At 44.7% G+C, this 112,894-nt stretch overlaps 1 protein-coding gene and 1 long non-coding RNA gene across 2 annotated transcripts; one reads left to right on the top strand and one right to left on the bottom strand.

Annotated features, from left to right (window-relative positions):
- Positions 1-3,502: 3,502 nt before the first annotated feature.
- LOC116855589 lies at positions 3,503-28,551 on the bottom strand. Its single transcript, XR_004380387.1, has 3 exons — positions 28,473-28,551; positions 22,306-22,364; positions 3,503-3,706 (listed from the first exon to the last, which is right to left on the bottom strand). It is a non-coding gene; the product is annotated as an uncharacterized LOC116855589 (long non-coding RNA).
- Positions 28,552-29,224: 673 nt separating this feature from the next.
- SLC35F2 (solute carrier family 35 member F2) lies at positions 29,225-77,022 on the top strand. Its single transcript, XM_032838428.1, has 8 exons — positions 29,225-29,450; positions 60,834-61,009; positions 64,286-64,413; positions 68,751-68,910; positions 69,952-70,108; positions 70,619-70,671; positions 71,906-72,060; positions 76,467-77,022. Exons 1-8 carry the CDS (start codon positions 29,341-29,343, stop codon positions 76,650-76,652), a joined length of 1,125 nt encoding a protein of 374 aa, XP_032694319.1. The 5' UTR covers positions 29,225-29,340; the 3' UTR covers positions 76,653-77,022.
- Positions 77,023-112,894: the final 35,872 nt, after the last annotated feature.

Raw genomic sequence — 112,894 nt, 5'->3', positions numbered from 1 at the left:
CTTGGTGTAGGCCAATGACATGTCTGAGTTTAATTTAGCAAGAACAGAATCATCAGGGGCTGAGGTCCACTTCTCTTCTGGTTTGGTCTTTCCTAGGGATGGATCTTAGCATGAACTGGAGACTAGCCTATTTGGGCAATCCTCCAGAAATATTATGTCTTACTTTGGATAAGTACTGTGAGTTCAATGTCATTCTCAATGCCGGGCACCTGCAGTGTAGTTCAAGGTAGAGCCATAAATATTAATAGTGATCTGGGCTGGGGATAGGATTGACAGCCTCTTTTGATGGCAGAGAAGTCTTAGAAAGGTGTGGAAATAGGTCACAGGAATACCCTTGGGTAGAGCCTAGATTCTCCTCAGGCAGAAGTTTCTAATTCATTCTAGAACAGAGATTCAAGGGTCTTCAAGTCCCCAAATTTCAATGTAATGAAGCGTGACTTTAGGAGCTTAACCTGGAAAAAATTTACATCAGATGAAACTCCACGGCTATGTCAACCATCCAAAATGAAAATCCATGTTGGGGGGCGCCTGGGTGGCTCAGTGGTTTAAAGCCTCTGCCTCCGGCTCGGGTTGTGATCCCAGAGTCCTGGGATCAAGCCCCGCATCGGGCTCTCTGCTCAGCAGGGAGCCTGCTTCCCTTCCTCTCTCTCTGCCTGCCTCTCTGCCTACCTGTGATCTCTGTCTGTCAGATAAATAAATAAAACCTTAAAAAAAAAAAGTTCTAAAAAAAAAAAAAAAAAAGAAAATCCATGTTGGCAACTCAATGAGTTAACTTGTATAAGTTTATAATTGATAAGCAAGTTAAACATTGATATCTGTCTTTCAAGGGTAAGAATTTATTGTTAGAACAGTTGATTTTTTAGAGGCATTTCTTGTGTGAAAATAGAGAGCAGAACAGTTAGAGCAAAGACATTTAAAAGTGATTCACATTTAAGATGGTTAGTCTTTTAGTTTGTTTTGTATTGTTGTATGGCTAGGGACCTATAATCTACTCAACCAAGAGCGGTATCTTGAGGCATAAATTAAGAAAGAGAGGGGCTGGAATATAGTTTGTCTTTATTCCACTGGAAATTACCATTTGATTTATCAAAAGACCATTTCTACCAGGAAGCAGGTTATTCAGAAATGAAGAAATACAAATGGCAAGTAAACACTGAAAAAAAATGCCCCACTTCACTGGTAATCAAAGAGATGCAAATTAAATCAATGATACCCAGTTTTTACCTATCAAATTGACAGTTCTGCTGTGGGTGACTAACTCGGTGATCAATCACTTCGGTTTTTCCTTACCTCCCATTTCCCATCACTGGAAATTAAGTGACGCAAAGGTCAAGGTATAAATCATCACAATGAATTTCAAGATCATTAAAGAAAGCAATTTTGTTGGAATTTCTGAACTGTGAATGTCAAAGCAAAGTTTCCTCTAATCGCAGACCTAAGACATTTAGAAAATTTTTCTCTACACAAATGCTCAGAAACCAATATTATTGAGGGAGAGCAAAGACAAAGAATTGGCACTCTTCCAATTCTAAACCTTCTCCAATGCGTTATTTCTGAGTGGAAGTCCACCAAAGAATGGTCAGGACCTCTTCACCTCATCAGACCTAAATGCCTGGGCTCCCATTATTCTTTAAGAAATGACTTTGCTTTTACTACGTTTTCTGTCAAGCAACATTTCCCTAGGAATAGGCAGCCTGAAACGTAGCCTGCATTTTTCGGTAATGGATTCACTGAGTTGCTGCAAAAGAGTGCCTATTTATTTTTATTAAAAACATAGAGCTGTTCTAAAGATTCTGTTTCTGAGTGATCTCTGTGCCCAACATGGTGCTTGAACTCACAACCGGGAGATCAAGAGTTGCGTGCTCCCCCCACTGAGCCAGCCAGGCCGCCGGAGACCGAGTGTGTTGTAAGAGTCGATGTTACATTCCTCCCCTACTTAAATATATTGAAGAGTATTTCCCCAACATCCTAAAGATCTCAAAAAGAAGAAGAAAAAACCTTTTTCTTCTCCTAAACCACCATCTTCAAGTCTCTTCACATGATGGTGTTTGGACAGTAGTTCTTTGAAGTCTTGGGTGGTCACCCTTTCCAACCGTCTTCCACAGCTCTCAGGGGGAATCAACAGGGAGTAACTATTGTGTGGCCAGCTGCTACCTGCACCCCAACCCCATCCTGCCACACACACATGCACACCTTTCTTCCTCTTCTCGCTGCTATTACCACCACCATTTTGCTCTTCTCTTCAAATATACCTCCCACCACCTCCACAATACACTTTTTAGAGCTGGGAGAGACCTTAAAAATTATTCAGTCTTGGAGCACCTGGGTGGCTCAGTCGGTTAAGCGTCTGCCTTCGGCTCAGGTCATGATCTCAGGGTTCTAGGATCGAGCCTCGAGTCTGGCTCTCTGCTCAGCAGGGAGTCTTGCTTCTCCCTCTCCTTCTCCCTCTCCCCCTGCTTGCACCCCCCCCAATAAATAAGTAACATCTTTTAAAACAAAACAAAACAGAACAAAAACAATATATCGTGGCAGTTTCACCTTCATCCCCTGTGCAACAGAGAACATATCCCAAAACGTCTTCAGACCAAGATACAAAAATTTCATGAGACACCCCAAAACTGGTTATTCAACTCACATCCCCCTGTCTGTGTAGAGAGTATTAAGTCAGGGACTGCTGGTGAGGAGAGATGAGTTTTGGAGAGAGCTGGTAGGGTTCTGTGAGTTCCTCCTGCCTTCCCCAAGGATGCCTGCTCCTCCTCTCAAGTCCAGGGGAAGTCCCTCAACAGGACGACTCACAGAGCTCAACACGTGCCCCCAGCGGGTTGGGAACGTGTGTTGAGGACAACCTGATTAATCTGAAGAGGGCGGCCCTTGCTGGCTCTCTTCTCGAGGAGGAGAGAAGGAGAGGTTGCCGGTGTGATGGGACTAACCTCCATTCTCCTTCCTTGGGGCAAAGGACGAGTGGGTGTTTTCTATAGCCCAGAAGCAGAGCGTGCATGTGGAAGAGCCAGCATGGGAAGGTCTCAGAGTCCATCCACCGGGACTCCCCGGGAGGGGTGTGGCTACACCCAAGCGGTGCCTACAAAAGGCACATTTCAGTTCGCGCAGGCGCTAATTTTGGTCACAGGCCGCGGGGACACGTGGTCTATCAGAACCCCGTCTTCTCACTGTAACAGCTCCCCACTCCTTCCAAAAAAACCCAGGTCGCACAACCCCAGATCTCGATCCTTGAATGTCTGTTGCCTGCAGTCCTTCCGGGGCCAGAGAGACAACAGAAATCAGCCCAGCTGTTTCTAAGTAGAAAAGTATTTAATGCAGGAAAGAATTTAGGGGTGAAAATAATTGCTGCGAGGGTCCGGAGCGGGGCAGGCTCTGGATGGGGCCCCCAGGGATGACTCCGAGAACAAGACTGGCTCCTGGACTGCTGCTGTAGGTGTCTGAGCACGATGCTGGGGGGTCGCGGGTGGCGGGGGGAGGGTGGGGTCAGGAATCCACGCTACAGCTGTGTCTCCAGGAACAGGAGTCAGCGGGCTTCCAGGCCATTTACACAGGCTATGGTCCCAGCAGAAAAAAAGATGCCATGTACGGTGTACCCTCGTTCTCCACTCCACTCAGTCCTGAATTCAAGTCCAGATGCATGCATGTGATTCATAAAACAGAGGTCCTTAAGAGAATTGGATGAAAGTGGTTTTAAGCTTTCCAGCCTCTAAAAAAACAAAAGACAAAAAACAAAAAACAAGCCAACAAACAAAAAACCCTAGAGAAGCCAGGCAGGTTAGAATAGTACATGAGCCAATCCACTGCAACCACCACACTTTATCTCTGTCTCCATAGACTTTTGGATTTGGTGGGTCCCATTCTCCAGCAGCTTCCCAAAAAAATGATGCAGAGCAAGGAATTTTTTTGAGAAATTTCGTGCCTATGTGGGAGGCCACAATAAGGCTTGAGACGGGGACGAAACCAGGCCCTGACTTGGGCCTCCTTTAAAGGCTGAAGAGCCGCACAAAAGGCTTAGGTCGATAAAGTCGAGCAGCCCTGAGAAAGGGTCTGTGCTGTGTGTTGCGCGCTCGCCTACGTGACTTCCCACACGTTGGCTAGTCAGATAGAGACGATTTGGTCGGGGTCATGAATTCTTGGCTGGTCCTTGCTGTCCTTGCACGGGCTATAGACTACGCCACTGTAAGACTGTGCTGTGCTTCCATAAACTATGTCTTGAGTGGCCTTGAAGTCAGTACATCTGGCGCTAGAGGGTCTGCTATTGGTGCTTGGGAAATAGATAATGGGAAAGCTTGAAGGATTTTCTGTGCATGTTACAAACTCTTCAATAATCAGCTAAAAATAGATACTTTCTTATGATTGTTTCTGTTAGCTATATAATGCCTTGCTGCCTTGAATAAAATTGGCACTATTGGACATCCTCCTTGGTGCTCCTCCTGCCCCCATCTCTGTCTCTTAATTTCTTTCCACCATCCTCTTACCCTCTCGACCCTGGTCAATTTGTCGCGCCGGCCGCGACATGTCTAAAATGTTTTTATTTTACCCTCATATTTACTTAATAGCTTGCCTTAAAGTTTTATGGTCAGAAATCATTTTCCATCAGAATTCTGAAGACACTTTGGCTCTGTCGCCCAGATTCCAGTGTTGTGCTTGAGAAGTCCTAAACATTTTCATTCTTAACCATTTGTGTGGAAACAACTGTTTTTTTCCTCTCTGCAAGCTTTTCTTTCCTTATGTCTGGTTTTATAACATGTTGCAATGATGCAACTTTCTCTTTTGCTGTGGGTTCTTTCATTATGGATTCTCTTGTTTTTCAATATGAGGATTTTTTTTTGTATCTGTTTTTGATTTGAGAATTTCCTTTATCTTCACTTCTTCACTCTCTTCCTGAAATGTCTGAAACTTGGATGTAAGATCTTTTGGATCTTTCTCCTGATTTTTTTTTTTTTAAGATTTTATTTATTTATTTGACAGACAGAGATCACAAGTAGGCAGAGAGAGAGAGAGGAGGAGGAGGAGGCAGGCTTCCCGCTGAGCAGAGAGCCCATTGCGGGGCTCGATCCCAGGACCCTGGGATCATGACCTGAGCTGAAGGCAGAGGCTTTAACCCACTGAGACTCCCAGGTGCCCCTTTCTCCTGATTTTCTTATTATTATCTCCCACTTTCACTCTCTTTGTGTCTTGGTTTTCCCTTCTTACTAGATTTCCTGAACTTTATCTTTCACTCTTAACAGTGAATTTATTTTTCACTGGGCTTGAACTCACAACTCTGAGATCAAGACCTCAGCTGATATCAAAAGTCGGCTGTTTAACTGATTGAGCCACCCAGGAGCTCCTTTCCTGTTGAATTTAAAATTTTTGCTATTGTCCTTTAATTTCCAAGAAGTTTTTGTTGTTGTTGATGCCTTCTGGTTATTTTCTCTTTACACCATACTGTTTTTGTTTCATGGATACATTCTTGTATTTTCTCTCTGGTACTATTATTATTTTCAATTTTTTTTTCTTTTCTAGATGTGGCTTAATCAGACGCACCCAAAGTTTTATTTTGGTCCTGGCATTGTCTGCTTCTTCTGACCTCATTTTATTTTATCTAGTAGTTTGTTTTGGCCTCTGACTTTCCACACTAGGTTTCAGCTTCCTTACTTCTTCTAAGTGAATTACCAAGGGTTCAACTACTTTTATCTTCTAAAATGTGGTTGACACCCTTGTCTTGTCTTCTCTTCTTTTTGTCCTGGTGGGTTTAAGTCTTCCTTATTATGTTAATCCTTTTTTTTTTCTTTTAAAGATTTTATTTATTTATTTGAGAGACAGCGAAAATGAGAGAGATCACAGAGGGAGAGGGAGAGGAAGAGGCAGACTCCACACTGAGCAGAGAGCCGGATGTGGGGCTCGATCCCAAGACCCAGGGATGGTGACCTGAGCTGAAGGCAGACGCTTAATGACTGAACCACCCAGAAGCCCTCTTTTTTGGTTAGTCTATTACTCCCCCGAGGTTTTGGAAATGAACAAGGATAAACATATGTTCAACATGCTATATTTTATTTATTTATTTTTCAATACTCTGTATTTTAAAAAATGACTTTGATGTGTGAGGAACAAAGATCCGAAGAGTGAGGAGCTCTGCCCGAGGTCCAAACACTGGCTTGTGGGAAAGACAAGCTAGTCCTTAGTTTCTCTGACTTTAAGGTTAAGCTTATCATCAATTTCTGCTTTACCATTCCTTCCCTCCTACCACCAGCACTTATAACCACCAGCTATTTTTCCTGTATCATTCGTTCACTCATTCATTCATTTTCCAAACCCATCTTCCATGTTGTATATATGCCATAGCTAGAACATGCCTGGCATGGAGTAAGGAGTCAATATTTAATTATTGAATAAATTAATGAAAAGGTAGGTGACCTAGACCTTAGATTTCCCCTCACTTAGGATTGTGCTTTGAAGGAAGACAAAGTCTTCCCCAGGTGATGGTTGATGACAGGATTTCAGACATTTTGACTTGGGGTTTGGGAAGATAACATCTAACCTTCTCTGTTAAAAGGCAGAAAACAAGGTGACTGGAAGCATAAAATCTGAAGACAGAGATAGGTTTCAAGTCTTGGGTTCAAATCCCAGTTACCTCGTAATTTGCATAGTCTCTTCCCCCTTTCCAAAAAGTACGCAAATTTGAGTTTTAAAGCCCCAGATCACTGTATTTTTTCAATTTCTTCTCCCTCCTGCCCCATAATTGTTCTCCCCTTTCAGAGTTGCATGGTGTCTGCTTTTGAAAAAAGGAGGCATTTCTTTCTCCGTCTGCATGGCTAAGTGCTAACTATATTGTAGAACTTGTGTGAGTCCTCTCCTCCACAGGCTAGAAAAGTCATTCTTTATTGTCTTGGTATTTTCCCCTAAATCTTCAGAGTATGCTCACTGTAGTGCTTAACAATGCTTTGGCTTTTTATTAACCCTGGGCATAAATTCTGACCTTTAGTGCTTTTGGCTGAAGACCACAGGAAGATAGTATTGCAAGTAATTAGATTTTACTTCTAGCCCTTATTTCTAATTGGTCCATTACTTCTTGGTAACTTAATACAGCTAAGGATAAAATCCTTTCAGATTACTGAATAACCCCTTTTTTTAGGTCCTATAGAAATTATTATTGAGTTAAGGTTTTATTCTGGGAACTATCAGACTATGGCAGAACTCCTAAAACGTTTCCTAAAAGGTTACATAGACTAAAAATCTGTCCTGTTTGATCACTTTTGGCCTCCAATAAATGTTTCCTAAAACAGTGAGGTGGGTGAGGCACTTTCCTTCTGCTGTTGCTTCTAGGATACACACGGAGGCAGTGCAGTCTAATGGATAGATCCCAGGTTGCAGCCTGGCTTTCCCTGCAGAGATCTAGGCGTTGACCAGTAGTACGGTTATGCTCACTGGCGTACGTTATTACATCTATACATTTATATGTCCATACGTAAAAGCATGTTTCTCTAATTAACAGAAGGATATTGTGCATTTGGAAGGGCTACATCCGTTTGATAGTAATGGATATTAAGAGATCACTTCTGAGTGGCAGGCATATTTTTTTACCACCCCAGTATTCCTCTCCATCTGGATGTCTTAAGAAGAATTCCAAACACAAGAGATCCAATGTAAAATTTATTCTTTTCCACTTCAGACTTGTTCCTCTCTCAAGAGTCTTCAAGAGGAAAAAGCCATCTTTTGTGCAGTGGCCTTAGTCAGAAGCCAGGAGTTAGCCTAGGGTCCCCCCTGGCCCCTTCACCCATGACTGTAATAGCCTGGGCAAAAGTAACAGGAGCCTACACTAAGGGCCTTTCTGCCCTTAGTGTAGGCTCCTGTTACTTTTGCCCAGGCTATTACAGTTTCTGCCCCCTCCTGTCCGCACACCCATTAATGTCCCCATGAGCATGACATTCCCATGGTTCCTGGTGTCACACTCTTCAGGAGGCATCAGGCTCTTGAAGGCATGTTCCTGCTGACCTTTCTGACCTTGTCTTTGACCACATCTCCCCGAGCCAGCCACACGTTATCTGTCCGTAATTCTCCTTTTTGCCTGCAACATTCTATTTGTCTGTCAAACCCCTACTGTTTAAGAAGCTGCCTTTTTCATCTCAGTAAAATCATTCCTGAGTCCCTGTTACCCTCTCCGTGCTGTGTCTTGCCTCTTGTACCAAGAACCTCCTCCTTTCTACTTCCATGGAAACTCCTTTTCAACTCTGTCTGGAGACTTGATCCATGTCTGTTGAAAAGCCCACACTGTGAAGTCAGCAAATCTGGTTTAAATGTATTATTTATTAACTGTGTGACATTGAGCAATTTATATGACCTCTCTAGGTCTCAGTTTCTCATTCTCTAAGGTGGGGGTAACAATAATATGGTAAGTCCATAATAACAAAAAATAATAATAAGCATTATTGTTATTGCATCATTTTACTTTATTTTAATGGTGATTAATATGTCTGGTTTCCTGCATTGCCCATGAGCACGTGAAATCAGAATGTCCGTAACTAATTATTAAGCAATATTAACTAAGCACTTATCACTTCCTATGTGTATACATTCACTCATCCACTCATGTAATCCTCTTAATGTTCTGTCTGGATCTAAGTTTGCCTGACTCCCAAATCCATACTATGTTACCAACCACTTTCCTGGCTTTAATATCAACCTCTTTAAGTTCTTCCAATAATTTGGCAGTTCCATAAAAATTCATCAACAGTATTCTCATGCTTGTATACAAGGTAATTATTTCTAAATGTTACTTTGTTGCTTGACATATGTAGAAATGGAATCAACCCAGTTAGAATTCAAGGATTCATCGGTGAGGAGGTTTGAGAAATACTATAACGTGTTAGTGAATAATTAGGATTTAAGCATGTATTTGAATATATTTGCTTTTGTCCATGTGATCACATGATTCTAAAACAATCAAATACATTAATCCTATTAACTCCATCAACTTATTTAAAAAATCTAATTAGTTAATTGATTCAGGTAGCTAGCATAGATGATTTATTTCCCCATAGATAAATAGGTAATTATTATGGATAATTTCATCATATCCTTCTAGAAATTTTGTATTCATTAGTAGCTCAAATATTTGTATACAAATACTTTATTAGCCTTCATCTCACGTAAATGAGCAATACACACTTAGCCTGAAAACACCCCAGTCTTTATCTCTCTTGATACGTTATAACTTCCATTGGCAGAAATCGTGAAATAGAGTTTGGGTTGGTATCATTCTTGCTTTTTCATTATTCTTTAGTAAATTTTCAATATCTTATATCTGTCTGAATAATATTGAGAGATAGACTTCTAAAATAATAATCATAATCATCACTCATATTACATATTTCCATTCCTGCACAGACACCTGTGGTGTCTCTCAGTCAGATGGGGGCCCCAAAGGTGGGGTGATGAGAGGGGGGCAGCAGGTGGGGTTGGCGGTGAAAGGACTCATGGGAGGCCAAACAAGGAGAGAGAATTTTGTTGAATACAGCGCAGGGGAGTGGCAGGCACGGCAGCAGAGGTGAGGCTGTCTGCCAGGAGGCAGTGGGTGGGGGGTGCTTTTAAAGAGGGAAGGTGAGCAGGTAAGGCCGCATAGGGAATTCTCCCTTTTTTGGTCAATGTGCCTGGTTGGAAGTAGCCCGTGTTCTCAGGTGGGTCCGCTGATGGGCCTGTCCGTAGTCAGCCAGGGGGGTGGCTGTGGCCCTTTCTATATTCCATTGCTCAGGCCTGCTTGCTTAAAAGTGGCTTCTGCTACATCCATCAAATGTTCTGGCTTCCACCAAAGGCCTCCCTTCCTCTCTCCCCCTAAGCGAAGGCATTTGCTAGGTTCATTCTGTCTTTCTCTATCCACATCTTCCTCAGGGAATTTCATTCCGTTTCATCGTTCAGCTGCCGTGGCTCGACCAGAGTTCCAGATCTCTTATTCTAGCATCTTCTTTCCCATGTATCTCAAACAGGTCCAGACATGACCCCCAGCAAACAGTTGCCCCGGAAGCTTGAAAATCAAACCCATTCTCTTCGTCACGAACTGTTGATTTCTCTTCCTCTGTCAACGCGAGTCCTTTCTTGGGCTTTCTCTCATCTCTTCTTCCTTGCCAATCGCCAACTTCCATTGGTTCTGCAGATGCCTCCTTTGAAGGTTCCTTCCTTCTTTTGCATTTATAGCACTCTGCTACCATCCAGGTGGCAATAATTACCTTGTAATGGGTCTTCCCGGAGTTCAATCCGGTCTTTCTAATGTGTTCCACAGGAGCAAGCTTCTTAGTACTCAGACTGCTCAAAGGGCCTCTTACTGTCTATCCAATGAAACTGAAACCACTTGACCTCAATTCAAGGCCCTTCCTGGTGTGGTTCCAACCTGTGCTTCTTTCCTCCTCTTCATGTTTTGGACCCGGAAGACCCCTCTTTTGGCAGGCTCTTTGTTTATTCTTTCATGTTTATACATAATACTCCACTTTGTACTTTGATTCCAAATGCTGTTTTACTCACCACCTTATCCAAGGTCCTAACTGTAATAGAAAGCTCAGAGAAAGAGCCTTCCTTCCTTCTTTCTTTCTTTCTTTTTTTTTTTTTGGAAGTTTTTTCTGATTGAGCCTGGTGCTGTCTCACCTGATTTTGAATCCCATTAGAATTTATGACACTTGACATTTAGTGCCTCATTTTGTCCATTAACTTTTATTTTATACCCTTTATTTCCTTCATATATTGCCAATTTCTTGATGCCAAGGACACATATACACAATAATACATATATTAATGTCTTGAGCCCAAGGACCATATATACATGAAACCAAAACCTGGGACATATAGTCTGTGAAAACAGGACAGTACTTATGGGGAGATAGTACTGTGATTTGAATTTAGAGTGCATGGGATTTGTGGAAAATCCACCCAAATTCCAAATTTTATAAGTCCCTTTTGTTGACACATTGAAGTTTGTTTTCCAACCGACAGATTTTGCAGGACGGCCAAGGCAATGTTGTTTGGCATATAGGAATTGGAAGTTGAACGGCTTTTTCATTTTATTTTATCTGATTTAATGAGAAAACAAGTAAATCAAAGCATGGAAATCAAATATGTTAAACCTCAGAATATTCTCAGCTGATTCATTTTGACAAGTGTTTAAATTATTCAGCTATTCTGAATTTATTTGATTTTAATTATTTATAACAACACCGTAGTGCATTAGTAAATGTCCTGAAGAGTGTTTTGTAAAAGTAGGTAGCATCTCAGAAATAATTTCACAATAACTCTGCCATTTAATTTTTGCTGACAAGTGGGTCGAGCCTGCGGGGATAATTGGAAGGACCATTAGGGCACAGTGTTTTATGTAATTGATACAGATGGCACTACAGTTATCCTTTCAATTCTTTGTGCTACTATAGTTTTTCGATACTTTTCAAAACTGTCAGCTGTTCAATAGGACTTTTAGTTCATTCTCAGGCTTAAAATATCATCTTTTTATGTACTCAATACTATATGCCCAAATTTCCCAAGTGCTTACCTACTTACTTTTTAACAGCAGCACTTCTAAATGATGTTCCATTAACAACCTAAATGTCCTAACCTCTTCTGTTTCTGCTGCTGCTTGGAAATTTTTCAAAAGTGCATCAGTATCTGGACAATAATGCAATAACCTCCCACGGCGATGTTACATGGAACAGCTCTAGGTAAGGAACCCACCTTCCTCGTGCATCGTCCCCATCATTATCTTCCCTTGACATTTTCCATAAAGCCTCCTTATTTATTTCTCAGCGAGAATGTGATTAGCATAAACAGGGCTAGAGGAAGGTGTTCCCCGGGGTTTGTTGCCTTTGAAAGCAAAACCAGAAAGAATGAGTGTATTTAATTACCTAACTCCTGCCGTGTAATGCCACCCACAGGACCCTCCACTTTAAGACATGTATTTCTTTATTTTTTTTTTTAAGATTTTATTTATTTATTTGACAGAGATCACAAGTAGGCAGAGAGGCAGGCAGAGAGAGAGGAGGAAGCAGACTCCCTGCTGAGCAGAGAGCCCGATGCGGGGCTCGATCCCAGGACCCTGAGATCATGACCTGAGCCGAAGACAGAGGCTTTAACCCACTGAGCCACCCAGGTGCCCCTAAGACATGCATTTCTAATAAACACTGCACTTAGGATGGAATTCTGGTGCTGGTAAATAGCCCAGAAAATTAAAACCTTCAGCACTATCCAAGACAGAGAGATATTACATCTCACAGATAGAAATATTCCGGTTATTAGAGAGATGAAATCACATCTTGTAAGTACTTCAGGAAGCATCTCTAACCGTTAAGTGTATTTTTTTTTTAATTGACAATAGCTCGGTTGTTACAAGATGTGTGTGGTCAAGATTTGAAAGGTAGAGATGAGGGAGAGGCTATCTGTGTTACTTCCGCTGCTGGGCACAGCTGGTAAAGACCTTGGGGTTTTTCTGCAACAGCGACCCAGCGTCCAGTTGCTCGCTCTTGGCGGATAGAGGGTCACTATCCTTACTGGGATGAATGATCTTGATCATCAAGGAGAAATAGGGTTCCTGCTATACAAGCGGACAAAGATAGGGTATTTTTGGAATCGAGGGAACCTGTTGGTTTGCCTCTCCTGTGCCAAGCCAGTGATAAAAGTGGAAAACTACCTTCCTAATGCAGGCAGGGACTTCTTGGGAAATAAATGAGAACAAATTGGTTCTCAAGTGGCCTCGACTGCGCCTCAGGTACTGTCCTCCCTTTTACACACGCCAGCTCCGTTGGTTCTCCCGGCACCGCTACGTGTAGACGCTTTCCCGACTGCTTGCAGATGACCACACCGAGGCACAGAGAAATGAAGTAACTGGACCAAGGTCACAGAGTGAATGAGTGGCAGCTCTGGGCTTCGACTCCAGATGACAGTTCCGACCCACGCTCTCAGCGACCGCATTTTATTGCATTCTTTGCTGGGACCATCCTGCCGGGTCAGACCCAAATCAGCTGCGCCTGAGAGCAAAGGGAGCACCGAGTGAGTAAGGAGCAAGGAAATTCTTGATACTGGCTGCAGTTCTGTGACCCGTAACAGAAATGAGACCTGTTGTCGCAACCCAGATTTGTTTCCTTTTTGGGTTCTATGTGGTAGCAGACCCCCCTTTGCTGCTGCCGCCTCTGGTTTCAGGGGCCGTTAGGGGCAATAATCTCCCCGTGGACCACCCCTTGGCGTGCTGACAGCATGGGGCTTCAGGTGTTTCTGTTTTCTCTGACTTGCAAGAGTGTCCCAGACAGGGAAGCGTTAGTGGCCCGGGCAACTCTCTGTTGTGGGGGTTTGGGGTGGGGTTGTTGGATACATTCCGACCTCTGACCTTGAGAGGTCACCTCTGAGTTGTGTTTAATCTGTTCCCCAGAGAAGTCCCGGGGGGGCTCAGCGGCACTTGTCCACAGCGGTGACCGGCTCATAACGATGCCTCGTTGGCTTTCCCCTTTCCTGTCTCGCTCAGCCCGGTCTCCAGTTCCTCCTTAGGAGATCACCTCCCAAATAAGTAAGTGCAGCAAGCCTCTGGCTTGGGTTAACATGTGAACCATGAACACCTGAACCACTTCCCTTCATTTTTTTCTTCTTTGTTTCCCTTGGATTTATACAGGATGTGTGGTTGGCGTTTAGCCTCAGAATTTAGCTGCTGTTACAGAACGTGGACTGTGGCTGGACAAGAAGGGGAATGAACAGCATGCAGAGACAGAGGGTGTGATTCTTTAAAATCTGGACGTATCCTCCCTGTGAGAGGTTTTGCATGTCTTTATACCACAAAGGATAATTGCATCATGTGAGACCAGAACGGGTTGCTTCGTTGCCCTTGTTTGGAAGGTTCAGAATGGGTACAAGTGCACGTAGACATTGTGTAACCAAAGGGCTGAACTTTGAGGGGAACATAATTCATAACTCAGCCTCCATTCCCAAGGCTTCCTACTTTGCCTTCCTAGACTTCAGAGTGCAAAGTTACAGACTGGGCTTCCCTTGTATTTATGATTATTGTTGTGATAGTTTCCACACATTAGATACAGCAGTTATGGTTTAAGGTGGAAGTGAGGTGAAGGCATCTGTCTGCCATGATGTACAGTCATGGGGTGTTTTTTTTCCTTCAGTGTCCAACCTCCAGCTGTGCTGATACCAAGAGGCAAGGCGTGGGGTATCTGCCAGGCACGAGGGAGCTCTCAAGCACCACGTGCGGCAGTGGGGACTTCCTGATCCCTTAGCTTCCATGGTAGGTTCTGGAGACAGCCCCTGTTTCTCCATCCTCCTGGTTGTAGCAGAGGCTGGGGCTCCTCTGCTGGGCTCGTTCTGGGTTCTTCCTAGAAGTCATCGCCTGAGACCAGACTAGAGTCTGCTTCTCTACGCATTCCAGACATTTTTTGTAAGCACCTAATTCCAATTCCCGGATTTATATCCTTTTATGTTTAAAAAAGGAGTTCCTAGATGCTGTTTTCTGCATCTGCAACCCTGAGTGAAAAAATTAGAATAAAACATGTCTTTTGGGGCACCTGGGTGGCTCAGTTGGTTAAGTGTCTGACTCTTGACGTGGGCTGAGGTCATGATCTCAGGGTCGTGAGATCAAGCCCAGAGTCCGGCTCCAGGTTCAGCAGGGAGTCTGCTTGTCCCTCTGCCTCTGCTCCTCTCCCTGCTTGCATGCTCTCTCTCTTCCTCTCTCTCAAAAAAATAAATAAAATTAAAAAAAAAAAAAAGAAGAAAAGACATGTCTCTGTGCTGTATCATCTTTGGGTTATGACTGGGTCAAGCTCCTGGATCCGCAGACCCAAGGGGCCTAGCCCTCAAGTACTCTTGCCTCATCAGGGTGACGGCCTCTGTGAAATCCAGTCTGAGTTAGCTCCCTTCACCGTTTCTGTTCTCAACTAAAGCAAAAGCTCTTTTCAAGAACGTTAGATCAGGAGGCACAAAAAGATAACCTCAGCACCCTCATTTTACTTAAATTTTTTTTGTATGATTTTTTTTGTTTCTTTTTTTTTTTTTAAGATTTTATTATTTATTTGACAGAGAGAGTGTGCACACAAGCAGGGAAGCAGCAGAGGGAGAGGGAGAAGCAGACTTCCCACTGAGCAGGGATCCGGTCATGGGGCTTGATCCCAGGACCCTGGGATCATGACCTGAGCTGAAGGCAGTTGCTTAACCCACTAAGCCACCCTGGTGCCCCTGATTTCCTTTTTATTTCCTTTTTAAATTGGGTATCACTTAGAGTAAAATGCAGGTTAAAAGTGTAGCTCCATAAAGTTTTTCCAAATATATACCTTATGTAACCACTCCCCAGATTAAGATACAAAACAGTTTTTCATAGCCCGGAAGGTTCCTTCATGTTCTCTCCTGTTGATACCTCCCCATAGGGAGTTTCCCAGGGCTTTCATTACCGATTGCCACAAAACAGTGGCACAACAGAAATTTATTTTCTCTGAGTTCTGGAGGCTAGAAGTCCAAAATCGAGGTATCAGTTATACTGGTTCCTTCTGGAGGCTCTTGGGGAGAAGCTGTTGTAGACTGTCTCCCAGCTCCTGCTGGCTGCCAGTGTCCTCAGAGCTCCCTGTTCTGCTGCTGCCTCACTGAGCTCTGCCTCCTCATCACATGGCCTCTCCATCCACATCCCTCTGTCTCTGTGTCCAAATTTTCCATCTTAAATGACACCCATCATTGAGGTAGGGCCCACCCTAATTGACCATGACCCTGTCCTACTTATTAGATCTTCAAAGATCCTATTTCCAGTAAGGTCACATTCATGGGTACAGGAAATAGGACTTCAACATATCTCTTTGGGAAACTCAATTCGACCCCTAACACCAGAAGTAACCACTATTCTGATTTCTGTCACAATAGATTACATTCTTGGGCTTCTTGAAATTCACATAAATGGAAGCCCAGAGTAGTTCTGGATTTTTTCACTCTATATACTTCTTTAGATTCATCCCATGTTGTTTCACACATCAGGACATTGTGTTTTTTCCAATGCAGTATACGATTCCAATGCGAGACTTATTGGTCCTACGGGTGTGAAAAATCTATAAACTCAGTGTCAGAGGAGTTCTGTGGGCAAAACCAGATTTGAGTAGTCCCCAAACTAGAAAAAACCCAAATGTACACGAAACCCATTGCTGAGTTGGAAGGAAAGGCGCACTGCAGTGGCCTCCAAACTCAGAGAACCTGGGAACTAAGAATGTGTTAAAGCCCATTTTTGCCCTGAAGGTTGCTGAGAAACCCTGAAGGTTTAAGTGTAAATGTTAAAGTTCCGGGCACGCTTAAGGTGAGAGCCTGCTAAGAAACCTCTGAATAAAGGTAGAGGCTCCAAGAACTACCCCATCTGGTCTACCTCTTCATTCTTCAATGTGGCGTGACAGAGAACCTTGGGCACCAAAGGAGAAGAAATCCTTTGGGTCCCCCACATAGAAGTAACTCAACTTTGAGAGCAGTCAACTCCAATCTAGACACTAACATATTCACAGATAATATTTCTTCTTTTTTCTTTTTTAAAAAAATTTAAATATTTTTTATTAACATATAATATATTATTAGCCCCGGGTATAGGTCTGTGAATCGCCAGGTTTACACACTTTACAGCACTCACCATAGCACACACCTCCCCCAATGCCCGTAACTCAACCACCCTCTCCCTCCCACCTTCCCCCCGCAACCCCCAGTTTGTTTTGTGAGATTAAGAGTCTCTTATGGTTTGTCTCCCTCCTGATCCCATCTTGTTACATTTATGTCTTTCCTACCCCCCAAGCCCCCCACGTTGCCTCTCAACTTCCTCATATCAGGGAGATCATATGATAATTGTCTTTCTCCGATTGACTTATTTAGCTCAGCATAATACCCTCTAGTTCCATCCACATCATTGCAAATGGCAAGATTTCATTTCTTTTGATGGCTGCATAGTATTCCATTGTATATATATACCACATCTTCTTTTTTTTTTTTTTTTTTAAAGATTTTATTTATTTATTTGACAGACAGAGATCACAAGCAGGCAGAGAGACAGGCAGAGAGAGGAAGGGAAGCAAGCTCCCTGCTGAGCAGACAGCCCGACGCGGGGCTCGATCCCAGGACCCTGGGATCATGACCTGAGCCGAAGGCAGAGGCTCTAACCCACTGAGCCACCCAGGTGCCCCTATACCACATCTTCTTTATCCATTCATCTGTTGATGGACATCTAGGTTCTTTCCATAGTTTGGCTATTGTGGACATTGCTGCTATAAACATTCGGGTGCACGTGCCCCTTCGGATTACTACATTTGTATCTTTAGGGTAAATTCGCAGTAGTGCGATTGCTGGGTCGTAGGGTAGCTCTATTTTCAACTTCTTGAGGAATCTACATGCTGTTTTCCAGAGTGGCTGCAACAGCTTGCATTCCTACCAACAGTGTAGAAGGGTTCCCCTTTCTTCGCATCCTTGCCAGCATCTGTCATTTCCTGACTTGTTAATTTTAGCCATTCTGACTGGTGTGAGGTGGTATCTCATTGTGGTTTTGATTTATATTTCCCTGATGCTGAGTGATGTTCAGCACTTTTTCATGTGTCTGTTGGCCATTTGGATGTCATTTTTGCAGAAATGTCTGTTCATGTCCTCTGCCCATTTCTTGATTGGATTATTTGTTCTTTGGGTGTTGCGTTTGATAAGTTCTTTATAGATTTTGGATACTAGCCCTTTATCTGATATGTCATTTGCGAATATCTTCTCCCATTCTGTCAGTTTTTTGGTTTTGTTAACTGTTTCCTTTCCTGTGCAAAAGCTTTTGATCTTGATGAAGTCCCAATAGCTCATTTTTGCCCTTGCTTCCCCTGTCTTTGGTGATGTTTCTAGGAAGAAGTTGCTGCGGCTGAGGTCGAAGAGGTTGCTGCCTCACAGATAATATTTCAAAGAAAAGAACAGTTCAAGAGAAGTAAGGCATTGGGGTGCCTGGGTGGCTCAGTTGGCTAAGCGGTTGACTCCTGATTTCAGCTCAGGTCACGACCTCAGGGTCATGAGATGGAGCCCCATGTCAGGGTCTGCGCGGAGCATGGAGTCTGCTTAGAATTCTTTCTCTCTCTCCCTCTGCCCCTGCCCTGCTCATGCTTACTCTCTCTCTCTCTAAATAAAAGAGAAGAGAGAAATAAGGTATTAACAGTAAGAAAAGATAGAAGCAAGGAACAGCAGAAGTAGGCCTATAAAAATGTCAACTTTAGAAATTTTAAGACAGAATATAAATAAAATAACATTGTTTAAAGCAACAAGAGTGAAGCTTGAAAATATGAGGAAGAAACAAGTAAATTTGCAAAATAACCTCTAGAAATAATTGAAAAGAAAATCTCAAAATTGGTTTAATCACCATTAGACACAATTAAAAAGAGAATTAACATTATTGAAGGTAGAGTTGAAATAATTTTCCAGAATAAATTTAGAGAAAAAATATGGGAAATATAAAAGAAACTGAGAAATGTGGAGGAGAGAATAAGAATGTCTGATCTACGTCTGAAAGGAGTTCCTGGGGCACCTTGGTGGCTCAGTCAAGTTGAGTGTCCAACTCTTGATTTCGGCTGAGGTCACGACCTCAGGGTTCTGAAATTGAGCCCTGTGTTGGGAATCCACACTCTATGGGAAGTCTGTTTGAGATTCTTCCTCTCCCCTCCCCCATTCCCCTGCCCCAGTCTCACTCTCTATCTCTCTAAAATAAATACATAAATAAAATCTTTAAAAAAAATAATAGGGGCGCCTGGGTGGCTCAGTGGGTTAAGCCGCTGCCTTCGGCTCAGGTCGTGATCTCAGGTTCCTGGGATCGAGTCCCGCATCGGGCTCTCTGCTCGGCGGGGAGCCTGCTTCCCTCTCTCTCTCTCTCTGCCTGCCTCTCTGTCTGGTTGTAATCTGTCTGTCAAATAAATAAATAAATCTTTAAAAAAAAAAAAAAAAATAATAATAAAAGGAGTTCCAATAAATAAATAAATAAAGTAGTTTCTGAAGAAGATAATAGACCAAAGAAAGGGCAATATGGATCTAATGGTTGAATATTTTCCCATGTATTGAAAGATACCTTCAAATCTGGGAAGCCCAACAAAGCCAAACAAATTCCAAACAATATATCAACATCGAGACACATCACATTAAATGTACAACTTCAAAAACAAAAACAAACAAAAAACCCAAACAAAAAAACCTCCAAAACAGAAAAGATAGTAAAAAGCCACAGGAAGAGTCTTGTCACCTACAAGGAAAAGGTAATTTGATGGTTGGCTGACTCAGTTGCAACAGTGTAGACAGGTAAAATATATTCCAAATGGTGAGAGAAAATATTCATCACTCTGACGTTATATATCCACCAAAACGATCTTAAAAAATAAAGAAGGGCAGTGCCTGGGTGGTTCAGTCAGTTAAGTGTCTGACTCTTGATTTTAGCTCAGGTCATGATCTCAGGGTCTTGGGATCAAGCCCCATGTTGGGCTCTGTACTCAGCACAGTCTGCTTGTCCTTCTCCCTCTGCTCCTCCTTGCCCCCCCCATAAATAAATAAAATCTAAACAACAACAACAAAAACAGCAACAACAAAACAAAGAAGAGGGATGCTTGGGTGGCTCAGTCAGCTAAGGGTCTGCCTTCTGCTCAGGTCTTGATCCCAAGGTCCTGGGATGGAGTCCTGCCTTGGGCTTTCTGCTCAGTGAGGAGTCTGCTTCTCCCTTTTCCTCTGCCCCTCCCCCACCGCTTGTGCTTTCTCTCTGTGTCTTTAATTAAAAAAAATTAAAAGAAAAAGAAGATACCATCAGGATACTTTCAGACAATCCAAAATAGAGAGACTTTACTATCAAAAGACACTCTAAAGGAAGTTCTAAAGATGTAACTCAAGTGGAAAGAAAATAAATTTTTTTTTTAAGATTTTATTTATTTATTTGACAGACAGAGATCACAAGCAGGCAGAGAAGCAGGCAGAGAGAGAGGAGGAAGCAGGCTCCCCGCTGAGCAGAGAGCCCGATGTGGGGCTTGATCCCAGAACCCTGGGATCATGACCCAAGCCGAAGGCGGAGGCCACCCAGGTGCCCCAGAAAATAAATTCTTGATGGAAGATCTGGCTACATAATTTTGGGGTCTCGGTGCAGAGCCCTGAAAGTGCAGGGCTCCTTGTTAAAAAAATTATTAAAAATTTCAAGAGTAAGGAGTCAAGCATTGGGCCCTTCTGAGCAGGAGGCTCCATGGGACTTTATAGGTCACACATCCATGAATCTGGCCCTAGATATGTCTAAATAATCAGTGACTGTATGAAACAATAATAAATTTATCTATTTTGTGTGGGGAAAAAAAGGAAAAATTAAAGTACTAGACAATGAAATTTAGAGAAATTATTATTCTAGAGTTCTTGTATTGTTTAGAAAGAGGATTAACACTGATTAATTTCAAACTTTGTTAAGTTTGCATGTTAGAGAGGCGTGTGAGTGGCTCAGTTGGTTAAGTGGCTGCCTTTGGCTCAGGTCATGGTCTCAGGGTCCTGGCATCGAGCCCCATGTCGGGCTCCCTGCTCAGTGGGGAGCCTGCTTCCTGCACCCCCTCTGCCTGCCTCTGTGCCTACTTGTGTGCGCGCGCGCTCTCTCTGTGTCAAATAAATAAATAAAATCTTTTTTTTTTTTTTTTAGATTTTATTTATTTATTTGACAGAGAGAGACCACAAGCAGGTAGAGAGGCGGGCAGAGAGAGAGAGAGAGAGGGAAGCAGGCTCCCTGCCAAGCAGAGAGCCGGATGCGGGACTCGATCCCAGGACCCTGAGACCATGACCTGAGCCGAAGGCAGCGGCTTAACCCACTGAGCCACCCAGGCGCCCAATAAATAAAATCTTTAAAAAAATGTATGCATGTTAGAATAGCTAGGGCAACTCAAAAGAATAAACATAGTTATATAACTTATACATAAACGTTTATAAACATATGAAAAGTTATATAACTTACAAATAGAGAAAAAAATATAGCCAATCCAAAAGAAAGCAAGAAAGAGAAAAAAAAGTACCATTAAGTGAGACAAGTTGAAAACACATATTAGTTTGATATAAATAAATCTGAATATTCCATTAATCGTTCTATGTGTAACTATATTAAACTCTGATGAAAAGACAAAGATCATCAGATTGAAAAACAAAACAAAGTCCAGCTATACACTAGTTCAAGCTATTCTACAGACACGTTACTGAAAGACAAAGAATTTCATCAGGGCCATGTTTGCAATGTCTTGAAGATTTCCTAGTAGACGTGTCAAGTAAGCAGTCAGACATGTGAATTTCCAGCTCAGGGGATTCCCACACGGGAGATAAAAAAAATGTGGGCATCGTCAGCCTCTGGGTAGTATTTGAAACCATGCAACTGGGCAATAGGAAATAGCTATGGGTAACTACAAACTTTAGGTTTCTTCTGATGAGCCCCTCCCCCCTTTTTGATTTTTTTATTGTTTTTCAACTGCACATCTGTTTCCTCTTCATTGACCCTTAAGTCCTTATTTCAGATGCTGGACGATCTGAGGGGAAAGGATTCAGGCAGTAGCATCTGGAAGAGGTGAAGGGAAGGGGCGCCTGGGTGGCTCAGTGGGTTAAAGTCTCTGCCTTCGGCTCGGGTCATGGTCTCAGGGTCCTGGGATCGAGCCCCACATCGGGCTCTCTGCTCACCAGGGAGCCTGCTTCCTCCTCTCTCTCTGCTTGCCTCTGCCTGCTTGTGATCTCTCTCTCTGTCAAATAAATAAATAAAATGTTTAAAAAAAAAAAAAGAGGTGAAGGGAAGAGAAATCCTTCAGGACTGCGCAGAAAAGAGGACATGATGCTGGGACTGGCTGTGACTAAGAAGTAATCCTGGAAAAAGGTCATGTTTCAAGCTCTTCTCTCCTTGCAGAGATAATAGGGTCCTGTAGGGTTCCATGCAGATATTCTCTATTAAATTTTAGACCATTCGAGGGTAAGAGCCGAGCCTTCTTCATTATTAAATTTTCCCTGCCACCTACATTATTAAACTTTTCCTGCCACCATTTCTATGGCACCTACACCAACCTAGAATGCCTGGTTAGAGCAGGTGTTCTAAAAGTGTTTGTGGGGAGGGAAGAAAGGAAAGGTGGAAGAAAAGGTAAAAGCATTTTTCATGTCTCGAATATTGCTGATCATATCTAGAACTGCGGTCTGCACATACTTTGCATTCAACCAAAACCTGTTCAATTGATTTACAATACTCCCTATCATAAGATAATGGTTTTGATGTGAGTTCTCCAAAGTTGCCGTCTAAGCATGCAGTATTATTGATTCACTCTGTTTAATGACAAATAATTCTGACATTTTCATTTTTGGTACCTTGTGTACTTCCAGCAATTCAGATCGAAGACAGCTTGACACCAAGATTCTTAGAACACCTGGGGAAGAGAAGGTAAGGAGGCTTAGCTAGAACAAGACAGGGTCTTGTGGGCCTCATGTGTAGTGGCAGTAGGATGCTAGAAAGTGGATCTTTTAAAATAAGGGCTTTTTCCTCCAGCTTCATCCAGATGTAATTGACAAATAATATTGTGTCAGGTGGAAGTGTACAGTATGACCCTCTGACATCCATATATATATGGTAAAGTGATTATCACATTAAGGTTAAATTAACACACCCATCCCCTCACATGCTTTCTTCCTTTTTTTTTTTTTTCATGAAAACATTTAAGGTCTGTTCTCTTAGCAAATTTCAAGTTTACAGTTCAGTGTGGCTAACTGTCGTCATCAGGATGTACATTGGATACAAGATCTTATTCATCTTATAACTGAAGGTTAGTGCTCTGACTGACATCTCCCCATTTCTAGCTCCCAGCCCCTGGGAACCACCATTCTACTCTATTCTCTGGTTCACCTTTTTAAGGTTCTGCACATAAGTGAGGTCATGCAATATTTGTCTTTTTCTGACTTATTTCACTTAGCACAATGCCCTCAAGTTTCATCCATGTTGATGCAAATGGCCGGATTTCCTTTGTTTTGACTAAATAAACTCCCATTGTATTAAAATAAGGCTTTTTATATAAGGGCTTTAAGAGGAAGTTAAATATAGACTGCATTTGTGAAGTTCCCATTTACTTTTCATGAAAAGGACATTAGTTCTGGATTCAAAGAGTCTATTTTTTCTTTTTTTTTAAAGTAGCCTCCCCACCCAGCATGGAGGCCAATGTGAGCTTGAATTCATGACCCTGAGATCAAAACCTGAGCTGAGATCAAGACCTGAGCTGTGATCAAGAGTCAGATGCTTAACTGACTGAGCCACCAGGCACCCCTGGATTCAAAGAGTTTTAAACATTGATGTCTGTAGTTTGTTGGAAAATGTTTCTTCTTTTTGATCCTTTTGTAGTTCATTATGAATATGGTATTTTTCGTGTTCAAATATGCCTCACAAAATGACATGATATAAAATCTTAAACACTGAGAACCACAATCTTATGTTATTGGATTGATGAGAATCAATATGGATGTGACCTTAACAGCTTTTATTAGACAGTCTGTTATATTGGGTGAGATTTCAGAGTATGTTTATTTACAATTTTTTGTACAAACAGGGAGAAGAAGATCTAGAGAACGAGGCTCATGTGTGCTTGTCAGTTAAATTGGAGAAGCAGCCTGGGGAGACTGATGTCAGAATCAGTTACTATCCTGAAGAACAGGGGCAAGTCCCTTAATCTTTCTGAGCTTTTGCTTATTCACCTGAAAAAACAGGGCTAAAGAGCTAATAAGAGCTGAGAAGCCTAGCATTTCGGAAAGCATTTGTGGCCGACTCTACTTTGCAAGGATGTTTGCAATGGTATCTCCCATCCCACAAGCTCTCCCCGCTGTGACTTCTCTGTGACACGTCTCCCAGGGAGAGGTGGGTATTGTCTTCATTTATGCGAGCTGCTTTAACGAGTTACCATAGACCGTTTTCCTTAAACAAGAAGCATTTGTTTCTTTGTTCTGGAAGCTCTTAGTCTGAGTGCTAGCTAGCATGGTCAGGATCTGGGGAGAGCCCTTGTCTGGGTTGTAGGCTACTGACTACTCACTGTATCCTCACGAGGCAGAGAAGAAGTGAGCCAGCTCTATGGCCTCCATTGAGGACCTAAATTACCTCCCAAAGACCCCACCTCCAGACACCATCACACTGGGGATTAGATTTCAACACACAAATTTGGGAGGGGCACAAGCATTCAATCCAAAACAGGGATCCTTGCGTCTAGATGGCCTTGTGATTATAATGAAGATGATGCTATGTGACTTTCGATGCTAGGCCATAAATGGAGCTACTAAGACAAAAAAAAAAAAAAAAAAAAAAGGAGGCTTTAACATTTGGAACCTGGCCTGGCACTCACAGCTAGGCCATCTTTCATTTTTTCTCGTGTTGGACATAAACAATCTCACAGAGTATACCATCTTCAGACAAGATTACTCTGAGACCATGATAAAATGAGACAAGGCCAGTTCCTAATTGTATCGAAGCAGAAGCCAGGATCACTGCACCACCCACAAAATACTGACTCTCCTTCTCTCTTTGGTCAAAATGAGTGGCTGCTACTTCTTTACCAATTGGAGTTTTAGTCCCACCATATCTGGCCCTCCATATAGATAAGATATATTGATTGAGATACCAATCAGAATCTCATCCAGTCCGACAGCATTCAACCCAGAGCAAATCCTTGCTTCCTTACATTGTTCCTCAAATCATTCAACCAAAACCCCAATCCTATAATATGTTCTTTCTAACATCCTCTTACTGAGAAAGCCAATATTACTCCCTTGATGCAAGGAGTAATAAATTCTACTTGTTTAACTACATGTATATTGTTGGTGGTCTTTGGCTGGAGGACATTAGCAATGTTTTGGCTTTTTTTCTCCTGGGACACTAGCTTGGGGGTGGTTGACCAGTTGCCATATAAGCAGACTAATAACCCCAAAGTCACCAGGCTGGAAGGAAGTCCAAATTAGCCCACAACAAGAGACCCCATGGAACTAAGTGAAGAGAGAGGTGGGTCAGTCCTTCACTGCTCCAGCCTACCTAACACCCGACCACCCCCCAACACTGCCACCTTCCAGCTTCAACTATCTTTTTATTGCAAATGCAAGGAAGACCTTGATGACTGGCCCAAACCCTCCTAAATTTCTGACCCACAGAAACCATAAGAGATAATAAAGGGATTATTGTGTGAAGCCACTAAGGTTTTGGGTGATTTGATATATAAAATAGATAACTGGAACAGAATTGAAAATGTCTGTGAAGTATCTGGCAGATAGTAGGTGCTCAATTAGTGGTAGCTGTTTTTTGGTACTTGTAAGAAGTAAGGCTATTATGTACAAAATCTCCCAACAACCAAATAATTATTTTTAGTGAATTTCCTTTGACAAAACCTTGTGGATCGATGCCCACAGATCCACTCAATATATGTTAATCCTGATACCAAAATAATACAGACTGATCACTGATCAATAATCTTTAGTTAGGGGGATGAGTTCACTTTGGGGTCAAAGCTAGAGCCATCCTACTACTGCTTTTTGAGGCGGATCTTCTGTTTAGAAAATACATATAACTTTGTCCTTAACTTCAGAATCCACATCAGTGGTTGACTATATTTCCTGACCTCCTTTTTCTGTGTGGGTGAGATGTTGAGTCTAATGCGTTTTCAATTAGGATTAACATGACCTGTGGGAAAAAATGTCTTAGTTGAATATTTTTCAAGGTGCGGAAGTAGCATATGCCTACAGTAAGAACACAAAATGAAGATGTATAATATAAGGACATTTCTCTTCCCTTATCCCTCTCCGCCACCCCGCCTCCCATCACTCCCATGACTTAAACAGGACCAGTAGCCTGGTATATATTCTTCTATACCTTCTTCTTCACATAAAGAGAAGCAAAGGTAAATACACGCATATAGATGTGTATAGTATGTATAAAGATGCTTAGTTACTTAGTTGGTGGTGTTTACTAAAACAGAATCATGTTATACAACTATTCTGCAAGTCTGTAACTTGCTTCTTTCACTCGACAGTGTATCATGATCTCTACAAGTTAGTGTAGCTACTTCTTTCCTATGGCTGCTGTAACAAATCATTACCCTTCTAGTAGCTTCAAACAGCAAAAGTTATTCTCTTATGGTTTTGGAGGTCAGAAGTTTGAAAGCAGTTTTATTGGGCTATAGATGAGGCTGAAGTGGGCAGTGCTACTTCCTCCTTGAGGCTCTGAGCTTCTCCTGGCTGTTGACTCCTTGGCTTTGAAAATGTGGTATATTTTCAAGGTGTATCCCCCCAGTCTCTGCTTCTCTCAGTGTCACTTTCTCTCCCGCTGTAAATCTCTATGGGCTTTTCTCCTGTCATGACACGTGTGACTACGTTAAAGCCCACCAGATAAATCAGGATAATTTCCTCATCTCAAGATCTATCATTTAATCACATCTAAATCTCTTCCACTGTACTGTAGAGGCAGCTTTTAGGCAACAGGCTTGCTTGTGCAATGGAATGGAGAAAGGGCCCTTAGCCGGCTGAATGCACACAGGCCCATCTGAAAATATCCGTAAGCCCTAACTGACCAATGGGTTATTGACACCTGGACACAGTAACCAAAAAAAGAAAATTCTGTAAGTTCCATTCCCATACCTTCTCACCTTCCTCCTTCAAATACAGACCCACCCACTGGCTCCTGGCAGTGTCTCCTTTGCTGTCTGACCTGTCATACCCTTCCTCCCAGCTCCCTTGCTGTGAATTCCAGAAACTTCTATCTTCTTTGTTTTGCCTCAGGTGAATCTTTTCACCGCAGGTACCACGGGCCCTCTCCCTACATTTGGGGACCCCATCCGATTGGGAGAGACACCGCATATTTAAAGGAATATTCTCATGTTCTAGAGATTAGGAACTGGATATTTTTGGGGGGTATTATTCAGCCTGCCCCAACATCTAAATCTACCTTTTAATCTCATATTTAGACAGAACACACACTTTTATATAATAGAGACTATATCATACATGCTGGAGTTTTGTGTGTTTTTTTGTTTTTGGTTTTGGTTTTGTTTTTTTTTCTTGTCTGTATCCCTTAACTTCTCTCAGGTTACTTGTGTTGACATGTGTCCTACACTTTTCTCTATGCACACGTACCTATAGACATATTGTCAAATGAAAAACAAATCTAGGGTGCCTGGCTGCCTCAGTTGGTGGACATGAGACTCTTGATCTGAGGGTTGTGAGTTCAAGCCCCACATGGGGTGGGGAGATAACTTAAATAAAATCTTTTTAAAAATCTGATTTAGGTAAGAAGAGACTATTGGAAAGAATTATTGGGAGGAGGAAGGGGAGGACTGGTGCAAAAGGGGAAGGGGGACTCTTCCTTCCCGAGGAAAGAGTGGGATGGAAGGGTGGCTTGATTGAATTGTAGATCAGAGAACGTTTTACCTTTTTTTTTTTTTTTTTTAAAGATTCCATTTATTTATTTGACAGGGAGACACAGCGAGAGAGGGAACACAAGCAGGGGAGTGGGAGAGGGAGAAGCAGGCCTCCTGTGGAGCAGGGAGCTTGATGTGGGGCTCAATCCCAGGCCCCTGGGCCTGAGACTATTTTACTTTGAGGGGACCAAGTTCTCAAGAGGGACGCATTAAGGATGGTTACAAGCTGGCTCAGGCTGAGGTGAGTGAAAGTTCCCAGGCCTGGAGGAAGAAGAGGAATTTAGTCACTTGAGTTAACAAGTATTTTGTTCTGAATGGTCAGTGGGGAAAAGTGGTTTAGCCATCATTTATGAGGCAGAGGACTGGAGCTTGGAGGGTCTGTGTCTGGCTTTGTCCTAGGTGAAAAAGAACAACTCTGGGTCTTTATCTGAGTCACATGGGAAGCCTGTTTCTTTGCAGCTTGCCTCTTCTAAGAATACCAAAGTAGGGGGGAATTCCTTTCTTTCTTTCTGAGAAAGCAGGGGGGGTGGGGCAGGCAGTGGGAGGGGCAGAGAGAGGGAGAAAGAGAATCTTAGGTAGAAACCAGGAGCCCAGCAGGGGAGCCCAGTGGGGGTAGCCCCTTCTGGGGCTCTATCTCAGGACCCTGAGATCATGACCTGAGCCAAGATCAAGAGTGGGTTGCTTAACCGACTGAGCCACCCGGGCGGTTCCTAACCGCTACTGCCTTCCAGGAGCACAGGGCTCAGGTAAAATTCAACACTGTTAATATATAAGATTTAATGGGCTGTTTGGTTTAGAAAAATGAGATTACATTAAACATACTTCTCTATATCTTACTTTTTTCACTCAAAAAGAGCTAGAGAAAATCCTCCCAGGTCTTGGCACAGCTGTTTTCCTTGCGATGCTGTTGTACCGTAATACTCCGTGGTCCCTCTCTTGGATGACCTTGTTCTCCAACAATTAAAAAATAATCATTTCATTTAAACTTTGGGGGTTTCTGTAGCTGCTGAACTTGGGGTCCCTAAAGCTTCATTCTATTCTTCAAAATCTATTTTCTTTCTTAGAACCTTCTCATGGAACTGCCAACTCGTTTGAATTTACCTTTATTTTGCTCCTTCTTCACACCCCTCCTCGGTCCTCCACCCTGGCCCGCGGAGGGAGGTGGGTAGGAAGAGAAAGGGTCCCATACCTCTCCCTCGTCTTCTGGGTCCTTCTGTTGGTGACGGTCGGCAACTTTTCCACCGCAGGTGCTCGTCGTTCCTCCGCCCGCAGAGGCATCGCAAGGCGTGGCCGGGCGCCGGGAGTCCTGGGTGCGAGCGCGGCGCGGGCACCTGCAGGCCGAGCCTGCACCCCGAGGGCCGCGCCGCGCACACCCTCACGAGCGAGGCACCCCACGAAGACGTGTCGCAAAAATCCCTGTGGGCGCTTACGCAGGTTTTGCATTGAAAAGAACAGCCCCCAACGGAGCATTTCAGTCCTTTTAGATGGAAGTGTCTTTTGTCAAAGAGAGGGAGGGCGGCCGGCGGGGGAGGCGTCAGCCCGCCGGGGAGGAGTCAGCGGCCCTTCCCGCTTAGCAAAGTTCGGGCGGCTGCAAAGTCACGGCTCTTTAGGTTGGGGCACGCGGCGTAGCCTCGCCTCACCTCGTGAGCCGGTTCTGAACAGGGAACCGTAAAACCCCAAAACGCACGTGGGGTGTCACGCATCCCCGAGGCGCGAGTGCCCGGGCGGGGGAGCGCAGCGCCGCGTGTCCTCCGGCGCCCCGGGAGGGGCCGGGCTGTAGTCCGCGGGTGTCTGGTCCCGCCCCGGAGGCCTGAGGAGGGTGAGGCTGGGCGGCCGCGGAGGCCCGAGGAGGAGGCACGCGAGCGAGCGCGGGCGCGCGGGCACGGGGCCGGGTCCCGCCGGCCGCCCAGGCGCCGCCCCCCGTCCTCCCCGCCCCGGCACGTCGGGGGGTTCCGGGCGCCGAGCCTGCATGGAGGCGGCCTCGCCGGCGGGACCCCGCGTCCCGCAGCCGTACGCGCCGGGAGCGGCGGGCGCGCTGGGGAGCCTGCTGCGCGGGCTCAAAGGCCAGCTCTTCACCTGGTGAGTGCGGGGGCGGCCGGCCGGGAAGTGGGGGGCGGCCGCGCGGACTCCCGGGCGGGTTCCGGCGGCTCAGCACGTGCGGCGGGGACGTGGCGGCTCACCTGGCTTTGTGCGGCGCCGCGCGCTCTCCCGCCGCGGGGCCCTCTTGGAAATCGTGGGAATGTGTTTCGGACGATTCGGCGGACATTGGCCGTGTCGGCGCGGTCAGGTGGGCCCTCGGCGGCACCCCCAGCCCCCTGCTCCCCCTCGTCGCCGCCGAGCTCTCCAGGGATGCCCGGCAGGTGGGGGAGCCCGCGCCCGCCTTCCTGGGGCTGCCAGGCCGGTCAGACAGGGCCCCGGTCCTCCACGAAGCGGTGAGTTCACCCGAATGAGGAATCTGGGTGAAGTTTTGTGGTCCCGCCCCGAGCTCGTCCGGAGCCTGCCTCCTCCCTGGCCCGGGGCGAGGTGACACAGCCCCCTCCGGGCCCGGGGGTGCAGGGCCCTGTGCTCTGGAGGGAGCAGCGAAGTGCTTCAGGGATTGGCAGCGACCCTGCACGGGGAAAGCCTTTCTGTGGTCGCCTCGGGGCTTGCCTCCTGCAGACGCAGAGGACTTAGGACCTCAGTCACCAAAGCCTTGGGTATGGCGCAGTCGGTGCTTGGCCTGTTTATGTGGACACCATCAGGTGGTTTTGCCTACTTCGTGGGATGACACTGTCGGTGCAGCCACTCTGGGGAAGAAACAAGCAAAGCTGGGCATTTTGCCCAAGATTTTGAGATGACCCGTAAGGGGTGGTGCCCACCAGCGCCGGTCAAGACTCTGATTTAACTACTTCTGGCCACTGGCCCCCTCATGAAACAGGCACACCCCCCCCCTCCCCATTAACAAAGCAAATATCCCATTAAAGATTGTGATAACTCATTTTCAAAACCAGGTCAGGAATGGTGTGCACATTTTTGTTGCACAAATAGGAATAGTGGGAAATATGTGAGTGTGCTTACAGGGCCAAGTCGGTCAAAATCGCCTGCGTCCTCCAGCTGTGTATGTCCTGATAAATGTCCACAGGTTCTCAGCCGGGAGGTAGCGACAGGTTTCATGGCTAAGGGCCCAGGTTCTGGCCTCAGCTCCTGTTTGTGCCACTTATGAGCTGGGTGACCTTGGGCAAGTCACTTAACTTCTCTGTGCCCCATTTTCTTTCTTGTGAACTGGAGAAGATAACAGTTTGTACCTTGTAGGGGAGATTGTGAGCTGAGGTGGCTGACTACACAGCCTGGCTCATGGTACTGCTCTGTGGAGTTTGGTGGTCGCCTGCCATCAGTCCTCCCTTCCTGGGTGTTGTTTCAGGAGGTGCCAGAGGCCCTGAGGTTGGGCAGACAGTATGGCAGATGGCATTGTAGCGAGACAGAAGAACAAGGATTAGCAGTGATTGCTTTTTTTCTCCTAATGTTCTCATCTTTTCAAAATCCTGGTATCTAATAACTTCCTAAATAGGAGATTTCTTCTGTCTCTGAACACACTTTTTTGTACCTCCTTTATGCATTGTTGCTTTCTTCCTTGTGTGATAGCTCTTTGTGGCCATTTTATGGATGGATGGAGTCCTTCACAGCAGGAATGAAGACTTTTTCCTTTTTCTGTCTCCGACAACCCTTAGCACATAAATGCATGAATGAATGAGGGATGATGAGGGTCTTGAGGCTTCCTTTACCTTCTGCCACACTCCCTGTGTGCTTCCTTTCATTGGTCTTTATTCTAAGGATGTTTGGCTGGAGCTTTATTTATTTATTTTTTTGTTTGGCAGAACTCTTTTTTAATTTTGTTATTTTTCTTTTTTTTTTAAAGCCTCTTAACATTTATTTTCTTAATTTTGTTATTTTTCTTTTTTTTTAAAGCCTCTTAACATTTATTTTCTTAATTTTGTTATTTTTCTTTTATTTTAGAGATAGAGACAAAGTGTGAGCAGGGGGAGGGGCAGAGGGAGAAGATATCCAAGCAGACTCCCTCTGAGCACAGAACCGGACGCAGGGTTTGATCTCATGACCCATGAGATCAGGACTTGAGCCGAAATCAAGAGTTGGCTGGTTTACCGACTGAGCCACCCAGGTGCCTGGTTGGCAGAACTCTTGTTCACTAAGGTTTTCATTCCTACCTCTGGCAACCATCGAGACGCTTGGATTCTGCTTTGCAGTTTTTCCTTATCTGACTCATTTGTTTTAAACTCTCGGTATTAAAACTCACCTCCCAGATTTAAGTTTGAATTGCTGGCTGTAGCCAGAGAGCCATGGGGGAGGCTGATGGGTGGATGTGTTATTACCACATGGGAAGTACGTGGAGGGATAGTTTGTACATAGAGGGACAGGCACAAAAAGGGAAAAGAGTAGCTCTTTCGGCAACTGGGTGCTAAATACAGAGGAAACATTTGGGGCCTGTTTTCGTTATGAGAAGGATGTATTCTAGGTAACCCCAGCTCCTGATAAACTTGCCTCACTAGTAGATAATTTTTCCCTTTGAATAAGACTATCAGATCACTCACTCAATAAAAGTTTATCGAGGACTCAGTATGCGTCAGGCATTCACGATAAGAAGTACTGTATGTTTTCCAGACGGCTTCACTTGTAACTTGGGCTTCGGCCGTTTGTTGCTATCGTGCGATTGACAACGGCTGTGACAGGAGGCTCTGGGTTTCCTAGAATACCTGAGATTTATTTAATTGGATGCCAGTTAGCAGTTTACGTCCTAACACCTGTACTGTAATCATATATGAAAAAATGCATATTTCTTACCACGACTACCAAGTTTGCATCTCTAACAAGCATCTTCAATGTTTATTTCACGTATTTATCCTTTCCCCATTGAAAAAATGGTAAGCCTTTTTAGGTTATATTTTCAGTATTTTATACTGATGAAAAATGAGTTCCCATTCATTTTAAAGATGCAGTTGCATATAACAAGATAAGAATCCTTTACATTCCACTAACTGTATTTACATTTGTATTTTGTGTGTTTCTTTCAGGTCTTTGATTTCTAAATTTTGTGAGGATGTGTGATGGTATATACAAAGGGACTTTTGGGTACAATAATTTATTTTCTCTAAGTGTAATGTTGACTTAGAATTCTAATATTTTATTTTTTTAAATATTCTTTTGAGAGAGAGTGCACACATGAGTATGGGGGAGGGGCAGAGGGAGAAGCAGACTCCCCATTGAGCAGGGAACCTGATGCGGGACTTGAACCCAGGACCCTGAGGTCATGACCTGAGCCACCCAGGTGCCCCAATATTTATTTACTTTAGAGAGACAGAGAGAGAGAGAACGTGCAGGGGAGCAAGGGGGTAGGCAGAATGGGGAGAGGGAGACACTCTCAAGTGGACTCCCCACTAATTGGGGCTCTGTCTCGCAACCCTGAGATCATGACCTGAGCCAAAATCAAGAGCCACCCAGGCACCCGTAGAATTCTAATATTTTAATTCTTATTAGTTTTTCTACATCTTTTCATTTATTTGTTACCTAAGATGGTAAGCTTTTGAGGGCACAGACTTTACTCTTTTTGTAGCACGATGTAGGACATGGGTTCATTTGTTCTTTGATTTGCCACACCTCGAGCCTCTGTGGTATTCTAGGTTCTAGACCCCTCTCTGGCCTACAAGAGATGAATAGGGTTTAGTTTGAGAGAGTTCATCATCGAGTCGAGTTTAGTAGAGGCGAGCACAAGGTACAGACGGCACGAAGGAAGGCAGAAATCAAGGTCACCAGGGTGAGTAGGGTTGGAAAGCGTGGCCGAGAGGGTGATCAGGAATTGGAGGCATTAATAGGAGTTTTCCAGGTGAACTAGGAGAGGAAGAGTGTTTTGCTTAAGGAACTGCAAGTAGTTTGGTGTGAGGAGGGCGTGGGCGTGAGGAGGCAAGGCCACTAGTCGTCGGTCCGTGGACACTTGTGCACTGTGCACACCTGTGATTGTCTGGCAACGGGCCTGGCCCTTGGGCTCCTCCTTTCTGCTCAGTTTCCTCCTTTCAAAGGTGAAGGCCCAGGAGTTTTTGAAGGTGTCATTTAGTGGTGAACTGTAGAGCCTTCATCCGTTGATGGGACAGACATCTCCTGAGGGTTCCTTGTGGGCACAGCAAGGTCTCTGGGTGGCTTGCAGCTCTGCTGAGCGGGACCGTTCCTTAGGGTCATGTAAGCAAGGATATAAGTGGCTTTCTGTGGCTTGTGTAAGTGTAGAACTGAGGAACTCTAGATCCTGCCCATCTCCAATGTATCTCCTCCCTTCCCCCTTGCCTTGGTGAGATTATTTAATTCACATCTGTCTCCTCTACTGACACCAGGAGGGGAGAAGTTCTACTTACTTTTTAGTCACTGTTGTCTACTCTGATGAGCACAGTGCCTACATTATTTTAGATACACGGTGAACACCAGATGATTGAATGAATCCCTAGTTCCCAACAGGAATATTATTTTTTATCTTTTATTATTTTTTAAAGATTTTATTTATTTATTTGACAGAGAGAGAGAGAGAGAGAGAGCATGAGAGCACGCGTACAAGCAGGGGGGAGCAGGAGGCAGAGAGGGAGAAGCAGGGGAGCCTGACCTTGGGCTCAATCCCTGGACCTGGATCCCTGGATCATGACCTGAGCTGAAGGCAGATGCTTAACCGACTGAGCCACCCAGGTTCCTCCCCCCATAGGAATTTTATAATAGATCACTTTTCTTTTCTTTTAAGATTATTTATTTTAGAGAGAGAGAGAGGGTGAGGGAGGGTGAGTGGGGGAGGGGCAGAGGGAGAGAATCCTAAGCAGACTCCCTGCTGAGTGCAGAGCCCCACACAGGGCTCGATCTCAGGACCCTGAAATCACAACTGAGCCCAAGTCAAGAGTCAGGTGCTCAGCCCGCCGAGCCACCCAGGCGCCGGCACAGAGCCGTCTGTGCTCCCATGGCCCTCCAGGGCTGGCCACCCATGCAGTTTCCAACTCGTAGCCTCCACAAACCACAGGGTGACAAGCGTGTTTCTGCATGTCTCCTTCTGTGCTGGGGAAGAGCCAGTGGGCAGGCTCAGGTGCGTCCTGCTAGGTGACTAAGGAGGAGAGAGGGGATGAACCCCAGGATGGGGCCTCTGTGGGCACCAGCTTCACTGCTCACTGATCTCACTGCTGCTGTTCTGGGCCCTTCTGGCCGGCTGTTCTAGAACCCTGACAGCTGCTCTGGAAAGAGGAGGAGGCCATCTCTCTGGGTTGTGGCCCACAAGCTCTAAGAGCTTGGAGCGAGGGGGTGGGTGGAGGAATGATTTTTGGCTGGACAGCTTGTACCTTTTTATTAGCTTCTCAGTGCTGCAGGGAGTTGGTAAAGAGACAGGCGGTCAGTGTCCCCATGCAGCGTGGGACGGAGGTGAGGGTGGATGAGGGTGGACGTCACTTCACTCCTGTGTGCCCTGACTGGGCCCCTGGCAGGTGTCTGCCCCAGGCTGTCCTCTCCCTCCTGCAGAGCAGCTGCACACACAACCTTTGAGTTACTCCTGCTTATCTCTGCTCCTTTCTTCAAGTTGATTAGGAGATGAATGAGATGATGGCTTTCAGTGCTTATTCCCACCTTATTCTCTTTCTTTTTAAATGTTTTTATCATTAACATATAATGTATTGTTTGTTGGGGGGAGGGGGCGTGGTAACAGGTCTGTGAATGTCAGGCTCACACAATGCACAGCACTCACCTTAACACAGACCCTCCTCAACGTCCATCACCCATCGCCCCATCCCTCCCACCTCCCTCTCCTCCAGCAGCCCTCCGTTTGTTTCCTGAGATTAAGAGTCTCTTATGGTTTGTCTCCCTCCTGGTCCCATCTTGTTTCATTTTTTTCCCTCCCTACCCCCCACGGCCCCCCACCCTGCTTCTGAAATTCCTCATATCAGAGAGATCATCTGATAATTGTCCCTTTCTGACTGACTTATTTCGCTTAACATAATACCCTCTAGTTCCATCTACATCATTGCAAATGACAAGATTTCTTTTCTTTTTTCTTTCTTTTTTTTTTTTTTTTGATGGCTGCTCCATCTTTTTCTTTTTTAAAAAAGATTTTTATATTTATTTGAGAGAGAGAGAGCATGGGGAGGGGCCGAGGGGGAGGAAGAGGGACGAGCCCACTCTGCTTAGGGAGACACGGAGCTCGATCGCATGATCTCTTGACCCTGAGCCCACCACCCTGGCCGAAACCAAGCCCAACCCACTCTGCCCCCCAGGTGCCCCAATTCCCCATCCGGACAGCACTTCCAGGCTATTTCCAGGGTCCACTTCCCCCTTCAGTCCCTGCGCTCAGGACTTCAGAGTGGGCCTCTTTCGTCTCTCACGTGGACTGTTGTCACAGCGGCCATCCCTGCACTTCCTGCCCCAGCCATCTCCCGTCACAGGAACCAGAGTGGTGCCATATAACACTGGACGCTATCATAGCTGCCATCAAGTGAGAATTCATCCATGTCAGGCATCTGACTTACCTTTCATCCATCAGGCCTTACAACAATCCTGTGCAAATATTTTTAGTCCTGTTGGTGGCAGGTCAGTACCCTGCCCCCAGGCGCTGCTGAGAGGCAGACTCAGGACAGTTTCCTTTGATCTTAAAGACCAGACCTGCTTTACTGTTTCAGAAATCCCACTGCATCCTGTTCGGCTTCCTCTGGGGACCTGCACCGGGTTTGCAAACCAGGGTGCTTTTGGGGTTCCCTGGAGGCTCCTCAGGGGCTCTTGTGGGGCAAGTTGGGAGATGGGACCTGGTGGGCTCCTGGGCTGGTCTCTGGCACCCATCAGATCTGTTGCTCTGCCTGTCATATGGTTAGGTTTTTATGCCGGATGGTTGAAGAAAGTTCTGGAGCTAAAAAGTCTGAGAGCATCTGGTGATAGGATAGAGCTCCAGCTGTGGGGGTGGTTCCCATCCTCCTTTCCTGTGCCGCCTCCTCCCTCCTCCTCCTTCTTGCCCTGAACACAATGATTACATTTTTAGTGGTTTTCATTGTGGTAAAATAGATCATAAAATTTACCATTGTAACCATTTTTTTTAAAGGTTTTATTTATTTGACAGACAGAGATCACAAGTAGGCAGAGAGAGAGAGAGGAGGAAGCAGGCTCCCCACTGAGCAGAGAGCCCAATGTGGGGCTCGATCCCAGGACCCTGAGATCATGACCTGAGCCGGAGGCAGAGGCTTAACCCACTGAGCCACCCAGGCACCCATTGTAACCATTTTTAAGGGTACAATTCAGTCACGTGAAGTACATTCACAGTGTTGTACACCCATCACCACTGTCCACTTCAAGAATTTGTTGCTCGTCCCATACAGAAACCCTGTCCCTGTCCAATACTAACTCCGCGTCCCCCTCTCTCCTCAGCCGCGGGCAAGCACCGTCCTGCTTTCTGTCTGTCTCTGTGAACTGACTATTCTCGGTCCCTCATGGAAGTGCAGTCACACAGTGTTTGTCCTTTTAGGAGGGCCAACCCTGACATGAACGACAGGGGCCGCCTGTCACTGGCCCCCGTGCCTCTCCGGGCTCATCATCCGTCTCCCAGATTGTCCGTCTCTGGGGGTAGCGACGAGCCTGTGATTCCCTGCACACCCTTCCCACCTGTAGCTCCCTCCACGGACGGTTGTCTTACCCCCTCTTCTGGCTGCGTAAAGACCCTGTACATGGCCCCGAGTCGGGCAGTTTTCTTCCCTGTCTCTCTTCACACACGTCTTGGCCTTTCGTCCACATCCTTCTGGCCCTCGTTCCTCACCCATTACACGGACCGTATCGGGAAAGGGGTCGTCATCACCAGCCTGGGAGAGGGCGTTAAGGCTGGGGATGGCAGTTCGTCTGAAATACCGGTACAGCTGACGTCGTGCCTGGCTTTGACCCGAACCCGTGGCTCTGGATTTCTAGGAACAGTGCTAGCCTGTGTGCGGCGGGACTTGTCGGTCAGATGCCTGCGTTAGGGCTGAGGTTCAAGCGGGCCGTTTGCCCTGGACGGTAGCCGCGTCTGGGGGAGAAGTGAGTTGCCTCCCAGGGTAACTGCTTGTGTATGTAAGTTTGGGTAAGTTTATTAAAAAAGGTATAAAACCTTCCTTATAGCATTATTTATTGAGGATCGTCAGAAAAAAACGGATCCTTTCACACAGGTGAATTTGCACGTAACTTAAAACGCACTCTTTTGAGTATTAAAGTTTACTTTAAAATCCAACTGAGTGGCTTTAGGCATGAAATGGATGACTCACTTCTGTAAACTAATTCATGATTTGGGGCAGCAGTTCTTCCACATTTTATTGATTTGTGTTGGACAGCTTTCGAGGGCACGCCACTATTGTGTGGGTGTATTTGCAACTAATCCTGAGATTTTGCCCAGAAAAAACCAAAACATTATTTAAATATCTTCGTGGTGGGGGCACCTGAGTGGCTCGGCTGGTCAAGTGTCTGACTCTTGGTGTGAGCTCAGGTCATGATCTCAGGGTCGTGAGATTGAACCCCACCTTGGACTCTGTGCTGGGCGTGGAGTTTGCTCACGAGACTGTCCCCATCTTCCTCTGCCCCTTCCCCTACCTCTCTCCCTCTCTTTAAAAAAAAAAAAAAGGAAGTCTTTATGGTATATTCATTTATTTATTAAGATTTTATTTATTTATTTGACAGACAGAAATCATAAGTAGGCAGAGAGGCAGGCAGAGAGAGAGGAAGGGAAGCAGGCTCCCCACTGAGCAGAGAGCCCGATGCGGGACTCGATCCCAGGACCCTGGGACCATGACCTGAGCCGAAGGCAGAGGCTTAACCCACTGAGCCACCCAGGCGCCCCCATTATGGCATATTTAAAACAAATGTATGAGACTATTCACCTTTTAGTAACGCGTATTCATAACACCTTTTCTTCACGATTCAGGATCATCCTCGTGAAGTTTATTCTGCTGAGCGGCAGTAATAAGAATATGTTCGGGACCAGTGAAGTCAATTATTTGTCTTCTTTTTTTTTTTTCCCCACAGTTGTCACATGTGATTTTTTCTGTGTTGCTGAACATATCTCTGGAAGTCTGCATTCTTTCTAAATGAGGACTTCTGTGCTAACCCTGTAGAAACCAGATAACCCGATTTCTCACAATTGCTTGTGGTGAAAGTATTAGTGGGCCGTGAATAAATATTTAAATAATTTTCATTTTAATAAATTATAGAAACCTTTAGTCCATAGATTTGAGGTCTTTTATTTTTAAATGGTGACAGATGTCTGTGTTAATTAAAGTCATCAGATAAGCGATACAGCACAAAAATTTGGCTACTTGTGTTAATGAGGCAGAGAGAGTCTATGAAGAAATCATAGTTAAGTCCCAAACCTCTTTCTAGTCATTTCTTGCAAGATAGCATACTTAAGGAACATAATGACTCAGTTTCTTCAGTCCAACAAATCCTTAGTGAGAGTCTGAGGCCGGTATTGTGGTGCCAGAGTCGTACTGGGACAACCCTGCTTGGAAGAGTTTAGAAGAGGGGCATCTGGCTGGCTCAGTCAGGAGCCAGTCAAGAGCTGACTCTTGATCTTGGGGTTGTGGGTTTGAGCCCCACGTTGGGTGTAGAGATTACTTAAAAAATAAAAAATACATTTTTTAAGATTTTATTTGACAGAGAAATCACAAGTAGGCAGAGAGGCAGGCAGAGAAAGAGGGGGAAGCAGGCTCCCGGCTGAGCAGAGAGCCCAAAAATAAAATCTTTAAAAAAAAAAAAAAGAGTCTACAAGAACCATTTCTTAAGCTTTTCACAGTGGTATCAAGCCAAAGTTTAAAAAAAAAAAAAAGTAATAATATAAAATAAAGTCTTTGTTAGGTAAAGCTGAGTTGGTCAACTTAGAGCAACCTCCCTATTCCGGGACCTCGGGGAGGCTTAAGTCAGTGTCGTCCTACAGTAATTTTCTGCGGTGAGCATTATAATGCTGTCACTGGCAGCCTCATTGGACACACGTGGAAGCTGAGGCATGGAGGGGTCAGGTATTTTCCCTAAAAGTCACACAATTACACAGTAGGAAGGAGGGCAACGATGTTTCACCTCCGACCCCTCAAGTCTGGCTCCAGAGCCTGTGTGCCTAACACTGCACTGTCCTGCCTCTTGTGAGCTGAGCAGCAAACTGAAAAGGAAGAAAAAAAGGCCTTGGACAATTAACGTCACACAACCCCCGCCCCCACACCCCTGCCCCCCTACCCCCACCCCCAACTTTTTGTGATGTGTATCCCTAGGGCTGCCAGAGAGTCTATGAAGTCACAGGATACATAATCTAATGTGTCTTCCTGGAGCATCAGTTATTTTTTATTTTATTTTTTAAAGTAAGCTCTACCCCCAGCATGGGGCTTGAACTCAGGATCCTGAGATCAAGAGTCGCGTGCTTCACTGACTGAGCCAGCCAGGTGGCCCTGATTTAATTTATTTTGTGGACTCCGGTTGCATGGAAGTGGAGTGGTAATTCCTGGCTCATGACACACGTTCAGTGTTGGCCATGAATGGCTAAGTGACTTTTTTAGTGCAGTAAGTTGTGCAAACCCATCACAAGCCCTAAAACTAGAGTCCTGCTGGTAACTTACAACTACCTGGTCAGGCCCTCCGCCCACGTTCTTCCCCAACCAGAGAGAATCACTATCCTGAATACCCCTCTCACCGTTCCCTTGCTCTCATTCTCTCTCTCTCTCTCTCTTTCTTTTTTTTTTTTTTTTTACAGTTTTGTTCCTCTGTGTATTTCTAAAAAGTATGCTTTTACTATCTTTTCTTTTACTTTATTAAAAGGATATCCTACTATAGACAGTCTGTCGTGATTTATTTCCCCTTCCGTGTCACACTGCCAAGATTGATCTGTGCAGTTGCCTAATGCTGCAAGAACCCTCACTTGGACTCTGTGTAATATTCTTTTCTGTGCATAAACCGTACTTTATTAATTCAGTTAATGGGCATTTGGGTTTTTTCCAGGTTTTTTCTTATAGTGAACAGGACTTCCAGGAACAGTCTGCTATATGTCTTCTATTGATCACATATAAGCGCTTCTTCTTCTTTTTTTTTTTTTTTTTAAAAGAGTGAGAGAAAGAGAGCATGAGTGGGAAGAAGGGCAGAGGGAGAGAGAAATAATCGTCAGCAGGTTCCACACTCAATGCAGAGCCGGATATGGGGCTCGAGCTCATGACCCTGAGATCAAGACCTGAGCCCAAATTAAGAGTCTGAGCTCAACTGCCTGAGCCACCCGGGTGCCCAGCACTTCTTTTATAGACACACACGGGCATACAGAATGTCTGGGGGTGGGCGGGGGTGGGGACAGCTAGATGCTAGGGCAGGTGACTTTTCAACTTCACAGAATGCTGAACTGTTTTCCTGAAGCGGTTGTACCAGTTTACGAAGCCACCCTCTGAGTATGAGAACAAACATCCTTTCTAACACTTGGTATTATTAGACTTTCAAAGTTTTGAGTCAAATCTGCACATCCCTGATCCCCGGTGCAGGTGGGGCTCGGTTCATAGGCCTTCCTGTTTCCACTTCGGAAAGATGTGGAAGAGCCATGTTGAGGGGTGCTTGGGTGACTCAGTGGGGTGAGCATTGGCCTTCGGCTCAGGTCATGATCTTGGGGTCCTGGGAATGAGCTCTGCATCAGGCTCCCTGCTTAGCGGGGAGCCTGCTTCTCCCTCTCCCTCTGCAGCTCCCCCTGCTTAGTATCTCTCTCTCTCTGTTAAATAAGTAAATAAAATCTTAAAAAAAAAAAAAAGAAAGAAAGAACCATGTTTTGCACATTGTTTTTATAATAAATGGTTTGCCCTATACACAGTGTGATTTACATGGATTTTAAGGATACCCCCTGAGAGTCAAAAAAGTTGGGGCTGGCTTCAGGTTCCCCACAAATGGTGATTTACTTCTCTTTGCCTAATAGAGGCATTCTGTTGAAAAGCTTGAGAGTTGGCTGGGTTACATCAGAAGGAGGGAAGCTGACTAAGGAGGGGAGTGGGTTTTTCTGGTGTGAGCCCTTGTGGAGGGTTGAAAAGCTCACAGGAAATCTCCCTTCCGCTTCCGCCTCCGCCTCCCCATCCCTCCAGGCCAAGTGCCAGGAACTTTCTAGATAAGACTCAGATTGCTCTTTTCTAGTGCCTGGTTGATGTTTGACGAGTGTATTAGTGGGAAATGCAGCTCCCCACTGGTGTAGGTAAAACAGAGGATTTACAGCCTCACAGAGTTTGAGGAGGAGAATGTGCCAAACCGCAGAGGGAGGGGACAGGGCTGGGGCCCGGAACCCAGCCACATGGGGGTTTTCTGTCTGTGCTCTGACTGCTGTTCATTTCCTTCTTTTAACTGCCCACTGGTTGCTTGTCCTCACTCCAGGATCACCTTTGATGGTTTAAGCCACACACAGAAACAAGCAGTTTTGTTTTGATCATCTGCAGGAAGGCTCATTGAGATTTTACAACAGTTTAAAAAAAAATGGCCCTTCAGAACTTCTGATGTAGCCTCCGGGAGAAGGCAGTCGTTGGAATTTAGAGTTTGATGGTCTGTGGCTTCTTGGCTGCTTGCTGAGAACAGGGTTAGTCTGTTTCCTTCCGTGCCCGTGCCAGACTGGGGTGGGTGGAGAGAGGGCGGCACACCTGTTGTAAATGGCATCATCCAGACTCTCGAAACAGCAAGGCACTGGTTGGCCCGGACTAAGCCCGTCCTTGAGAATCCGCCCTTCCCCCACCCCTGCACCCACCTTGCCTTCCCACCTGGAGCTCCTGTTCCTGGCCTCCGGAGCAGGTTCCCGTGGGTGCCCCTGGCTGAATTCTCACGGAGGCGTCTGGGGGTTGGGAGGGTCCTGGAGGTGAGAGGCCAGTCCTCACATTCTGACCACAGTTAATGCTGCCCCCGTCCCCACATCTGTCGAGGCTGTAGGATTCGTAGTCCTGTCACAGGTAACCACAGAGAATCGGCAATGTGCCCACCTGTTTCACGCTTTCTCATTTCAACCAGTCCCACGTCAGAGGACGGAGGGAGGCTATCGTATATAGATATTATGTCCTCTCTTGTTTTCATGAGAACACCACTTACTAAGATCAAACACACCATCAAATGGGCGGTGCTGAGCTGTGCCAACTGTTAGAGATGCAGGATAATTTGTATCACTTGATCTCGCATGGTGTCAGAATCTTCAATATTACAGGATTTATTTTTGTTATTATCAGGGAGGCAGTGTGTAGAATGGGAAAAACAGAGACTTGGTGATTTTCTGACCTTAGGGACATTTCTCACTGGGGCAGGTGTGTACACGTGATCCCTATCCCAGGAGAGGTTTTGTGAGTTTTATTTATTTATTTATTTAAAAGGTTTTATTTATTTATTTGACAGAGAGAGAGTACAAGCAGGGGGAGCAGCAGGCAGAAGGTGTTTGAGAGAGGGTGGGAGAAAAGAAAGACCGAGAAGCAGACTCCCTGACGAACAGGGAGCTCAATGTGGGACTCGATCCCAGGACCCTGAGATCATGACCTGAGCTGAAGGCAGATGCTTAATCGACTGAGCCACCAGGCACCGTTTTGTGCGTTTTAAGTGGAGTAACACAGATAAACACTTAGTATGGCGCTGGCCCCGCCGTTATTTTTATGAAGCCACCTCACTTTTGTTAAGATAATGAAAAAAGGTTTTCTGAGTCCCTGCTAGATGCCAGCAGCGTACTCCTGTGGGACAGAGACGAGGAGCCCACCCTGCTTGGGTTGCTCTCCAGGTTCTGCCATTCGCTAGCTGTGTGATACTGGGCATGATGTGTGACATCTCTGTGCCTCAGTTTCATTATAAATACCAATTACAGAGCACCTACCTCTTAGGATTGTTGGGAGGATTGAATGAAGCAGGACTGTGAAATCCTGAAATTGTTGGGACGGGACCTGGTACGTAGAAAGGGTGCACTCGGGGTGTTTGATACTGTTCTCACTGTTAAGAGTAACAGTGGTAACAATCACAGTGGTAATTAAAATAGTAACTACAACGATGGTAACAATAACCATGACAGTAACAGTACTAGATACTGTTCTCCAGACAGAATTGGGTGTCTTATGATTTAGTTATGACACTGCCTGGAGGTAGCACAGACCCCATAGGTGAAGGGGTCCCCCAAGGTTGCCCTCCCCCAGCTCCCTACCCCCCACTTCAGACACTGGTCAAGATTGCCAGATTGGCACCTTGTACTTCTGACTGACCGACTGCAAATCAGAGGCTCCCACGACCTCAGCCTTGGGTTCAGTGATTTGCTAGAGCAGCTCACAGAACTCAGGGAAACAGTTTATTTATTAAATTGCCAGTCGATGATGAAAAGGTACAACTCAGAAACAGCCAGATAGAAGAGATGCATAGGGCGAGGTAGTGGGGAAGGAAAAGGCAGGGAGCTTCACCCTCCTAGCACCTCAGTGTGCTCACCAAACCTGGAAGGTCTCTGAGTTCCTTGGTTAGGATTAAAAAAAAAAGATTTATTTATTTATTAATTTTAGAGAGAGAGCCCGTGGTGGGGGAAGGGCAGAGGGAGAGGGAGGGAATCCTCAGACAGACTCCCTGATGACCGAGGAGCTCAGAGCCTGGGATCATGACCTGAGCTGAGACCAAGAACCAGATGCTTAACGTACTGAGCCATCCAGCCTTCCCTTTAGTTAGGATTTTTAGGGAAGGTGTCATTATATAGGCACAGGTGATGAGCTCATTGGTCGTTAGGGCATGGCTCAGCCTCCAGCCCCTCTCCCCATCCTGGGGTGGGGGTGAAGGTTCCAAGCCTCCAAGTCCGGGCTGGTTCCCCCGGAAACCAGCTCCCCTCTCCTTAGGGGCTTTCCAGAAGTCACCTCATCAACATAAACTTGGGTGTCCTTGAAAGGGGCTTGTCATGAAGAACAGAGGATGCTCCTCTTTCTCTTACCACTTTTAGGAGCTCTGGGGAGGCCAAGATTAAAAATATATATTCCTTATCATATCACAGTTTGGGAGGTGATGTATTCCCAGGTTCACATGGAAAAATTCACATGGGAATTTTTGAGGAACCTTATTCTGCCTCCTCCATTTGGTGATAGAATCTAAACGTGGTTTGGAGAAGAAAATAGAGCCCCAAGACCCTTAGATGCTGGTGAAAAACTAAACAATAATTCATAAAATGTCAAGGAAACGTTTTCTCGACTCATCTAACCCACCGCCTTTGGTCAGTGTTTGAAGTAATCGACCGAGCTGTGCTAGACTCGCTTTTAAGCTGCATGACACGTTTGAAAGAGATCCGGTGGCTGTCCCTCTGCGCGAGACCTGCGTGGATGGGCTGCGGGCACGGAGGGTAATGGACAGTACGCGCTGTTCCTGCTGCTGGGACAGCAGTTCCTGTCCTTGTCTCTTGACCCAAACAACTTGTCTTCGTTGGTCAAGTCTCAGATGAAGTATCACCTTGTGAGGAAAGCCTCCTACAGAGTCTCACATTAGGTTAGGTCCCCTCGTGCCGTTTTTGACAAGACGGATGGACCTCAAGTACGTTACGCTACATGAAATAAGTCCGACTGCTCCGTGTTTTTCTTCGCTGCTGTGTTATGAGCTGTGTGAAGGCGGGGCTGGTCACTCCCTGTCCTCTGGAGCCTGGCCGTGTCAGGGACCTACTCGGTAGTAAAAAATATTTGCTGGATTGAACAGGATACCGTTAAGAAGCTGGTAATAAAAAGGTCACTGTGGGCTGTTGAAGTTGCTGCTGTTGGACGATTTCCCCCAAGCAGACGAGAATTTGCACACATTCTGCTCTCTAGGTAGGAGTCTCTGAGGGGGACAGCAAGGGCTACCCCCACTCCTCTGAAAACGCGCAGGTATAAACTCGATTCGAGCATCCCTGAGACAGGTCAGCTCCTCCTTCAGACCAGGCTGCCGTGTCGCAGGCGGTGGTGTGGTTTCCCTCACGTCCTTCGGGTGGCCATGCCCTGTCCCTGCATACTTCTTCCTGCCTCTGTGTGTGTGTGTGTGTGTGTGTGTGCGCGCGCGCGCGAAGGCTCAGTAGCCAACCAAGGCAGGGAGTGCTGACCCCTTCAACTAGCGTTCACTTGATTTTCTGCCAAACTCTAATTTTCCAGAAGATTTGATACTGCTAGCTTTCTCTTCTTGGCTGTGGGATGACATTGTGATGATTAAAGTGGACACGTATTACGGAAGGTTGTGTCCTTCATTAGTGCAGACGGTATTGATGAAATCGACTGGAGTGTGTTAGGCTATATTTGCCCACAAAATTCCAAGTAAAATGTAAAATAGTTCTCATTCTATCGGAACCTGTTCTGTGATAACCGAGTCTACAATTATCACGGACTGTATTTTGTAAGGGAAAGTACATTATTGAAGTCCTATTCAATGATCGGCTAAAAGGCCAGGCATTTAAAGAAGAGCCGTTGAATGATCTGACCTGCATTTTTGCAGCTTCATCCATTTTCATCAAATACGGGTTAGAGAGGAGCGCCTGGGTGGCTCAGTTGTTAAGCATCTGCCTTCGGCTCAGGTCATGATCCCAGGGTCCTGGGATCAAGCCACACATCAGCCTCCCTGCTCAGTGGGGAGCCTGCTTCTCCCTCTCCCACTCCCCCTGCTTGTGTTTCCTCTTTCGCTGTGTTTTTCTCTGTCAAATAAATAAATAAAAATCTTTTAAAAAATGGGTTAAAGAGGGAAGAAAAGGGGATGAGTCCTCTCTTCTGAAGTTACTTTATTTAATTTTTTAAAAAAGATTTATTTGTTTATTTGAGAGAAAGAGCACAAACGAGCCAATGAGAGTGTTGGGGTGGGTCGGGGGAGGGGGGAGAGAGAATCCCAAACAGATTTCTAGTGAGCCTGGAGCCCAACACAGGGCTCGATTCTAGGACCCTGAGATCATGACCTGAGCCGAAACCAAGAGCGGACACTTAACCGACTTCACCAGCCAGACCTCCTGAAGTTATTTAACAGAGCCATGTAGGAGGGAATGTAGTAGGCTAGCAGATGCACTTTACTTAGTGCTGGGGGTTTGCATTTTGTCCCCGATTCTGCCACTTTTGAACAATGCCAGTTGGGTGACCCGTTTCACCTCTCCGAGCTTCATTTTGTTCATCTGTCACTCTGCTGGGTCAAAACTTAAAAACGAGAAGGTGCAGGAGCGTTTTTGTAAATGGCAAGGCCCTATGGAAAACAAAGTCAGATATTCTGATGGGGTCCATTAGCATGAATGTGATAAATAAATAATACCTGGTAATGATGCGTGCCCCATCGGCAAATCTGGGGAGCTTTAAGTCAGCAGTCTGGAACCTCGAGTTGCCCGGACAAAGAGTCCCAGGTCGTAGGAGAGAAGGTGAGCTCTGAATCCAGATAACACGAGGATTCAGAACAAGGAGTCAGGAATGCTTCCGATGTTACTCTCCATGCTTGCTTTCTGGTCCTTTCCTGGTTCTTTGAAGAAAAAAACATAGATTTGGAAAAACAGATTTCTCCTTGTTAGAAAATTTGGTATGCCCAGAATGGATAAAGAAGAAAATAACCAAAAATGTCCTATAATTCAACCTAAATTCTCTGTTAATTTTAAGGTTCACTCAGGCAGTTTGACCCATCAGTCATTGTAGTCATTGACTTCTTATCCCTTTGACTACCGCCCTTTGGCTGTAGACCTTCTCTTGTTCCCAGAGAGTCAGAATAGAAAGAAGCAGTTCACGGGCATCTGGGTGGCTCATTCTTGGTTTTGGTTCAGGTCCTGAACCTCAGGGTCATGGGATGGAGCCCCGTGTCGGGCTCCATGCCCAGTGGGGAGTCTCCTTGAGATTCTCTCCCTCTCCCTCCCGCTCATTCTCTTTCTCTCTCTCTCAAATAAATAAAATCACTGGGGGAAGAAAAAGAAAGAAACAATTCCAGGAATGAGCCGTTGGGAAGGTCCAGAGGTTGAAGTTCAGACTGGGTGAACATACCTGAGGTATAGTTAAAGTGAGTGGGTACAATTGGGTGGGTTCTTTGCTGGATTTAGACGGGCGCTAAGCTTGCTTTTCTCTCGGCTTCCGCTGTATTGTTACAGAATACTGAAGACTTGGTTAGCCCCACTCCCCCCACCTTGGATCTAAGAAGTTCAATTGGACATATGGTGAAGATAGTAGAGAAAAGATCTTGTCCTCATTTCAGAAGTGTCCCGCTCCATTGTTCTACATAATGATCATAAATACAAGAAAACTTGATGGGTGTTATTTATGGCACCCTTTTTGGAAGAGCTTGCTTCAATGGCTTAGTAAGTACAGGACTGTGGTTTTGGCAAATCTCCACGAACATGCCGCTAGCATTGTGGATAAGAAAGCTGACCTCTGAAACTCTGGATTCTTGTACGTTGCTGGAATATTCCAGTCTTCTGTGTCTGGGACATCACGGTCAGTTCACTTGAGGGGGTCACCAGGCTCTAGATAAGATGATTCTTGCTACTCAAGCTCACATTTATGCCTGAAAATAAATGTATTAATTTAGAATGAGAATTGTTGCTGTCAAATTTGACAGCTGCTCATAGGAAGACCGTCCCAACCGAAAAACATACTTGGGAAATATGAGATCTGAAGTTGCTTAGTGAATGTAGAACAAAGACAAAAGAAATCACATGTCTATCCACCCCACCGCCCACCTTTATGAGACCCAGACTTCTACTCTTGGTACCTGCCTTCCAATGATGAGTGACTTGTTAAGAGATCAGGGGACCCTTGCTCCTTGATGGGACTGGAGAAAAAGATAACTTGCCAAGTTTCCTTTTTCTGGAGTTGCTATTTTTCAGCAGAGCAGACCACTGTTACTCTGTCCATGTCAAGATGCAATGCAACTTACTTTAAATTTTCATTTTATTTTTAAAAGAGTTTATATATTTGAGAGAGAGCGAGAGAGCACATGTGTGTGTGCATGCACAGGAACTGGAGCAAGGAAGGGCAGAGGGAGAGGGAGAAGCAGACTCCCTGCTGAGCACAGAACCAGACTTTGGGGCTCCACCTCAAGACCCTGAGACCACGACCTAAGCCAAAACCGAGAGTCAGATGCTTAACTGACTGAGCCACCCAGGAGCCCCTCATTATAGTTTGAATTTGGATCTTTTCATGTGTCTGTTGGCCACCTGCAGGTCTTCTTTGGAGAAATGACTGTTCATGTCTTCTGCCCATTTTTTTTTTTTAAGATTTTATTTATTTATTTGACAGACAGAGATCACAAGTAGGCAGAGAGGCAGGCAGAGAGAGAGAGAGGAGGAAGCAGGCTCCCCGCTAAGCAGAGAGCCCGATGTGGGGCTCGATCCCAGGACTCTGGGATCATGACCTGAGCCGAAGGCAGAGGCTTTAACCCACTGAGCCACCCAGGCGCCCCTTCTGTCCATTTTTAAATTGGATTATTTGGGGGTTTTTTGGATATTGAATTATTCAAGTTCTGTATATATTTTGGATATGAACCCTTTAAGGAATGTATTTTTGTCATCATCTCATTGCCCTGAGGTATTTGTATATGAAAGGCAGGGTAAATGTTTGTTTCTTACTCTTTATGTGTGAATTTTCAAAATAATGGGTTGTTGGTTCCCTAGCATCCTTCCAAGGTTACCATTGAGTTTTATTTTTATTTTTTATTTTATTTTATTTTATTTTTAAAGATTTTATTTATTTATTTGAAAGAGATCACAAGTAGGCAGAGAGGCAGGTAGAGAGAGAGGAAGGGAAGCAGGCTCCCCGCCGAGCAGAGAGCCCAATGCGGGGCTTGATCCCAGAACCCTGAAATCATGACCCGAGCCCAAGGCAGAGGCTTAACCCACTGAGCCATCCAGGCACTCCATGAGTTTTATTATTATTTTTTTTTAATTTTAAGCTTTGGGGGCACCTGGGCTCTCTGTTCGGCGGGGAGCCTGCTTCCTCCTCTCTCTCTCTGTCTGCCTCTCTGCCTACTTGTGATCTCTCTGTCAAATAAATAAATAAAATCTTAAAAAATAAATAAATAAATAAATTTTAAGCTTTGCTTATTAATTCATGGATTTAAACGTATTTGAGGTATTTCGGTCCATTGCAATTCTTTTGATGTTCAGAATGTCTTTTTGTCATGACGCCACTAGTGTTTTGCCCACTTTATTGCCATCCAGTGTGACAAGATAGTCTAGGCTTATTTTATATGTTTCTTCCCCCAAGTCTGAAATCAGTTCTCCAAGGTGCCCTAGTTTTTTTTAGTGGGAAATCACATTTAGATGCCATATCTAGGCACGAAGAATGTTCAAGATTGTTGGTCGGTCATTGTTTCAGGCTGGCTTTTCAGTGGACAGATAGGAATTATGTATCTTTAAAATACATAAAATACAGTATAAGTTAATTCTAATTTTCAGTAGAGTTCAGAACAATAAGGGGTTTTACCTCACCCTGTTCAATCACATCTTCATCTCCTTTTCCTCCACTATAAACCAGTGCATCAGGATAATTTTTCTTTTTTCTTTCCTGACCTATAGATGACTTTGAAAACAGTTTTGATTTTACCTTTACACTTAAAAATAACAAACACAGGTCAGCGTTAGCATTCCATACTCCTTTTGCTCCGCATTTGCTTTTTAAAGTAGATCCTGGCCGTCACTTCATAGCAGTTGGTAGAAATGTTTGCCTGGCTTTTTATAGCCCACGGTACTCTTTTCTGTTTATTTGGGTGGTTCCCTATTGGTAGGCATTTAGGTTTTTTCTTTAGTCCTTTATTGTTATAGATAGTCGTGTAATGAATAGCCTGTATGTAGGCCTTTTGTATTTTTGCCAGAGGGTCTTGGTGAGAGACCACTAGAAGTAAAATTCCCCATGCTGTATCCCCCAGTAAGGATTGTGTCATTTTGCTTTGTTACCAGCAACAGTCAGAAGTACCACTAAGCCTTTTGAAGTGTCACAGATTGTGTCCAGACTGCCATCATTTTTCCCTGGATTTCTAGAATTGAGAGAACTCCGACCTGGAAGCACTTCTCGAGAAGTGTGGTCCGTGAACCAGAAACCCAGGCATCACCGAGAGCTGGTGTGAAGTGCAGATCTCAGGCTTCTCTCCAAATGTATTGAATCGCAATGTGCAATTTTTTTTTTTTTAAAGATTTTATTTACTTGAGAGGGGGAGAGTAGGAACATGAGTGGGGAGCAGGGGCCGAGGGAGAGGGAGAAGCAGACTCCTTGCTGAGCAGAGAGCTGGATGCGGGATCAATGTGAGGACCCTGAGATCATGACCGGAGCTGAGGGCAGAGGCTTAACCCACTGAGCCACCCAGGCACCCCCAGAATGTGCAATTTAACAAGATCTTCAGGTGTTCACATCACATTAAGATTTGAGAAGCACCAGTCTGGAGTTGTGGTGTTCTGTGTGATAGCTCCCAGCCACATGTGGCGACTTAAATCAGAATGAATTACACTGAGTAACTACAGTAGAAACTCCAGGTCCTCATTCAACACTCCTAGCCCCATTTCAGATGCTCAGTAGCTCCTTCTCAAACATTTCCGTCACTGCAGTAACGCCACTGCACAGTGTTGGTCTGTGGCTACTCTAGCCATTTATGGCTATTTTAATTTCAATTGAAATTATGTAACATTCAAAATTCAGTTCCTCATTTACTTTAGCCCTGTTGCAAGCGCTTGTTTGCTCCATATGGCCGGAGGCTACTCTATTGAATGGTGCATATACAGAACATTTTCATCATCGCAGAAACTTCTGTTGGACAGTTCTGGGCAGAAGGGTTCCAAGAGGCTGGGTGAGCCAGAGGAACAAGGGAAAGAAAATTTACTGAGTGCCTAAGGCGGTGGGTACTTTTCTACAGGTTAAATTAATTAGCCCTTAAACCCAAACAAGTGGTTTTACACCCATTGAAATAAAGAAACAGGGGTCGCCTGGATGGCATAGTCGGCTGAACATCTGACTCTTGGTTTTGGCTCAGGTCCTGATCACGTGGTTTGTGAGATCGAGTCCCGCCTTGGGCTCTGCACCCAGCGGGGAGTCAGCTTGGATTCTCTGTCTCTCACTATCCCTCCATTTGTGCGCGTGCTCTCTCTCAAATAAATAGATAAATCTTTTTAAAAAAGTAAAAAAACAAAGTTTTGAAACACCAGTTGAACTTCATAACACTAATAAGGGGGGGGGCTTAAACATTCTGATTCAAAGTCTAGGGTTCTCTCCACGGTGTTCACAAGGAATTCTTCTTCCCTAAAGATCACATCTGGGGTACAATCTCCACCAGCCTTTTATGGAACAAAACATGAAGTGGAAAACGTGTGTCAGCACCTGTTTCTCTTCTCTTTCATGTTTCAAATTTAAATCTAGACCCCAGTGTTCTCTAATTGCTGTGCTCGTGTTATTGCCACTCTCTCGTTGCTTGAGTTCCTCTCTCGGTGTCTCCTAACTGCAGTATTTGTCTCCCTTGCATTTTAATGTTACAGGATCTCATCTAACTTTACCACATTTCAAGAACTAATTGCGTGTAGTCACTAATCTAATAAACATTTACTGAGCATCAACTCTGAGTAAGACATAATCTAGTGGGGGTAAAAGAAAACACATTTCCTTCCCTTACTTGCCTTCGTTTTAAGGTAATGATATATCCTAGTACACTTTCTAGTCTTTGAAATTTGGCTTCTGTGGCCTTGAATATGCCTTTTTACATGAGACTGTGGGTTCTTCCAAAGCGCTAGCTCCTTGTGTTTATTAGAAGGTCATGATGCAGTAATGGCTAAATTTTTGAATCCTAGAAATGTAGATATGGAAGGAAGATAACCTGTCATCAAGGCTGCTTCTCACTATGTAAAGAAATACTATTTATTTTCTAGCTTGCTACCAGTATCATTTTAAATGCTCTAGTAATAGACACTGGACGATCTTTATGCTAAGGCTGAGGACTTGGTCAAAATGAGTATTTCTTTTCAGCATTGTAATAGGATTTTTATAGAGGGGCTGGAAGTTACTGTTCTCTACAAGGTATTTACAGGTGACAGATGTGATGGATTTTAAAATCTCCTCAAGGAAGCTGGGCTCCCTACAAGCCTCTTAGCCCTAGTATGAAATCCTGCCTTTAGCTGACAGTGTGCAACCGAGCAGCACAGATTTATTGAGAAATAAAGTGAAGAAAAATTTGTGATTTGCATTCCAGCAGTGCATTTTAATCACTCATTTGGAACTCTTTTTTTTTTTTTCCTTCAAATAAAAGGAAGAGAAAAACTCAATGGTTTGCCATCCTCATTGTATAATAATTAGACTCACCCAGGGGGCTATTTAAATAGACTGATAATGGGACCCGACTTCCCCACTTTCCTAAGAATCTGACTCAACTGGTTTGGGCTGAAGTCAGGTTTGTTTGTTCTTTTTTTTTCAAACCCTCCAATGATTTTTTAAAAAATGTACACTTAAGCAGAGAACTGATGGTCGACTTTATTGCCTGTTAAGAAGAGCTAAAGAAATGAATCAATCTGATCTTTGTGTCTCATGTATATTTTATGTAAAACTAGTGTTTGAAGTAGGCAAGAACCCATATAGCTTTTTCTTCATTCCTGAATCTTCCTGGAAATTGTTGACTTTTCTGACCCATCCTGGGAACCTTCGCTGGGCAGTCTGGGTCCTTTCTTCCCCGTGACCACAGACCCAGCTCGACACTGACACTTTCCATCTTGTTGTGGTTCTGTGTGGTGAGGTCCTTCTCTGGGATTTAGGACCAGTAAATACACAGGCCTTTTAAATTCTAAATCCCTTTCTCTTGGCATGTGTTAGGCACCCAACAGACTTCAGTAAATACACGACTGAACACACGAATAAGAGAAGATAGAAGATAGAGTTCCATTAACAAGTGTGTGCATGAGTATTTTGGAATGGAAGGGATATTAAGATACGTGCTTTTAAGTTTTCTGGAAGAAGGAAGGGGGGAGATAAAATGCTTTAAAACTCTTTTCTTCTCTCCATCCTTAAATTCTTTTTTTTTTTTTAAGATATTTATTTATTTATTTACTTGAGAGAGAGCTAGAGAGAGAGAGAGAGAGAACATGAGCAGGGGGAGGGGCAGCAGGAGAAGCAGACTCCCTGCCGAGCTGGGAGCCCGATGTGGGGCTGGATCCCAGGACCCTGGGATCATGACCTGAGCTGAAGGCAAATGCTTAACTGACTGAACCATTGGGGCTCCCTAAATTCTTAAATTCATGTAATATACTCGAGTAGTAATGCGGTCAGAAGTGACCTTCATTTATCTTCCACCTGCCTTCCCACCCTACCCCTGAGTGACTGACAACTCCTGTCCACTCTGTTTTCCGGGGGCCTGGCTCCCCCAGCAGAAGCCACCTTGGGTAACGTGTCTTAGAGTTGGAACCATGTCCTGCCTTTGAAGTTCACTGCAGTGGAGGTTCCGTTTGAAAAACTGGGACAGGATATACCCCATGGTTTGATGCACGTTGTTTCTGGCGGCTTCCCTTAGAAAGGAACGGGTTTTGTTACCGTTTGGAGAGTCCCCGTGCTCAGGTCAGAACTCCCGTGAACCAGGACCTTGTGGTGAAATGCAAATGCTGTCATGTGAAGCCATAGTAACAAAAATTGTTCTGAGGCCTTTGGTATCTCTCTTGACAAGTCTGGATACTTTTACTCTTCTTTCTTGTGTTCAACGCCCACCTCCTTCAGGTTCTCAGCTTCTCCCTCTCTCCCTAGTGCTCTCTCTCTCTCTCCTCTCTCCCTCCCAGTCTCTCTCTCCCTCCCAATCTCTCCCTCCCAGTCTCCCTCCCCCTCCCAGTCTCTTTCTTCCCCTCTCTCCCTGTCTCATGCTCTCTTGCTTCTCCATTATAGATGAGGTCATTATGATTTGGAGCCAAGAGAAGTGCATTCCTGTAACTTTAAATCTCCCTACTCAGTTTGCGACTTTTTTTTGGTTGTTGTTGTAGAGGATGGTGATACTTTATAGTTGGAGGACAGCTTGCTTAATTGTGCTATTTTAGATGGCAAATGAGAGTTCACCAGAGGAATTTTGTCAATTTGCGAACAGGGCTTAGTGCTTCCAGACTTCTATCCTCGCTTATTTCAAATGTATCATTGCTCTTGAGTCCATTATGGGATGTGAAAAATGGTCTGAATTTGGTTAGGTTATGGGCCACTTGGTTAGCTCCCTGGGGCCTTGTAGTTTGGACACCCAGGTCTCCGCTGATGGACAGGGAAGCAGGGCTCGTTCTGGTAGCAGAGAGAGCAGCCTAGATCCTTTCCGGGCAGCGAGGTGGGGATCCTTTGAAGAACGGGTTTTCTGGTATTAGCTCTCTTATTAAGTCATGACGGAGAAGGGAAGAAGGGTGAAGAGAGGGGTGTGGAGCAGGGAGTGCGGAGAAGGAGATACAGAAATTAAGAAGATACCAACATTGAGGGATGATCTCACTGCTGTGGGGGGAACAGCAGGTATTTGTGACCGGAAAACTTGGGCATCCACTCGGCTTCTCTATCATCTTGGGTAAAACTCTTCCTTCTACCTGGGTCACAGTCTTTTCAACTAAAAAAAAAAAAGGGTGGGGGGTTAGCACCAAAGTTCTGTACTTCAGAGACTTTCTTCCAGGGAGGAGAGGAGACCTTTTCCTAGGTCCTTTGCTATAAGGAGATTTGAACCCCTGATCAGTCTTTCAATGGCTGAGAGCACTGACTTCCTCTGCCTTCTCGTGGCTGTACGGCTGTGGCTGAGTCACGCAGCCCCTCCGCGTCTCGGTTTCCTCCCCCATAGCAGGAGGGTGGTCGTACTTTTCTCCGGTCGCGGTGAGGGTTGCGTGGAGCACGTGTCCTGTGCAGCGATATCAGCTGAACGACGAAGTACAGGAGAGCTGGAACCGTTGCTTGGTGCAGGGTCCTTCCTCGCGTGATTCCCGAGGGAGTACGGAGCCGGGGACAGTGACACGGAATGAATACACTTTCCCACTTTTTGGCTTTGGCTCTTTGACTTCAGTCGTCTCCTGGTGCTCTAGGCAGACCAAGTAGCGAATTTCTTTTGTTTAGCCTAAAATCTAGAATCAGTGTCTCCTTTAGAAAGAAGTGAGCACAAGAGGAAGAGGTCGGAACCCTGTCGGAGCCCTGGCGTCCAGTTTGCCTCATCAGCGGGTGACGGGCGCAGCCTCCCTAGAAAGGCTCCTACCCTTGTGGGAGCAAGTCCTGAGCTCCTTGCTCACCTGAAAGTGTCCTTCCAGAGTCTAAAAAACGTCTTTGCATCTGGCCAGTGACTGATACCGTTCTTCCCCTTGAAGGGTAGGGATTCTGCACTTCCTTCCTTTTGAGAGTAACAGAGTAAACAACAAGCGGTGAGAGAACACTTTCAAGGGGCATCGAGCAAAACAAAATGGAAGATGCTTCTATGAGCTTAAGAGCAGCCGTTCCTCTCTGAGATGTTTCTCTAGAGCAAAGGATTCCTGTAAACTTTGTGCAACAAATAGGAAGTCATTCTATTTGCAGGATACCCTGAGTAGTCCCTGCCAGGCCATCCCGAGAGCTTAGGTCCCGCCGTCCTGAGGAGATTATGTATTAGCATATCAGCAACACGCCTGCAGCAGTTTGCTAAGAACTGGAAAAACTCTTAGATAAGTCAGGGAGACGGTATGCAAGAATGTTTGTGGAGGCATTGTTTATAAGAGCTCACACACACACACACACACACACACACACCTTAGAATACAACCTAAGTATCAAGAAGGGAATGGAGAAAGTGATAGGATCAGGTACTAGGAAGGAATGAACCAGAACTAGCCAATGGACATGGATGACTCTTGTATACTGTTGATCAAAATAGCAAGTTGCAACAAAACTGTACTTACGTGTTATGCTGTTTATGTAAAATTTTAAAACAAGCAGAGCAATGCTGTTTATTGCTTAGGGATATTCGCATAAATATTAAAATACAGGGAAATGCATGGCATAGATAGATGCCCAGTTCTGGAGCAGCTGGTTACCTCCGAGAGCTGAGGCTGGGGCGAGCCGGAGGGGGAAGTGTCCATGTTGCCAATATTTTGTTCCCAGGCTCGCTGGTAGATACATCCATGTGTGTTGGCTATACATTATACTTAGTTATATGTCGAGTATCTTATAGAAGTTTAAAAAAGCAATAATTAAAGCTGCGAGAGAGTAGTCCCCAGTGAGACCGGCAAAGGGAATTTGGGGTCAGATGGATGGGGTGCGCTGCAGGCCATTTTAAGGTTTGGCTTTCATTTAGGGATGAAGGGATCCTTGCTGAGAGATTTCAGGAAGGGTGGGGGTGATCCCCTTAACATTTCATTAACATTTGGAACATTGACTCCTGCTAGGGAGTAGAGACTGGATCCATGGAGAGTGGTGCAGTTAGGAGAAATTTGCTATAGCCCGAATGGTAGAGCACTTTCTCTTTAAAGTGCTGTCTTCTCCTGCTTCCAGAATGGTCTTCCTCCCTTGTTCTCTCCCTCTTCTCTGGACATGCCTCTCCATCCCTATCTCTAATTCCCTTTCTTCCTCTGGCTCCTTAGTGTTGCTGTTTCTCAGAATGTTTCTTTCTTTCTTTTTTAAAAATCTCTTTATTTATTTTTTTAAATGTATATGTCTTAGCATTATTTATATTCCAACTTCAGTTGCCATCTCTATGCTTTTAATTCTCAAATTTATTTCTGTAACCCAGTCCTTCCTCCCGGCTCTCAACTGTCTACTGGATATTTTTTCCTTGACTGTCTCATAATTACACAAACTCCAGCATGTCCAAATGGAGTTATTCTCTTTTCCAGATGTGCCTTTTTCCTGCTGCCATTGGGGTCTTGGCTAACCATATTGTGACCTGCCCAGCTGTCTGATCTAGAAAACCGGGTACTCTTCTAGACTCTGCTCTCTGTCAACTTTCCTCTTTAACTGGTTTTCATATGAGGCATTAAGGGTAAGGTTTTGGTGCTATGTGCTATGACATATTTAGGGATCCAGGAATGCTCAGTCACTGATGTGCTGGTCACTTCACTCCCTCCTATTCAGAATATCTCAGTGATCTCACCCCCAGCAAGATAAGATGCCAACTTTAGAGTGCTGGATCCAAGGCCCTTGTTGATCTGGCTTGTGTAGACTCTTCCTGCCTTCATCTGCTGCCATTTTCCTCTTTTCACCTTCTTTGCAGCTACACCAACCCACTTGAAATCCCTGAATGTGCCCTACTGTTTTAGGGCTCTGTGCCTTAGTGTATGCTTTTCCTTCTGCTTAGCATGCCTTTCCTTGCTGTGCTTGTCTGGTGAACTCTTGAAGTTTTGTAAGCCAGTACATTATAGCACTTGTCTTGTCCTAATTCCTGGTTTACATTCCTGTTTATCCCCAGTAGACTCTGAACCTCTTAGGCACAGAGTGTGTCTCTTAAAGGTTTTTTGTTTCTTTTATTTTTATTTTTATTTTTATTTGAGAGAGAGAGAGAGCAAGCACATGTGTGAACGGCCAGAGGAGCCGAAGAAGAGGGACAGAGTCTTAAGCAGGCTCCATGCTCAGTGTGGAGCCGGACGTGGGGCTCCATCCCACTACCCTGAGATCATGCCCTGAGTTGAAATCAAGTCAGACACTTAACCAACCGAGCCACCCGGGCGCCCCTCAGATTTTCTCTTCTTGTCCTGACACATGGCAAAGACTCTGCCAGTATGTTCACTTAGGGTTGACTCACCCAGCAAGCTTCCCCTTTGTTTTTGGGCCCCTGGGCTAGGATTGTTTGAGTTAGTTGCAAATTACTGAAATAAACATTCCAGAGGGAAAAATACATTGTAAACTCTTAGAACAGATATTCTTTGTCTTCTGCTGCAGTTTTGGTATTTTCTACTTTGCTTCTGAGCAACTCTGGAAGGATTTATAGGAACATTTTGAACAAAAGTGGGGGTTCTCAGTCCTGTTTCCTGACCCTTCCAGGAGCTGTCTTTACTATCTCCTTTCAGTTTCTTTTTGGTCAGTCTTCAAGTTTTCATTCACACTGCCTTCTGGTCATCTCCCAGATATGTTTAAACTTCCATGTTTCATGAGATGATAATAATAATAAATAATATAATAATAAATAATATAATAATTATATAATAATAAATAATAATAAACCTGTCTTCAACTGCTGTGTATTCTTCAAACTCTTTCCTTATTTCTGTTCTCCTTTTCATTGTTAAACAAAAACAAAAACAAAAACAGTTATTTCTGCTTGATGCATTCAGTGGCTCATAATCTTTGCACCCCACCCACCGGAATCTGACTTTGGGCATTCCCACTAGCCAAAAGCTTTCTTTGAAAGCGATGAGAAACTTCCAGCTTGCCAGTCCAACTCTTTCTCTTTAGCCATAAGGCCGCCCCTTCTCTCTGTAGTTTTTGATACTATCATATTGATGATCTCTTCCTTTTAAAAAAAGTGTTTCCACTCTTAGCTTCTGTATCACGGCACTCCCATAATTCCTAGTTTTTCTCTGACTCTTGGGTTTCACTGGAAAACTAGAGAAGTGTCTTATATTTGGAGGTACCATAAATTTGAGCATATATGATAATTTCTTTATCCGTTTACATTCATTCAACACATACTGAACTGAGGGACAGCAAAGCACCAGGCCCTGGATGTATAGTGGAGAGAAAACAGATGTGGTCTAACTTTATGCAGTCCAGAGTTTCAACTTTGTTATCTGTTACTGGGTAACACATTGTCGCAGACTTTGTGACCTTTGTAAGACACAGGTGTTGGGGATCAGGCATCAGGGCGAGGTCTAGCTCTGCCCTTGGCTTAGGGGCCTCTCGCTAGGCTGCAGTCATGGTGTCTGCCAGGGCTGGGGACCCAGCTGCGGCCTCCAGCGGGGACAGATCTGCTTCTAAGCTCACGTGGACGTTAGCAAGTTTCCTTTCCTTGCCGACCGGTGGGCTGATGTTCCCAGTTCCTTGCTGGGGTTTGGCCAGAACGCACCTTCAGTTTCTTTCCACGTGGGTCTTTCTGTATAAGCTTGTTTCATGGGATCCAGCAGGGGAGAGAGTAGAGTTGACTTGCAAGATGGAAGTGATAACCTTAGGAATGTGTTCGTGGAAATGACATCCCATTATTTGTACTGTACTCCAGTGGTTAGAAGCAAGTCACAGGTCCTGCCCACCCTCAGGAGGAGATCACACAGGGCGAAGCTACCAGGAAGCAGAGACTCCCTGGGGACCTTCTTAGAGTCCTCCTGTCACAAACCTCTTCCTGTTTTTCCTGGTATCTGCCCAGTCATTTATTCTACAAACCCTAACCCTAGGCAGCTCAGATGGTTGAACGTCCCAATCTTGGTTTTGGCTCAGGTCATTGTCTCAGGGTTGTGGGATCGAGCCCCGTGGCGGGCTCTGCACTCAGCTCAGTCTGCTTGAGATTCTCTCTCCCTCTACCCCTTTCTACCCTGTGCTCACTCGTTTTCACTCTCCCTGCCCTCTCAAATAAATAAATAAAATCTTAAAAAAAAAAAAAGAAAGAAACCCAGAGATCATTTTCAATACTTCCCCCTGAGGTTTCACGGGCTGCTGGGTTCTCTACATTCTGCCCCTGTGGCACCTTTCACGCTGTCCTCTACTTTCCACTGACGGTGACATGGTTTCGTTGGTTGTTAAGACGCTTCTTTCTTTAAATGCCAAAAGGCAGAGCCTGGGTCTTATTCTTCTCTGAATTCAAAGTGTCAGCCTCTAGCGTGATTCACAGTCTTGGCTGCACACTGGAATAACCTGGTAAGCTTGGCACATCATCCACTCCTGGGAACCCAACGCCTGGGACCCACTGCCAGAGACAAGGATGCGGTCGGTCCATCCAGGCGCAGCTGAACATTGGCGTTCACAGTCTCCGTGATTCAGCAGTGCTGGGTGGCCCAGTCGGTTACTGTTGGACTCTTTCTTGATTTCCACTCAAGTCAGGATCTCAGGGTCGTGGGATCAAGCCCTGCATCAGGCTCTGCACTCAGTGGGGAGTCTGCTTGTGGGTCTCTCTCTGCCCCTCCCCCGACTCATGCCTGCATGTGTGCGATGCTCACTCTCTCTCTGTAAAAGAAATAAACAATAAAACCTTCGAAAAGTCTCCTTGATTCAAACCTGCAGGCAACCTTGAAAGCCATTGCTTCTTGAAGAAATCAAGTCTCCGGGAGAATGAAAGGTTGAGAAAGTGGTGAACACTTCATGCATGGGAAGAATTTAAAACTAGCGTCAACGTTAAAAAAAAAAAGAAAAAATCACCCACATACTTTAAACGGTAGATGACATCACTTAGTAATCCAAACGATCTCTGTGTGGTCAGTGAAGGCGGGGAATATGTTTTTTGGTGGGAATGAGGGGGAAAATCAGAAATGTAAAAGAGCAAAGATAGAGTCTTTGGAAATACAAAACTTTCGTTTTAGTGCATGTGAAGTAAGCAATGAAGTGAACTGAAGAACCACCTGGGATAATTAGAATATTTCTTCGTGTTGAGCCTCTGTGTGTGTTTGTGTGTGGAGTAACTTAGTTGGGAGTTGTTCTGATTTTCTCCTTTATTTTCTAGGAATATCTTGAAGACAATTGCCCTGGGTCAGATGTTGTCCTTGTGCATATGCGGGACAGCCATCACCAGCCAGTTCCTGGCAGAAAAATACAAAGTGAACACCCCCATGCTCCAGAGCTTTATCAACTACTGCCTGCTGTTTCTCTTTTATACAGTGACGCTGGCGTTTCAGTCAGGTAGGTCAAATGTGAGGGTGACCTTTTCAACAAATTATCTTCATAAAAATGTTTTGGCTTCTAGATATTAAAAAAAACAAAATGAGGTAAAAACCAAGAACAGGAAACTGTTCTTCATAGAAGTTATTAGATAAGTATGACACCCCTGAATTCTCTGAAAATTTATGGAGATTTAGGTATGATTCAGTGAAATCGTTGATTAAAACAGGTAGCGCCAAACTGTCCCAGTAGAAGTTGTCAGAATATAAAAAAGTGCTGGTGTGCCTGGCTGGCTTAGCGTGGGACTCTTGAGCCCCATATTGGGTGTAGAAATTACTTTAAAAAAAATTTAAAAATTAAAATTTAAAAAAAAAAACTGTAAATGCCATTACGAGTTAGGTTTTGTTTTTTTCTCCCGTGGTTGATATTTAAGAGACAATACTAAACAGCCCTTAAAAAGAGCCTCACTCTCCAAAATATATATTTCCAGTTAAGTGGAACACTGGTTGCAGGTACATGAAATCTGTGTCTTGAGGGAGACAAAGACAAGGAACTGGCAAGGAATTAACATCTTTATCGCTGGCTGGTTTTTGTTGTTGTTGTTGTTGTTGTTTTTTAAGGATTTATCATTCTTGGGGCTCCTGAGTGACTCATTTGTTAAGCGTCTGACTTCGGCTCAGGTCATGATCCCAGAGTCGTGGGATGGAGTCCCGCATCAGGCTCTCTGCTCAGCGGGGAGCCTGCTTCTCCCTCTCCCTCTGCTGCTCCCCCTGCTTGTGTTCCCTCTCCCACTGTCTCTCTCTCTCTCTGTCAAATAAATAAATAAAATCTTAAAAAAAATAATGCATCATTCTTTTTAAAAAGATTTCATTGTTTATTATAGAGAGAGATGGAGAGTGTGTGCGTGTAAGCAGGGGATGGGGCAGAGGGAGAGAATCTCAAGCAGACCCCCTGCTGAATGAGGAGCCCGATGCGGGGCTCTGTCTCACAACCCTGAGATCACAACTTGAGCCAAAACCAAGCGTCCGAGGCTTGCCTGACTGAGCCACCCAGATGCCTGAGTGAAGTTGTTTTAGAATCATTGTAGAAATATGATTTGTAGCTAACGACACAGAAAATGGGCAAAGCGAGATTCTGGTGGACACTTTTGTGCCAGGCATCATTTTAATTGATTAACTCACTTTGGTGATGTGTCACCTCACTCCCAGTGAAGCACGTGGGGATTACTGTTACCTCCACTTTGCAGATGAGGAAACTGAGGCATGCAGCACTTAGGTAACGGGCCATGAGTCATGTAGGTAAGAACTGGAGCCGGATTCCGACCCAGCTAGCCTGCCTCTGGGCCCATCCTCTTACAACCATTCCACACTGAGGGCTGCTAGTCGTGACAGACGTCCTTCCCACGAGAGGAGGGCATGGCTTTTAAAAATAAATGAAATGAGATGGAACTCAGAAACGTGAAGACAATGGGTAACCCATCAACTGCTCAGGAGGGCGCAGTACTTCCATCTTCATCATTTTAAGGTGAATGATGAAATCACCAATGCATGGGCTCCTGGGTGGCTCAGTGGGTTAAGCCTCTGCCTTCGGCCCAGGTCATGATCCCGGGGTCCTGGGATCAAGCTCCACATCAGGCTCTCTGCTCAGTGGGGAGCCTGCTTCCTCCTCTCTCTCTGCCTGCCTCTCTGCCTACTTGCGATTTCTGTCTGTCAAATAAAAAAAAAAAAAAAAGAAAGAAATCACCAATGCTTGTGAATCCTTACGTCATATGAACCCTAACATGCACAATGGTATTCCAGTGTCGGGATAAGTGACTTTTTTTTTTTTTTTTTAAGATTTTATTTATTTCTTTGAGAGAGAGAGCATGAAAGGAGAGAGGTCAGTGGGAGAAGCAGACCCAAGCCGAAGGCAGACACCCAACCAGCTGAGCCATCCAGGTGCCCTAACTGACTTATTTTTGAAAGAAAGTGGAAACCAGTTGGGGGAGAGGGGAAAATGTCTTAAGGGGAAAGTGCCAAATTTGGTAAGAGCTTAGGAGTTGGAATTAGATGCATGGGTACATGGTCAATAGGGCTAGACTTTGCTCCTTTGTAGATTTGGCCTTTAGGGAGTCAGTGTGACTTGTAAGTACATCAGTGAGGTCCCCTGTGGGATGGTGGGTGGGTGTCTGCCATGTCATCTTGAGAAGACTGACTTTGTGTTTTCAGGATGTTCCTGCTAATTGGGTTTTAATAACAATCATTTGGTTATAATTCCCACTTGTAGGTTATTTTTACCATAAAGTCTTCTCATATACGTGCTAATTATATATCTCCTGTCTGCTAACTTTTCCAAAGAAGTGAATTGCCATTAACTTGAATAAGTAGAATTTGGGGGTAAAAGGTGTTTGTTCAGTGATGCCACCGAATCTTTTTTATGAACTTACCACTGACTTAATTTTCTCTGGAAAGCACATCTCTTCCAAAAGAATGACCACATGCAGATGTTAAATAGCCATTGAATTCATAAGAAAACATTTGATTTTTTAGGATAACCTCTAGCTTGTCAGGAATGACAGCATTCAAACCCATACCTGGTTATTATATTTCTAGTTACAGTAGGAAATGAAATTTAACCCCTTTTCTCCTACTTACTTTCTCTTTGGTGGTTTCTTTCTTTTTTTTTTTTTTTAAGATTTTATTTATTTGACAGAGATCACAAGTAGGCAGAGAGGCAGGCAAAGAGAGAGGGGGGAAGCAGGCTCCCTGCTGAGGAGAGAGCCCGATGCGGGCCTTGATCCCAGGACCCTGAGATCATGACCTGAGCTGAAGGGAGAGGCTTTAACCCACTGAGCCACCCAGGCGCCCCTCTCTGGTGGTTTCTTTAAACCTTTGGTCTATGTGGACTTCTTAGCTTGGGTCTTGTAATAGAAGAAATCTAACAACTTGCTAAACTATCTTAGGCATTTTGGTTAATGGAAATTAGAAATGGCCACATTCAGGGCACCTGGGTGGCTCAGTTGTTGAGCATTTGCCTTTGGCTTGGGTCATGATCCCAGTGTACTGGGATCGAGCCCCGCATCGGGCTCCCCACTTGGTGGGAAGCCTTCTTCTCCCTCTCCCATTCCCCCTGCTTGTGTTCCCTCTCTCGCTGTGTCTCTCTCTGTGAAATAAATAAATAAAATCTTTTTTTTTTTTAAAAGGAGTGACCACATTCAAAAGACATAGTAAACCTTTATTTCGACTCTTTAATCTTTAAATCGACGTGCATAACATCATTTTCAAGGCACATGTACCAACCCGGATTTCTTTCAACCAGGTAGTGATAACCTTTTATCCATCTTGAAGAGAAAATGGTGGAAGTACGTCCTGCTCGGGCTAGCAGATGTGGAAGCTAATTACCTGATCGTCAGAGCATACCAGTACACCACTCTCACCAGTGTCCAGGTGAGGGGCCCTCCTCTGACCCGTGTGGGTTTTTCAGCTTCAAGAGAAGATTCTGAACCCGTATGTGCTAACCCAATTTTATGGAAAAGCCATTTCCTTGTAAAAAAAACATAAACACAGTGGACGCTGTCTGTTTCTTCATGGAACATAGGTGCTAATGAGTAAAATTTCCCTGAATTAGAGAAAATGTATACAAGTTAATCAGTTCCCAAACTGCCAAAGCTGTTACGGAATTAAACAGTTGCTACCAAAATAAGCATAAATATTTAGTTGGCAATTGATGCTGTGCTGTTGACAAGAGTTCTTTTTTAAGTTTGCTTGAAGATAAAAGGCATATAAAGGGAATGTACTTTTGTGCCGCAGAAAAGTGAATGTTTGCTAGGGAAGTAGATACTCGAGACAAAACGAGCCATTGGAGTCGTCAGAAGCAACCTTGTAGATATTTGGGGGTAGAGATTACGCACCTTGAGTAGCCAGAGGTAAAACTGATGTCCCTATTCCTTTTTTAGGTTTATTCTTGCTGCATTGAAGGAAAAATGTTCCTGCAGAGCAGTACTTTTTAGCTAGGTGTCGAGGAAGACTGATTCAGTTGTCTTGATGTTAGCGAACTCTGGGCTGTATCATGACAGTGAGTCACCCCTGCGAACAACTAAGGTTTCCTGAAGGGAAGTGAGAGTGAGAGACTCCAATGCCAGGTTTAGTCTTCACAATTAATAAATTTGTAAGTTTTTTTTTTTTTTAAGGTTTTTATTTACCTGAGAAGGAGAGTGAGAGACAAAGAGAACAGTAGCTGGGGTGAGGAGGAGGGAGAGAAGCAGACTCCCTGCTGAGCAGGGAGCCTAATGTGGGGCTCGATCCCAGGACCCTGAGATCGTGACCTGAGCTGAATTGAGACCCTTCACTGGCTGATCCACCCAGGTGCCCCTAAATTTGTAATTTTCTGATGTATCAGTTTTCTCACTGTATGAAACAGAGGTGTCCTTATCTCATCTCTGGAAAAATTAAAGTGTAATTAGACTTATTTTGCTTGGAAGATGTGAAGACTGATGAAAATTCAGTACTTTCCCAATGTGAATATACATTAAATGCTACCATTATCTGAATGCATCATATTAAATATTTTCTCTTCCGTAACATCGTGCTAATCATGCTAAGATTGGCTTCAGCAGACCTTTTGGTTTGGGGAAATTAGAGTTAAGACAGATATCACAGGAAGCATGTAGGAAAACCCAGCATTCATAAAAATTAAAACCAGGAGGTAGGGATGCTTGGGTGGCTCAGTGAGTTAACCGTCTGCCTTCGTCTCAGGTCATAATTCTTGGGTCCTTGGATCAAGCCCCCCATCGGGCTCTCTGCTCAGCGGGCTCTCTGCTCTCTCTGCTGTTCCTCTTGCTTGTGATCTCTCTCTCTCTCTCTCTCTGACAAATAAATAAATAAAATCTTAAAAAAAAAAACATGTTAAAACCAAGAGTTACCTAAAGGATCAAGTTCCTCACAAATAGGGTTACCTGTGCTTTTAGCTCTGGGTAATAAGCGTACACTTAAATAGAAGATGGCATTTCCTAGTCACATCTACCCTCCTTGTACACAATTTCTTGATTATAATTTCCAGGAATTCTGGGTGACCGATAATGACCAGTTTTGACTTGGTACAAGGTTTAAACGCAGCTAAGCAAAAACCCTACCAGTTGGGTCTCTGACTGAGGTTCATGCCTTAGATTATTGAAAACAGCTTCTTCCATTCTAGCCTCTTAGAAAAACAAGCATTTGGTCGTCACAAGTTACGTGCTCTGGTCCTCTCGAGGAGTCCGTGACAAAAAGGCCATCTGGCAGGCACAGCTCCCTGCTGAGGTGGTTTGGACTGTCCCTGAGACTCTTCCAGATGATTCTCTACTTGAGTAAATCTGCAGTTTGGGGAGAAGGATGGAAGTTGGGCTCTGGGGGTCTCTGAACCTCCACCTCAAGAATTCCTTCGCAGATGCTGGAGTGGCGACCATGGACTGAGTGGTTTACGGGAGGCTTACGTCGTGCCTGTGGGCACCCTGTGGGCTAAGTTTCTGCCCCTATGTCCTCCCGCTTTACCACTGTTCCTTCCTTTCCCCTCTGTTCCTTCCCCACCCACGGCCAGCTTCTCCTCCGTTGGGCTGCTCTGTTCTTCCTAGAACGCAGTGCTCTTTGACACCCCCGTCCTCCATTCTCTAAGGCCTCCTTCCGTCTCACTTTGTCCTTTCTGCTCCATGTCTAATAAAGTATTTCGAACAAAGTCTAACTCAGTTTTGTATCTGTGCCTCCCTCTGCTGGCTGTCTGACTCCATACCTTGCGGACTGTGGCTGGACAATAATTTTTTTTTTTAATTTATTTATTTGACAGAGACACAGCGAGAGAGGGAACACAAGCTGAGGGAGTGGGAGAGAGAGAAGTAGGCTTCCTGCCGAGCAGGGAGCCCAACGTGGGGCTTGATCCCAGCACCCTGGGATCATGACCTGAGCCGAAGGCAGCTGCTTAACAACTGCGCCACCCAGGGGCCCCAATAATTTTTAAAGATTAAGTTAAATAGGGAGGCTTTTGAGACTGAACTCATCAAGGAGAAGACAGCCATCACCAAGAGTATGTAAGAAGGAGAGTCCATGTAGGTAGATGGCCCGGTGTGCTAGAGAGCAGATGAGAAGTGGAACTTTTGAACCTGTGAGATCATCTGGTCTGATCTCTTCATTTCCGGTTGTGACGCCAAGGAGGACTGGCCAGGGAGCACGGCGTAGGAGCACGGCGTAGGCAGGTCCCTTAGATGGCCACTCACGGCCCACCCCAAATTGTTGAAAATAGAGCACATTTCTTTTTAAGATTTTATTTATTTATTTGACAGAGAGGGATCGAGAGAGCACAAACAAGGGAGCGGTAGGCAGAGGCAGAGAGAGAAGCAGGCTCCCCGCTGAGCAGGGAGCCCCACTTGGGGCTGGATCCCAGGACCCTGAGATCATGACCTGAGCCGAAGGCAGAGGCTTCACCGATGGAGCCCCCCCAGGCGCCCCCAGAATAGAATAAACTTAAGTTCAATTTTAAGACACAATTTGAGGATAGGGAGTCTCCTGTGAGACTTTAGAGAGAGATCTTTTTAAAATTTTTTTTACCTTTTTTTGTTTAAGGAACATCGCTTAGACTTTGTTAAGTCATTATGGCTGGATTGTGCTGGCGTCTTCCGGGACAGGCTGTTATCATTTGCATCGTTTAATGGTCTGTTATTCAGGCTGGCTCCGTAAAGCACTTAGGGGATTGGAGCTCTGCAGCTGGAATAAATAACAAGGCGAGGTGCCCGTTCCCGCACCCAGACGCACCGGCCTCCAGGACTGACACTGCAACAAAAGGCAATCAGTCAGCAGCCGGGGATGGGCTCGAAGAGGCTGCGGGAGATTTAGGGCCTTGTCCAAAATGCGACAGACACAGAGAGAATCCAAGTCAAGGTTAAAAACAAAAAGAAGAACAGGAGGAATGGTAAAGGAGGTTTGGGACTACTGTTAGCATATGGAATATATTTTATCCTTGAATGCACTTCACGTGATTTGTGAATTCAAGAATGGAGGGAATAAAATCTCCATTTTTCCCCCCTTAATCTTACAAGTAATTTTGAATTTGGTGTGATTTTTGGCATTGCCTTGTAGTCTGGCCATATTATTAGGCGTGGAGAGGGTTTTTCTGGACCCATGATCATTGGGTGATGGAGGAATATGGATTTGCTGTGAGCTATGGTGGGGTTGGCCACTCTGTCAGGGAGATGGTGTCCTTGGGCTTTCTGACAGTCTCCTGTACCTCTCGGTGGCTCTTAGCCCAACAGCAGTTAAATACCTGCTTGTGTGACTATTTCTTCTGTGTCTGTCTAGCCTTCTGTCTGCTCCTGAGGGCTTGGGCTGTGTCTCTCTCTGGTTCTCTGCAGTCCAGCTCCTCTCCTAAGGTCTCCCCGACCTGAGGTGCAGAAGTACTGGTCGAGTGAGGGAGGGCAGGTCTGCCTGCTGGACTGGAGGAGAAACACGTGTCTATGAGACAGACAGAATCCCTGGGGTCAGCCACTGGTTCTCCTGCTTCCAGCTGTGGGATTCGGAGCACCTCATTTAACCCGACTGCGCCTTGGTTTTCCTCATGTGTAAAATGGGGACCGTGGTTTCAGTCTCACAGGGCTGTGAAGATACAATGAGTCCATCCAGGGGAAGGTAAACCCGGGTAATCCCGGTAGATCGCTGTCGAGACATACCGGACGGGCAGGAATAAAGGCAGGCTCCGAGCCTGAGTCACCATGTTTTAGCTGGACAGAAGGCTCACGCTGTTGGTGTCTCCTTCCTTGCAGCTCTTGGACTGCTTTGGGATCCCTGTGTTGATGGCTCTCTCGTGGTTTATTCTTTACGCAAGATACAGAGCGACCCACTTCATCGCCGTGGCTGTGTGTCTGTTGGGTGTGGGGACGATGGTCGGTGCAGACATCCTGGCGGGGAGGGAGGACAATTCAGGTGAGGCTGCGGTCCTTCTGCTTCGGTCACAGAAAACAGTGTTGCTTGTGTTTTCGCTTCCGTATTGCAAAGCTCTATGGGAAAAGACAGAAGACATGTCTTGCTTAAACTGTCTTTTCAGTTTTATTTTCACATTTACTGGCTTCTGCTGTCGGGACACGGTCCACCAACTGTGCTTTGCATTCCTGCCCGCCCATCGTCCATGTTCCTTTTTGTCACACTAAATAGTTTTGTTTTGTCTCATGAGAGAGAAGTTTCTTTAAATATTTGCAATAATCCTCTTTTGGCCCATCCATTTGGATTAGTTACTGGAAAGCCTACTGTAGGGGCGCCTGGGTGGCTCAGTGGGTTAAGCCTCTGCCTTTGGCTCAGATCATCTCAGGGTCCTGGGATTGAGCCCCGCATCGGGCTCTCTGCTCGGCAAGGAGCCTGCTTCCCCCTCTCTCTGCCTGCCTCTCTGCCTACTTGTGATATCTGTCTGTCAAATAAATAAATAAAATCTTTAAAAGAAAGAAAGAAAGAAAGAAAAAAATCCTACTGTAGATTCATGGCTCTTTATCAGAAGGAAGCTTCTGTCCACTGGGTGACCGACCTCTTTCCAGTCACTCCGTGAATGAGAACACTTGGACTTCCTTCGGGTCAAAGTTCGGATGATGCTATAAAATCTAAATATGGTGTCTGAGTCTACCTAGTCTACAAGTGACTTCACGGTGTCCTCGTATTGAGAGAAGACGACCTTGACTACCTAGCTTCCTTCCCTGTAGCCTTTAGTTAATTCCCTTCCCTAAATTCCATTAATTTCTTTGTCATAGAATCATTTCCTAAGGCCTTACATTATCCCTTTTCCAGTCGCGTCATCTCCCGAGGGGTCAGAATATGAAAAATCACGGCAGTATTATGCTAGGAAGTGAGAGGAGTAAGAGTCTTTAAACTTCTAGAAACCAGGGTCACCCCTTCTGAACCAGATCAACGCCTAGAACCAGGCGAGAAGGGTCCCCTCTCTTATCGCTGTGTACCTTTTTGTGTCTTGTCTTCCTGTAGGCAGTAACGTCCTGATTGGTGACATCTTGGTCCTTCTAGGCGCTTCCCTCTATGCTGTGTCTAACGTGTGTGAAGAGTACGTTGTAAAGAAGCTGAGCCGACAGGAGTTTTTAGGGATGGTGGGCTTATTCGGAACAGTGATCAGCGGCATACAGCTGTAAGAGTCTAAAGTTTCCCTTCAGAACAAAATAAGCCCATCTGTGGGACACGAGTCCTTTCCAGCTACCGGCATTCACTGTGGTTTGGCCCAGATTCCCACGTGAAATCAGCAGCTGGCTAACGATTAGAAGATTCTTGAAATATCGAGAATCGCAGCTTGTTTTCTTACATGCTCGTGAGGCTTAGGATTTCTGCTTACGGTGTGGTACAGGCAGTCCCAGTACAGACTTTATTTTTCAGTTATTAACAGAAAATATTAACTCCCTGTTCAAATGGAAAGCATAATCTCATGCTGGGTGCTATTTGAAGAGTGCCTCGAAGGGCCTTGAGCATGTTTGTGGGCTCCTTTGTTTTTATTCGTTGTCATTTATCTTAAAGATACTTATTTTTATGCACTAAGAAAAATTTAAAACTCAACATAATTCCTCACCTTAGCTGGAGTAGAGCACCTAAAATGCCTATAAGCTAGTGACAATGAGTGTGTGGTTCTCTCTGGTTTTGCTCTCAGGTTGATCGTGGAATATAAGGATATCGCCGGCATTCCGTGGGACTGGAAGATCGGTATGTACATACGTGGTCTTCCTCTGAGTCAGTAGCCTTTCCTCTTGAGTGACAAAAGTACGCGTCGAGAAATAAATACTTCATTTACGTAATATTAAACCATTTCTGTAAAATCACAGAGCAGTGGTACCCAGAGGTCTCCAGGGTTTTACATCGAGTTTTCCCTGAGAACTCGTAAATGAACCTTCACAGGAGTTAATTCTTAATCTTTACCCCCAGGAAGAGCTTTTCTTTACCAGGAATTCTGAACAAGACCAACTGACCTTTGGTCACACTCACTTTCCATTAGGTCTGCGTCGCGAGTCCTCAAACCTCGTTTGAAGGTTGTCTGCTCCATGTAATTCGTGAAACATTAACCCCAATACTCTGATGGCGTGGAATCCACCGCCTTCCGTATGACTCTCACCTGACGTTCCTGGGCATCTGCACAAACTAACAATGTAGCAAACAGTGAGGGAACGGTTAGGAAGGACTCCTCCAACCTTATTTAATGACGGGTGGAAGGAAGTTAGAAACAGTCCGTGAAATGTCACGACGTTTGTAGGCTGTGCTTACGTAATTTGATTCAGTTAAAGAACTTGGCTTGTGAGAGTGCGAGCGAGTGTGCGTGAATGTGAGTGGGGCTGTGTTGAGTCTGGGGGTGGGACTGAAGGAGTGGTTGCTAAGCTGAGCGGTCACTAGCTGTGCCCTGAAGAGGATGGTTATACCGTGCTTTCAGAGAGCGCTGAATTTAGTGACGTGAGCACAAGGTAATGAGCATAAGCTGCCTTGGGTGACTAAAAATGCTTTATTCTGAATCCAGTGACACGAATCATGTCCAACCATTGAACCAGATAAAAGCAAACGAAAGACAATGGTGATTTTTCTTGATAGTGATTCTGCTTTTATTGACCTTTTATCACAGCATCACGCTCTCTGGGGTGGGCGGTTGGGGCCAGTGATGAGAGCTGCTGAACCATTCACACCATGAGCAAGTCCCCACGGACTTCACCATCGAACACCGTGTTGCGATTTTGAAGTCCTTCCTCGGTGTCGTATCTTGTTATTATTATGACTACTTTTTTTCCCTGAGGGATTTCTGTACCTCATGTGCAATGCTGAGCGTCAGCAAGTGGCTCTGTAGAGAGTTTGTGGAAGGGTCAGGGAATTGTACATGGCAGCCAAGCCTTAAAAGGGTCTTTGCCTTCTGATTTCTTCCTGTAATGTTAGCTGTCACACTTTGCTTTTTCTGCAGCTCTGCTGTTTGTGGCGTTTGCCCTCTCTATGTTTTGCCTGTACAGCTTCATGCCACTAGTGATTAAAGTCACCAGTGCCACCTCTGTGAACTTGGGCATCCTGACGGCCGACCTCTACAGTCTTTTCTTTGGACTCTTTCTGTTTGGCTATAAGGTAAGCAAATAGATCGTGTTCAAATAGGAACACTTGCTTGGCCTAAAAGAAGCTGTGGGTGTCTTTACTGTTTTAGATCCACAAATAAAACCTCATCTTTTTGGGCAACAATCTCATTGGACGATCTCCATTCCACGCAAATAGAATCATGTTCATAATATAATAAGAGTTTTGATGTTATAGACCTCTGAATGGGTCTTGGGTACCTTCAAGGTCTTGGGAGTGCACTTTGAGAACTGCTACATTGGAAATCTGTCTTTCTTGAGTATACCTTCAGTAAATGCTTGTCGATGAGCTTGCTATCCCAGTTATTTGAACAAATACTGAGAATGTTGGCTGTTGCTTGATACTTGTAGTTTCATTTGGGGACAGCAAATACATTTCTTTGTCCTTGTAGAATTTTATACCCAGGCAGAAATTGCTTGGCACTGTTTTACACTATTCCCAGGAATTGGCCATGAACTCAAAGTGCCTCGTTCAGTGGGTTCTCAAAAATTTCTGCTTAAGAAACATAAACCATTTGCCTTACATATGAAAGGAACTCGGTGTTATCTTTACAAACTTGGTGGTTAAGGTGTTCCTGAACTTAGACTGAAAGAGTATTTGTAACTTTTTGTTGCATCATTAAAAAGTAACAAATGTCAGAGTGAATCAGAGAAGTGACCTGACAGACCTAGATTTTTAAAAATTTATTATTATTATTTTAAAGATTTTATTTATTTATTTGACAGAGATCACAGGTAGGCAGACAGAGAGAGAGAGAGAGAGAGAGAGAGAGGAGGAAGCAGGTTCTCCACTGAGCGGAGAGCCCAACGCGGGCTTGATCCCAGGACCCTGAGTCATGACCCGAGCCGAGGCAGAGGCTTTAACCCACTGAGCCACCCAGGCGCCCCTATTATTATTTTTTTTAATGAGAACAGTTGCCAAGGGCTACAAAATGAGCCTTAAAAGTGAGCTGTGGTGCTGTGCTTGCATTTCACATGGCTGCCACCAGGAGGCGATGTTGTTTCTATTCTGCAGTTAAGCTTAGTGGTTATAGGTTATCTATGTAAAATAGGACCCCACTCACCTGTGCGTTTTTCTTTTTAAGCCAAATATATTGATTTAGCTTTAGTAGTTTAATTTCTTCTAAGTAAAATACTATCCTAGCGGGAAGGAGGAAGTAAGGTTAAAGAAAGAAAAGCTTTTAAAATACCTGCCACTACCTGTTATAAGCTCCTTTCCTGTAGATAATTGCTCTTTAACTGCTCTTAACTTGAACATGAAAAAGCTTTTTGTATTTCATTTTTTTGACCATATAACTTTAAACCGTTATTCTCAAAATTAGAGCATGCGAACGTTAAATTCCTTCTCCGTTCTTTTGCATAAAGTTTCTTTGTCCCTGCACGTCTCTTAACCCAGATCAGATTTGATTGTTTTTGTTCAAAGGCCATTTCAAGACTTGTAGAGCAAAGAGTGGGTCTGCTGTGATCTTCAGAGTAAATTATAGAGGTGGGAAACCATTCAGAGCTTAAAGAAGATACCTAGCGCTTAAAAAAAGTTATTTAAAGATTTTATTTATTTATTCATGAGAAGTAGAGAGAGACAGAGGGAGAAGCCAATTCCCCATGGAGCAGGGAGCCCGACATGGGACTTGATTGTAGGACCCCGAGAGATCATGACCTGAGCTGAAGGCAAATTCTTAACCTACTGAGCCACCCAGGTACGCAATACCTAGCATTTTAGAAGCAGTTTTTAAAGGCAGTTATAAGCCCAGTATACCACCAATTCTTAAAATTGTAGTTTCTAAAATAACCTTGGCTCTGATTTTTAAAATCCACAGTTGAAAAGTTTAAAAATTTCTGCACTCCTCAGTGTTAGACTCTGCCTCTTCTGGAATTGATCTTGAGTAAATACTTACTGACCAGAGTAGCCACAAGAAACTTCCAGTATAGATCCTGACACAAACAGTAGAATTAAAAAAAAGAAAAAAGAAAAGAAAAAAAAAAGAATGAGAAGAAGGAAGATAAAGTCTAGAGCCTCTAATTCAGGAGACTTCCCTCTTTCCCTCAGAGTCTCTCCCTTCTAAGGGAAATGACTCCATTTAATCACCTGGTTCTTAAGAGGATCCAACCATTTAAAACCACCAAACCAAACAGGACATGTTTTGAACAAGTTATGTTCCCTACAGGTAACAGTAAACCTTTTATAGGAGGGCATAGATACCGACTTTATAATACTGACTTTGAAAGTTTTAAGGGTAATCTAAATAGGTTAATTTTCCCTAATAGTCTCTGAATCTTCTTTTTCCCCAACAAATATTTATTAAATGCCAGCTGTGTTTGGCCATGCTTGTGAGGACCATGCTTGGTTTGGATCCAAGAACTAAAGCCAGGTTTGGGTGTCAAGCCAAGCTTGACTCGCGTCATTATCATTGACTCTTTGCACTGAATCTGGTGAAGGCTTTCCTGCTTTGGGGAAGGCTGTGGCTCTTCCATTCCTTAAAGATATCTAAAGGCTTAAGGTTAAGAAGTGATTGAGCATTTTTAGAAAATAAACGTGCAGAAGCCAGTGGTGACTCAGAGAAGCCCGGAGATGACCAGGACTGTACATAATACTCATTTCAAAACTCTATTTAGTTCCTCCTGCTACTTTTTGGAGTGTATCTTGTTTTCTCCTCTCTCCCCCTCTTCTCTTCTTTCCCAGTCTGTTATGTTTTCATAGTTTTTCTTTATCACCTTCTTATTAGAACTCTTTTTAGGCATTAGAACTCTTTGGGGAATACTTTGAAATCTTAAGTGAATTAAACATTTGTTGGCTTGAATAAAATAGGATGCTCCATTCTTTTTTTTTTTTAATTAAGATTTTATTTATTTATCTGAGAGGGCACAAGTGGTAGGGAGGGTAGAGGGAGAGGGAGACTCCCTACTGAGTGGGGAGCCTAAAGCGGGGCTCAACCCCATAACCCCAAGATCATGACCTGAGCAGAAGTCAGACGCTTAACCGACTGAGCCACCAAGCACCCCCAGCATCCTCCGTTCTTAACTTTGAAATCAGGTTAGCAGGACCACTCATAAATTTGAGTGGTCATAAATTTGCTCATAAAATTTGCTCATAAATTTGCTCATAAAATTGCTTGTACCAAGAAAAAAAAATGATCCTGGGCGTTTAATTGCACATTAATTATGTTACATAGTTTCCTTAATTTTTACTACATCATCCTTGGTCAGTCTTCAGCTCTTCTCTTTCTTTCTTTGATCTTTCATGCTGTTAAAAACAATTATTAAGGGGCGCCTGGGTGGCTCAGTGGGTTAGGCCTCTGCCTTCGGCTCAGGTCATGGTCTCAGGGTCCTGGGATCGAGCCCCGCATCGGGCTCTCTGCTCAGCGGGGAGCCTGCTTCCCTTTCTCTCTCTGCCTGCCTCTCTGCCTACTTGTGATCTCTCTCTGTCAAATAGATAAATAAAATCTTTAAAAAAAAAAAAACAACAATTATTAATTTCCTTAGTACTTGGACTTTTGTCTGGATCTTCCATTCAAATAAGAGCAAATATGCAAAGTGCATATTATTATTTATTCAAACTTTGGGGGTATGTCAGAAGGCCGTTTTCCAGTAATAATAAACGGTGAATTCGTGTTTTTGTCTTCACTGCATTTTATTCTGGGTGTTTGTTTTCCTAACAGAGGGGGCGGGTTGGAGAAGGTCACCAGAAACTCTGTCCATCCTTGTGGTATGTTTGTCAAAATGGGCTCTCGCTGCAGTTGGTCCTTCCGGAAGCGCAGACGGTGGGAGGCTCACCCACAAGGCTCCGCGCCCTGGGCTTGTCCGACTGCACTTCACACCAGTGACCTCTTGGGGTTTGAGACTTTTCCAAAAAATGATGTTCTTCGAGCTCTAAAAATCTTACCTTCGCGGTCCACCATAAATCTGATTGTGTTACCCTTGTCTACCGAAAGAAGATAATTTATTAAATTTTAACAAGCTGGATTTTATTGCATTCGCATGCACAAAGGGTTGTGGAGAACTTGTCTTCTCTGTTCGCCCACATTTTATCCTGGGTCCCGTGTTTCTCTGTTTCATAGCCACATTACAAGCAGGGCTTAGGGTCTGAGATTGGCTCTCTCCTCGTGTCTGGGTTGACCTCTCATGGTCTGCACTGAGTGGGGCTGGTTGCAGGGTGGAGGTCCAGCTGGGCGTAGCACAGAGAAAGGCAGAAGTTCCGTTTCCTAGAGATGCAGGGATCGGCTGATGGGGCAGGTGATGCCCGAGACCGTGTCTTCACACGCGCGTGCACCGGAGGGTTTGGGGTGTTGGCATCTCCTTAGGCAGCTTCCAGAAACAAAGGTCACGAGAACGCGTGGTTGGCCCAGGGCAGCAGCCGGCCTGCGTTTGCCAGAGACCACAGCCCCCCGCCTGTTCTCCTCCTAGTTCTCCGGGCTCTACATCCTGTCCTTCACCGTCATCATGGTGGGCTTCGTGCTGTACTGCTCCACCCCGACGCGCACGGCTGAGCCGGCGGACAGCGACGTGCCGCCCGTCACCAGCATCGGCATCGACAACCTGGGGCTGAAGTTGGAGGAGAACCTGCCGGAGGCCCACTCCGCCGCCTTGTAGCTGGAGAGGAAGGTGCCGAGCGTGGGCACCCGAGGCTTCCTGGGAAACCGGGGGCCGTCGCTGGGAGGCGGCAGAGCCTGCTAGGGGCAGAGGGGACTCTTGGAAAATTATTGGGGGGGGGCGAGCCCTGCGACATTGGATTGGAGCCAGTGGTTAGATTTTACAAAGGAATAGAAAATAATGCATCAAAACTGGAAATCCGAAAATAGAGCAGAAGCTGAGGTGGGTAGGATCGTGTGTCTGTGGGTTTGAGGACCAGTGCCAAGTCGTGCCAGGGAAACAGGGTGTGCGCCATGCTGGGGTCTTGGAGGCACCCGAGGGAAAGCCTGGTGGGGCCAATACCCAGGCGTGATCCAGCCTCAGGGCGCGGCCGCAACAGGGCTATCCTGGTGGGAGTAGGGGCAGTCCAGGCCAGTTTGGGAGGGGAGAAGCCTTCCACAGTTGGAGGCCTCTGGGTGTTTTGTCTTGCTGAGGTCGTCCTTGTCCGCAAGCCCTGTGGCCCACCATGGGGTCTGATGATTGATTGCATATGGCAGCAACGGGGGTGGGGTAGCTCTTGAGAAAGACTGGGATACCACTGTGAGCACCATCCAGGCAGGAAAGAGGGGTGGTGCGGTAGACCTGGGGACCCTCTGTCCGTTGTTTGAAGAGGACAGTGCATGGCTTCTCACTGAGGATTTGTAAGGTGCCGTGAAATTTTTACGATACTTCTTCAATTCACAGTGTGAATGTGTAGCATCATCATGATTATCCACGACCATGCTGCCACTTTGCAAAAACTGCAAACTCTACGTAAACTTTTTTTTTAATGTAATAAAGAAATTGAGGGTAACTGTTCATGTGATTAAAAGATTTTGATTTCATGGCAATACATTCGTTGTGTGGTTTCTTTGATGAACCCATTCCCCTTCTGGATTTTTAAATGACTTAATATAGTCAACATTTCTTCCTGTCCAGCTTCTCAGAATCATGTCTTCGGTGAGCTGTGGCAGACCTACCTGGGGTTATGTTGGGATGGAGGGGAAGTCAGAGGGAGCCCACAGATCATTTGCTGGAAGAAACTTTTTAAAATTCTGAATTCCCTTAATTTTTTCTTTTCCTTTTTTTTTTTTAAGTTTTTTGAGTGAAATAACTTTTTCTTGTCTGCAGCCCGTTAAAACTGATGTTTGATTTTCACTGTGTATCATTCACAGCTGCCAATGAATGGGAAAAGGTTAGGTTGCCGTATTTCGCCTTTGGGGCAAGACTTCCATTTGGATGAACATGTTGTTTCTTAAACACCCTGCCTAGGAACAAACCTGTGTGCGCGGGGTGACGTGAAGAGCCTGCGGTGACGGCACCCCACATGCGTGTCAAGTCTGAGCTCAGCCGTCATCTCTTGCTCTGAAGCCTTTCTCAGGCTGTCAGGCCCCCTTTCCTCTAGGTTCCCAGGGCCCTTGTTCATATATTCCTTGTTGCACTTATGGAGTGCTTGCTGTTTACCTGCCGTTCCTCGACACTAGCTGAGCTCTTCGAGGTCAACCGTGGTCTCTATTCATCTTTCTAGACCTCTTTTTGTCTCACTTCTTGGGCATTTAGTTACTTTAAAAAAAGATTTTGTTAATTTACTGGAGAAAGAGGGCAAGCAGGAGCAGCGGGGTGGGGCGAAGGGAGAGAGAGAAGCAAACTCCCCAGCCGAACAGGGAGCTCGATGCAAGGCTCGACCCCAGCACCCCGAGATCTCTACCTGAGCTGAAGGCAGACTGAGCCACCCAGGCGCCCCCTTGGACATTTATTAAGTGAACTTTGTCTCTGGCTGCAGTTCAGAACATTTAAGGGGAGACTGACCAAAAGCAAGGCGTTTTATGCAGATATATGTGCGCAGTGTTAATCTCACCCTGCTTGGCTTTTTCCCCTCGTCCCCCTAAACCCAGTGTTTTTTCTCCTCACCTGCTCCCTCTGGAGAGGGGCAGAGGAGTTCAACCCTGAGCATCCTAAATCAAAACTTAGAATTCATAGGGCGCCTGGGTGGCTCAGCGGGTTAAAGCCTCTGCCTTCGGCTCGGGTCGTGATCCCGGGGTGCTGGGATCGAGCCCCGCGTCGGGCTCTCTGCTCAGCGGGGAGCCTGCTTCCTTCTCTCTCTCTCTGCCTGTCTCTCTGCCTACTTGTGATCTCTGTCAAATAAATAAATAAAATCTTTTAAAGAGAAAAAACAAAACAAACAAACAAAAAACTTAGAATTCAGTGTTCCAGAGAAGCTGTGCTGTGATTGACAGTCAGCACTTAAATAATCGGACCACAAACCCTGCATCCTGGTTTATACAAGTCCGTAAAGACCGAGAGTTCCCCCCGTCTCGGTACCACCACTTCCATGGAAAATGTATTTTCAAACATCTGGCTCACATACAAGCTTTTGAAATGTAACACGTTCTTAAGCTGATAACCTCCCATAAATTCTTTCCCACTCTATTAGAAGAATATTGATTTTTCAGTATTTTCTTGTAGATATTTATGCCATTAACAAAACCCTGCTGAATAGTATAATAGGGCTGCTGGATTGTTCCCTCGTGTTGCATTGAGGTAATAAATTGCGCATTTGGACTGTGGTGATGCTGGAAGAAGAGAGGGCTTGGCTGGGGTCATTCTCACTGTTTGGACTTGGAAACTATGTTCTCTGGTTGACAGTGAACGTTTCCCCTCTTTTTTGGGACCAGTGGCTTGCGGAGAATGTATGTGTGTTATCCATGGCGTGTCCAGCAGGTGGCGCCTTAGCAAGTATGACAAAGACCTGTGACCTAAACCACCTTGCATTTTACAACTTCTCCAGGTCCTTTTTAAAAGATTTTGTTTATGCATTTGAGAGAGAGAGCGCGCACAAGCAGGGAGGAGGGGAAGAAGGAGGCGGGGGGAAGCAGACTCCCTGCTGAGCAGGGAGCCCCACATGAGGCTGGATCCCAGGACCGACCTGAGCTGAAAGCAGGTGCTTAACTAGCTGAGCCCCCCAGGCACCCCTAAAAGAGGTTGTTAGGATGACTACCCTCAGCAGAGATTGTCTTCGATGAGCCGCCGAAGGACGGAGCTCTCAGGCAAGCTGAACCATCTCGAGGAGGGCACACAGTTTGGTGCCCGTGGTGAAAACAGAAGCCAGGATTGCTTTCAGCAGCTTTAGCAGCCTGCAGTAGGCACCCACCCGACCCCATCCCCCGACCGCTGAGTCAGCACACACATCCTGGGAGAGAAGGTGGAAGATTCTCGTGTAGAGCCCAGCTTGTTAGTGCAGTTTTCCCCGCAGCCCCGGAGCCTGCCCTTTTAAGCGTCTGTCCGCCTGTGTGTCTGTGGCCCTCTGTATGCCTAGTCACGGTTCTCTCCTCCATCATTATTATGGGGACGTGCCATTTCCATCCACATTTAATCACTTAGTATCTGGACATATCCTCAGCCCTCAAAAAGAGATCCATAAATCAGGGAAATTCAGCAGATAGCCACTTAGCTGATGAAAAGGCAAGAGATTTATGAGGAAATTAGGTAATGCTGAACAGGCAGTTCTCCAGTAGCCTTAGAAAGGGCGTTTTGAGACGTCCAGCAATCTAGAGATGGTATCTCAAGGGGAGTAAAGGCGCTTCAGACCAGCAAAATTTTACTTGCAGAATTTAATGCCCCCCCAATGTCTTCTCTTAATGCTTTTGTCATGCACTTTATTCCTTGGTCTCAGTATTATCTTCTTAGAACAATCTTTTATTTATTTATTTTTAAGATTTATTTTATTTATTTGAGAGAGGGGCTGCGAAGAAGCAGAGGGAGAGGGACAAGCAGATCCGCACTGAGCGTGGAGCCCAACGCAGGGCTCCATCCCACCACCCCAGATCACAACCCAAGCTGTAATCGGGAGTCCAATGCTCAACCCACTGAGCCACCTGGAGGCCCCTCGAGCAATCTTCAAGTGCAGATACTTTTGGAGGAGGAGAAAATTTAGGTTGGAAGGGAAAGAGAAGTGATACCAAGGAAAAATACAAAAGTCATTTGAAAAACTGTTGGCTCCACCTGATCGCATCAAGTATTCAGATGGTGCCAAATGGTCATCCCGCGACCAGCTGTTACTAGCCATGGCTGACCCAGTGGAGAGGCTGATATGACGAAGCTGGAGTTTCCGTGCAGAGTCCCACCTTCCTTGACCACAGATGTCTCTTCCTGCTGGGTAACCAGGCTTTTCAATCGTGCCCGAGTATTTCCCATTTTTTCGTTCTTTCAGATTTCTTTTCAGACTTTGGTCTTGTGAGCCCGTGTAAGACCTCATCCAGCTTGGTCTTTGTGAAAAGACTGCCAGTTCAATGCGTACACCTTTACACGCGGGGACACGCACAGACACGCCACCGACACCGCCGTCACAAGTAACACCAGCCCCGTCCCCACCTTGCCTCTACCATCTCTTTTCTCCAGAAATTGCTTTGTCGGTAAGATTGCTTGCAGCTGCTTCAGGGAATCTGCCCCCACCCTTGACACCCACCTAGAGGCATTCCTGTAAAGCCTCGGTTCCCTAGTCCATCTGTTGGTTGAGTGTAAATGGTACCTTCACTTGCACACAACTGGTACACATTTATTTGATCCCTACTATCCATTCGGAGGATTAGATGGGAGGAGGAGAGCCAGGGCCTGATTCCTGATCTGCTCACTAAAGTGTGAGCCATGCCAGAGCAGGGGTATGTGACTCGACTGGGGAGCGAAGTGTCCATCCCCTAGGACTGTTAGGTCCTGATGCACAAACATCGTCCATGCCCCTGTCTCATTGTGCAGAGCAGAGCAGGATGACTCCAGGTCAGGCCAGGAGACTCTGGGAGACTTATTTGTAGAGAGCAGGGCAATTTCTTTTCCTTTTTTTTCCCCAGGTAGAAATTTACTTATTTATTTTATACATGTATATATGTATATTTTTATTGTGTTATGTTAGTCACCATAAAATACTTCATTGGTTTTTGATGCAGTGTTCCAAGATCCATTGTTTATGCATCACACCCAGTGCTCCATGCAATACCTGCCCTCCACAATACCCACCACCAGGCTTACTCAACCCCCCAGCCCCCGCCCCTCCAAAACCCTCAGTTTGTTTCTCAGAGTCTACAGTCTCTCATGGTTCATCTCCCCCTCCGATTTCCCCCAACTCACTTCTCCTCTCCATCTCCCAATGTCCCCTGTGTTATTCCTTATGCTCCACAAATAAGTGAAACCACATGATAATTGACTCTCTCTGCTTGACTTATTTCACTCAGCATAATCTCCTCCAGTCCTGTCCATGTTGCTACAAAAGTTGGGTATTCATCCTTTCTGATGAAGGCATAATATTCCATTGTATATCTGGACCACATCTTCTTTATCCATTCGTCTGTTGAAGGGCATCTCAGCTCTTTCCACAGTTTGGCGACCGTGGCCATTGTTACTATAAACCTTGGGATACATATGGCCCTTTTTTTTCACTACATCTGTATCTTTGGGGTAAATACCCAGCACGGCACTTTCTAATTGCCTGGAGTTCAGTGAGGGCATGCTTATCTCCTAGCAAGACGGTTGGCTAGGTTATGGGAGGATACTCACATAGATCCCCAAGACAGCGATGCATGGGATAAGAAGAAACTAGGGAAAGTCAGAGCCCGGGGCCTCTGGTACTATGAATGGCACTGAAGGGCTTTCAGAAGTTGGTTTGTAGAATCAATATCTAATGTAAGAAAATGGGGAGTCTACGAAAACACTGAATTTGAGGTCTACTTTCTGCCTTATATTGCTAATTTACCTAATTGCCAACTCATGTGAATATTTTACCCTTCTCATGAAACTGTAAAATCTAGATGGGCAGATCTTGCCCTACTTGTAGCAAACTGAAACACGGATGGAATGAGAAAGGTCATGAACATACACTTTGAAACATTTAACACAGCACCAAACATCAAGCCTTAAAAATAACAGGGACTCAGTAGAACTGCATTTCTGTTGCTGACCATGTGTTTCTATGTTCTGGTCAATCTTGGAGTTGAGAAGCATTATTTTTGGTTTTGGAAAGTAGGTAATAATTCTGTGATAGAAGAAACCCAAAGATGATTTACTGTGTGGGATGAGGCCAGATGGTATCTGTGAACTGCTTATGAGCCTTCCTCCCAGGTCATCTCATTCTTGGCATCAGTGCAAATAGGGCCAAACAAAGAATTCTAGAAGATATTTGGTGAGGAAATGCTGCACTAGTTGGGTGGAAGAAGCACCTAGATCAGTAGGTTGTATTTCCTGTGGTTAGACAAGTGTTACTGAAAAATGCCAAGCAAATTAAATAGAAGGGAGTAAGAGGAAATTATGATCACCCCAATATTCACATGAACCCTGGGGAGAGTGACTATATTTGGAAGCCAGAATTTGCATGTCTGAGTAGAGAACTAGCATTTCTTTTTTTTAAGATTTTATTTATTTATTTGACAGAGATCACAAGTAGGCAGAGAGGCAGGCAGAGAGAGAGAGGTGGAAGCAGGCTCTCTGCTGAGCAGAGATCCCGATGCGGGGCTCGATCCTAGGATCCTGGGATCATGACCTGAGCCGAAGGCAGAGGCTTTAACCCACTGAGCCACCCAGGCGCCCCAGAACTAGCACTTTGATAGACTCTCCAAGTGACTGCTTAGGAGGAAAGGATGGTTCTATGATGAAAAATCTGGATGATCTTGAGCAATCCTTTGCCCCTTTCTATTTGTACCTCTTACTGATCTAGATGTAGTACATGTCTGGCAGCGTGATGGGTTTTCCTAAAACCTGCATTATTTATTTAAACTTCACAACATTCTAAGAAGGTAGATTCTTTTTTCTTTTTTTTTTTTTTTAAGTAGGGTGTGGAGCCCAACACGGGGCCTGAGCTCATGACCCTGAGATTAAGACTGAGCTGAAATCAAGAGTCAGATTCTTACCCGACTGTGCCACCTGGGTGCCTCTAAGGATGCAGATTCTATTCATGCCCCTATTCAACAAGTGAGGAAATTGGGCTTTATTAGTCAGGATGGGTTAGGTTCTGCTGCTGTAATAAACAACAGCAAATATATTATTGGCTTAAAACAACAAAGATTTCATTTTTGGCCATGCTCCAGTCCACTGTGGATCTGGTCCAAGTTGTCCTTACTCTGGGGCTCTGGCTAATGAAACAGCTTTACCAGAATCACAGAAAATTCCTCCCTGGCTCTTAAAGGCTGCCTGGAAGGGACAGGTAGCACTTTCTCTTACATTTCATCAGCCAAAGCAAGTCACCTGGCCTTGTCCAAATTCAAAGGAAATGCAGTTCTACTATGTGCTTGGACGGGGAGAAGACTTGTGGGTGTTTATGTGCATCTCTATCTGTCGGGAGACCTAAAGAAGTTAAGCAACTTTATGAAATTTAGACTCTCATCTGTCTGACTCCAGAGTCCGGACTCTTAACCATCACACTGTGATGCTATGGTAAAGTAGTAATGCCTTCATTATCTATCACTGTTGAAATAGCAACACCAGTAATGTGTGAAGGAAATAAAAAAGAGTAATCAAATTGCAAAACATTGTTTTAATTTTCATAATAAAAGTCATTTAGACGCATGGAAGTCTTGTTAGAACCAGGAGAATTGTGGGCTTTAAGCATGGATGCTTTGTTTTGTCCTGATTAGTGGCACTCAGGTGCAATCATTTGATCTAGAACTTGGTAGCACTCACGCCTATCAGAGAGTCCTTTCAGGCCCTGGTAATTTGAGAATAAGTTCTGAGCTTCAGGTTTTGGTTGCTTTCCAGACATCGGCCTGCTACCTGGGGAACTATTAGAACACCAGCTAGAATAATTAATATTATGACGTTAAATCCTGTAAGAGGTGGAGTTTTTTGTCTATGACTTGAAAAAAAAAATCAGACAAGAAACAACCAACCTGAAAAAACTCTTGGGTGAATTGGAGACACAAGGCATCTTTGGGCCTGAGCAGAGATGTCTTCTGGAGGAAACCACCAGTCTTGTGATCACAGAGCCGCTGGGTTGCCTCTAGAGCTGAGCACTGTGCAACACCACCCTTCTGGCCATGTTGGGGCCCATCATCCTCCAGGGGTGCTGGCTCTGCCTCCCACGGCTGCAGTCACCCCTCCGCCCCCCACGCTACACTTCAACTCTTTTGAGTTTCACAATCTCACGACTTCCCTTGTCATCTTGAGACAGTTGTTTCTGTTGTGGACTGCAAAGGGCAAAGATCCAAAAGTCAAGAAAGCACAAAGTGACTCGTCATTACTAATGTCACAGATAGAAACTGCTCCATAAAATGGGGCACAGTTACATCATGTTTATTTTACTAATGAATTAGTCTAGAACTCATGGTCCTTATTAGTAAGAAATTCTTTCTTGAGGGGCTCTCCCGCTTCCCTGAATTACCTGAAAACCTATAGACCATCAGTCTTCCTGAGGGAGGCAATCTTAACTCCTTTGAAAGCCATGAAGGTAACTCACCCTTTTATTTATTTTTTATTTATTTTTTTTTATTTCTTTAAAGATTTTATTTATTTATTTGACAGAGAGAGATCATAAGTAGACAGAGAGAGAGGGGGAAGCAGGCTCCCCGCCGAGCAGAGAGCCCGATGCGGGACTCGATCCCAGGACCCTGAGATCATGACCTGAGCTGAAGGCAGCGGCTTAACCCACTGAGCCACCCAGGCGCCCCATAACTCACCCTTTTAGAGGAGATTTTCCAAGGGATTCGCATGTGTCTACACCAAATTCTGGGGAAGTAACGATTTCAAAGAACCTAAGCTATCCTATCCCCTTTTGAAGGGAAGCTGTTGTCACTGAGGATAGAGCAGTTTTCTGGTGCCTTCCTGGCTGAAAAAGAGAAAAAAGAAACTCCCACGAAGTTGTTACCTGGAGAAAGTTGTTCCACTATATTAAACTTAGGATGACTTACATTTAAGAATAAACTATCAAGTTTAAAAAATCTAAGATTTTTCTGTAGAAGCATAACATCTACTAGGAATCATTTCTCTGATGGGGATTAAAAAGTATTTGTGCATTATTGCCAGAAGCAGTAAAATTTGTTGCCAACAGTATTCCAGTTTTTGGCCCAGTGGAATGATTAGTCTGTGATTTTCTCAGAGCTATAAAATTTATTTCCAACTGTACATTTTATTTTATTATCTTCCAGTTTCACATTTAGTTTCATACTCTCTATCTCTTGGTATGGTCAGCCAACTCCTGCCTCCCAGTCACTCGCCGGCTCTCACTGGGGACTCTGACCCTGGCCGCCATCTTCCCACTCAAATGCCTCCATCATTTGTTTGGTCAGTGCCCATGTGGATGAACTGCCCACATCTGGACCTCAACATGTGTATATGTCCTTCATGCCAATCTATTGCCTTAACTTGTCTCTGTTACTCTCATGATAAATCTGTATATTGCTATCAGAAGTGCTCGACAGAGTCCCATAGTCTGTATTCTGAGCACAGTTTACATCCCTAAACCCAGCATACCAGTTTTTCAAGCCCTTCTGAACTCTTGCTCTTTATTTCCTTTCATTCACCCCCTTCTGGAATGTTCTCCCTATTCTGCTCGAGTCTGTGGTTGGCTGCTTTGGATTTCTTCCCTTCTCAACTACACTGTTCAAGTCCTTGCACTCACATCCTGCCCAGCAAAACCCCAATGCTACATCAGTGGTGTGAGACAAGATCTTTCATGCCTTCCTAGCCTGAGAGAGAGATTTGTCCCAGCCTGACGTCCTAGCCCGTACACTGCCCGACTCCCTGCTTAACATCACCTCTGGTGTAGCTTAGGAAATTCCTGTTGGAGAAGCCCCAGGGCTGAAGTCTGGCTTATCTTCTATCCAGTCGAGGGAGTTACAGCCTATAACTTTGTGACTTAACCTCTCTGAGCCTCAGTATTCCCACCACAGGAGTGGTGCCTACAGGACTGATTCAACATCTCTAGTGGGAAGAGCTTGGCGCAGTGTTTGGCACATAGTAAATGCTCCTTAAAAGGTGGCTAGTAGTTTGGTAGAAGGACATCACCTTACTTTCCTGGTGTACCTTACAATTAGAAGAACACACTGTACACAGTATATGCTTCATAAATTTCTCCTGGGTTGATCTAATTTCAGAAAATAGTATTTTGAGGGTGATTCTCATGTTGGGGGCTCATTTAGTCCTTTCAAAAACTGTTTCCCCCTATTTACACAAATGGTCGATTATTATTGTTATGAAAAACTAAAGAAATACAGGTAAGAATAAGAAGGTAGCAAAAATCCCCCCAAATCCTACCAACCAGAGATAATCAGCATCAATAATTTGGAGAATGTCTTTCCAGATTTTTATACATGTGCTCGCATGATTCAAGTTTACACACACACACACACACACACACACACATCTACCTGCATTGAACTACAATAGTGCATACCACTTTGTGACACACACCGCCCCCCTCACTCAACAAGTTGTCACAGATACCTTTCCAAGGTAGAGAAAATGGACCTTCTTGTCTTCAGAGATAAATACTTGAGCAGGTCACGGCAGGCTTGGTAAGTCCAGAAGTAGACACTAGGTGGCAGTGTTGAAACAATGAAAAATTTGGAAGAACCCTACCAGAATCCCTCAGGAACCGGAGGCCCTTGGGACTTCATTCCCCCCGAATCTTGTTATTGACATTCTGATAATTAATAACTGGTAAAAGGACATTTATCTGATTAAGATTGTATTACTTTGGAGGCTCCATATTCCCCCAGCTTGGACTGGGAGCAGAAGCTCCTATGACTCCCAAGATTTTTTGTAAGACTGCCTTCAGATCTGTTTTATCATCCATCTGGGAAAGTGAAAATGTGCCCTCTGTGGAAGGAAGAAACGACTTGCCGTCTTTTTTCACACTCTCTTCCCAGCCCCCATACCAGACACAGCAGATGGACTGACACTCTCGCTGCCTTCCCACCCTGAAAAGCCAGCCTGATCCTTTTATCTATCTGTCGGCGGCAGTAAACTGGGAACAGGGTCCCTGCCTGGCCTGGGGCCCCCTGGGTGCTGCCTCCCTCTGAGATGCCAAGTCCCAGAGACCTGGAGCCCTGCCCTCCCCATCAAGCGCGTCAGCCCAGACCTTCAGAATCCTAGTCTTCTTTGAGTCACCTTGTTTTTTGTAGGTAATTTCTGCTTCTGATCCCAACACACACACACCACACACACACACACACACACACACACACACACACACACCCTCCGATATCCGGGCAGTGTGCTCTATTGGGAAGAAAGCAATGTGCAAGTCAGGAGTTTTAACTCAGCTGCTAACCAACCTTATGACCTTGGTTAAATCCCTTACCCTATTTCTCCTTCTTGGTTTTGTTAAATAGGAGTGTTACTGGGGCGCCTGGGTGGCTCAGCCAGTTAAGCATCTGACTCTTGATTTGGGCTTAGGTCATGATCTCAGGATCATGAGATCAAGCCACGCCTCGGGCTCCACGTCCAGCTGCCCAGCTTAAGGTCTGCCCTCCACCCCCACCAACTCGCATGTGTGCGCTGTCTCTCTCTCTCTCAAAAAAAAAAAAAAAAAAAAAAGTATTAGAAAACCACAAGTCCAAGATGGAGTCACTTAGGCCAGGCCAAATCATGAGGATGGGGCTTACTACCTAACCTGATTGCAATTCCAACCTCCTCCAGAAATGTAGTGTTTTTTGTTTTTAAGATTTTTATTTTTAAGTAATCTACACCCAACATGGGTCTCAAACCCATGACCCTCAAATTAAGAGTCTCAAGCAATGGGGTGACTGGGTGGCTCAGTGGGTTAAAGCCACTGCCTTCGGCTCAGGTCATGATTCCAGGGTCCTGGGATCGAGCCCTGTATCGGGCTCTCTGCTCAGCGGAGAGCCTGGTTCTCCCCCCCTCTCTCTGCCTGCATCTCTGCCTACTTGTGATCTCTGTCAAATAAATAAAATCTGAAAAAAAAAAAAAAAAAAAAAAAGAGTCTCAAGCAAGCTCCACTGACCAAGCCAGCCAGGTGCTCCAGAAATGTAATCTTACCTTGTCAGTCAGGAATTTTTTGGTCAGCACCAATGATGTGACTTTCACATGGTCCCTCTCCATCCCCGCAAAGGAAGATGAGATCACCCACCTAATAAGACCCCCTGCCCTTCCCTCTAAGGGAAGGTGACCTTGCCTGGAAAAATCCTTTCTTTTGCTAATAAGGTCCTTGCCCCACCCTCCTTCCTTGGAATGGGGAATTCCACCCTGCTTGCTAGGTGGGGAACTATCCAGCTGACAGCTAACGAAACTTTCCTAACAGCTTCCCAACGCCAGTTAGATCTTAAAATGGACTCAGTGGGATTTGTTTGTTAACATGAATAGTAACAGCCGGCCCCATTCTGGGGCATTAAATAGGTAGACAATACACACGCTTAGGACCCTGCCAGCCACACCCATTAATTAGAAAAAATATTCTGAATTTGATCATTTGTATTTTTAAGAACAGCGGTAATGGGAAAAATCAGTACTTTATGAATTTCTTTAATTTGTCATACCATTTAATACCCTTTTATTTGGCACTGCACTGACATCTCAAACCACTCCATAGTAGAGACTCTCACAAGCTTAGTCCCACGAAAATACCCGGTGATTCAAGACATGAAAGTATTTCCAGAGTCAGAGCTCAGTCCTGCCACATTCACTGACAGTAACCCCATGTGTCTGTTATAGCACTGAGTCACTGACATGAATTTCGGGAAGTGGCACGAGGGAAAGTGAGGTGGCTTTGTTCACACGGACCCACGAAAAGCTACCAGTCGCACTTGCTCTGGTAGCCGACCCTGCTGCCCTCAGCCGGAGAAAATACCTGTCTTCATTGCAGAGCCTGGAGGGAAAGCTTGAGGAGATGGTTTGGGAAAGGAAATTAACCGAAAATGTAAAGGCAAGCTCACCCAAATGAAGCATCGTCAATTTGGTGACATTACGTTCAGCTGAATTCAGTGAAAGATATTCCAATCCCATTAACAGCTTTTTGTGTGCCTCCTATGGCTGGGGATTGTGAAGGATGAGGCGGGTGTGATGTCATCCCTGCCTCCAGGAGGTGTAATCTGGCAGAGACAGGCGTGCACACAACTGTCTTCTCTAGCGCAGTCCAGTAAACCCGGGGGCTTTGTGCGTCCTGTTCATCAGCCCTTTATCCTCTGCCTGGAGCACTGAGGAGCTCATCCTTGTGTCTGGGTGACTGACCGTGTAATCCACACAGGGCGCCATGTAACAGGTGCCATCGCAGAGATGAAGGGTGGTGTTGGAACACATTTAAAGGGAACGAGGGAGTCTGGGGGAAGGGGGTGTTTGAGCAGAGCCTGGAGGGATGGGAAGCATTTTGAAGACAGTAGGGCGGGGAGGGCGACTGATCTCTTGTTCCAGGAGGGAACTCGAGGACGGGGGCAGGCAAGTCAGGAAAGCCAGGGGCACGCTGAACTTCAGTGCAAAGCCCCACCAACACTCCGCTTTAAGTGCCTTGTGAGCAATAACTCCCTAAATCCCCAACGCTCCCATGAACTCTGTGCGAGGAGGAGCTGGTCTCACAAAGGAGGAAGCTGAGGCACAGAAAGGTTGAGTCCCGTCTAAGGTCCCCCCACCACCACCTGACAGGGCCAGCATCCAAACCCAGGCCAGTCGGTCTCGGAAGACGGTGTCCTTACCTGCTTCCAGCAAATTGCGAACGCAGACGTGGTGCTTTTCTCTCTGTGGGGACGGTCTGCGAACCTGCCTCTGTCCTTCCTCCCGTCAAGAAGTGCCGTGGACTTTCTCTAACCCCTGGAGTCTGGACAGAACGAGTCCCATGCGGCCCTGGTGCACCTGCAGGTTGGGGACACCGACACGGCCCTGTGACTGCCTTTGCTCCATCTGACAGCAGCCTGTTCCCGGAACATCCCAGCTGATCCTAGCCCAAATTCCCGATCCATGAAATCGGGGCCCAGATAAACTGTGGTTGTTTTAAGCCCCTAAACTGGGGGTAGCTTGTGAAGCGATGAAGGCTGATTTGCCCGGGTCGACATGATGCACTCTATTCTAATGTTTCGTACATGATTTTGTGTGTAGTCTCATAGTCACTACATGAGATGGGATTTAAGAAAAAAAAAAAGCAGAGATTATAGGAAGTTAAGTTACCCAAGATCAAATCACTAATTGATGGGGAAAAAAGAGGATTAAAATGTATAAATTTTATAAGTCTGTATAAGTCTGTCCGTGTCCTGAGCCACACAGGTGCCACTGGAGCTCCCACACAGGGTAATGAACATCTAATTAAGTGCCTGGGATCATTTTTTTCCCCCTTAGAACAAGCAAACTCAAATTTATGAATGGTCCTGCCAACTTGACTTTAGTGTTAAGAACAGCACATGATGGGGCGCCTGGGTGGCTCAGGGAGTGAAGCATCTGACTTCAGCTCAGGTCCTGATCTCAGGGTCCTTTGATCGATCCCCGATCCCCGTGTCGGGCTCTCTGTTCTTTTCTTTAAAAAAGGAAGAAAGCAAGCAAGCAAGCTGACTTTGCTCTAATGCTGCTAAGGAATAGAGGCTACTTCTGGTTCTAGATGAGCTGGTGAACTAGCAGGGTTGCCGGCCCTCCTCACCCAACCACAGACACCCCGCGGAACAGAGAAAAAAGCACTGGATTTGAAGTACTGAAGCAGAAGGCGTGAGAACCCCACGAGTCAGCCTTGGGGAGGTGCAAAGTGATTAGGGTCTGGTGTGGAAAGGGAAGCTCAGGGAAGGGTGAGGAAGTCCAGGCTCCAGTCGTATCGAGGGGAAACTTGGTGATGTTCTTGTCTGCTGCCCATGTGGGTCACTGAGGGCTGTCCCGCAGCGTAGAGCAGAGCTATGGCAGCTCTCGTGCAGGGTGAGGGAACCAGTGGGGAAACAGCATAACAAGGATATGGTCCGATCATCGAGCCTCCCTCTTCTTCCTAAAGAAAAAATGCAGTATTTTTCTCTCCTGCTACACTCACACTTCCCTTCTGACACCGTCTACCTGCACCAGCATCACGTGCCCCAGGTTCAAGAGCTCCGTCTCACAGACTGCCCCACTTACTTTCAGACATCCAGCCCTGAGCCCTAGGTGGTCACTGTACTTCTGACCGTACAGATGGAAATCAGTGGTTCCTAGGACAACCTCCTCGGGTTTCATAATTTGATATAAGGGTTCAGGGAAGTCCAGAAAGCCATGCACTTACTAGATGACTGGTTTGTCATAAAAGGCAGTAACTCAGGACCAGCCAAGATGGAAGACGTGCATAAGGCAATGTTTGTGGGAAGGGGTGCGGAGCTCCGTGCACTCTCAAGGAAGACCACCCTCTCAGCATCTGAAAGCTCTCTGAACCCCTTCAGCTCCCCCTCCCCCACCTTTTTTTTCAAATGGAAGCTTCATTATGTAGGCACAAGTGATTAAATCATAGACCAGTGGTGACTGAACTCCACCTCCAGCCCCTCTCCCCTCCCTCGAGGTCAGGGGTAGGACTGGAAGCTCCAACCTTCTCATCACAAGGTTGGTCCTTGCCACCACTGCCCCTCCCCAAGAGTGATCTCATTAGCATGAACACCATGTGGTTAAGACGGGCTTGTATGCATCACAAATGCTTCTGTCCCCTTTATCACCTTTATTGCTTAGGACATTCCAAAGATCTTAAGACCTTGGTGCCTAGAAGGAGGACAAGGACCAAATATGTATTCCTTATTATCAATCCCAGTATCACACCCCCACACATCAGGGGTGGACAGTTACAGCGCAGAGAGAAAAAAAGATCTTTCAAGGGTGATGTCTGAGAAGTTTATGTAGCTTCTCCTGTAACTTGGAGATCGAATCAGAGTCACCAGGGGAAGGTTTGAAAAATGGGAACCCCCTCAACTCTCCAGGAATGATTCCAGCAAGGGTCTGGGCCTCAACTCCTCACTCTAGGTCCACATCACAGATGAAAAAGTTCACAGGAGTCCGGTGTGTTTGAGAGAAAGAACACTCACCAAGTGACCTTTATTGAGGAAAACAGTTAGTGGAAAACGTGGACTAAGACTTTAAAAGAAAATAAGCTTAATAGAACCCCTCAGAGATATAGGAGGTGATATTGGCCGTAAGAAGTAGGGGCAGAAAGCCGCCAAGAGGAGCCTTGTAGATGTCCTGAGTATAAGAATGCAGTCATTGAAGCCAGATTCAACAGCTCACCGCATCCAGCAGAAGGAACACAGAATGAAGGACTGTGCTGCAATGTCGGGTCAAGAGAGTCTCCTGCAAGGATGAAGAGTGGAGGCCCTGACTGTACCCATGTTTGTACCACGCCCTGGAGAGTTCTGCAGGAATAAGTTTCTGGGCCTGTGATGGAGAGCTTCTGTCTGGGGGTACTACACCAGCTAACCAAAAACTTGGAGAGGGGCGCCTGGGTGGCTCAGTGGGTTAAAGCCTCTGCCTTCGGCTCAGGTCATGATCCCAGGGTCCTGGGATCGAGCCCTGCATCGGACTCTCTGCTCCGCCGGGAGCCTGCTTCCCCCTCTCTCTGCCTGCCTCTCTGCCCACTTGTGATTTCTGCCTGTCAAATAAATAAATAAAATCTTAAAAAAAAACTAAACTTGGAGAATTTTCTTGTCTCTGCTAATGTTCTGCTTGACCAGAAACACATCTCAGCCAGTCCCCAACCGCCAAGCCAACTCTGGGCTCCAGGTTACTTCTGTATTCCTCATTTTTTATCCTATGAAAGCATCGTGTCTTCTGCCCTGTTTTGCAGGTTGCCAGACCTTTGGGGGTTAGAAACTGCCCACTTCATAAAATGCTAAAGTCTGTTTGGATCACCTAAATTGTCTTCTTTAATCATATTTAACAGTATGAGGGGAAAATTCTCCCTCTTTCTCTCTGTCATCTGTATCTCGGTCTCTTCCTTGAGTAAAGGGAACGCACTATATACTCTGTTTGGAATCTTGCTTTTTCATGCAATCCCAGAGATTATTCCACAGCAAAAGAAGAGATCTCCCTTATTTACTTTTATAGTTGTAGAGCGCTCTGCAGAATGGTACAGTTTATCCAAACAGTTCCTTACTGATGGACATTTGGACGCTTTCCAGTCTTTTACTGCAATGGTTAGCCTTGTTCGTGTTGGAGGAGGTAATCCAGAGAAGGTGACCCCTGGCCGACCCAAGAGCTGGGCCTGGGAAATTGGGAGCCCCTCCCTGACTCTCCTGTCCTTGGAATGCAGCTTCTGCCCACCGTTCCCACAGTGGGGACCATGTTCAAGGACACAGCCTTAAGAGAGCGATGTGTTGTGGAGACCATCTGGACAGTATCAGAGACCAAAGCCAGTTAAGGCTTCTACATAAAGTTGTAAGATATGGCAGGCAGGTGGGCAAGTTGGCCTGTCTTTTAAGTATCCTTGCCTATTAAAATGGTCACCTACCAATTTGGAGGGACCTGTCTCTTTCTGAGGTCTCTCCTTGACCTCTGAGTACAAGGCTAGTTTGGGAGCCAACAGTTCACTATTACTTTTTTTGATGTGTGCACAAGCAGGGAGGAGGGGCAGAGAGAAACTTGAGCAGGCTCCTTCCCCAGCATGGACCCCATTGCAGGGTTCGACCTCCCAACCCTGAGATCATGACCTGAGCCGAAGTCAAGGGTCATGTGCTTAGCCGGCTGAGCCACCCAGGTCCCCTGTTCACTACTGCATTTTACCATGGTGAAGGAAGTCCCGGCTACTGCTGAGACAAACAAAAGAGACAAGAAGTGTAAGGACTGAAAGGAACGTGTAGAGGCCAAGAGCAGGCCACCCCAGCCTGGGTCCCTTTGACACGAAGGCTATTTTGAGTTAAAAGCAATCAAAACCCAGCACATTCAGGAAAAGATCTTTGCTTCCCCCACAACTATCTAAAAAGAATTTAGGGGTGCCTGGGTGGCTCAGTGGGTTAAGCCGCTGCCTTCGGCTCAGGTCATGATCTCAGAGTCCTGGGATCGAGCCCCACATCGGGCTCTCTGCTCAGCAGGGAGCCTGCTTCCTCCTCTCTCTCTGCCTGCCTCTCTGCCTGCTTGTGATCGCTCTCTGTCAAATAAATAAATAAAATCTTAAAAAAAAAATAAAAAGAATTTAGACGGAGGACCTGCTCTGGGAAGAGAGCTCTTCCCACTGAGAAACACATTGTACTGGGACCTGGATATGGCAGACAGAGAGGAACCTAGCAAGGCCTGTTTGAGCCAAGTCCTCCGGGTCCCATTGTTTCCAAATGTCCCAGAAACTATTCGTTTACCAAACATTTACTCTTTCTCATATTTCTGTGAATTGCAGTCCTTCTCTTTGAAGTCCCAGACCCCTACCCCCTTCCTTGGTTCAGAATGACACATATACCTCATTTTGCCTGATTGACTTTGGAATTTCCATGTCTGTGTGTGGATTCCTTGTATGTACAGAATTAAATTTGATTTTCTCCTGTTAATCTGTCTCATGTCACTCTGCTTCTTAGTCCAAGGACCTTGAAGGCGATAAGATATTGTTGCTCCTCAACAGAAGAGTTAAGGGGCGCCTGGGTGGCTCAGTGGGTTAAGCCTCTGCCTTCGGCTCAGGTCATGATCCCAGGGTGCTGGGATCGAGCCCCGCATCGGGCTCTCTGCTCAGTGGGGAGCCTGCTTCCTCCTCCTCTCTCTGCCTGCCTCTTCTCTGCCTACTTGTGATCTCTCTCTCTGTCCAATAAATAAAAATAAAATCTTTAAAAAAAAAAAAAACAGAAGAGTTAAAACCGACCTATTCAATGTGTAAGTATATTAGAACTAATACGAATATTTGATAAAATTGTTGGATACAAGGTCAAATAAAAAAAATCAACACTCTTCCTCTAGGCCAGGAATAACAAAGTTGAACGTGATAGAGAAAGCATCTTTTGACAAATAGCAATAAAACTTGCACAAGAGGATAGATCATTAAAATATAGTGGCTACAGGCTGAGACAGAAATTTTGAACTAGATATTCATACAGGAACAAATAGTCCTTAAAAATGGTGTTGAAGTGGGGGACCTAGGGGGCTCAGTCGGTTGAGCGTCTGCCTTTGGCTCAGGTCATGATCCCAGGGCCCGCAGGGAATCTGCTTCTCCCTCGCCTGCCGCTCCCTCCACTTGTTCTCTCTCTCTCTCTCTCTCTCTGTCAAATGAATGAATAAAAACTTAAAACAAAAAGTAGCGTTGGGGCGCCTAGGTGGCTCAGTCAGTTAAGCATCTGCCTTCGGCTCAAGTCCTGATCCTGTAGTCCAGGGATCAAACCCCGCATCGAGCTCCCTGCTCAGTTGGGAGTCCGCTTCTCCCTCTCTCCCTCCCCCCGACTCTAGCTCTTTATATAATAAATAAACAAATAAATATAATAAATAAACAAAATCCTTTAAAAATGGTGTTGATGCGACAGTAAGAAAAAGATTAAAGTTATTTTAAAAGAATAAGTTTCATGAGAATATATGCCTGATCGAGAACATTCTATAAAATGCATTCTAGTTAGTGACTCTGGGGGTTGGGAATGTAGGAAAAGAATAAAGGGATTAAGTAAAATATAAAAAGAAATAAAATAAAAGAATCAAGTCATAAGAAGAGTGCTATTTGGCCTGGACTGATGATGACACTGTGTTAAGAATTAGGATTCTGCATACCTTTTCTTCTGAGGTAAAGCAAAACAAACAAATCCAGACCTCATAAATAGACATCCCAGCAAATCCTCAGGGACGAGGCTCAGGTTACGCTGGGCAAGCGAAGGTTACAGAAATGGGTCATTAGAAATCGCATGGCATGTTGAGAAGCTGTATGACAGATTTTCCAAGCATGTAAGTATTTTGTTGAAATAAATTCAACAACTTGTTAAATCAAGGTTTCCGTGTCTTAACTAAAATGGCAGGTGTGGCATGGCGCCTTTTTCCATCCTTCTGAGACCTATTTTTTTTTAAAAAAACCTCACTGACTTTTCTCTCACAAAACCTACTTAACAGAGTGTAGAGGTTTCCGCTGTTAGGTGGCGATTGTCGTACCACAGAATTTAAAGCGGAAAGCCACTGTCAGTGACCCTGGGTCACAGAGATTCATGGTTAGAATATTTCTGCCTCATGGAATATTCTGCATAAATATCACCTCCTGTTGACGGAATTCACATCAGGGCCCCTCTGGGTGGTGGTTTTTAGAAAGTGCACGGTCTTAAAGAGGGTTGAGTTTCAATTGGCTTAATCCAGTTGGCTAAAAGAATGAGCTCGAGGCAGTGTGGTCAAAACAAAAGTATCCAAGGAAACTGTGTTCCTTTGACTCATAGAATATTTTTAGAAGGAGCCTATTAAATGGTTGTCCCATCCAGTTCTTCATGTTATGCTTAATACCGCTTAGCAAAATCCATTAATTAGTCATTTAATTAGGATTGAACATCCTTGTCTGGAAAGCTCATTAAGCCAGTAATATCGATGGTATGGCTCTTTTCATACAGTAATATATTTATTCACAAAAATGTACTGAATACCAACTCTGTGCCAAGCACCAACCATGCAAGGTTGAAGGAGACACACTCCCTCCTCCGTGGGTCTTGCCATCTGGTTAGAGAGGGGAATCAGTGCACAGATAAAGGAGAATGTCACTAAATTATCAGTGTACATGACATAATAAAGACGTAATGATGAGGGACGGCTCTGTTAGGTGATTTGGGATGGAAGGACCTCCCTGATGACATAGCACTTAAACGGAGATCCGACAAACAGAGTCATTCAAAGGAAATTTCAGGGAAATGCGCTCCAGACTGAGGCGCTAACTGGTGTAGAGATTTGCTGACCAGAGAAATAATACCCAGTGCTGGAAGAAGAGGAAGATCTTGACTTGAGGAGGGCAGGTGTTTCCTACTCACTTTTTTTTTTTTCTATTTTGGGAATCCTATTTATGTATTCATATTTTTTACCTTTTAGAAAATTGGATGTCCTTTCTTTTTCTTAAATGTCTTCAGGTGTTCCAGGGACAACCTTGGTGTTAATTCCTTGTTGGTTTTATATACGGCAAACATCTTCTAACTGGTCATGTTACCCCTTGGTATGGTGTGTTTTGTTGAACAGAAATCCTTCATTTTGATGCAGTCAGATCTCATCAACTTCTCTCCTTCTGGTGAACCAACACTGGGTCCTTGTTTAAGAAATCCTCTCTAAGTTGATAAGATTTTTTCTGACTTTTTTTTTCTTATTTGCCTTGTGGATTTACCTTTCACGTGTAGCTATTTAACACATCGGGGATTTACCTTGATTAATGGTGTGAAGTGTGGACCCACATTCATTTTTTTTCCCATGTCATGAGCCCCTCTTTTCAACATCATCTTTGCCTCATCTTTAGTGAGGTCACTTCTACTATAAACCAAGATCTGGGCCCTGGGGATGCTCATTGCTGCTAGTGTGTTTCAGAAATCGTGAGTTCATGTTTATACTTCTAATGCCAATTCAAGACTGCAAGAATCTTCCTTTCTTCTGCCCGTTGCATAGTTGTACCTCCTTTCTTCATACTGAGAATGCTGGCTTCCTCAAACATAATCACCTTTACTCAATCCTACAATAGAAAGAGGATGGATTCAGAATAGTTCCATCCATACCATTATGAATAACAAAATCTACCGAAAGAGGAGTTCAGGATTTGTTTGTCCTGTTCCCTCCCTCTCTCATTCATTCATTGGAAGTACAATTGAATTCATTTGTTTCCATTTATACTCAGCTTTAGGTATCCCCATTCTTGCTGATTTAATTTCATTGTTTGAATATGTAGCATATTAACATGCTCCCCAAAGTCAAAAGTATACTCAGAGGACTACTGCTCCCTTCCTACCCATCCCTCCTCATTTCCTCATTTCTCCCCACTCCCTGTATGGATTGATTTTATTATTCTTTTTGTTATCCTTCTTGTGCTTCTTTTTGCAAAAATAAATAGGTACATGTATGTCTCCTCTTTTTTTTTTTTTTTAAGATTTTATTTATTTGAGGGAGAGCGAGAGGAGGAGCAGAGGGAGAGGGACAGGCAGACTCTGTGCTGAGCTCTGAGAGTGACTTGAGACTCAAACTCAGGACCCTGAGCTGAAATCAAGAGTCAGATGCTCAACCAACTGAGCCACAGGCGCAGCTCTTGTCTCTCTCTTTTAACACAAAGGCTAGCACGCCACGTTACTCCATACTCTTTAGTGCTCATTTCATTTAAGAAGGTATCCTGGAAATCACTCCTCAACCCTGCCATTTATTTAATGCTACAACTATTAAACTATCATATAAATTGTATTTACTATGCTTCTTTACTATTTAAAAACATTTCTTTTGGCAGTTGGAAAGTTTGTATTATTCATTGTTAACAGTTATCTTTGTTTTTTAAATTGAGAAGTAATTGACATGTAACATGATGTTAGTTTCAGGTGTACAAATAATGATTCAATATTTCTACATATTGAGAAATGATCACAGTAAGTCTTGTTAACATGCATCCCCACACATGGTTACAATTTTTTTTCTTTGGGATGAGAATTTATCCACGGTCACCATGCTGTATATTACAGCATCATGACTTATTTATTTTACAGTTGGGGGTTTATCCCTTTTGATCCTCTTCATCCATTTGCCCTCCCCCTACCCCCTGTCTCTGGCCACCACCAGTCTGTTCTCGGGACCTAGGAGTTCGAATTGTTTGTGTGTTTGTTTTAGGTTCCACATATGAGTGAGCTCACATGGTATTTGCCTCTCAATGTCTGACTTATTATTTCACTTAGCTTAAGGCTCTCAGCGTCCATTCCCGTTGTTGCAGCTAGCAAGATTTCCTTCTGTTTTACGGCTGGATAACAATCTGTGGAATATATGTACATACACACCACATTTTCCATACGTGTTCACCCACTGATGGACGCTTTGCTGGTTTCCGTGACTTTACTACTGTAAATAGTGCTGCAAAGAACGTGGGTGCGTATAATAGTTATCTTTGTTCTAAAATCTTTTCTGGTACCCCTCGTTCCTGTTTTATACCCTTTCAGTTTAAAGGGGCACCTTTTTTTTTTTTTTCCCCAGAGTCAATCATCTTTTTTCTCCTTTCTCTTTTATCTCTTCTCCTCTTGGTATGTTAATAGCATTGTTTTTGTTTTGTTCACACGCCAGTCTTCCAAGCGTTGTTTTATTCTTGGTTCTGCAGTAAAATACACCAAATGCTCATCAGCAGACCTCTTGCTGAAGTTTTCTTAGTTCTCTCTTGGTTGGATGAAACTTATCCCCAGTATGTTTCTCCAGAAGTGTTTCTGCGTACCCAGAGGATATCTTGACTGGGTATAAATGGGTATAAAATCCTTGATTCTGCCAGTCTTCCTATCAAACCTGCTCCCTGGTTCCTTTCATCTGCCATAGGACTGGAGACTTGCTGGGATCCTCCTGATGGCAAATATTCTGTCCCATCATCAAACCTGTGTCAGATCACAAGTTCTACTTCCGGGTTCAATATATGGTCACCAAAACTTTAAGCTTAGTGTTCTATACAAGAATTAGTAATAATGGAGTTTCATGTCAAGGCATTTGGCTAGGGGTGGGGCTGGGGGGCTGGAGAGAAACAATCCAGAACTTCCAGACCCCATCACCATTTAAACCTGGTGTGGAAGCTTCATTTAGACAGGGTTCCTAGAATATAAATAGATAAGACACTGAGTGGGGAATGCCTCTGGGGTGAGGCTACTGAGCAAAGAAGAGGCTTTCATAATTAAAAAAATGTTCCACAGTTTCCTTCCCTTGTAACAGCTGACAGTAGATTCCTAACCCCTTTCCAGCACTGACTCCAACAAAAGGTCACTCATTTGCAATCTCTTTAAAGCCTTTGAGATTTCGTAGGAGGTTAGAGTGTCAGGGCTGGAAGCAATCTTAGAAGTGATCTAATCTACCTTTTCTTTCTTTAGCAGATGAGCAGACTTGTGGTGTAAAGACTGGAGCGGGAAGAGAATATTTGAAACTTGTGTGTGAAATGTCAGTCTTGCTTAAAATGTTTTGAAAAATAATTTTGGTGCAGAAATGAACAAAGAATTAGAAAATATTTTTAAGTCTTAGGTTTGGATTAAAAAATTATTTTTAAGAAAAAAAAAGCCCATAAGCACAACATCATGTACAGAGAAGTTAAATCACTGTGTCGTACGTGAGACAAATGTAACATGGTGTGCCAACTAAGATAAAAAAAGAAAAAAGAAAACCCAACAAAATTGAAGTCCCTGGGTTCCCTTCTTAATCCCATTCCTGTCCTTTCCCAGAGGAAACCATTATCACACCTTTGGTAAATGTTCAGTCCATGCATTTATACTTTTGCTCATGTATGTATTATATAATTGTATTTTCACTGCTCATAGGTAATGATATAATTTATAGAAATGGTAACACAGTATATAGCATTCTGAAATTTGCTTTCTAAAAACTTTGATGGCAACTAATACTTCAGTGAACCACCTTGGTGTGTGTGTGTGTGTGTGTGTGTGTGTGTGTGAATTTCTTGAACTATCTATCTGTCTATCACCTATCTCTGATTATGTATCTAGATATGGAATTAATTGCTGGGTCATTGAGCACTTTCAGCTTTACTCTAATTGTCTTACTCCTTTCCAGAGTGGGATTCTTGATTGTTCTATCTTCATCCACAATTCTTATGGTTAGACTTTAAAATTTTTATAAATCTGATTGAGGTGGAAGACTTGTTATCTTCATGTTTTACTGTGCATTTTTTACTGATCATTTTTCATGCATTAATTGGCCAGTAAATTTTCCTGTTTGTTGTGGAGTGTCTACTGATATCCTTTGCCCACGTTTCTGTTGGGTTATGTCTTTTTCTTCTTGACTTGCAGGAATTTCCTGAACTCTGGATATTATTTCTTTGCTTGGAGGTGCAGTTTATATTTTTTCCTCAGTCTTTGGCTTGTGTTTTAACTTTGTTTATAGAGTCTTGCTTTTACAGAAATTTTGCTTTTTTATGTAGTGAAAATTAACAGTCTTTTCATTTGTAGGGAGGCTGACGTACAACCTTACACCAAGTCAAGGCAAAACCAAGTAAATCCCAATCGTTTCAGTGTCCTTCAGGCTGCTGGTGAACAAGTTGTTGGGCACAAGTATTCTCGTAATGGGACATCTTGTGATAATTAGCAGCGGTCAGTCCGTATCAGGTGTCAGGACGCTCTTGCCTTCTGGAAGGAGCTTTGGATGAGGAGTCCAGTCCCCTGCTGGCTCTGTTCCTAATGCTGTGACTTTGGTAGAGGAGCTGAGGTGTGGCAGAATGAGTAGTGAACGTGACTCCCCAAGACCCGGCTTTCAGCGCTACCACTACCTCCACTCAAGCCTCAGGGTCCTGATACGTGAAGGAAAACGGCGCTGCCTCACAGGGCTGGATGGGGCAAAAATGCTTTGTGAGATGAGAGATAAAAGCAACATGCTGTCATTTCTTACTTCTGTGGGCTTCGGTTTTATCTGTGTAGAACAAGAGTTACTGAAGTAGGTTTTCCCTCTGTGGCTCAACAGCAGCCTGTGATTCTGTGACTGGGATGTAAACAGACCGCCTGGATCAGAGGGGTAGCAGGCGGCCTCTGCAGATTTAGGACTCTTGGTAAGGCCACCTTCTGGAACAAGAAATCTTATGAGGCCAGTGAGATAATGTAGCATCTCTTCCTCCCTCCATCGCTTCTTCCATTCTTCCCGTCCTCCTCCTGTCCGTCCATCCGTTCGTCTTCTTCCTCTCTCCTTTCTTCCATTTCCCGCACTTGCTATACTTCCTGGAACACTCAGTCCCACGCTTCCTGGCTAACTTCTCTTCCTTCTTCAGATGTTCTTTGTCCCTCTGGGCAGCGTCCCCTTGGAGGCTTTTCCTTACCCCTCAGATTCTGCATGCGATGCTCTTCCCGTGGGGTCCCATAGTGTGCTCACAACCCTATCATTGCACGGGCCACACTTCCTTTAATTGTCTGCAACCCCAAAGAGAATATAAGCCTGGCAGTGTGGGAGGCCATGCCTTGTTCACTGCTGTATCTCCAGAGCCCATTCTAGTGCCTGGAACATAACAAATACTGAAATATGGTTGAATGGATGAATGAATGAATGAATGAATGAGTATACAGGCACTATGCCAGCAGCATGGATACAGAAATAAATAAAGCAAAGCCTTAGCTCTCTCAAGGAACTAAAAGTTTTTATTTTATTTTATTTTATTTATTTATTTGACAGAGTGAGAGAGCACAAGCAGGGCAGACAGTGGGGAAAGAGAGGGAGAAGTAGAGCCCCCACCGAGCTGGGAGCCCAATGCAGGGCTTGATTCCAGGACCCTGGGATCATGACCTGAGCCGAAGGCAGATGCCTAACCATCTGAGCCACCCAGGAGCCCCAGAGCTAAAAGTCTTGTAGGGAGGACAGACGTGCAAGTAACTGCAGTGTTGTGATGCAACAACAAGCTACAGAAATGTGTTAAAAATGCAGATAAGTAGAGAGGAAGGAGTCGAGCGGGTCAGAGGAAGCTGTACAAGAGGGAGGCGAACTGAATCTTGAAGGATGAGCAGGAATGTGTTAATCTGAGAAAAGTCAAGTGTGTGCCAGACAGAGATGCAACACATTTATTCAGTAGTTTACTCAACCAATATTTGTTGAAGTCCTACTATGTGCTGAGCACTGCTGCAGGTGTGGAGGTGGGGAGTAAACACAGGGAAACAGCCCCCCCCCCCATCTGGGAGACACTCCCCTCCTCATCTTCTGTCTGACCCATATCGTCCGCTTCTCTGCGCGATTTTCTGCAGTGTGGGTGTTTACTGCATATGGAGTCCTATGGAACAGTCGGCATGCCTTTCCTTGATCCAAGAGAACAGGGGCCTAGCTGGTTTTTAAGTATGTGGACGTGAGGGTTTGTGTGTCTCAGTGTTTTGATCAAAGGCACACAGCTGTTACGTGAGAACGCCTTGGAAATGTAACCCGAGTCCCCAAGGGCAGCTCACCATCTGTCTCAGGCCACAGTTTGACTGAGGACTATTTTTGGCCCAACGCCCCTTGCATGGGTTAAATATTAACACAGGCATTTGCTAGAGGGAAAGAACAAAGTAAGAAAAATTACAAATGGAATGAAGTGTGGAAGAAGTTTCAGAACTCAACGTATGTGATGATGCAGGGCTTTTATAGAGAAGATCAGTGGAAAGAACTAAGGACAGTTATAAACGGGTGAAAGATAAATCATTAAGAGGTTGTATTATGCTAAGACTAGAATTTCCATTTCCCGCAAGTTTGGGGCCCATTTATACAGAATGCTGGAAAGGAAATGATTTTCTTTATTGTCTAATTGAGTTCTGCTCATTTACCAGAGTAAGTCAACTTGTTCTTTAAAACCCTCCTTCCAGCTGATTGACCAGAGGGATTGGCCTAAGGTTTATAATGAGAGAGGAAACAGAGAGAGAAGAGAGGGGAGGGAAGGCGAGAGGAGGAGAGAGATGGAGGATAAACATGTTATACTACGCAGAAACATTGATCTATGTTTTATTTTTAATTTTTTTTTTTTTTTTTTTTTTACAGAGGGAGAGAGAGCATGCGTGCACAAGCAGGGGATAGGGACAGAGTGGGGGGCGGGAGAGAGAGAGAATCTCAAGCAGATTCCACACAGTATGGCATGCGGGGCTCGATTTCACAACCCTGAGACTGAGACTGAGCTGAAATCAAGAGTCTGATACTTAACTGACTGAGCTACCCAGGGACCACATCTGCATTTTAATCTTTTAAGTTATACATGTCCTAGTGTAAGGTAACTGATGACTTTACAACACCCCAGAGTAGTTCTCTGCTTACCCCCATGTCTCCTCCCTCAGAAGCCAACATCTCCACCTTTTTGCTGACTCGTTTCACATTTACTTACATATTTTTTAATAATGTGTTTGCATTACTCCTTGATTTTTCAACTTTAAGCATGATATTGACTTCTTACTATAGTAGAAAAGCTTATTTCCTTTTACTCTTCTCTCCTGCATGTCCCAATAGAGTTATGCCTTAATATTATCTAGCTCAATATTCATTTTTTACATTAGTGAGGTGGAAATGCTATTCATAGTTGAGTCACGTAATAAACTGTGACTACTTTTCATTTTCTGTACAAAATTTAATTTTTTTCCCTGTCAGTAAGAATTGACATCTTTTGTTGGCTTGCTTGCTTTTCTAATACGGAAGAGTTATTCAACTCCAAATTGTTCTCATTCTCTAAAACTCTTTTCAAGATATTCAGGCGTATCAAGCCAGCGGTTTGCGCTTTCCAGAAGGCATCTCTCATGGCTGCTGACCTACTCCAGTGTAGACCAATGGCTCTTTATTCCAAGGTACCCAGACATCACTTTGCCACGTCTATTCACAATTATTTTGGCATCCCCTTGGAAGTGTGGTTTCTTGGATCTCCTGTCCTTCTTCATGGGTAACCCCCTCTTTTTTGTGGAGCATGTCATCTGGAGCTGGACTAATGGGAGGTGAGTTATTTGAAGCCAAGCATGTCTGAAAATATCTTTATTTACCTTTTTCTTTGATGGATAGTTGACTGGGGATAAAATTCTCAGTTGGAGATAGTTTTTCTTCAGAATTTTGAAGTAATTTCTCCATTGCTACTATCTCCCAATGTTGCTGGTGAGAAATTGGACACCAATCTGATTTCTTCTCTGCATGTTTTCTTCTCCCCTGTATGATTTCTGTCTCCTGCATGTTGCTTTTCTTCTGTTTATTTGGGGCTCTAACTTCTACTTTTTCTGCGAATATTTAAGCATGTGGACTAAAAACTATGAAGACTCTTTAAGGACATAAGTCAGGTTTCCAACGGTACAATTCTCTATAAGATGAGCTGTTGTGGCCTTTTCTTTTCTTCTTCATCTTTTCTTTTTCTAAGTTTTTATTTTAGTTCCCTTTCGTTATTACATTATGCAGTATTACATTAGTTTCTGTTGTATGATATAGTGATTCAATGCTCACATACAACATCTGGTGCACATCTTGACAAGAGCTCTCTTTCATCCCCATCACCTATTTCCCCAATGCCCCTGTCCACCTTCCTCTGCTCACCGTTGGTGTGTTGTCTATAGTTAAGAGTCTGTTTCTTGGTTTCTCTCTCTCTTTCTTTTCTCTTTGCTCATTTGTTTTGTTTCCTAAACCCCACATATGATTGAAATCATATGACTGAAATCAGTCTTTCTCTGGTGGACTTATTTCATTTAATATAATACTCTCTAGCTCCATCCATGTTTTTGCAAATGGCAAGATTTAATTCCTTTTTATGGTTGAGTAATATTCCATTATATAGGTAGACCACATTTTCCTTATCCATTCATCAACTGATGGACACTTGGGCTGTTTCCATTTCTTGGCTATTGTGAATAATGCTGCAACTATATGGATGTGTAAATCTCTTTTAATTAGTCTTTTTGTATTTAAAATGCCCAGCAGTAAAATTGTTAGTTCATAGGGTAGTTCTATTTTTAAATTTTGGAGGAACTTTCATGCTTTTTTCCACAGTGGCTGCACCAGTTTGCATTCCCTCCAAGAGTGCACGAAGGTTCCTTTTTCTCCATGTCCTCACCAACACATGTTGTTTCTTGGGTTTTTGATTTTAGCCATTCTGACAGGTGTGAGGTGATATCCCACTGTAGTTTTGATTTGCATTTTCCTACCACATCTTTTCATCTGTCTGTTGGCTGTTTGTATGTCTTCTTTGAAAAAATGTCTGTCCATGTCTTCTGCCCATTTTTTAACTGGATTATTTGTTTTGGGTTGTTGAGTTTTGGAAGTTCTTTATACATTTGGACACAAACCCTTTATCAGATAAGTCACTTGCAAATGTCTTCTGCTATTCTGTAGGTTGTCTTTTAGTTTCGTTGGTTGTTTCTTTTGCTGTGCAGAAGCTTTTTATCTTGACGTAGTCCCAGTAGTTTGTTGTTGCTTTTGATTCCCTTGCCTCAGAAGACATCTAGTATGAAGTTGCTATGACCAATCAGAGGAGTTACTACCTCTTCTAGGAATTTTGTGGTTTCTTGTCTCACATTTAAGTACTTAGATAATTTTGAGTTTATTTTTGTGTATGGTGTAAGAAAGTTTCATTCTTCTGCATGTTTCATTCTTTTGCATCCAGTTTCATTTCATCCAGTTTCATTCTTCTGCATGTTGCTGTCCAGCTTTCCCAACATCATTTGTTGAAGATACTGTCTCTTTGCCATTGGATATTCTTTCTTGCTTTGCCAAGAATTAATTGACCATATAGTCCTGGGTTTATTTCTGGGTTTTCTATTCTGTTCCACTGATATTGAGGCCTTTTCACAGGGGAATTCCAATGTCAGTCTCCCTTCCTCTTGGGCTGCCCAGATTCCTCAGAGAAGTTTCTTCTCATCTTTTGCCTGGGGCTTCATGTGAAGGCTTAGCTTCTACTCTTCTGAAACCTGAGCAGGAGAAGAGGGGTTGGTTGGGAGATAGGTTCACCATACAGATGTACGTTCATTTAAACACCCCGCCCTCCCCCGTCAATAGGATACTTCTTTCTTTAAGTGTGCCTGTGGTTTCTCAGCCCAGAGACTCTCTCCAGGGAATAAAACTCCAGCCTTCTGCCTGGGTGGAGGAAGGGCAACTGTTGGCTGTACCAAAGCTGGGGGAAGGGAGAGATCTTGACACCTAACAATTTCTTGAAAAACTCTCAACTGGTTCTCATTCTTCTTATTTTAGACACCCCAATTTTTATCCCCACTGCTGCCTCTGTAGAGTCTAAATCAGATTGGCTCTTGGCTTTCTCTACTACCAGTTTAGGATTCAGCTTTCTTAGCTTAGCTAAATTGGTTATACCCGTCCTTTTGCATTACAGCTTCTAAAATTTATTTGCTGTGTTTTCCTTGATTCTCCTGTCCTTATGGCTTTATGTCTTTAAAAAAAATCCTCCTACTGTTATTTTAGTAGGTTTCGAGTGGGAGCAAAATCAGATGCATATGTTCAATCTGCTTTCCTCACCCAGAAGCCCAGAAATCTTTTAAATTGAGGGTAAAAGAATGCTATTCTTATTCCTGAATCTTGAACATCTATTCAAGCCAGGAAATTAACAACCAGATAGCGTAAGGATTCAAAACTTAGACCCTGGGATTAAACCTGGGATTGAGCCCTGTGTCTGCCACTTGCTGGGTTTCTGACCTTTTGACATTTACCTAATCTCTCCTAGCCTCAGTATTTTTAAAATCTTTATAGTAGAGATAATAATGCAGCCCCTTGAGGTGCCTGGGTGGCTCAGTGGGTTAAGCCTCTGCCTTCGGCTCAAGTCATGATCCTAGGGTTTTGGGATCAAGACCCACATCAGGCTCCTTGCTCAGCGGGGAGCCTGCTTCTCTCTCTGCCTCTGCCTGCCACTCTTCCTGCTTATGCGTGCTCTCTCTCTTTCTGAAAAATAAATAAATAAAATCTTTAAAAAAAATTTGTGGTAAGTGTTATAAAGGGAAAGAACAGAATGCTATGAAGGAGAATAACCAGGGAGAATTACTTTGGGTCAGTCTGTTGGGAAAAGCTTTTAATGTCTGAGAATAATGCTCATGTTAAATCCAGATGAATGTCAAAATGGATCAATAAAATGAACATACCTTCTAGCTATTCAAAGTTAATTAATATTAACCTGTAACACATAGGTGAAAGGGAGTAGTGATTTTTTTGTCAAGTCATTTAGCTTCCCTTGGCCTTGATTTCCTCATCTATAAAACAGAGATTAGACAGAATAATCTCTCAACTCACGCTTCTACGATTCCATACAAATTTAGGATGGTAAGAATATTATAAGTGAGGTTAATTATAGAGAAGAGAAATAGAAGAAAATTGTCTGGCAACAGAAGCCAGGGAAGAGTGCAGTTATTGCTTCAAAGTACTGAGAGAAAATAAATGAAAACAAAATTTGATACTTGGAAAAAAATCACAAAAACATTAAATGGACAATTTTCTAGTAATAGAGTAAATTTCCAGAATCGACTTAAGAATAAACAGAAAACCTATAACCATGAAAAATCATGAAATCAGTAGTCAAAAATTTCCTCTTATACTCCAAAAAGGTCACTAGGCCCATAGAGTTTAGAAACTGGTAGTTCCAAATCTTAAAAAAGAAAAAAAAAGATAAGGCCTATTTTACACAAACTGTTTCAGAGAAGAAAGAAAGAGGGAAACCTATCTACCAGACTAGCATAATCTAGATGCTAAATCTAAAAGGTTTAATTATAGAACTTGGACTGTACCCCAAACTCATAGCAGCTGTTTTATCGAGGGAGATGGGAAGGAGCATAGCATTGACGGTTCAATGGCACCTCAGCTTTATCAATCATATTTTAATTCCCTTATTTAAAAAAGACATGAAACAATCTGACAAAGATATTAAGAATTGTTAATTTTGTGTGGTAGGCACATTTGAATTATATTTTACATTGCTCAATTAAAAAGTTTTCTTCTAAAAAATCTATAACAAATTATGTTGCTGCTCAGCATATTATGTACCAACCTAAAAAATAGCTGTCAGATCTGATCAGTGGTAAGAAGCCTATAATGTACTATTTTTAGATCAGGAAACCCTAAGTGGTTCGAATTACTCCAGGTCTTGTGAACGTCATCTTTTCTCACATAAATTGTTGAAAGGTTAGAGAGTTTTATTTATTTATTTATTATATTATTTTTTGAAGAGATTTATTTATTTATTTTGGAGAGAGAGAGTGTGTGTGAGCGGGAGGAAGGGCAGAAGGAGAGGGAGAGAGTCTTACTTAAGGAGATGCCACACTGAGCTGGAAGCCCCAGCTGGGACTTGATCTCAGGACCCTGAGAGCATGACCTGAGCGAAGCCAAGAGTCCTACACTTAACCAACTGCACCACCCAGGTACCCGAGAGGCTTATTTTTACAACATTCATTGGCCCATGACTCTCCAGAGTTGAACAGTTATTAACCAACCCATCATTTTTGCATTCAGACATGTTTTTATTCCACAAACTTCTATGGGGCCATCCACTACATTCTTTACACTACCTGACTCGGTGCTGTGTCCGCAGGGGGAGAGATCTGATCCTCGTTCTTAAGTCAGGGAGATGGACAAGAAGGCCCACGTCGAGAGTAGGCTGGAGTTAGTAATGTGTAAGGCCCCACAGATCCCAGCCTTAAAGACCTGGGCATGTGATGTTGGATTTGATTCTGGTACCATTGTTCATCATCAAGAATTTGAACTTCCCCTGGGAGTTACAGGAAACTGCTGACACACAAAATAGTATGCTTTCTGTCTGGAGTGCAGAGAAGCCAATTCCCTCTCTGCCCTCCACGGAGGGATGTTTGGCGGCAAGCGCAGTGCGTTACACAGTCTGTGCAAGGATGCTGGAGTGGGGGGTACTGAGCGGGAGTAGGAGCGGGAGCGGTGTGTAGGGCTGTATTTCAACATCAGACTGGGAGAGGTTGGTTTGTTCTGGAAACTTAGCCGCCTGCCGAGAGATGATTCATCCTAAGAAAAGGAAAGTTTAGTACCAAATGCTATTAGTGGGAGGGGAGAAGTGAGTCTGAGATGAGAAGATGCGTCTGACTTCTACATAGGGCCTGGCTGGACTTCCCCATGCACTCATGTCTGGAGCAAGAGCAAGGAGGTCTTCCTTCGGTATTCCTCAGCACACAGAAGGCACCCTGCCTCACTGCCCCCTCATCTTGCTCCAGAAGTGAGTGTAACTCCAGGACCGGGTTGGTCAAAATCCGTGGTACCCAGGAGAGGAGGCTGCAGAAGAGAGGGGTCTTGTAGGCAGAAGCCAAGCCAAGCCACGGGGTGGGGAAGGGTGCTAGGGAGATGCCAGAGTGGAAGTGGCAGGAATGTCTCTGCTTGTGTCAGTGCTCAGTGGGCCTGGTTGGCTGGTAAGGGTTTGGCGAGCATCTAGCAAAAAGAGGGGGGACCAAATGGGAAGAGACAAAGAAAAAGTTTGCTGGCTGGGTTTTTGTTAATGCCAACGGGATACCCCCATGAGGACCCAGATACAACTGGCCTGAGGTGTGGGGGCCTCCTTTCCTCTTCGACACTGGCACCTGAGGGCAGGAACCAGCGAAATGTAAGCTAAGAGGAGGCCTGAACCACCTCTCCCAGATAAGCTGCCCAAATTCCCAGAATATGAGCCCCTGGCAATTCCACATTACTTACTGTAAAAGTGTAAAAGGTTAGGTTACTCCTCAGGGTCTAGAGCAAGTGCCCAATTGCTCTCGGAGAGAGTACATCCCTCATCCAAAAGGAAACCTAGACTGCAGCGTGCACCCAGCTAACCTCCCACATTACTGCAACGAGGCGCTTGCGTTGTACCATTGCCTTCATGGAGAGCAGTTAGATTTTCAGGAGTTGTCACGACGCTCTTCTCTCGGCTTCCGTAAGCCGTAGCTAAAGCCCGATGTACTCGTTCAGAGAGAACAAGCCATTTTGCCTGAGCCTTACTATTCGTGTCGAAATTGCAATTGTGTTATTCTGACTGACAGATTCTCAAAAGAGACTCAGTGAACTCCTCGATCAAATTCACCAGGAAACAGCAGGTTTCAAGTAGGCGTGCCTGGCCCGTCTCCCTGAACGACTCAGTAATAGCACATCGAAAGACGGCTGGATTCTTATTTCCCATCAGGAAAAATAACAAAGCCAGGCTGAAATCTGGGAGTGTTTTGAGGGCAGATGGTATTAGCCTAGTAGTAAACACATTTTTGGCTGCTTCTTTTTTCTCCCTGGCTGCTTTGTTTAATGCGCTGAAAGAAAGCTGTTTGCTTGCAGAATCTTATTATAGAGTAGAAATACGCTTGTTCCAGAGAAGAGGAATTTAATTGGTTCCAAGTCAAATGATGGTAACAGGTGTCATGTCCCCAAACCAGGACGTGAAATGGGTTATTATAAAAAGGACTAATACATATTTTTTTTTTCTGGCTCTTGCTCCCACCTGTTATGCAAGACGGCTGCCCCTTTCATGTTCCTCCTGACCATTTCCAGCAGCTTGAAGAGGTGGCTCACACGGCCCCGGGCACAAGAGCCGCTGGCTACCACACCGTGCTTGCAATTTCCTTTACCTTCCGCTTCAGCTCCTCTCCACTAGTGTTTGCTACTGAGGCCTGCACAGCTGGATGCGAAGTGCAAGTTGGTCTTGATCCCTACGGCGGCTTCTCAGGCTCCGTGACCCTTCACGGAAGGAAGGAAGGAACTTTGCTGATTCCCTCGATGCTGCAGTCTGCGAGATGGCGCAGGTCGAGGGAACGTCTCTCTCTCTCTCCCGCTCAGTGCTACAAGCTACGGACAGTTTTTATCCTTATCTAGGCCCCAGACCCCAGGCTGTAGTGAAGCAGGATGGGTAGCATATGGGTAAGGGGCCGGAGATGGTGCCTCTCACCGAAAGCAGCGACGTCGAGGTGGATCCCAGCTGAAGTCATGATCGTGGCCACACAGAAGCCATGTGCCCTGGGGGCTCTCCCAGTCAGTGGCTGAGCTGGGAGGAAGACCAAGGCCAGCTCCTCCCTGGGAGACACGGGATGTCTCTGACGTGTGACTGTGACTTGGGGCTTCCTAGCAGCCTGGTCAAACTTCCCTTAGAACTGAATTGCGGTCTGAGATGCTTCTACCCAACCTCTCTTCCTTTCCCCCCCATCTCTTTCTCTTGCCGTTCGATGGCTCTCTCAGTCTCTCTCTCTCTCTCTCTCTCTCTCTCCATGTTTTCTCTCTCAGGCATTTCCCCTAATATATTTTCCCTTTGCACGTTTAGTCCCACTTTGACATCCACATCTCATGGGACTTGGCTAGCCAGATGTGTTATGTGTAGTAGAATGACCATCTGTAGTGTCCCTGCTGCTGAACCACATGTAACTTTATGATCACTTCCCTTCAAAGGAGTTTTCTGTCCCAGGTGGTGTCTAGATCCTTTGATGAGTAGAAGTGATGTCGACATCAACTTCCCCCCCTCATGTCTGCTGGGCACACTCAGACACGTCTGGCTCTCAGGAGGAGAGGAGCAAACTGAGCCTCTTGCTATACATTCTAGAGCATCTATTCTGATATTTCATTGGTTCTATGCGTGGCTGGAGGACAAAAGAAATACAAAAAACCATCCCTGCCTTTGAAATGCAATCCAGTGATTGAGACAAATAAAATCACACATAAACCAAAAGCGATTGAGAATACAGGTAATGACCATGACTTTTTCAAGGACACAGAAAGAGCTTCAAGAAATAGGGTTTCCGGGGCGCCTGGGTGGCTCAGTGGGTTAAGCCTCTGCCTTCGGCTCAGGTCATGATCCCAGGGTCCTGGGATCGAGCCCC

Source organism: Lontra canadensis, unplaced genomic scaffold (assembly GCF_010015895.1).
Source record: "Lontra canadensis isolate GAN:19392208 unplaced genomic scaffold, GSC_riverotter_1.0 scaffold104, whole genome shotgun sequence".
Classification (NCBI taxonomy): Eukaryota; Metazoa; Chordata; class Mammalia; order Carnivora; family Mustelidae; genus Lontra; species Lontra canadensis.
Note: the sequence above shows the minus strand (reverse complement) of the source record. Positions and strands in the feature narration are given on the sequence as shown.

Excerpts from the sequence above, each read along its gene's own strand:
- SLC35F2 (XM_032838428.1), top strand. The coding sequence starts at position 29,341 with ATGGAGGCGGCCTCGCCGGCGGGACCCCGCGTCCCGCAGCCGTACGCG. Across the intron at positions 29,451-60,833 it reads AAAGGCCAGCTCTTCACCTG|GAATATCTTGAAGACAATTG; the intron begins GTGAGTGCGGGG and ends TTTATTTTCTAG. Across the intron at positions 70,109-70,618 it reads GTGATCAGCGGCATACAGCT|GTTGATCGTGGAATATAAGG; the intron begins GTAAGAGTCTAA and ends TTTTGCTCTCAG.